At 46.1% G+C, this 144,179-nt stretch overlaps 1 protein-coding gene and 2 long non-coding RNA genes across 7 annotated transcripts; 1 reads left to right on the top strand and 2 right to left on the bottom strand.

Annotated features, from left to right (window-relative positions):
* Positions 1-32,585: 32,585 nt before the first annotated feature.
* On the bottom strand, positions 32,586-39,824 carry LOC132835299 (uncharacterized). Its single transcript, XR_009647303.1, has 5 exons — positions 39,581-39,824; positions 37,844-38,202; positions 36,095-36,446; positions 34,352-34,710; positions 32,586-32,954 (listed from the first exon to the last, which is right to left on the bottom strand). It is a non-coding gene; the product is annotated as an uncharacterized LOC132835299 (long non-coding RNA).
* Positions 39,825-76,302: 36,478 nt separating this feature from the next.
* Positions 76,303-99,379, bottom strand: LOC132835348 (uncharacterized). The gene is made up of 3 exons (XR_009647307.1): positions 99,249-99,379; positions 98,630-98,677; positions 76,303-76,588 (listed from the first exon to the last, which is right to left on the bottom strand). It is a non-coding gene; the product is annotated as an uncharacterized LOC132835348 (long non-coding RNA).
* Positions 99,380-99,526: 147 nt separating this feature from the next.
* snapc2 (small nuclear RNA activating complex, polypeptide 2) lies at positions 99,527-124,695 on the top strand. Of its 5 annotated transcripts, none has more exons than XM_060854536.1 (6): positions 99,527-99,600; positions 101,973-102,309; positions 102,435-102,554; positions 117,950-118,018; positions 118,880-119,156; positions 122,947-124,695. In XM_060854536.1, exons 2-6 carry the CDS (start codon positions 102,103-102,105, stop codon positions 123,918-123,920), a joined length of 1,647 nt encoding a protein of 548 aa, XP_060710519.1. In that variant the 5' UTR covers positions 99,527-99,600; positions 101,973-102,102; the 3' UTR covers positions 123,921-124,695. The 5 variants fall into 5 exon arrangements, with proteins under 5 accessions (XP_060710519.1, XP_060710517.1, XP_060710518.1 ...); XM_060854534.1 differs by having other exon boundaries at positions 99,532-99,579; XM_060854537.1 differs by lacking the exon at positions 99,527-99,600 and adding an exon at positions 100,428-100,468.
* The last annotated feature ends 19,484 nt before the right edge of the window (positions 124,696-144,179 follow it).

Raw genomic sequence — 144,179 nt, 5'->3', positions numbered from 1 at the left:
GAGTTTGCAGGAAACTAGTGAGATCATCTCTGGCAGATTCACTAAGTCCTCGGAGTGCCCCACAGCGCTGGGGATCCAGGGTTCGATTCCCACCTCGGGCGACCGTCTGCGTGGGGCTTGCACAGCCTCCCCGTGTCTGCGTGGGTTTCCTCCGAGTGCTCCGGTTTCCTCCCGCAAGTCCAAAGACATGCAGGTTAGGGTGGACTGGCCACGAGAAGTGCGGATGGTGGCGGGGATGGGGTGTGTCTGGAATCAGATGCTCTTCGGAGAGTTGGTGCTGACCCGACGGGCTGAGCGACCTGCTTCCACACTGTAGGGATTCTGTGACATCAGAGACAGACCCTATGATTGTGGAGGGGAGGGGGCACTTCGACATGGTCGAACCGATGGGAACTGAGTAGTGGCATGAAGGATCGCCCGATGTTCCATTCAATCAGAGTCAGACACCACCAGAGGCCATTGTGTAAACCTGGGGTCCATGAGCACGGTATAAACCAAGCTGTGGATCTGAAAAAAGCCTCTTTTCCGGTTGCTGGATTATGGTAAATTTAGACCCCATTCTGTCTGGCCCTCAGAACTGAATGCCAGTTTCCGAACTTGCAACAACCCCAGACTGAAACGTCCAGAGCTGTAAGAGTGTTGTCACATGCCATTTAAAGGGAGCTTGAGCAGTTCGCTACCCCTGAGATCCCAGCAGGCTCCTCTCTCTTTTCAGAGAGACACAACTGGTGGCAAGTTTAACCTGGGGGGGTGGGGACACAACATGGCAGGCAGGAGGAGTGAGTGCAAAAGGGTGCGTTCTGCATGGTGACACCAGGTACTGTGGGAATTGACCCCATGCTGTTCACATTACAAACCAGACCCACAGCTAACTAAGCGAACCAATGCCTACACCGACAAAGCTGCCTGGCGCTGGAATTATTTCGCGCATTGAAGTCTGTTGCACAACGTGGATGATATAGGATGGAAACAGAATGTCATTTTATTAGGGTGGCACGGTGGCTCAGTGGTTAGCACTGCTGCCTCACATCACCAGGTGACTGTGTGGAGTTTGCACGTTTCCCCGGGTGCTCCGGTTTCCTCCCACAGTCCAAAGATGTGTATGTTAGGGTGGATTGGCCAAGTTAAGTTGCCCAGAGTGTTCAGTGCATTAGTCGGAAGAAAATGGGTCTGGGTGGGTTATTCTTCAGAGGGTCGGTGTGGACTTGTTGGGCCGAAGGGCCTGTTTCCACAGGTATGCAACAAAATGCGTATGGAGGTTTGAGCCAGGGTTGGAGGATTTGAGCTACAGGGAGAGGCTGAATAGGATGGGGCTGTTTTCCCTGGAGTGTCGGACGCTGAGGGGTGACTTTACAGAGGTTTACAAAATTGCAAGGAGAGGGTAAATACATGGTCTTTTCCCTGGGGTGGGGGGAGTCCAGAACTAGAGGGGCAGAGGCTTAGGATGAGAGTGGAAAGGTTTAAAAGGGACCTGAGGAGCAATTTTTCCACGCAGAGGGTGCTGCATGTATGGAATGAGGTGGTGGAGGCTGGTACAATGACAACATTTAAAAGGTCTCTGGATAGATATATGAATAGGAAGGGTTTAGAGGGACATGGGCCAAGTGCTGGCAAACAGGACTAGATTAATTTCGGATACCTGGTCAGCATGGACGAGTTGGATCGAAGGGTCTGTTTCTGTGCTGTACATCTCTGTGAGTGTAAGTAGGGATGTCTTGCTTCAGTTAAACAGGGCCTTGCTGAGATCACACCTGGACTATGCGAAAGTGAGGGCTGAAGATGCTGGAGATCAGAGTCAAGCTCAGAGTGGTGTTGGAAAATCACAGCAGTTCAGGCAGCATCTAAGGGAGCAGGAAAATCGACATTTCAGGCAAAAGCCCTTCATCAGGAATTGAGCTCCTTCGCGAAACGTGGATTTTCCTGCTCCTCGGATGCTGCTTGACCTGTTGTGCTTTTCCAGCACCACTCTGATCCCCACACCTGGACTATGGTGTGCAGGTTTGGTTTCCCTACCTGAGGAAGGATATACTTTCCATCGAGGTGTGCACCAGGTGTTGAAGGGGCTGCACATTAAGGATGGTAGGACTGTCCTATGAGGAGAACTTAGTTTGCTTGTGTCTGTTAGAAGGGTGAGAGGCACTCAGATTGAGACATATGGAAATCGAATAGGGCTGGACAGATTCAACACAGGAAATGTTTTCTCTGGGTTGGGGAATCTAAAACCATGGTCACAACCTCAGAATACAGGGTGCATCATTTAGGACTGAGATGAGGAAACATTTTTTTCACTCGGCAGGAGGTGTTGGTGGGGGGGGGAGCAATGGGGAGGTGAACCTGTGGAATTTGCCACCACATTCATAACCATGGGACTGGGTGTGCAGGTCCACAGTTCCCTAAAACTGACATCGCTGGTGGGCAGGGACTGCATATGGACTGCTCCCTTCATCAGCTGGGGCAGGGAGTTGGCAAACCATGTTCCAGCGATATAAAACCCTTGTTGGGCCGCATTTGGAGTATTGTGTGCGGTTTTGATCGCTGCACTCAGCAGATGGACTTAGAAGCTTTGGTGAGAGTGCAGAGAGGGTTCAGCAGGACGTTGCCTGGTCCCAAGGGCATTGGCTATAGGGAAAGGTTAAAAGGACTAGGATTGTTTTCACTGGAAAGATGTCGGTTGAGAGGATACCTGATAGAGGTCTACACCATTATGAGCGGCATAGGCAGGGCGGATAAAGGATTTTTCCCTCGGTGAGAAGTTTCAATTACACAGGGACACAGGTTCAGGGTGAGAGGGGGAAAGTTTAAGGGGGATGTTTTTCACACAGCGAGTGATAGGAGCCTGGAACACACTTCCAGAAGAGGGGGCTGGAAGCATCTGAGTGGTTACATGAACAGGGAAGGAATCCAGGACTATGGACCGAAAAAGTGCAGGGGGTTTGTTTCATAGTTTAGTAAGGGCATGATGGTCAGCACAGGCCTGGAGGGCCGAAGGGCCTTTTCCTGTGCTGTACTGCTCTTTACGTTCTTGGTCACAGAGGGGAGTGGGTCACTGAATTAATTCAAGAATGAGATAGCTTTATTTTTGATGTTTTAGAAGCATTAAGGGGTACGGGAAGGTGGGGTTGGGATAGAGGGTCAGTCAGGATCAAGCTGAAAGGCAGAGCAGGCTGTAAAGATCCGAATGGCCTACTCTCGCTTCTGGTTTCTAGGTTTTGTGCTTCACAGATCATGAAGTAGATGTTGTGGTTCTGTTCACCAAGCTGGGAATTTGTGTTGCAGACATTTCATCCCCTGTCTAGGTGACATCCTCAGTGCTTGGGAGCCTCCTGTGAAGCGCTTCTGTGACCTTTCCTCCGGCATTTGTAGTGGTTTGAATCTGCCGCTGAATTTGACAACCGGAAGCACTGAGGATGTCACCTAGACAGGGGACGAAACGTCTGCAACACAAATTCCCAGCTCGGCGAACAGAACCACAACAACGAGCACCCAAGTTACAAATCTTCTCCCAAACTTTGAAGATCATGAAATAGTTTCTGAGACCCAGCTAATGCTGCAATTTAACAGCTTCTCTAAAGCACGGTGTGTTCAAGTCCTGCGTAGCTTCCTGTTTTTGCTTTGAAGGCTGACATTTCATTTGTCAGTTCCATAATCACTTCACATTGCATAGAATCCCCATGGTGTGGAAACAGGCCAACAAGTGCACATCAACTCTCCGAAGAGTAACCCACCCAGAGCCTACCCTATTACTCTACATCTCCCCCTGACTAGTGCACCTAACCTACACATCCCTGTACCCTGTGGACAATTTAGCGTGACCAAATCACCCTAACCTACACATCTTTGTGGGAGGAACCTTTTTGAAAGTCTTCCTGTGGGTCTTTTTTCGCTTGGTCCTAAATTGGATAACGCTCTCCCCAGAGCTCCATCTTCTCCTACGTTCCCAGCCCATTTGGTCAGCCTGAATCAGTTGTAAATGTTACTGCTCACACATGGCTGGCGTCACCTCCAAACAAAAAAGGTGTGACCAGGAAAAGATCCACATTCACACAATTCATCCGAACAATGGGAAAGATTATGTTGATGCAATTGCCTCACATAGTGCTCTTCAAAGCTTGGGGTTCAACACTCAGAAGGAGATTGACTGACCCTTAAGCAATATGTTTGACATGAACGCAAGATAAAATAGTTAAGTGGCTTGAAATATTGCGGTACATGTGCCTTATCTGTGGCCAATGAGATCAGGATATCAAGCCCGTTCTCAAAAAATAATGGCTATTCAGATGTGCCATAATGCATCCAATAAAAATTAAGACAAGTTAACTTGGTGTAATCCATTGAACTAACTACATCAGAAAATCAGCAGGTTGACATTAGTATAAATTGGCATCATCTGCTGAAGTGCCCCTTTGTGGCCAGGCTGTCATTTTCCAATCCCTCTATCACACTGAACACTGCCAGGAATGTATTTAGAAGTGACTTGGCTCTATGTAACTTATCAAAGACTGTCCTCAGATATTTTCGAGACAACGGCATGGTGGCACACAGGTTAGCACTGCTGCCTCACAGCGTCAGCGACCTGGGTTCAGTTTCCGCCTCAGGCAACTGTCTGTGTGGAGTTTGGCACGTTCTCCCCGTGTCTGCGTGGGCTTCCTCCGACTGTTCAAAAATGTGCAGGTTAGGTGAATTGGCCATGCTAAATTACCTGTAGTGTTAGGTGTAGGGGAATGGGTCTGGGTGGGTTGCGTTTCGCTGGGTCGGTGTGGACCTGTTGGGCCGAAGGGCCTATTTCCACACTGTAAATCATCTAATCTAATCTGTGCAGAAATGTGAAGACACATCTCTGGAGCAGAGGGGGCTTGAAGCTGGACCTCCCTGGCTCAGCAGGAGGGACACCACCACTATACCTCAAGGGTGCTCAGAACTACCATGCTAACACAACTCTTTTTCCTCCTCAGCACCTCTTGCGAAACATGATTCCTACTACGGGCCAGGTATGAATTTCAATCCTGCAACTTTACTTGCATTGATACTTTTATGTCGATAAAGGACCTTGCTTTCTCCCTCGGGTGCCTCTGCAGCCATTAATGAATGGCGTGGATTTTCAAATTGTTGCATGTCCATCAATCACTTGCCACCCAATAGGAACTTGTTTCTGTTACAGTATGAAAGAGCTAACTTCTGTTTGCGTTTGTGTATACTTGAGAAATGTTTACTTTGTGGGCGTGGTAAAAGATCCAAAATAATGTTCGATAGTCACAGAGTCATAGAGATGGATAGCACGGAAACAGACCCTTCGGTCCAACCCGTCCATGCTGACCAGATATCCCAACCCAATCTAGTCCCACCTACCAGCACCTGGCCCATATCCCTCCAAGTCCTTACTATTCATTGACCCACCCAATGCCTTTTAAATGTTAAAATTGTACCAGTCTCCACCACTTCCTCTGACAGCTCATTCCACCCTCTGTGTGAAAAAGTTGCCTCTTAGGTCTCTTTAAAATCTTTCCCCTCTCACACTAAACCTATGCCTTCTTGTTCTGGACTCCTCCACCCCAGCCAAAAGACCTTGTCTATTTACCCTTTCCATGCCCCTCATGATTTCATGAACCATTTCAGTAATCTCTACCTTCACCAACACTCAGGGGTCTTGCGCGGCCCTGCATCTAAAGCAGCTCCCAACGCCTGAGGGAGTAGCAAAAAAACCCATGGAAACCAGATAGTTCTGATAGATTTACTTCATTTCAAAGTCCAGTCTTTGCACGCCACACTGATGAATTCAGAGAGCATCAGTTAAACAAACATTTTCCAATTCATTCAGAGGAAGAAACATAAAAATCATGTTTTTTTTCAAAAAGAGGGTGGTGGGAATCTCAAACACACACACTGTGAGGGTAGTAGAGGCAGAAGCCTTCCTAACATTGATGACATAGTGGCAGCACGATGGCTCAGTGGTTAGTGCTGCTGCCTCACAGTGCCAGGGACCCGGGTCCGGTTGCCGCCTCAGGCGACTGTCTATGTGGAGTTTCTCCCTGTGGCTGCGTGGGTTTCCTGCGGGTGCTCCGGTTTCTTCCCACAGTCCAAAAATGTGCAGGACAGGGTGAATTGGCCATGGTTAATTGCCCGTAGCCATCTATCTATATGCCAGACCGTGGGCCAAGAGCTGGAAAACTGGGATTAGAGTGATTGCGATGTACAGCACAGAAACAGACCCTTCAGTCAAACCTGGCCATGCCGACCAGATATCCCAACCCAATCTAGTCGCACCTGGCAGCACTTGGCCCATATCCATCCAAACCCTTCCTATTCATATACCCATCCAATTGCCTTTTAAATGTTGTAATTGGACCAGCCTCCACCACTTCCTCTGGCAGTTCATTCCATACACATACCACCCTCTGTGTGAAAAAGTTACCCCTTAGGTTCCTTTTAAATCTTACCCCTCTCACCCTAAACCTATGCCCTCTAACTTTGGACTCCCCCACCTTACCCCAGGCACAACTTCTGGCAACTGACCATGTTTATCAATAATGCAAATATCTCAGCAAGGGGCCCAGCAAACACTTCCTGAGATTCCCACAGAGTTCTGGGGTAAACCTGATCTCGATGACTCCATGTTTCTCTGACAGTCATTTAAAATGCTGCTGTCCAAAGCGTCCTTACCAGTCAGGGTTAACACCAATCTTTTTGCCCCACAGGAAAAGGCGGTTACGGATATCATGGTAAGTACATGATGCCAGTGAATTTCCTGTCATTCTTTAACACAGTTGGACGATAAGTTGTTTAACAGTGATGATAAAAAGTCTCTCGTTCCATCAGCTTTAGGAAGTAGGACAGAGAACAGTGGGCATAGAATCAGAGGGTTCTAGAATTTTAGTGGGCAGATGGAGGCCATTCGATCTATTGGTCTATACTGGCTCCTGAGAGTGATATCTAGCTAGACCCGTTCCCCAGTCCCATCTCCACAGCCTTCTGACTTCTTCTATCTTGAATATCTATCTGGATCTCTTTTGAAACCTCCGATGGAATCCTCCTCCACCGTTCTCCCCGGAAGCACATTCCAAATCCAAACAACTCTCTTTAACTCATCCGTACCTCTCTGTGAAAGTTTGACGGGAATCCAAGATGGAGGACAGGTGTGAATGGTGACTGGAAGAGCTGCTCCTTTTCTGAGTCTTTTTTTGTCAGTCTTGGAACTGATTTCTTTGAAAATTTGGAGCAGTAGTGAATGTTTTATAAGCTCTTACGTTGTTGCATAAGTAGAAGCTGTTGCAGTTGTTATGGAACTCTAAAACAACAGCACTTCAAAAATAGGGGAAAGAGGGAGTAAGCAGATGTCAAGTGGAAGGACTAAACCTCCCCAGCTGTCTGTCCCAGCAGGGACCCTGCACAGCTGTGTGTTCCAGTAGGGACCCTGCACAGCTGTCTGTCCCAGCAGGGACCTTGCACAGCTGTCTGTCCCAGCAGGGACCCTTCACAGCTGTCTGTCCCAGCAGGGACCCTGCACAGCTGTGTGTTCCAGCAGGGACCCTGCACAGCACTGAGTCCCAGCAGGGACCCTGCACAGCTGTGTGTCCCAGCAGGGAAGCTGCACAGCTGTCTGTCCCAGCAGGGACCCAGCACAGCTGTGTGTCCCAGTAGGGTCCCTGCACAGCTGCCTGTCCCAGCAGGGACCCAGCACAGCTGTCTACCTCTTCTATTTAGTAACACGTATCTCTGGATATCAGAGTTCACTCTGAGAAAAATACATTGGTTAGGCCACCTTTGGAATACGATGTGTAATTCTGGTCTCCCTCCTATCGGAAGGATGTTGTGAAATTTGAAAGGTTTCAGAAAAGATTTACAAGCATGTTGCCAGGTTTAGAGGATTTGAGCTATAGGGAGAGGCTAAATATACTGTGGATGTTTTCCCTGGAGTGTCGGACATTGGGGGGTGACCTTATAGAAGTTTATAAAATCATGTGGGGCATGGATAGGGTAAATGGACAAGGTCTTGCTGCCAGAGTAGGGGAGTTCAAAAGTAGAGGTCATATGTTTAGAGTGAGAGGAGAAAGGTTTAAAAGGGATGTAAGGGGCACCTTTTTCATGCAGAAGATGGTCCGTGTATGGAATGAGCTGCCGGAGGAAGTGGTGGCGGCTAGTACAATTACAGCACTTAAAAGGCATCTGGATGGGTATATGAATAGGAAGGGTTTGGAGGGATATGGGCCAAGCGATAGCAAATGGGACTAGATTAATTTAGGATATCTCATCAGCATGGACAAGTTGGACCAAAGGACTGAGGGTGGCATGGTGCCTTAGTGGTTAACACTGTTGCCTCACAGCGCCAGGGATCTAGGTTAGATTCCATCCTCGTGTCTACATGGGTTTCCTCCGGGTGCTCCAGTTTCCTCCCACACTCCAAAGGTGGGCCATGCTAAATCGCCCTGTAGTGTTCAGGGATGTGTAGGTTAGTTGCATTAGTCAGGGGTAAATATAGGTTAGGGGAATGGGTCTGGGTGGGGTTGCTCTTTGGCGAGTCGGTGTGGACTTGTTTGGATGAAGGGCCTGTTTCCATACTGTAGGGATTCTAATTCAAAGTCTGTTTCCCTGCTGTGCATCTCTGTGACTTGAGCTGACAAAACCGTAACCCCGGGTTACAGAATACCAAAGGGTGGAATAAGACTATCTTTCTTTACCCTGTCAAAATTGATAATAATTTTGAACGCCTCAATAAGATCACTTCTCTGCTCCAATGAAATCTTGCAAATCATTTCTTATATGCAAAACCCCTCATTCTCGTAAATTTCCTTTGAACTTTCTCCAGAGCTCTAATAAAGTACTCAGACCTGAACACAATACTCCAAATGTGGTCCAATTAATGATTTGTAGAGATGTAGTATCGATTTTATACTTTATACTTTTTTATATTTTATAATTAATATACAATATATTATATTTTATACATTATACTTTATTGCTTTTATACTCTATGTCTCTGTTTATAAACCCAAAGGACCTGTCAACTTTCTTCACAACTGTTTTAACTTCTCTGGTCACCTTCAGAGAATCACATACATGAGTCCTGTGCTCCTTCTGCTTTCGCACACACCTCAAAGATGGACCAATATATTGATCATTTGACCAGGACTGAACTAATGTGTCCAATTGGAGCGATCACACATTGGGAAGAGTCAAAGGTTTTGAACATTGTACATATGAGCTCAACATATGGTTGTGCTTCTGAATTTGCCAAGTCTGAAGGCATTCAGCACGATTCAGAAGCTGCAGCAAAATACAGAGAGCCGGATCAGGGTTTGTCCTGGTCACTGGTCCCAAAATGGCTATTTTTGCTTTGTTAGTGCAATCCTGTTCATATGATGGAGCATTTGTGGTGAGTTGTGAAAGGTAGCTTGGCGGCATGGTGGCTCAGTGGTTAACACTGCTGCCTCACAGCAATAGGGACCCTGGTTCGATTCCAGCCTCAGGCGACTGTCTGTGTGGAGTTTGCATGTTCTCCCCATGTCTGCGTGGGTTTCCTCTGGTGCTCTGATTTCCTCCCACAGTCCAAAGATGTGCAGGTTAGGGTAAATTGGCCATGCTAAGTTGCCCATAGTGTTAGGTGCATTAGTCAGGGGTAAATATAGGGTAGGGGAATGGGCCTGGGTGGGTTACTCTTTGGAGGGACTTTGTGGACTTGTTGGGCTGAAGGGTCTGTTTCCACACTGTAGGGAATTCAAACTATATTTGCAAAGGTTTTGGACAAAAGCAATAATGGGACATTCTGATGGATTGACTCCCTGTTCCCAGTGAGACAGCAATCGAAAGCTTGATGGAAGCACATGTGACAGCAACATTACACAGACCCTCACCCCCAAATTACAATTCATTCTGAGAGGGAACGTTGACTCTCCTATGTATTGGAGCACAGGAGAGGAACAAACTGAGTCTTTGAAGGGGACTGTTGGGTTCTAAAGCAGCACTGTTCTGTTGTGTAGAAGTTTGTCATTTCCAACTGAGGCACCAAGTTGTGATTAGCAACTAGAGTGGTATTGAGTGACAGGATTATGTGTGTGTGGTAGTGTCCTTACCTCTGAGCCAGGAGGCCCAGGTTCCAGTCCCATGTACTCCAGTCTAGTGTACTTTCCTGTCTGAACATTTTGACTCAGAAAATTTCTCCATCATCTGATCCTCTTCTTGTTATGGGATCTTGTGACACTGCTGTAGTGTCCCTCCCTCTGAGCAAGGTGATCTCAGTCCACGTTCCACCTGGTTATGTTGACTCAGTATCTACAAGCACAGATTGAGAATATTTGAGCAAAGTACAAAATATTTCCCTTCATTGTCTTGCCAGAATTGGAGTCCAGAACTAGAGGTTTAGGGTGAGAGGGGAAAGATGTAAAAGAGACCTACAGGGCAACTTTTTCATGCAGAGAGTGGTATGTATATGGAATGAGCTGCCAGAGGAAGTGATGGAGGCTGGTACAATTGCATCACTTAAAAGGCATTTGGATGGGTATATGAATAGGAAGGGCTTGGAGGGATATGGGCTGGGTGCTGGCAAAAGGACCCTTAAGACATATTCTCAACCAGCAGTGGAAGAGTTAAAGCATGTAATCAAGCTACAAACATGATGCTTTTACCACCTTTCACACTCCTACTGTAGTTAGTGCACAGACAATGAGAGGATATCTACAAATTTCTTTTTGAATCGTTATTTACCAAAAAAAAACTCACTTCGCCTTTTAAATGTCTGCATAGTAGGTTCCCCACCAGAACTCAAATGGAATATAAGTAATCGTTGGGAGTTAAGGTTAATTTTCAAAGTTGCAACAATGGAGTAGAAAATATTCTGAACAGAACAAATAGCAGACAATAGAATGCCCGGTAGACCATTCAGTATCTCCCCCTGAACATTAAAGAAAATCTCACCCTCCAACCCTCCTGCTGATCAGCACAGACTGTTCTGGTGAAGAGCCCTGAGCTTTTCTGATCATTGACAATGCTGCAGGTTTGGAATGTTAAATATTGTACATGGATCATTGCCTCCAGACACACTAACACAAAACTCTTGGCTCCACAGGACCTTATGATTATGGCTACCACCATGGTAAGTTTATCACTTCAATTACTGTGTTATCATTGGCTGCGAACATGATACTGATAACACACAGGACAAGTTGTACACGTGTTTTTGTGAAAGGTGGTCACAGGCTTCAGAAAATGATGCTAATCTCTCAAAGGCAAGGGTTGTAACATCAATCTGAACTGTTCACAATGTGACCTCCTCTCCATTAGCAAAGAAGAGAAATTTCACTCTGATAGCTTGAGAGCAGCAGATTAAAAACTTCTCACAACACTGTACTCTAGCCATCACTGTTTGGCTTTCAGAATGTTATACCATCTTCCAATTTATCAATGTGAAAAATAACTACTGTCCCGTACAGTTGTAGTAAAACAGAGGATTTAAAACAATCAAACCATTGAATTCAAATCCATTTGTTAGAGATTAGGGCCATGCCTTTATTGAATACAAGAGTTAGAATGTCATGTGGCAGCTTTAAAAGACTTAGAGTATTGTGTTCATTTTCGGTCACCACATTACAGGAAGGAAGTGGGGGCTTTGGAGAAAGTGCAGAAGAGGTTTACCAGAAGAGCAGCTGGATGAGAGGGGATGAGCTAGAAGGAGGGGCTGGAAAAACTCAGATCATTTTCTCTGGCAGCTGAGGGGCGAGTTGACAGAAGTTTGTCAATTTATGAGATGCATAGATAGGGTTGATGGTCAGAACATTTCTCTCAGACTTGAAAAACAAGTGGTGTCGGGGGGAAAGTTGAAATCAGATGTGAGGGGCACATTTTCATCACAGAGAGCAGTAGGAGTCTGGAACGCACTGCCAGGGGGTGGTGGTGGAGGCAGATACGATAGGGGGTGTTTCAGGGGCTTTCAGATAAACTCATGAATATGTGAGGAATGGAGGGATATGGACCAGGTGCAGGCAGAAGGGATTAGTTTCATTTCTCATGTTCAGCACAACGTTATTGTGCAGTTACTGCTCTATATTCTGTATTCTATGTGGACTTCATGAATAGGAAGGGTTTGGAGGGATATGGGCTGGGTGCTGGCAGGTGGGACTAGATTGGGTTGGGATATCTGGTTGGCATGGACAGGTTGGACCGAAGGGTCTATTTCTGTGCTGTACATCTCTATGACTCTATGTCCTCGGATGGAGCAGCGAATGGGAATGGTCACTCCGTGTTGTCAATATAAAATAACTCATTGAGTGACATTTCCATCATACATGTATGTCTTAGAGCAGGGGAGCTAAATAAAATGAGGAATGAGCAAAATTGACATGTGCAGTGTAATCAAGAGGTATTTGACATAACGGCCAATGTGAGAAGCAATCTACAAAAGTCAAAAACAGCAAATCAGTGCATGTGTCTGTGTTGAAATTGTTGGTCACTAACCTTTTCTCTCCTGACACATTAGCACAAACAGTAGGGCAGCATGGTGGCTCAGTGGTTAGCACTGCTGCCTCACAGCACCAGGGTCCCCGGTTCAATTCGAGCCTCTGGCAACTGTCTGTGTGGAGTTTGCACATTCTCCCTGTGTTTGTGTGAGTTTTCTCCCACGATCCAAAGATGTGCAGGTCAGGGTGAATTGACCATGTTAAATTGTCCATAGTGTGAGGCACATTAGTCAGAAGGGAGTGGGTTATTCTTTGGAGGGTTGGTGTGGACTGGTTAGGCCAAAGGGCCTGTTTCCACACTGTAGGAAATCTAATCTAATCAAAACTTTCTTCCACAGGCCCACATAATTCTGGCTATTACAATAAACCCTTCCCTTCAGTTACCCTGATATCATTTTGGACAAGCAAAACACAGATGGTATGAGAGGGCAAGTTTTTGAAGTGTTTTAGTGATACAGGACAGGAGCAGGTTTCCCGTCAACCTTTATATACACATGGAGAGTCCCCAACCCTGACCTAGCTCCCTCAGAGCCAGCTCTCAGAGTGAACAGAACCTCTGACACTCCTGTCCCTATCTGTCAGCCAGGGCTCCCTGAGTGGACCCTGAATAATAGCCCCAATCAGGCTGACTGCGTTACAATCACTACAGTGTGCAAGATGATAAGTTTTGGAAACTGATACTAATTGTTCAAGGATCACAGCATAAAAACATATAATTTATAAGTCACTTAAGATAGTGAAGACGGCATAAGGAGCCCTTGCCTTTATAGCTGAGATAGAGAGCATTTTCCCTGGAGTGTTGGAGGCTGAGGGGTGACCCTGTAGAGATTTATAAAATCACGAGGGACAAGGTACTGCATGACTTAGAAAGAGTGGACGCTGGGAAGTTGGTTCTGTTAGGTGGGGATAATAGGACCAGTGGGCACAGCCTTAGAATTAGAGGGGGTCAATTTAGAACGGAAATGAGGAGACATTCCTTCAGCCAGAGAGTGGTGGGCCTGTGGAATTTATTGCCACGGAGCACAGTGGAGGCCAGGTCGTTAAATGTCTTCAAGGCAGAGATTGATAAATTCTTGACCTCGTAAGGAATTAAGGGACACAGGGAGTATGCGGGTAAGTGGAGTTGAAATGTCCATCAGCCGTGAATGAATGGCGAGTGGACTCGATGGGCTGAATGGCTTTGCTTCCACTCCTATATCTTATGGTCCTATGGTCTTATGGATAGGGTAAATAGACAAAGTCTTTTACCTGGGGTGGGCGAGTCCAGAACTAGAGGGCATTGAATTAGGGTGAGAGGGGAAAGATATAAAAGAGACCTAAGTGGCAACTTTTTCACACAGAGGGTGGTACGTGTATGGAATGAGCTGCCAGAGGAGGTTGGTACAATTACATCATTCAAAAGGCATCTGGATGAGTATACGACCTGGAAGGGTTTGGAGGGATATGGACCAAGTGCTGGCAAATAGGACTAAATTAATTTAGGATATCTGGTCGGCATGGATGAGTTGAACCAAAGTTAGATTAGACTAGATTAGATTACTTACAGTGTGGAAACAGGCCCTTCGGTCCAACAACTCCACACCAACCCGCCGAAGCGTATACCACCCAGACCCATACATTTATCCCTTCACCTAACACTACCGGCAAGTGTTTGGTTCCGTGCTGTATATCTCCATGACTCTATGACTGTAAAGAGCAGGGAGCTTCTGCTGGAATTGGATCATACACTGGTTTCCGTCTCAGCTCGAGCATTGTGTGCAGTTCTGGGTTCCGCGTTACCGAGGAGATGTGATTGCACTGCAGAGGGTGCAGAGCAGATTTACCGGGATGCTCCCTGGGCTGGAGAGATTAGGTTATGAAGAGAAAGCAGACAGACTGAGTTTTTATTTTTGCTTGGAATTTGAGGAAACTGATGGGGCCATGACTGAAAAGAAGTCATCAGGGACCCAGAAGAAACATTTACCATTGACATTTATCAATGACCATGTTGAGTAGATTGATGGGAAGGGGTTGGAGGTTTAGAGGAACTGTGAGGAGAAACAAATTCATTCACTTCCCTCCATATCCCTCCAAACCCTTCCAGGTCGTATACCCATCCAGATGCCTTTTGAATGATGTAATTGTACCAACCTCCTCTGGCAGCTCATTCCATACATGTACCACCCTCTGCGTGAAAAAGTTACCCCTTAGGTCCCGTTTAAATCTTTCCCCTCTCACCCTAAACCCTATGCCCTCTAACTTTGGACTCCCCCACCTTACCCCAGGCACAACTCCTGGCAACTGACCATGTCTATCAATAATGCAAATATCTCAGCAAGGGGCCCAGCAATCACTTCCTGAGGTTCCCACAGAGTTCTGGGCAATATCTGATTTCGATGACTCCATGTTTTTCTAACAGTTATTTAAAATGCTGCTCTCCAAAGCGTCCTTACCAGTCAGGGTTAACACCAATCTGTTTGCCCCACAGGAAAAGGCGGTTACGGATATCATGGTAAGTACATGATTCCAGTGAATTTCCTGTCATTCTTTAACACAGTTGGATGATAAGTTGTTTCACCGTGATGTCAAAATGTCTCTCATTTCATCAGCTTTAGGAAGTAGGACAGAGAACAGTGGGCATAGAATCAGAGGGTTCTAGAATTTTAGTGGACAGATGGAGGCCATTCGATCTATTGTGTCTATACTGGTTCCTGAGAGTGATATCTAGCTAGACCCGTTCCCCAGTCCCATCTCCACAGCCTTCTAATTTTGTGTCTCTCAAACATTTATCTGGGTCTCTTTTGAAACCCCCTATGGAATCCTCTTCCATCATTCTCCCGGGAAGCACATTCCAAATCCAAACAACTCTCTGAGTGAAGATGTTTCTCTTAATGTCGCTTGTAGATTCTGGAAAGGATTCTAGGTAATCCAAGATGGAGTTCGGGAAAAATTGTGACTTTAAGAGCTCCTTCTTTTTTGTGATATTTTCAAGTGTTGGAGCTGATTTCCTTGCAGTTTTGGAGCAGTAATGACTGTTTTATAAGCTGTTGTATTGTTGTATGGGGTTTATAAATAAAGGCATAGAGTGTTAATGAAAGGGGTGATGGTACACCTCTGCAAATCATTAGTCAGGCCACGTTTGGAGAATAAACAACAGCACTTTCAAAAAGGAGGAAGAGAAAGAAGGCAGATGAAATGTGGGGGGTGAAACAAATCAGTACTGAACCTTCACGGCTGTGTGTCCCAGTAGGGACCCTGCACAGCTGTGTGTACCAGTAGGGACCCTGCACAGCTGTCTGTCCCAGCAGGGACACTGCACAGTGTGTTCCATCAGTGACCCTGTGCAGTGTGTTCCATCAGTGACCCTGCACAGCTGTCTGTCCCAGCAGAGACCCTGCACAGCTGTGTGTCTCAGCAGGGACCCTGCACAGCTGTCTGTCTCAGCAGTGACCCTGCACAGCTGTGTGTCCCAGCAGTGACCCTGCACAGCTGTCTGTCTCAGCAGTGACCCTGCACAGCTGTCTGTCCCAGCAGGGACCCTGCACAGTGTGTTCCATCATTGACCCTGCGCAGTGTGTTCCATCAGTGACCCTGCACAGCTGTCTGTCCCAGCAGGGACCCTGCACAGCTGTGTGTCTCAGCAGGGACCCTGCACAGCTGTCTGTCCCAGCAGGGACCCTGCACAGCTGTCTGTCTCAGCAGGGATCCTGCACAGCTGTCTGCCTCTACTGTTTAGTAACAAGTATCTCTGGATATTGGACATGTTATTCAAATAAAAATACATTGATGAGGCCACCGTCAGAATACTGCATTCAATTCCACTCTCCCTGCTGTTGGATGGATGTTGTGAAACTTGAGAGGATTCAGGAAAGATTTGAAATGATGTTGCCAGGTTTAGAGGGTTTCAATGGAGGAAAAAACCAATTGAATCTTTCAATGGGAATGTTGAGATTCTAAGCATCCCCATGTTGGTGTGGGGGTCAGTCATTCCCAAGTGGCACACCAAGTTGTGATTGTATCAGCAATTAGCAACTTGAGTGGCATCACAGTACAAGTTTGTGTGTGGCATTGTCTCTACCTCTGAGCCAGGAGTCCCAGCTTCCAGTCCCACGTACTCCAGAAGTGTACAAGATCTTGCCTGAACAGGCTGACCGCTTGCATCATGTGATCCTATTATTATGATGGGATCCTGTGACACTGCAATAGAGTCCCTACCTCTCAGCAAGGTGACCTCAGTTCATGGGCCACACAAACAGAAAATGCTGGAAAAGCTCAGTAGGTCTGGCAGTATCGGTGGGCAGGAATCAGAGTTAACGTTTCAGGTCCAGTGACCCTTCCTCAGAACTGATGGTACCTGGGATACCGTTGGTTATATGCAGAAGATAGGGTGGGGGTAGGGGGTAAGGCCTAAACGGTAGGTGGGGATAGAATCCAAAGAGAGAGAAGACCCATTGGACAGACAAAGGAGTGGATACCGATCTGGCTCGGAGGGTGAGTGGCTACTAATGGGGAATTGGTGGGGAGCAATGAGTTGTGCGGAATAGCAAACTATGTGATAACACGGCCTGGTGTGTGGGGGTTGGGTAAAGACATGGGAGAGCTCAGGTCTGTGTAGCAACCATACTGAGACAGCTTTGGCTAGGGGAACAGCAACTTCTGGAGCACCAGTCTATTGCTGGAAGGTTCTCAGGGCCAGTAGCCTTTGCAGCATCCAGAGGAGTGAATTGAATTGGCTGAAGGCCACTTGGCCCAACATATCACCCATTCCACCATTCCTATCCAGCCTGATGCTGGGAACCACTGGAGGAGGCTGAGATGAATCATCCACTCAGCACTTCAGGCTGAAGATGGCTGTGAAAGCTTCAGCTTTATCCTTTCCCCTGATGCGCTGAACTCTTCCATCATTGATGATTGGGATATTTATGGAGTTTCCTCCTCCAATGAGTTGTTGAATCATCCGTCACCATTCAGGACTGCTGAGCTTAGATCTTATCTGATGGTTGTGGGATCAGTTACCTTTGTCTATCACTTGCTGCCTCTGCTCTTTAGTATGCAAGTCGTCCTGTTTGGTGGCTTCATCGAGTTTGACACCTTATTCTTCAGTATGCCTGGTACTGCTCCTGGCATGCCCTCCATTGATCCAGGGTTGATCCCCTGGCTGGATGGTAATGGTGTTATGGGTGATATGCTGGGCCACGTGGCTGCAGGTTATGTCGGAGCTTTCATACCTGCTCACTTTTCCAACCTTTGACCATATTTGTTTGTTTCTGAAGGGGAATGTACAACATTCATGTCCTCACATGGCACAGTGAAGGGAAACAGTTAGGATACTGCAACAATCCAGTTGAATATGTCCTGAATAGAACAAATAGCAAACAATAGACTGCCCGGTAGACCATTCAGTATCTCCCGCTGAATATTAAAGAAAATCTCACCCTCCAACCCTCCTGCTGATCAGTACAGACCGTTCAGGTGAAGAGCCCTGAGCTTTTCTGACCATTGACAATGCTCAGGTTTGGAATGTTAAATATTGTACATGGATCATTGCCTCCAGACACACTAACACAAAACTCTTGGCTCCACAGGACCTTACGATTATGGCTACCACCACGGTAAGTTTATCACTTCAATTACTGTGTTATCTTTGGCTGTGAACGAGACACCTATAACACACCGGACAAGTTGGCCAAGCGTTTTTGTGAGATATGTACATGGTCATAGGCTTCAGAAAGTGATACTGAGCTTTCAAAGGTAAGGATTGTGACCACAATATTTACTGTTCACAATGTGGTCTCCTCCACATCAGCAAAGAGGAAAGATCTCACTCTTATGTCCTTGAGAGCAGCAGATAAAAGCTTCTGAAGTCACAGGATACAGTACTTTCGCAAACTGGACAGTTGGTGGAACGTTTTGCAATGTGCTGATTTATGAACAAGCAATAAGCTGAAAACTACAGCCCCAGACAGTTATATCAAACCAGAGGATGTAAAACAAAAGAAAGGCTTGTTAACACCATGAGGTTCAAATCCATTTGTTGGAGATTAGGGCCATGTTTTGGGACTGCATTAAATTAATTTACAAGAGAGGAAATTCAGATTGATAGGATTCACCCTTTCCAGCCAATCCTGATTTACAGAAGCACAATGCATATCACCGAGCTGATCTGGGTATAATGTGACAGGATAAAGAGGCCTCAGGGCATGGTATCTCTACATTCATTCAGTGCCAGTGTGTTTGCCCAAATGTTCAACAGAACTACTGTTTTAAAGTCTGTGATTAATCATTAGGAGATGATTCATGTTACAGTTAACACATGTTAGGCATTTAAAATGTCGCTTTCCAAAGTATCCTTACCGGTCAGCGTTAACACCAATCTGTTTGTTCCACAGGAAAAGGTGGTTATGGGGATTATGGTAAATATACGATTCCAGTGAATTTTGTATCCTTCATTTCTCAGATACACTTGGCAAGTTGTTTAAGAGTGAAAACAAAATATCTGTCGTTCCAAAGGCTGCAAGTTCGGAATATGGAATCATTGCCTCCAGACACACTAACGCAAATCTCTTTGCTCCACAGGACCTTATGATTATGGCTACCACCACGAAAAATATATCACTTCAATTACCTTGTACTCATTTGCTTGCACATTATAAACTCAGCGACACCCATAAAGAGCAATTATACACCTCACATTCTGCTTCCTGTCAGGATTCCATCCCATTCTCCCATCCCATTCTCCGTCTCCATCACATTCGTTCCACCTTCTGTAAAGGAGCCTGAGAAAGGTCCACCTTCCTCCTCAGCCACAATCCCATGTTACCGTGATGACAGGGCCCACAGCCACGTTCAATCCACCTCCCGCACTTCCACCCTCACCCCTTCCCCGCCCTCCCTCAGTAATGAGAGGGTGCCCCCTTCCCTCACTGACCACCACACCAGCCTCCGCATCCAAAGGATTGTAAGCCATCATTTCCGACACATCCCGTCACCTCCAGTGGGATTCCATGACCAGACACATAAGCCCCTCCCCTCGCCGTCAGCCTTCCGCAAGGACTGTTCCCTCCGGGGCACTCAGGAATGCTCCTCCTTCACTCCCAACATCCCATCTCTCCCGACACCTTTCCCTATCATCACCTTCTCCCTCCTCACCATCCAAACCCCAGTCATTTGATAAGGTCCCACCTGGCAGACTGGTCAAACAAAGTAAAGCCCATGCGATGTCGGGTAATGTGTTGAATTGGATACAACATTGGCTTAGTAACGGGAAATGAAGCATTGATGGCTACCCTTGCCAATGGAGAGCTGTTTCTCGTGGTGTCCTGCAGTGCTCAGTGTTGGGCCTCCTGCTGTTTGTTTCATACATTTTAACGATTTGGACTTGAATACAAATGGGAAAATTGCAGATGACACAAAAAATTAGCCATGTAATGGATAGGGTAGAGGATAGCTATGAGCTCCACAATGTATAGATGGCTTGGTGGCATGGACAGGCAAGAGGCAGATGGAGTTCAACTCTGATAGATGTGAGGTAATGCAGTTAGGAAAGTCGAGAGGGAAAGGGAACATTCAGAAAATGGAAATATACTGTGTGAGGGAAATGGAGTGAGAGATCTCAGTGTGCACAGATTCCTAAAGGGAGCAGTACAGGTTGTTATAAAGATGTGAGTATACCTTTAAGAGAGTTAAGAGAAGGTGAACTACCGGACACAGCACCAAGTGTAATCAGTAGTAATGGTAACAATGGAACACTGGATCAAGCCAATCGATTAGTTCATTGCTTGGAGACTAAAACAAATCTGAATTCAACCAATCAGTACCCAAACATATCAAATTCCAGTCAAGTTTGAGCTGCGTATATTGACAATCTTAAAAGCCTATGACACAATCCGATTCTTTGGAGCTCTCAAACCAGGGAAACTTGAACGGTCGAGAGGAGAATTGCCACAGTTCAGCATGTAAACAGACTGCTTAAAAAAATATCTCTCTTAAAAGTCCCTTTTCGATCAGTGACCTGTGACACAGAAATTCCTAACAAGGAAAAAAGACAACACAGTAAGATTAGATTAGACTCCCTTCAGTCACCTGTAGAAAGAGTAACCCAACCAGTCCCATTTCCCTCTTACGAATGTGCCTAACGCTATGAGCAATTTAGCATGGCCAATTCACCTAACCTACACATCTTTGGACTGCGGGAGGAAACTGGAGCACACCCACGCAGACACGGGGAGAATGTGCAAATTCCACACAGACAGTCACCCAAGGCTAGAATCAAATCTGGGACCATGGTACTGTAAGGCAGCAGTGCTAACCACTGAGCCACTGTGCCACCCATTCTGAAGGCAAGAGCCTACAGCTGCCTGGTTTTGAGATAGGAAGTGTTGTTTTGTGAACTTTAATTGGGAGTTTAATCAGACTATTATAGAAGGGAAGGTAACAGATAGGTTAGAGAAAAAAATTGTAAATAGTGATTAGTTAATTATTCTCAGTTTTATTTTAAGAAATCAAGTTGTTAATTTTTACTTTGCATAGTTCTTGGCCGCTCGGAATTTTACAGATTACTGCATGGGATAAATCTTCTCTGTGTTGCTAGTTTTAAATTAAGCAGGAGGGCTTACCCCGTGGTGTAACAGGATAGATAAGGTTGTAAAGAGGACATCTTCATTGGTGGAGGCATAGAATGCAGAAGTAGGGATATAATAATGACACTGTATACGACACTGAGCTGGCCGCACCTAGAGTACTGTGTGCAGTTCTGTTCACCGCATTACAGGAGTGACATAATTGCTCCGGAGAGAGTGCGGAGCAGGCTTAAGCCTGTATTCCTGATGAAGGGTTTTTGCCTGAAACGTCGATTTTCCTGCTCCTCGGATGCTGCCTGAACTGCTGTGCTTTTCCAGCACCACTCTAATCTAGACTCTGGTTTCCAGCATCTGCAGTCATTGTTTTTGCCTAGAGAGAATGTTGCCAGGGTTGGAGAATTGTTGCTAGGAGGGGAGGTTAGAGAGGTTGGAGTTGTTTTCCTTGCTACAGAGAAGGCTGAGGGGATGATGTGACTGAGATATCTGTGCACGTAAAGTGCGAGGGGTGGAGAAAGTGGAGACAGGAGGAGCCCGTTTCGCTTCACACAGAAGCCAAGGGTCAATGATTCAAACTGAGCGGCAGAGGGGTTAGAAGGGGGGACAATGGTAAATCTGTTTTTTACATAGAGGGTGGTGGGTGTCTGATTTGGTGGTGGGGGCAGAGACCCGAAACTCGTTCAAGAGGAACAGTGATCTGTACCTTCGGTGCTGTAAGCTGCAGGGCTATGGGTGGCATGCAGGAAAATGGGATCAGAAAGGAAATCTGGGTGTCTTTGAGTGGGCATGGAGACCATGTTCCGAATGGCCCCCTTCTGTGCTGTCTCATTTCTGTGGTTTCTATGGTTACGATATGCAGTTCACTCTATTTGCTCTGCCTTAGGGAGATGAAATGTATCATTTTGCCAAACACTTATGCTCTGCCCACAAAGGAAGGCCCCAAGCTTTAAGTTGCCTCCCACTGTGTTTCCTGGTTATCCCTCCTGTCACAGGCTTCCTGCAGTCTTCCAGAGAGTCTCAGCCCAAGCTCCAAAAACAAAATCCCATTTTCTGCTTGGGGGAAGCAGAGAGTTATACCGTTCAGTATCTCGCTCCTGAACAGGAAAGGAAATCTCACCTTCCAACCTGAAGGTAACAGTTCCTGCTGATCAGCTCAGAGCCTTTACGTCAAGAGCTCTGAGCTTTTCTGATCATTGACAATGCTGCAAGTTGGGAATATTGTATGTTATACATGTCTCCAGACACACTAACACAAATCCCTTTGTTGCACAGGACCTTACGATTATGGCCACAAACATGGTAAATATATCATCTCAATTATCTTGTTATTGTTTGCTGCAAATAAGACACCTGATAACACAGGGGCCAAGTCGTACAAGTGTTTTTGTGAAATGTGTACGCGGTCATAGGCATTAGAAATCGATGCTGATTTTTCAATAGCCAGGATTGTGACATAAATATTTATAACTTATTAATTTGGCCTGAACTGAAGTAATCTTTCCCATTGAAGGAGTAAGGATGGCAAGGCGTTAAAACGTATTGGCAGAATTTACCAAATATGGTAGTTTGGGTCTGTTAGAAAAGTATTAATATTTTGAGGTCCACCATTAACTCCAATCCTGAGGGCTCTTGTGCAGCAGTGGTAGTGTCCTGCCCTCTAGGCCTGGAGATCCAGGATTACTCCCACCTGCTCCAGAGCCATCACATCTGTGAAGTCTGATTTGAAAATGTCTATAAAAAAATCTACATGAAGATCTCTGAACTTTTCTGATCATTGATAATGCTGCAAGTTAGAAATATTGTATATTATCCATGGAACCATTGCATTTTCATGTCTGTATTTCCATTTCTGAGGAAAGGCTATAAATTCAGGTGAAAGTGAGGACTGCAGATGCTGGAGATCAGAGTCTAGATTAGAGTGGTGCTGGAAAAGCACAGCAAGTCAGGCAGCATCTGAGGAGCAGGAAAATCAACGTTTCGGGCAAAAGCCTTTCATCCCTCATTCCTGATGAAGGGCTTTTGCCCAAAACATCAATTCTCCTGCTCCTCGGATGCTGCCTGACCTGCTGTGCTTTTCCAGCGCCACTCTAATCTAGACGCTATAAACTTAGCAACTCCAACAGTCTGTACGGAGAGAGATTTTACACTCTCATACCCTACTTCCTGTCACGATTCCATCCCATTCTCCATCTCCATCACATCTGTTCTGACGATGCCACCTTCCATAAAGGGGCCTGAGAAAGATCCACCTTTCTCCTCAGCCCACAGTCCCATGTTACCGTGGTGAACAGGGCCCTCAGCCACGTTCAATCCAGCTCCCGCACTTCCACCCTCACCCCTTCCCTTCCTTCCCTCAGCAACGAGAGGGTGTCCTCTTCCCTCACTTACCACCACACCAGCCTCCACATCCAACATCTCAGACCCCAGACAGTTGGAACAAAACAGAGGATGGAAAACAAAAGAAAGAATTGTTTACATCATGAGGTTCAAATCCATTCATTTGAGATTAGGAAGATATTTTGGGTCAATTTCAAACTAATTTACAAGAGAGGAAATTCAGATTGATCAGATCACAGATTCACCCTTGCCAGCCAATCCTGATTTACAGAGACTCAATATATATCGATTGAGGAAAATAAATATTGTGCCAAACCGTTTAAAACAAAATAGTCAGAAGACGAGACCTTGAGCAATTAACTAGCTTTATCATGGCCACGGGGAGTTACATCTTCATTCAGAGCAAAGTCCAACATGATTCAAATGAAACACAGAATGTTACAAGTTATACAGTAAAACACAAGTCCACTGCCCATTAATTGCTGTTGTAGCTTTCCTGTACATTGTTCAGCCCTACATTTCTTAATGTCTACAAAACTGAATGTTATTTTATGCTGCAGGTTCAGCTCAGCTAGAATAGCCAATCAGGGACAGAGAGAAACAATACACCATTCTATGATGAAGCCTGAGGCCTACCTAATGGCACTGAGGAGCAGAGGCAGCCTGGTGATCAAAACAGAATTTCTCAGCCAGGGCTCAGGCAGCACTACGGCAAGCAGGCTAATGTCTTACAACCAAAATAGCTTTGTGACAAAATTGCTGCCACCCATTTTTGTGTCAACTTTGGTCAAATTCTCTCACAATATCAGAGAGTTGATCTGGATGTACAGTAATGTGTCAGGATAAAGGGCTCTCAGTGTATGGTATCTCCCCATTCCTTTGATGTCAGTGTGTTCGCCTACATGTTCAACAGCACTACAAGCAATGTGGCTGTTTTAAATTCAATGATGAATCATTAGGAAAAGAAGGGTTATCTATTAAAGTTAACACACATTAGGCACTAAAGTTAGTGCTTTCCAAAGCATCCTTACCAGTCAGGATTAACACCAATCTGTTTGTTCCACAGGAAAAGGTGGTTACGGGGATTATGGTAAATATATGATTCCAGTGAATTCCTTGTCCATCATTATTGCAGAGCACTTAGATGGCAAGTTGTTTGACTGTTGGCAAGTTGAAAAAAAATGTCCGTCATCCAACAGGTTCAGGATTCTTGGTCCTTGTGTGAACGGGAATGGGGCCTGCAGGGAGGGTGAGCTGACTGACTGCAGCTCTGTGGGTGCAGGTGGGGGGAGAGAAGAGAAATCTTGTTGTAATTGGGGATAGTATAGTTAGGGGCGTAGACACTATTCCCTGTAACCAGGATCGAGAGGCCTGAAGGTTGGGTTACCTACCTGGTGCTCGGATTCGGAATCTCTCACCTGGGCTGCAGAGGAACCTGGACTGGGAGGGTAAAAATCCAGTGGTCCTGGTCAACGTAGGTACCAACCACATTGATAAAACTGGGGCAGTGGTTCTGCCCAGGGAGCATGAATAGTTTGGAGCTACACTAAAAAAGCAGAAACGAAAGGTAACAGTCTTCGGATTACCACCCGAGCCAAGGCACAGAATCAATAAGATTAAGCAGATAAATGTATGGCTGAAAGACTGGTGTGGGAGAAATGGGGTTGAATTCAAGGGACATTGACACCAGTACTGGGAAAGAGCTGACCTGTTCCAATGGGACGGTCTTCACCTGAACTGTGCTGGGACCTTGGAGTGAATCACAAAACTAGGGCAATAGACATGGCTTTAACCTAAATGGGGAGGGTTCAGTTGTTGGGGACTTTAGAACATCTGAATTAAAGGAGGAGGTAAGAGTTCAGAACTCAGGAGAGGTTATTAAAATCTCCAGGACAGACACACATAGGAAGGGTTTATGGACCGGGTTAGCAAGCACACTGGACAAACGAATGACAACGAGAAGAGGGATGATTAATACAAGGCTCAAGGTGTTATATCTGAATACACGCAATTTAAGGAATAAGGTAAATGAGCTTGTGACACAGACTGAAATAAGTAGGTATGACGTGGTGGGCATCGCGGAGACTTGGCTGCAAGGGGATCAGGATTGGAAGCTGAATATTCGAGGATATACAGCCTACCGAAAAGACAGGTAGGTTTGCAAAGAGGTTGGGGTTGACTTTTGTTAATAAGAAATGAAGTTAAACCAATAGGAAGAGATAACGTAGGGTCAGATGGTATAGAATCTGTATGGGGCGAATTGAGGAACCGGACTGGTTAAAACAACCACAGCTAGAGTTATGCACAGGCCTCCAAACTGTAGTCAGGAGCTGGGGTGCCAGATACACCAGGAGATAGAAAGGATGAGTAGGAAAGGCAAGGTTACAGTGATCATGGGGAGTTTCAATATGCAGGGGGACTGGGATAATCAGGTTGGGAGTGAACTGCAAGGAAGGGAATTTGTGGAATGTCTCTGAGATGGCTTGTAGTGGAGCCCACTAGGGAACAGGCAATACTGGATATAGTGTTGTACAATGACGCAGAATTGATCAGGGAGCTTAAGATGAAGGGACCTTTTGGAGGCAGTGGCCATACTATGATAGAATTTACTCTGCAATGTGAGAGGGAGAAGATAGAATCAGAGGTTACAGTAGTACAGCTGAAGAAAGGCAACTACAGAGGCAGGAGGGAGGAGCTGGAGAGAATTGACTGGGAGTGGAGCCGGGCAGGAAAGGCAGGTGTACAGCAATTGGCAGGGGATTCTGGGAGTAATTCAGGAGACATAGCAGAGATTCATCCCGAGGGAAAGGAAACATGGGACAGGGAGGATGTGGCAACCATGGCTGACTGGGGGAGGCAGGGATAGTATAAAAGCAAAAGAGAAAGCACGTAATGTGGGGAAGGGCAGTGGGAAACCAGAGGATTGGAAAGCTTACAGCGACCAACAGAGGGCAACAAAAACAGAAATAAGGAGGGAGAAGATTAAATAGGAGGATAAGCTAGCCAGTAATGTAAAGGAGGACTGTAAGAGCTTCTTCAGATTTATAAAGGGCATAAGACAGGCAAAAAGAGAGACATTGGACTGCTGGAAAATGGCACTGGAGAGAGAGGAGTGGGGAACAAGGCAATGAATAATTACTTCATGGTGGAAAACATGAGTAATATCCCAAAAATTCAACAGAGTGAGGAGGCAGAGCTGAGTATGGTAGCCATCACCAAGGAGAAGGTGCCAGAAAAACTGAATGGCCTGGAGGTGGATAAATCACCTGGACCAGATGGACTACACCCCAGAGTTCTAAGGTGGATCACTGAAGAAATAGTGGAGGCGTTAGTGGTGATCTTTCAGGAATCACGAGATTCAGGGAAGGTCCCAGAGGACTGGAAAATTGCCTGTTGAAAAAGGGAGTAAGGCAAAAGATGGAAAATTACAGAACGGTTAGCCTAACCTCGGTCATGGGTAAGATCTTGGAATCCATTGTGAAGGATGAGATTTCTGAATACTTGCAAGCATATGTTAAAATAGGGCAAAGTCAGCATAGTTTCATCAAGGACAGGTCATGCTTGATAAATCTGCAAGAATTCTTTGAAGAAGTCATTAGCAAAATAGACCAAAGAGAGCCAATGGATATTATCTACCTGGACTACAAGAAGTCCTTTGACAAGGTGCCACACAGGAGGCTGCTGAGGAAGATAAGGACTCATGGTGTCAGAGGTAAGGTGCTAGCATGGAGAGAAGCTTGGCTGCCTGGCAGGAAGCAGAGAGTGGGGATAAAAGTGTCCTTCTCAGGATGGCAGCCAGAGACAAGTGGTGTTCCGCAAGGCCCGGTGATGGGATAACTTTTCACTTGATACATTAACGAGCTAGATGAATGAACGGAGAGCATTCTGACAAAGTTTGTAGACGATACAAAGATAGGTAGAGGGACAGGTAGTATTGAGGAGGCGGGGAGGCTGCAGAAAGATTTGGACAGGTTAGGAGAGTGGGCAAAGAAGTGGCAGATGGAGTGCAATGTGGGAAAGTGTGAGGCCATGCACTTTAGTTGGAAGAACAGAGACATGGGCTGTTTTCTAAATGCTGAGAAAATTCAGAAATTGCAAAGAGACTTGGGTGTTCTAGTCCAGGATTCTCTCAAGGTAAACTTGCAGGTTAAGTCAGTGGTTAGGAAGGCAAATGCAATCTGAAAGAACTTGAATATAAAAGCAGGGATATATTTCTAAGGCTCTGGCCAGACCACAGTTGGAGTATTGAGTACAGGTCTAGGCCCCATATCTCAGGAAGGATAGACAGGCCTTAGAGTGTGTTCAGAGAATGGTCCCAGGAATGAAAAACTTAACTTATGAGGTATGTTTGAGAACTCTGGGTTTATACTCAATGGAGTTCAGAAGGATGGGGAGGATCTAATTGAAACAGCCAGAAAAAAATGGCCTGGACAGAGAGGATGTTGGGAAGATGTTTCCCATTGGGAAGAGGGATTAGGACCCGAGGGCACAGCCTTAGAGTAAAGGGAAGAGTTTTTACAATGGAGAGAAGGAATAACGTCTTCAGCCAGAGAGTGGGGAATCGATGGGATTCACTGCCATGGAAGGCTGTGGGGCCAGGTCACTGGGTATATTTAAGATGGAGATAGATAGGTTCTTGATTGTAAAGGGGATCAAGGGTTATGGGGAGTAAGTGGGAGAGTGTGTTTGAGAAACCTATCAGCCATGACTGAATGGTGGAGCAGACTGGATGGGCTGAAAGGCCTAATTTGTGCTCCTATATGTTCTGGTCTCATCCCAAAGGTTTTAGACAGCTTTCAGGTGATTGTAAAAGCTAGGATGATCTCAGAGACATGGATATATCAGTTACTTGACCAGAGCTGAGGTAAGCTGTCCAGCTGGAGCAGTGTCACAGTGGGAAGATCCAAAAATTTTGAATATTGCTCATATGGGTTCGAGCAGAATTTTCCAAGTCTGAGGAGTTTACGTTCAATGCAAAGGCTGGAACAAAATAGAAAGGGTTACATCAGGGTAGAACATTCAGTATCTCCCCAAACATTAAAGAAAATCTAACCCTCCAAACTGAAGGTAACAGCTCCTGCTGATCAGCTCAGAGCCTTTACTTGAAGCACTCTGAGCTTTTCTGATCATTGACAATGCTGCAAGTTGGGAATATAGTATGTTGTACATATGGAACCATTGCCTTCAGGCACAGTAACATAAATCTCTTTGTTCCACAGGACCTTACGATCATGGCCACCACCACGGTAAATATATCACTTCAATTACCTTATTATCATTTGCTATGAACAAGACGTAGCTAACACACGGGCCAAATGTAGAATTGATTTTATAAAATGTGTACGTGGTCACAGGCTTTAGAAATCGATGCTGATTTTTCAATGGCCAGGATCATGACATAAATATTAATTTGGCCCTGAACTGATGTAATCTTTATCACTGAAGGAGTAAGGATGGCAAGGCATTAAAACGTGTTGGCAGAGTTTACCAAATATGGTTGTTTGAGTCTGTTAGGAAAGTATTAATAATCTGAGATCCCCGTGTTAATGTGAAGTTAATGAGAGAGCAGGAATGGGTTGATCCTCCTCGGGCGGCATGGTGGCACAGTGGTTAGCACTGCTGCCTCACAGCGCCTGAGACCCAGGTTCAATTCCCGACTCAGGCGACTGACGGTGTGGAGTTGCACATTCTCCCCGTGTCTGCGTGGGTTTCCTCCGGGTGCTCCGGTTTCCTCCCACAATCCAAAGATGTGCGGGTCAGGTGAATTGACCATGCTAAATTGCCCGTAGTGTTGGGTAAGGGGTAAATGTAGGGGTATGGGTGGGTTGCGCTTCGGCGGGTCGGTGTGGACTTGTTGGGCCGAAGGGCCTGTTTCCACACTGTAAGTCTAATCTAATCTAGTGAGATGGTTGATCACATGTGAAAGGTAGGTCATATGTTCACAAGATGTAGGAGGGGAAATAGGCCATTCAGCCCATCAAGTCTGCTCCACACTCGATCCTGGCTGATGTGCTCCTCACCCCCAATTTCTTGCTCTTTCCCCTCAACTATTCAACCCATGACCAGTTAGAAATCTGTCCAACTCCTCCTTAAATTTACTCTCTGTCCCAGCATCCATCCCACTCTGGGGTAACACACTCCACAGATACACAACCGTTTGGGAGGAGTAGTTTCTCCTCAACTCTGTTGTAAAGTTGCTCCCCTGTATCCAAAGACTATGACGTCTTGTCCCAGAGTGCCCCAAAAGAGGAAGCATCCACTCTACATCGATGTTACCCACACCTTTGATCATCTTGAATACATCCATTTGATCTCCGCTCATTCTTCTGAATTCCCGAGAGTATTGGCCTAAACTGTTCAATCTCCCTTCCTATAACAAACCCCTCATCTCTGAACTGCCTCTAATGTTACTACACCTTTCCTCAGCTAAGGGGACCACACTGTGCACAAGATAGCTGACAGCTGAAGCACAGTTGGTGCAAGGGGACATTTGTACACCATTATCTCCAATCCTGAAGGCTCTTGTACAGCAGTGGTAGTGTCCTGACCTCTAAGCCTGGAGATCCAGGATTACTCCCACCTCCTGCAGAGCGGTGGTGTAAAATCTCTCAACAGTCTGGTTTGAAAATACCTAAAAATAATCTAGACAAAGACCTCTGAGCTTTTCTGACCATTGACAACGCTGCAAGTTAGGAATATTGTATATTGTCCATGGAGCGTGATACCTTCATGTCTGTATTTTCAATTCCGGGGACATGCCAGTGTACTATAAACTCAGCGACTCCCACAATCTGTACAGAGAGAGATTATACACTGACACACCTTGATTCCTGGAAGGATTCCATCCTTTTCTCCCATTCCATTCTCCATCCCCATCACATATATTCTACATTCCATAAAGGAACCTGAGAAAGGTCAACCTTTCTCTTCAGCCACAGTCCCATGTTACCGTGGTGACAGGGCCCTCAGCCAAGTTCACTCCATCTCCCGTACTTCCACCCTCACCCCTTCCCTCCCTTCCCTCAGCAACGACAGGGTGCCCCGTTTCCTCACTTACCACCACACCAGCCTCCACATCCAACATCTCCGACCCCAGACAGTTGGAACAAAACAGAGGATGTAAAATAAAAGAAAGAATTGTTTACGCCATGAGGTTCGAATTCATTCGTTAGAGATTAGGAATATGTTTTGGGTCAATTTCAAACTAATTTACAAGAGAGGAAATTCAGATTGATCAGATCATAGATTCACCCTTGCCAGCCAATCCTGATTTACAGAGACTCAGTGTATATCACAGAGCTGATCTGGATATAATGTGTCAGGATAAGGAAGCCTCAGTGTATGGTACCTCCCCATTCCTTTGGTGTCAGTGTGTTCAGCTATGTGTTCAATAGATCTACAACCAACATGGTTGTTTTAAAGTCTATGATGAATCATTAGGAAATGAAGGATTGCATGATACAGTGAACACGCATTAGGCATTTAAAATGTCGCTTTCCAAAGTATCCTTACCGGTCAGAGTTAACACCAATCTGTTTGCTCCACAGGAAAAGGTGGTTACGGGGATTATGGTAAATATATGATTGCAGTGAATTCTTTGTCCTTCATTATTACAGAGCACTTGAATGGCAAGCTGCTTAATTGTGAAAACAAAATCTCCATCATCCCAAAGCTTTTCGAAAGCTAGCAGCCTGACTGTAAAAACTAGGGTGATCTCAGAGACATGGACCTGTCAGTTATTTGACCAGAGCTGAGGTAATCTGTCCGTTTAGAACAGTCACACATTGGCTGTTTAAAAGAGTTGGAATGTTGTCCACGGGGGCTCGGGCAGCAACTGCCCAGGCTGAGGGCTTTCAGTTCACTAGAGAAGCTGGAACACAATAGAGAGAGTTACATCAGGGTAGACCTTACAGTATCTCCCCAAACATCAATGTCTTTGTTCCACATGACCTTACGATCATGGCCACCACCACCGTATTTATATCACTTCAATTACCTCATTATCATTTGCTATGAACAAGATGCTGATAACACACAGACTAAGTCATAGAAGTGATTTTGTGAAATGTGTACGTGGCCGTAGGCTTCAGAAATTGATGCTGATTTTCCAATGGCCAGGATTGTAACATAAATATTTATAATTTATTAATTTGGCTCTGAACTGAAGTAATTTCGTGAGCGTCCTCTGAACTGCCTCTAATGTTACGACATCCTTCCTCAATTAAGGGGACCACACTGTGCACAAGATAGCTGACAGCTGAAGCACAATTGGTGCAAGTGGACATTTGTCACCATCACCTCCAATCCCGAGGGCTCTTGTGCAGTAATGGTAATGTCCTGACCTCTAAGCCTGGTGTTGTAAAATCTCTCAACAGTCTGGTTTCAAAATACCTAAAAATAATCTAGACAAAGACCTCTGAGCTTTTCTGATCATTCACAATGCTACAAGTTAGGAATATTGTATATTGTCCATCGAAGCGTTATATCTTCATGTCCGTATTTCCATTTCTGGCGACATACTAGTGTGCTATAAACTCAGCAACTCCCAAAATCTGTACAGAGAGAGATTATATACCCACACACCCTTACTCCTGGAAGGATTCCAAGCCATTCTCCCATCCCATTCTCCATCTCCATCACATCTGTCCCACCTTCTGTAAAGGAGACTGAGAAAGGTCCACCTTCCTCCTCAGCCACATGTTACTGTGATGACAGGGCTCTCAGCCACGTTCAATCCATCTCTCACTCTTCCACCCTCACCCCTTCCCTTCCCTCTCTCAACAACAAGAGGGTGCCCCGTTTCCTCACTTCCCACCACACCAGCCTCCACATCCAACATCTCCGACCCCAGACAGTTGGAACAAAACAGAGGATGTAAAACAAAATAAAGAATTGTTTACACTATGAGGTTCAAATCCATTCGTTAGAGATTAGGAATATGTTTTGGGTCAATTTCAAACTAATTTACAAGAGAGGAAATTCAGATTGATCAGATCATAGATTCACCCTTGCCAGCCAATCCTGATTTACTGAGACTCAGTGTATATCACAGAGCTGATCTGGATATAATGTGTCAGGATAAGGAGGCCTCAGTGTATGGTACGTCCCCATTCCTTTGGTGTCAGTGTGTTCAGCTATGTGTTCAATAGATCTACAACCAACATGGTTGTTTTAATGTCTATAATGAATCATTAGGAAATGAAGGATTGCATGATACAGTGTACACGCATTAGGCATTTAAAATGTCGCTTTCCAAAGTATCCTTACCGGTCAGAGTTAACACCAATCTGTTTGCTCCACAGGAAAAGGTGGTTACGGGGATTATGGTAAATATATGATTCCAGTGAATTCCTTGTCCTTCATTATTACAGAGCACTTGAATGGCAAGCTGCTTAATTGTGAAAACAAAATCTCCATCATCCCAAAGCTTTTCGAAAGCTAGCAGCCCGACTGTAAAAGCTAGGGTGATCTCAGAGACATGGACCTGTCAGTTATTTGACCAGAGCTGAAAGAATCTGTCCGTTTCGAACAGTCACACATTGGCAGTTTAAAAGAATGTTGTCCACGGGGGCTCGGGCAGCAACTGTCCAGGCTGAGGGCTTTCAGTTCACTAGAGAAGCTGGAACACAATAGAGAGAGTTACATCAGGGTAGACCTTACAGTATCTCCCCAAACATCAATGTCTTTGTTCCACAGGACCTTACGATCATGGCCACCACCACCGTATTTATATCACTTCAATTACCTCATTATCATTTGCTATGAACAAGATGCTGATAACACACAGACTAAGTCATAAAAGTGATTTTGTGAAATGTGTATGTGGCCGTAGGCTTCAGAAATTGATGCTGATTTTCCAATGGCCAGGATTGTAACACAAATATTTATAATTTATTAATTTGGCTCTGAACTGAAGTAATCACGTAAGCCTCCTCTGAACTGCCTCTAATGTTACGACATCTTTCCTCAATTAAGGGGACCACACTGTGCACAAGATAGCTGACAGCTGAAGCACAATTGGTGCAAGTGGACATTTGTCACCATCACCTCCAATCCTGAGGGCTCTTGTGCAGTAATGGTAATGTCCTGACCTCTAAGCCTGGTGTTGTAAAATCTCTCAACAGTCTGGTTTCAAAATACCTAAAAATAATCTAGACAAAGACCTCTGAGCTTTTCTGATCATTCACAATGCTACAAGTTAGGAATATTGTATATTGTCCATCGAAGCGTTATATTTTCATGTCCATATTTCCATTTCTGGCGACATACTAGTGTGCTATAAACTCAGCAACTTCCAAAATCTGTGCAGAGAGAGATTATACACCCACACACCCTGACTCCTGGAAGGATTCCCTCACATTCTCCCATCCCATTCTCCATCTCCATCACATCTGTCCCACCTTCTGTAAAGGAGACTGAGAAAGGCCCACCTTCCTCCTCAGCCACATGTTACCATGATGACAGGGCTCTCAGCCACGTTCAATCCATCTCTCACTCTTCCACCCTCACCCCTTCCCTTCCCTCTCTCAGCAACGAGAGGGTGCCCCGTTTCCTCACTTACCACCACACCAGCCTCCACATCCAACATCTCCGACCCCAGACAGTTGGAACAAAACAGAGGATGTAAAACAAAAGAAAGAATTGTTTACACCATGAGGTTCAAATCCATTCGTTAGAGATTAGGAATATGTTTTGGGTCAATTTCAAACTAATTTACAAGAGAGGAAATTCAGATTGATCAGATCATAGATTCACCCTTGCCAGCCAATCCTGATTTACAGAGACTCAGTGTATATCACAGAGCTGATCCGGATATAATGTGTCAGGATAAGGAGGCCTCAGTGTATGGTACCTCCCCATTCCTTTGGTGTCAGTGTGTTCAGCTATGTGTTCAATAGATCTACAACCAACATGGTTGTTTTAAAGTCTATAATGAATCATTAGGAAATGAAGGATTGCATGATACAGTGAACACGCATTAGGCATTTAAAATGTCGCTTTCCAAAGTATCCTTACCGGTCAGAGTTAACACCAATCTGTTTGCTCCACAGGAAAAGGTGGTTACGGGGATTATGGTAAATATATGATTCCAGTGAATTCCTTGTCCTTCATTATTACAGAGCACTTGAATGGCAAGCTGCTTAATTGTGAAAACAAAATCTCCATCATCCCAAAGCTTTTCGAAACCTAGCAGCCCGACTGTGAAAGCTAGGGTGATCTCAGAGACATGGACCTGTCAGTTATTTGACCAGAGCTGAGGTCATCTGTCCGTTTAGAACAGTCACACATTGGCAGGTTCAAAAGATTTGGAATGTTGTCCACGGGGGCTCAGGCAGCAACTGCCCAGGCTGAGGGCTTTCAGTTCACTAGAGAAGCTGGAACACAATAGAGAGAGTTACATCAGGGTAGACCTTACAGTATCTCCCCAAACATCAATGTCTTTGTTCCACATGACCTTACGATCATGGCCACCACCACCGTATTTATATCACTTCAATTACCTCATTATCATTTGCTATGAACAAGATGCTGATAACACACAGACTAAGTCATAGAAGTGATTTTGTGAAATGTGTACGTGGCCGTAGGCTTCAGAAATTGATGCTGATTTTCCAATGGCCAGGATTGTAACATAAATATTTATAATTTATTAATTTGGTCCTGAACTGAAGTAATCACGTGAGCCTCCTCTGAACTGCCTCTAATGTTACGACATCCTTCCTCAATTAAGGGGACCACACTGTGCACAAGATAGCTGACAGCTAAAGCACAATTGGTGCAAGTGGACATTTGTCACCATCACCTCCAATCCTGAGGGCTCTTGTGCAGTAATGGTAATGTCCTGACCTCTAAGCCTGGTGTTGTAAAATCTCTCAACAGTCTGGTTTCAAAATACCTAAAAATAATCTAGACAAAGACCTCTGAGCTTTTCTGATCATTGACAATGCTACAAGTTAGGATTATTGTATATTGTCCATCAAAGCGTTATATCTTCATGTCCGTATTTCCATTTCTGGCGACATACCAGTGTGCTATAAACTCAGCAACTCCCAAAATCTGTGCAGAGAGAGATTATACACCCACACACCCTTACTCCAGGAAGGATCCCATCCCATTCTCCATCTCCATCACATCTGTCCCACCTTCTGTAAAGGAGACTGAGAAAGGTCCACCTTCCTCCTCAGCCACATGTTACTGTGATGACAGGGCTCTCAGCCACGTTCAATCCATCTCTCACTCTTCCACCCTCACCCCTTCCCTTCCCTCTCTCAACAACAAGAGGGTGCCCCGTTTCCTCACTTCCCACCACACCAGCCTCCACATCCAACATCTCCGACCCCAGACAGTTGGAACAAAACAGAGGATGTAAAACAAAATAAAGAATTGTTTACACTATGAGGTTCAAATCCATTCGTTAGAGATTAGGAATATGTTTTGGGTCAATTTCAAACTAATTTACAAGAGAGGAAATTCAGATTGATCAGATCATAGATTCACCCTTGCCAGCCAATCCTGATTTACTGAGACTCAGTGTATATCACAGAGCTGATCTGGATATAATGTGTCAGGATAAGGAGGCCTCAGTGTATGGTACGTCCCCATTCCTTTGGTGTCAGTGTGTTCAGCTATGTGTTCAATAGATCTACAACCAACATGGTTGTTTTAATGTCTATAATGAATCATTAGGAAATGAAGGATTGCATGATACAGTGTACACGCATTAGGCATTTAAAATGTCGCTTTCCAAAGTATCCTTACCGGTCAGAGTTAACACCAATCTGTTTGCTCCACAGGAAAAGGTGGTTACGGGGATTATGGTAAATATATGATTCCAGTGAATTCCTTGTCCTTCATTATTACAGAGCACTTGAATGGCAAGCTGCTTAATTGTGAAAACAAAATCTCCATCATCCCAAAGCTTTTCGAAAGCTAGCAGCCCGACTGTAAAAGCTAGGGTGATCTCAGAGACATGGACCTGTCAGTTATTTGACCAGAGCTGAAAGAATCTGTCCGTTTCGAACAGTCACACATTGGCAGTTTAAAAGAATGTTGTCCACGGGGGCTCGGGCAGCAACTGTCCAGGCTGAGGGCTTTCAGTTCACTAGAGAAGCTGGAACACAATAGAGAGAGTTACATCAGGGTAGACCTTACAGTATCTCCCCAAACATCAATGTCTTTGTTCCACAGGACCTTACGATCATGGCCACCACCACCGTATTTATATCACTTCAATTACCTCATTATCATTTGCTATGAACAAGATGCTGATAACACACAGACTAAGTCATAAAAGTGATTTTGTGAAATGTGTATGTGGCCGTAGGCTTCAGAAATTGATGCTGATTTTCCAATGGCCAGGATTGTAACACAAATATTTATAATTTATTAATTTGGCTCTGAACTGAAGTAATCACGTAAGCCTCCTCTGAACTGCCTCTAATGTTACGACATCTTTCCTCAATTAAGGGGACCACACTGTGCACAAGATAGCTGACAGCTGAAGCACAATTGGTGCAAGTGGACATTTGTCACCATCACCTCCAATCCTGAGGGCTCTTGTGCAGTAATGGTAATGTCCTGACCTCTAAGCCTGGTGTTGTAAAATCTCTCAACAGTCTGGTTTCAAAATACCTAAAAATAATCTAGACAAAGACCTCTGAGCTTTTCTGATCATTCACAATGCTACAAGTTAGGAATATTGTATATTGTCCATCGAAGCGTTATATTTTCATGTCCATATTTCCATTTCTGGCGACATACTAGTGTGCTATAAACTCAGCAACTCCCAAAATCTGTGCAGAGAGAGATTATACACCCACACACCCTGACTCCTGGAAGGATTCCCTCACATTCTCCCATCCCATTCTCCATCTCCATCACATCTGTCCCACCTTCTGTAAAGGAGACTGAGAAAGGCCCACCTTCCTCCTCAGCCACATGTTACCATGATGACAGGGCTCTCAGCCACGTTCAATCCATCTCTCACTCTTCCACCCTCACCCCTTCCCTTCCCTCTCTCAGCAACGAGAGGGTGCCCCGTTTCCTCACTTACCACCACACCAGCCTCCACATCCAACATCTCCGACCCCAGACAGTTGGAACAAAACAGAGGATGTAAAACAAAAGAAAGAATTGTTTACACCATGAGGTTCAAATCCATTCGTTAGAGATTAGGAATATGTTTTGGGTCAATTTCAAACTAATTTACAAGAGAGGAAATTCAGATTGATCAGATCATAGATTCACCCTTGCCAGCCAATCCTGATTTACAGAGACTCAGTGTATATCACAGAGCTGATCCGGATATAATGTGTCAGGATAAGGAGGCCTCAGTGTATGGTACCTCCCCATTCCTTTGGTGTCAGTGTGTTCAGCTATGTGTTCAATAGATCTACAACCAACATGGTTGTTTTAAAGTCTATAATGAATCATTAGGAAATGAAGGATTGCATGATACAGTGAACACGCATTAGGCATTTAAAATGTCGCTTTCCAAAGTATCCTTACCGGTCAGAGTTAACACCAATCTGTTTGCTCCACAGGAAAAGGTGGTTACGGGGATTATGGTAAATATATGATTCCAGTGAATTCCTTGTCCTTCATTATTACAGAGCACTTGAATGGCAAGCTGCTTAATTGTGAAAACAAAATCTCCATCATCCCAAAGCTTTTCGAAACCTAGCAGCCCGACTGTGAAAGCTAGGGTGATCTCAGAGACATGGACCTGTCAGTTATTTGACCAGAGCTGAGGTCATCTGTCCGTTTAGAACAGTCACACATTGGCAGGTTCAAAAGATTTGGAATGTTGTCCACGGGGGCTCAGGCAGCAACTGCCCAGGCTGAGGGCTTTCAGTTCACTAGAGAAGCTGGAACACAATAGAGAGAGTTACATCAGGGTAGACCTTACAGTATCTCCCCAAACATCAATGTCTTTGTTCCACATGACCTTACGATCATGGCCACCACCACCGTATTTATATCACTTCAATTACCTCATTATCATTTGCTATGAACAAGATGCTGATAACACACAGACTAAGTCATAGAAGTGATTTTGTGAAATGTGTACGTGGCCGTAGGCTTCAGAAATTGATGCTGATTTTCCAATGGCCAGGATTGTAACATAAATATTTATAATTTATTAATTTGGTCCTGAACTGAAGTAATCACGTGAGCCTCCTCTGAACTGCCTCTAATGTTACGACATCCTTCCTCAATTAAGGGGACCACACTGTGCACAAGATAGCTGACAGCTAAAGCACAATTGGTGCAAGTGGACATTTGTCACCATCACCTCCAATCCTGAGGGCTCTTGTGCAGTAATGGTAATGTCCTGACCTCTAAGCCTGGTGTTGTAAAATCTCTCAACAGTCTGGTTTCAAAATACCTAAAAATAATCTAGACAAAGACCTCTGAGCTTTTCTGATAATTGACAATGCTACAAGTTAGGATTATTGTATATTGTCCATCAAAGCGTTATATCTTCATGTCCGTATTTCCATTTCTGGCGACATACCAGTGTGCTATAAACTCAGCAACTCCCAAAATCTGTGCAGAGAGAGATTATACACCCACACACCCTTACTCCAGGAAGGATCCCATCCCATTCTCCATCTCCATCACATCTGTCCCACCTTCTGTAAAGGAGACTGAGAAAGGTCCACCTTCCTCCTCAGCCACATGTTACCGTGATGACAGGGCTCTCAGCCACGTTAAATCCATCTTTCACTCTTCCACCCTCACCCCTTCCCTTCCCTCTCTCAGCAACGAGAGGGTGCCCCGTTTCCTCACTTACCACCACCCCAGCCTCCACATCCAACATCTCCGACCCCAGACAGTTGGAACAAAACAGAGGATGTAAAACAAAAGAAAGAGTTTACATGAGGTTCAAATCCATTCGTTAGAGATTAGGAATATGTTTTGGGTCAATTTCAAACTAATTTACAAGAGAGGAAATTCAGATTGATCAGATCATAGATTCACCCTTGCCAGCCAATCCTGATTTACAGAGACTCAGTGTATATCACAGAGCTGATCTGGATATAATGTGTCAGGATAAGGAGGCCTCAGTGTATGGTACCTCCCCATTCCTTTGGTGTCAGTGTGTTCAGCTATGTGTTCAATAGATCTACAACCAACATGGTTGTTTTAAAGTCTATAATGAATCATTAGGAAATGAAGGATTGCATGATACAGTGAACACGCATTAGGCATTTAAAATGTCGCTTTCCAAAGTATCCTTACCGGTCAGAGTTAACACCAATCTGTTTGCTCCACAGGAAAAGGTGGTTACGGGGATTATGGTAAATATATGATTCCAGTGAATTCCTTGTCCTTCATTATTACAGAGCACTTGAATGGCAAGCTGCTTAATTGTGAAAACAAAATCTCCATCATCCCAAAGCTTTTCGAAACCTAGCAGCCCGACTGTAAAAGATCTCAGAGACATGGACCTGTCAGTTATTTGACCAGAGCTGAGGTAATCTGTCCATTTAGAACAGTCACACATTGGCAGGTTCAAAAGATTTGGAATGTTGTCCACGGGGGCTCGGGCAGCAACTGTCCAGGCTGAGGGCTTTCAGTTCACTAGAGAAGCTGGAACACAATAGAGTGAGTTAGATCAGGGTAGACCTTACAGTATCTCCCCAAACATTAAAGAAAATCTAACCCTCCAACCTGAAGGTAACAGCTCCTGCTGATCAACTCAGAGCCTTTACTTACAATGATCTGAGCTTTTCTGATCATTGACAATGCTGCAAGTTGAGAATATTGTATGTTGTACATGTGAAACCATTGCCTTCAGGCACAGTAACATAAATCTCTTTGTTCCACAGGACCTTACGATCATGGCCACCACCACGGTAAATATATCACTTCAATTACCTCCTTATCATTTGCTATGAACAAGACGCTGATAACACACAGACTAAATCGTAGAAGTGTTTTTGTGAAATGTGTACGTGGCCATAGGCTTTAGAAATTGATGCTGATTTTCCAATGGCCAGGATTTTAACATAAATATTTATAATTTATTAATTTGGATCTGAACTGAAGTAACCTCGTGAGCCTCCTCTGAACTGCCTCTAATATTATGACATCTTTCCTCAATTAAGGGGACCACACTGTGCACAAGATAGCTGACAGCTGAAGCACATTTGGTGCGAGGGGACATTTGTACACCATCAACTCCAATCCTGAGAGCTCTTGTGCACCAGTGGTAGTGTCCTGACCTCTAAGCCTTGTGGTGTAAAATCTCTCAACAGTCTGGTTTCAAAATACCTAAAAATAATCTACGCGAAGACCTCTGAGCTTTTCTGATCATTGACAATGCTGCAAGTTAGGAATATTGTGTATTGTCCATGGAAGCGTTATATCTTCATGTCCGTATTTCCATTTCTGGGGACATGCCAGTGTGCTATAAACTCAGCGACTCCCAAAATCTGTACAGAGGGAGATTATACACCCACACACCCTGTTTCCTGGAAGGATTCCATCCCATTCTCTCATCCTATTCTCCATCTCCATCACATCTGTCTCGGTCCACCTTCTTCCTCAGCCACAGTCCCATGTTACCATGATGACAGGGCCCTCAGCCACGTTCAATCTATCTCCCGCTCTTCCACCCTCACCCCTTCCCTTCCCTCCCTCAGCAATGAGAGGGTGCCCCGTTTCCTCACTTACCACCACACCAGCCTCCACATCCAACATCTCAGACTCCATACAGTCGGAACAAAACAGAGGATGTAAAACAAAAGAAAGAATTGTTTACACCATGAGGTTCAAATCCATTCATTAGAGATTAGGAAGATATTTTGGGTCAATTTCAAACTAATTTACAAGAGAGGAAATTCAGATTGATCAGATCATAGATTCACCCTTGCCAGCCAATCCTGATTTACAGAGACTCAGTGTATATCACAGAGCTGATCTGGATACAATGTGACAGGATAAGGAGGCCTCAGTGTATGGTACCTCCCCATTCCTTTGGTGTCAGTGTGTTTGGCTATGTGTTCAATAGATCTACAACCAACATGGTTGTTTTAAAGTCTATGATGAATCATTAGGAAATGAAGGGTTGCATGTTACAGTTAACACACATTAGGCATTTAAAATGCTGCTTTGTAAAGTATCCTTACCAGTCAGTGTTAACACCAATCTGTTTGCTCCACAGGTAAAGGTGGTTACGGGGATTATGGTAAATATATGATTCCAGTGAACTCCTTGTCCTTCATTACTACAGAACACTTGGATGACAAGCTGCTTAACTGTGAAAACAAAATCTCCATCATCCCAAAGTTTCTCGAAAGCTAGCAGCCCCCAGTGTAAAAACTAGGGTGATCTCAGAGACATGGACCTGTCAGTTATTTGACCAGAGCTGAGGTAATCTGTCCGTTTGGAACAGTCACACATTGGCAGGTTCAAAAGATTTGGAATGTTGTCCATGGGGGCTCGGGCAGCAACTGCCCAGGCTGAGGGCTTTCAGTTCAATAGAGAAGCTGGAACACAATAGAGTGAGTTAGATCAGGGTAGACCTTTCAGTATCTCCCCAAACATTAAAGAAACTCTAACCCTCCAAATTGAAGGTTACAGCTCCTGCTGATCAGCTCAGAGCCTTTACTTACAATGATCTAAGCTTTTCTGATCATTGACAATGCTGCAAGTTGGGAATATTGTATGTTGGACATATGGAACCATTGCCTTCAGGCACAGTAACATAAATCTCTTTGTTCCACAGGACCTTACGATCATGGCCACCACCACGGTATTTATATCACTTCAATTACCTCATTATCATTTGCTATGAACAAGACGCTGATAACACACAGACTAAGTTGGAACAGTGTTTTTGTGAAATGTGTATGTGGCCATATGCTTTAGAAATTGATGCTGATTTTCCAATGGCCAGGATTGTAACATAAATATTTATAATTTACTAATTTGGCCCTGAACTGAAGTAATCTCACTTACCACCACACCAGCCTCCACATCCAACATCTCAGACCCCAGACAGTTGGAACAAAACAGAGGATGTAAAACAAAAGAAAGAATTGTTTACACCATGAGGTTCAAATCCATTCGTTAGAGTGTAGGAATATGCTTTGGGACAAAGTTAAACTAATGTCCAAGAGAGGAAATTCAGATTGATCAGATCACAGATTCACCCTTGCCAGCCAATCCTGATTTACAGAGACTCAGTGTATATCACAGAGCTGATCTGGATATAATGTGTCAGGATAAGGAGGCCTCAGTGTATGGTACCTCCCCATTCCTTTTGTCTCAGTGTGTTCGGCTATGTGTTCAATAGATTTGCAACCAACGTGGTTGTTTTCAAGACGATGATGAATAATTTGGAAATGAAGGGTTGCATGTTACAGTGAACACGCATTAGGCATTTAAAATGCTGCTTTCCAAAGTATCCTTACCAGTCAGTGTTAACACCAATCTGTTTGCTCCACAGGTAAAGGTGGTTACGGGGATTATGGTAAATATATGATTCCAGTCAATTCCTTGTCCTTCATTATTACAGAGCACTTGGATGACAAGCTGCTTAACTGTGAAAACAAAATCTCCATCATCCCAAAGTTTCTCGAAAGCTAGCAGCCCCCAGTGTAAAACAAGGGTGATCTCAGAGACATGGACCTGTCAGTTATTTGACCAGAGCTGAGGTAATCTGTCCGTTTGGAACAGTCACACATTGGCAGGTTCAAAAGATTTGGAATGTTGTCCATGGGGGCTCGGGCAGCAACTGCCCAGGCTGAGGGCTTTCAGTTCAATAGAGAAGCTGGAACACAATAGAGTGAGTTAGATCAGGGTAGACCTTTCAGTATCTCCCCAAACATTAAAGAAAATCTAACCCTCCAACCTGAAGGTAACAGCTCCTGCAGATCAGGTCAGAGCCTTTACTTGAAGCGCTCTGAGCTTTTCTGATCATTGACAATGCTGCAAGTTGGGAATATTGTATGTTGTACATATGGAACCATTGCCTCCAGACACACAGGACCTTACGATCATGGCCACCACCACGGTATTTATATCACTTCAATTACCTCATTATCATTTGCTATGAACAAGATACTGATAACACACAGACTAAGTCGTAGAAGTGTTTTTGTGAAATGTGTACGTGGCCGTAGGCTTTAGAAATCGATGCTGATTTTCCAATGGCCAGGATGGTAACATAAATATTTATAATTTATTAATTTGGCCCTGAACTGAAGTAATCTCGTGAGATCCTCTGAACTGCCTCTAATGTAAGTTGGGAAATTTGTGCAAAGTCCATGGAACGGTTGTATTTTCATTTCTTAGGACTTGCTGGCATGCTATAAACTTGGTGGCTTCCACATTCTGGACAGAGAGAGATTATATACCCACAAACCCTGCTTCCTGGAAGGATTCCATCCCATTCTCCATCTCCATCACATCTGTCCCACCTTCTGTAAAGGAGCCTGAGAAAGGTCCACCTTCTTCCTCAGCCTCAGTCCCATGTTACCGTGGTGACAGGGCCCTCAGCCATGCTCAATCCATCTCCCGCACTTCCACCCTCACCCCTTCCCTTCCCTCCCTCAGCAATGAGAGGGTGCCCCGTTTCCTCACTTACCACCACACCAGCCTTCACATCCAACATCTCCGACCCCAGACAGTTGGAACAAAACTGAGGATGTAAAACAAAAGAAAGAAGTGTTTACACCATGAGGTTCAAATCCATTCGATATAGATTAGGAACACGTTTTTGGAAAATGTTAAACTAATTTACAAGAGAGGAAATTTAGAATAATCAGATCACAGTTTCACCCTTGCCAGCCAATCCTGATCTATAGAGGCACAGTATATAGCACAGAGATAACAGTGACCAACAGAGGGCAGCAAAACAATGAATAAAGAGGGAAACGATTAAATATGAGGGTAAGCTAGCCAGTAATAGAAAGGAGGACTGAAAGATTTCTTCAGATATACACAGGCCAAAATGGAGAGATAATAGTGGGGAACAAGGAAATGGCTGAGAGACTGGTAATTACTTTGCATCACTCTTCCTGGTGGAATACACGAGTAAGGTCCCAAAAATTCAAGAGAGTAAAGTGGCAGAGCTGAGTGCAGAGTGCAAAGACACTTGATTATCTCAAGATAAACTTACAGCTCGAGTCCGTATTTAAAATCTTTGAGGAAATTCCTGAAGAAGGGCTCATGCCCGAAACATCGATTCTCCTGCTCCTTGGATGCTGCCTGACCTGCTGCGCTTTTCCAGCAACACATTTTCAGCTCAAGTCAGTATTTAGGAAGGTAAATGCAATGATGGCATTTATATTGCAATGATTTGATTGTAACAGCTCCTGCTGGTCAGCTCAGAGCCTTGACATGAAGCCCTCTGAGCTTTTCTGATCATTGACAATGCTGCAAGTTGGGAATACTGTATGTTGTACATGTGGAACCATTGCCTCCAGACACACTGACTCGAATCTCTTTGTTCCACAGGGCCTTACGATTATGGTCACCACCACGGTAAATATATCATCTCAATTCCCTTGGTATTGTGTGCTCTGAACAAGACGTTGATAACAGACAGGCCAAGTTTTAGAAATGTTTTTGTGAAATGTGTACATGGTCATAGGCGTTAGAAATCGATGTTGATTTTCCAATGGCCAGGATTGTAACATAAATGTTTATAATTTATTAATTTGGCCCTGAACTGAAGTAATCTTTGTCACTGAAGGAGTAAGGATGGCAAGGCATTAAAACGTGTTGGCAGAGTTTACCAAATATGGTAGTTTGGGTCTGTTAGAAAAGTATTAATATTTCGAACTCCCCGTGTTAATGTGGAGTAAATAAGGGAGTAGGCTGAGTGGAGTCTCCTGTCGTGAGATGGTTGATCACGTGAAAGGTAGGTCATACGTTCACAAGATGTAGGAGGGGAATTAGGCCATTCAGCCCATCGGGTCTGCTCCACCATTCGATCATGGCTGATGTGCTCCTCACCCCCATTTTCCTGCCCTGTCCCCTTAGTGGTTTAACCCATGACCAGTTAGAAATCTGTCCAACTCCTCCTTAAATTTACTCTCTGTCCCAACATCCACCCCACTCTGGGTAACACACTCCACAGATACACAACCATTTGGGAGGAGTGGTTTCTCCTCAACTCTGTTGTAAAGTTGCTCCCCATTATCCTAAGACTATGCCCTCTCGTCCCAGAATGCCCCAAAAGAGGAAGCATCCACTCTCCATCGATGTTATCCAGATCTTTGATCATCTTGAATACATCCACTGATCTCCCCTCATTCTTCTAAATTCCCGAGAGTATGGGCTTAAACTGTTCAATCTCCCTTCCTACGACAAACCCCTCATCTCTGACATCAATCTCGTGAGCCTCCTCTGAACTGCCTCTAATGTTACGACATCTTTCCTCAACTAAACGGACCACACTGTGCACAGGATAGCTGACAGCTGAAGCACAGTTGGTGCAAGGGGACATTTGTACACCATTAACTCCAATCCTGAGGGCTCTTCTGCAGCAATGGTAGTGTCCTGACCTCTAAGCCTGGAGATCATGGATTACTCCCATCTGCTGCAGAGCGGTGGTATAAAATCTCTGACCAGCCTGGATTGAAAATACTTACAAAAAATCTACGTGAAGACACCCGAGCTTGTCTCATCATTGACAACACAGCAAGTTGGGAATACTGTACAATGTCCATTGAACCAATATATTTTCATGCCTTTATTTCCAATTCTGGGGACAGACGCACATTATAAACCAAGCGACTCCCAATATCTGTACAGAGAGAGATTATACACCCTCACACTCTGCTTCCTGTAATGATTCCATTCCATTCTCCCATCCCATTCTCCATCTCCATCACATCTGTTCCACCTTCCGTAAAGGAGCCTGAAAAAGGTCCATCTTTCTCCTCAGCCACAGTCTCATGTTACCATGGTGACAGGGCCCTCAGCCATGTTCAATCCATCTCCTGCACTTCCACCCTCAACCTTCCCTCACTTACCACCACACCAGCCTCCACCTCCAACATCTTAGACCCCAGACAGTTGTAACAAAACAGAGGATGTAAAACAAAAGGAAGACTTGTTTGCAACATGAGGTTCAAATCCATTCGTTAGAGATTAGGAATATGTTTTGAGACAATGTTAAACTAATTTACAAGAGAGGAAATTCAGATTGATCAGATCACAGATTCACCCTTGCCAGCCAATCCTGATTTACAGAGACTCAGTGTATATCACAGAGCTGATCTGGATATAATGTGTCAGGATAAGGAGGCCTCAGTGTATGGTACCTCCCCATTCCTTTGGTGTCAGTGTGTTCAGCTATGTGTTCAATAGATCTACAACCAACATGGTTGTTTTAAAGTCTATGATGAATCATTAGGAAATGAAGGGTTGCATGTTACAGTTAACACACATTAGGCATTTAAAATGTTGCTTTGCAAAGTATCCTTACCAGTAAGGGTTATCACCAATCTGTTTGCTCCACAGGTAAAGATGGTTACGGGGATTATGGTTAATATATGATTCCAGTGAACTTCTTGTCCTTCATTATTACAGAGCACTTGGATGACAAGCTGCTGAACTATGAAAACAAAATCTCCATCATCCCAAAGTTTCTCGAAAGCTAGCAGCCCCGAGTGTAAAAGCTAGGGTGATCTCAGAGACATGGACCTGTCAGTTATTTGACCAGAGCTGAGGTAATCTGTCCGTTTAGAACAGTCACACATTGGCAGGTTCAAAAGATTTGGAATGTTGTCCACGGGGGCTCGGGCAGCAACTGCCCAGGCTGAGGGCTTTCAGTTCAATAGAGAAGCTGGAACACAATAGAGTGAGTTAGATCAGGGTAGACCTTTCAGTATCTCCCCAAACATTAAAGAAAATCTAACCCTCCAAATTGAAGGTTACAGCTCCTGCTGACCAGCTCAGAGCCTTTACTTACAATGATCTAAGCTTTTCTGATCATTGACAATGCTGCAAGTTGGGAATATTGTATGTTGGACATATGGAACCATTGCCTTCAGGCACAGTAACATAAATCTCTTTGTTCCACAGGACCTTACGATCATGGCCACCACCACGGTATTTATATCACTTCAATTACCTCATTATCATTTGCTATGAACAAGACGCTGATAACACACAGACTAAGTTGCAGCAGTGTTTTTGTGAAATGTGTACGTGGCCATATGCTTTAGAAATTGATGCTGATTTTCCAATGGCCAGGATTGTAACATAAATATTTATAATTAACTAATTTGGCCCTGAACTGAAGTAATCTCACTTACCACCACACCAGCCTCCACATCCAACATCTCAGACCCCAGACAGTTGGAACAAAACAGAGGATGTAAAACAAAAGAAAGAATTGTTTACACCATGAGGTTCAAATCCATTCGTTAGAGTGTAGGAATATGCTTTGGGACAAAGTTAAACTAATGTCCAAGAGAGGAAATTCAGATTGATCAGATCACAGATTCACCCTTGCCAGCCAATCCTGATTTACAGAGACTCAGTGTATATCACAGAGCTGATCTGGATATAATGTGTCAGGATAAGGAGGTCTCAGTGTATGGTATCTCCCCACTCCTTTTGTCTCAGTGTGTTCGGCTATGTGTTCAATAGATTTGCAACCAACGTGGTTGTTTTCAAGACGATGATGAATAATTTGGAAATGAAGGGTTGCATGTTACAGTAAACACACGTTAGGCATTTAAAATGCTGCTTTCCAAAGTATTCTTACCAGTCAGTGTTAACACCAATCCGTTTGCTCCACAGGTAAAGGTGGTTACGGGGATTATGGTAAATATATGATTCCAGTCAATTCTTTGTCCTTCATTATTACAGAGCACTTGGATGACAAGCTGCTGAACTGTGAAAACAAAATCTCCATCATTCCAAAGTTTCTCGAAAGCTAGCAGCCCCCAGTGTAAAAGCTAGGGTGATCTCAGAGACATGGACCTGTCAGTTATTTGACCTGAGCTGAGGTAATCTGTCCGTTTAGAACAGTCACACATTGGCAGGTTCAAAAGATTTGGAACGTTGTCCACGGGGGCTCGGGCAGCAACTGCCCAGGCTGAGGGCTTTCAGTTCATTAGAGAAGCTGAAACACAATAGAGAGAGTTAGATCAGGGTCTATATCATCGAGCTGATTTGGGTATAATGTTTCAGGATAAGGAGGCCTCAGTGTATGGTATCTCCCCATTCCTTTGATGTCAGTGTATTTGCCCAAATGTTCAACAGAACTACAACCAATGTAGCTGTTTTAAAATCAATGATGAATCATTCAGAAATGAAGGGTTACCTGTTACAATTAACACGCATTCGGCATTTAAAATGCTGCTTTCCAAAGTATCCTTACCGGTCAAGATTAACACCAATCTGTTTGCTCCACAGGAAAAGGTGGTTACGGGGATTATGGTAAATATATGATTCCAGTGAATTCCTTGTCCTTCATTATTACAGAGCACTTGGATGGCAAGCTGTGAAAACAAAACCTCCATCATCCCAAAGCTTTTCGAAAGCTATCAGGCCAGAGTAAAAGCTAGGGTGATCTCAGAGACATGGACCTGTCAGTTATTTGACCAGAGCTGAGGTAATCTGTCCGTTTGGAATGGTTACACATTGGGAAGATCCAAAGATTTAGAATGTTGTCCACGTGGGCTCGTGAAGAATTTGCCCAGGCTGAGGATTTTCAGATCAGTAGAGAAGCTGAAACACAATAGAGTGAGTTAGATCAGGGTAGACCTTTCAGTATCTCCCCCAAACATTAAAGAAAATCTCACCCTCCAACCTGATGGTAACAGCTCCTGTGGATCAGCACAGCCTTTATGTGAAGCGCTCTGAGCTTTCTGATCATTGACAATGCTGCAAGTCGGGAATATTGTATGCTGTACATATGGAACCATTGCCTCCAAACACACTGACTCAAATCTCTTTGTTCCACAGGACCTTACAATTATGGCCACCACCATGGTATATACACCATTTTAATTACCTCGTTATCGTTTGCTATGAACAAGACACTGATAACACACAGGCCAAGTCAGAGAATTAATTTTGTGAAATGTGTATGTGGTCATGGGCTTTAGAAATCGATGCTGACTTTTCAATGGCCTGGATTGTGACATAAATATTTGTAATTTGTCAATTTAGCCCTGAACTGAAGAAATCTTTCCCATTGAAGGAGTAAGGATGGCAAGGCATTAAAACATATTGGCAGAATTTACCAAGTATGGTGGTTTGGGTCTGTTGGAAAAGTATTAATATTTCGAGGTCCCCGTGTTAATGTGGAGTAAATGAGGGAGCAGGTATGAGTTAAGTCTACTTTAAAGAGATGGTTGATCACATGTGAAAGGTAGCTGACAGCTGAAGCACAGTTGGTACAAGGGGATATTTACACACCTTTAATATTAATTAGGAAATGAAGACTTACATGTTAAAGTTAACCCACGTTAGGCGTTTAAAGTGCTGCTTTCCAAAGCATCCTTACCGGTCAGGGTTAACACCAATCTGTTTGTCCCACAGGGAAAGGCAGTTACGGGATTTACGGTAAATATATGATTCCAGAGAATTTCTTCTCCATTTTTCCAGTGCACTTGGATGGCAACTTGTTAATTCTGAAAACAGAAGGTCCATCATCCCAAAGAAAGTTAGCAGCCCAGTGTAAAAGCTAGGGTGATCTCAGAGACATAGACCTGTCAGTTAATTGACCAGAGCTGAGGTAACCCATCCGATTGGAACAGTCACACATTGGGAAGATTGAAAGGGCTCAGACGTTTAATGTGTGGGCTTGTGCAGAATTCACCAGGGAAGATTATCATCTTCATCCCCTCCCCCACTCACCTATTGTACTCTATGCTACTTTCTCCCCACCCCCACCCCCCTCTAGCTTATCTCTCCACCCTTCAGGCTCTCTGCCTTTATTCCTGATGAAGGGCTTTTGCCCGAAATGTTGATTTCGCTGCTCCTTGGATGCTGCCTGAACTGCTGTGCTCTTCCAGCACCACTAATCCAGCTCCTGCTGATCAGCACAGTGCCTTTAAGTGGAGCCCACTGAGCTTTTCTGATCATTGACAATGCTGCAAGTTAGGAACATTGTATATTGTACATACGGAACTATTGCCTCCAGCCACGCTAACACAAACTATTTGTTCCACAGGACCTTATGATTATGGATACCACGGTAAATAATTTATTTTAATTATCTATTATCGGTTTGCTCCGAACAAGACACTGATAACACACAGGCCAAGCCGTAGAATTGCTTTTGTGAAATGTGTACCTGGTGTAAGGGCGCACAGGTCAAACCCCTCTGTTAATTAAGTCATACACTCAGAAAAGCTCATCTCGTCCTACAATCTGTTAAAGGTTAATGTGAAGCTAGTGAGTGACACACAACTCCCAAATTCCACTATTTAAACTAAAATAACAATTAATTTTCTTAACTCTCATAATGAACACTAAACAGTAACTATTCATAAATCCAAGACCCCACTTAGAATATAGAACATAGAACATTCCAGCGCAGTGCAGGACCTTCGGCCCTCAATGTTGCGCCGACCTGTGGAACCAATCCGAAGCCCATCCAAACTACACTATTCCATTCTCATCCATATATTTATCCAATGACCATTCAAATGTCCCTAAAGTTGGGGAGTCTACTCCTGTTGCTGGCAGGGCATTCCATGCCCCTACTATTCTCTGAGTAAAGAACCTACCTCTGCCAGCTGTCCTATATCTACCATCCCTCAGTTTAGAGCTATATCCCCTTGTGGTAGCCATCACCACCTGAGGGCAAAGGCTCTCACTGTCCACCCTATCTAACCCTCTGATTATCTTGGATGTCTCTGTTAAGTCACCTCTTAACATTCTTCTTTCCAACAAAAACAGCCTCAAATCCCTCAGCCTTTCCTCATAAGACCTTCCCTCCATACCAGGCAACAGCCTGGTTAATCTCCTCTGCACCCTTTCCAATGTTTCCACTTCATTCCTATAATGTAGTGACCAGAACTGTATGCAATTCTCCAAGTACGGCCGCACCAGAGTTTTGTACAGCTGTAGCATGACCTCATGGCTCCGAAATTCAATCCCACTACCAATAAAATATTTATTTGTATGAAATAATTATTCGGGTGGGTTTAAACTGGCTCAGCAGGGGCATGGGAACCTGAGGTTTGGTTGCAGTGCGCAGGAGGATGTGAGTAGGGAGGGCATGGACGGTCACAGGGATGTGTTGGCAGACAGCAAGCTAGTTTGAAGTGTGTCTATGTCAATGCTAGGAGTATCTGGAATAAGATTGGTGAGCTTGCAGCATGGATATGTACCTGGGACTTCAATGTTGTGGCCATTTCTTAGACATGGGTAGAGCAGGTACAGGAACGGATGTTGCAGGTTCCAGGGTTTAGATCTTTCATTAACATCAGGGAAGGTCGTAAAAGAAAGGGAGGTGTGGCTTTGTTAGTCAAGGACAGTATAACGGTGGCTGAAAGAAAGTTTCATGAGGACTCATCTACTGAGGTGGTATGGGATGAGGTTAGGAGAGGAGAGGCCACACTGCTGAGAGTTCTTTTATCAGCCTCTGCCAAGTCCCAGGGATGTAGAGGAGAGGATTGGCAAAACAATTCTGGGCAGGAGTGAAAGGAACAGGGTGGTCATTATGGGGGACTTTATGACTGGAAATGCATAACTCTAGTATGTCGGATGGGTCTGTTTTTGTCCAATCTGTGCAGGAGAGGTTTCCTGACACGGTATGTCGAAGGGTCAACAAGAGGGGAGGCCAAACTGGATCTGGTGCTTGGTAATTCAGTTAAGTTTAGTTTAGCGATGGAAAGTACATGCCATCAGGCAAGAGTTATAGATGGGGGGGAAGGGCAATTATAAAGTGATTAGGCAAGACTTACAAGGCATAGAATGGGACAGAAAAATGCAGTGAATGGGAACAATTGAAATGTGGAGCTGGTTTAAGGAACAGATATTACGTGTCTTTGATAGGTATGTCCCTGTTAGGCAGGGAGGAAGTGATAAGGTAAGGGAACCGTGGTTTACTAAAGAAATTGGTATCTCTTGTTAAGTGGACGAGGGAGGCTTATGTGACGTTGAGGCGAGATGGCTCAGATGAGGTGACAGAGAGTTACAGAGTAGCTAGGAAGGATTAAAGAGAGAGTTAAGAAGAGCAAAGAGAGGACATGAGCAGTCTTTAGCCGGTAGAGTAAAGGTGAACCCTAAAGCTTTCTATAAATATGTGAGGAATAACAGGATGACTAGGGTAGAAATAGGGCCGGTCAAAGACAGAAGTGGGAAGTTGTGTGTGGACCCTGTGGAGATCAGAAAGGTACGAAATGAATATTTCTCATCTGTTTTCACTCAGGAAAGGGAGAATATTGTAGAGGAGAAGACTGAGATATGGGTTATTAGACTAGAAAGGGTCGAGGTTAGTAAGGAGGAAGTGTTATCAATTCTAGAAGGTGTGAAAGTAGACCAGTCCCTTGGTGCAGATGGGATTTTTCTGAGAATTCTCTGGGAAACTAGGGAGGGGATGGCAGAGCCTTTGGCCTTGATTTTGAGTCGTCATTGTCTCCAGATTTATTACCAGAGGACTGGAGGATTGCAAATGTTATGCCCTTGTTCAGAAAGGGCAGTAGAGATGACTCAGGTAATTATAGACCAGTGAGCCTTACTTCTGTTGTCGGAAAAGTTTTGGAAAGGCTTATAGGAGATGGGAATTATAATCATCGCGCAAGAAACAATGACAACGTGTATTTGTCAAGGGTAGGTCATGTCTCATAAACCTCATTGAGGTTTCTGAGAAGGTGACCAAGCATGTAGATGAGGGTAGGGCAGTTGATGTGGTATACATGGACTTCAGTAAAGCCTTTGATATGGTTCCATATAGTAGGCTGTTAGAGAAAATGCAGAGGCATGGGATTGAAGGTGCTATAGCAGTTTGGAATATAAACTGGCTTTCTGAAAGAAGACAGCGAGTGGTGGTTGATGGAAAATACTCAGCCTGGAGTTCGGTCATTAGTGGTGTGCCACAAGGATCTGTTTTGGGACCACTGCTGTTTGTCGTTTTATAAATAACTTAGACGCAGGCACAGGTGGATGGGTTAGTAAGTTTGCAGATGATACTAAAGTCGGTGGAGTAGTAGACAGCGTGGAAGAATGTTACAGGTTGCAGGGGGGACTTGGATAAACTACAGAATTGGGCTGAGAGATGGCAAATGGTGTTCAATGCAGCTAAATGTGAGGTGATGCACTTTGAGAAGAATAACAGGAAGGCAGAGTACTGGGTCAATGGTAGTGTGGATGTGTAGAGGGATCTTGGTGTCCATGTACATAGATCCCTGAAAGTTGCCACCCAGGTTGATAGTGCTGTTAAGAAGGCATACAGTGCGTTAGGTTTCATTGGTAGAGGGATTGGGTTCCAGAACCGCAATATCATGCTGCAACTGTACAAAATGCTGGTGCGGCCACACTTGGAGTATTGTGTACAGTTCTGTCCACCTCATTACAAGAAGGATGCGGAAGCATTGGAAAAGGTGCAGAGGAGATTTACCAGTATGTTGCCTGGTTTGGAGGGAAGGTTTTATGAGGAAAGGCTGAGAGACTTGGGTCTGTTCTCATTGGAGAGAAGAAGGCTAAGAGGGGATTTGATAGAGGGCGGCACGGTGGCACAGTGGTTAGCACTGCTGCCTCACAGCACCTGAGACCCGGGTTCAGTTCCCGACTCAGGCGACTGACTGTGTGGAGTTTGCACGTTCTCCTCGTGTCTGCGTGGGTTTCCTCTGGGTGCTCCAGTTTCCTCCCACAGTCCAAAGATGTGCGGGTCAGGTGAATTGGCTATGCTAAATTGCCCGTAGTGTTAGGTGGGGTAAATGTAGGGGTATGGGTGGGTTGCGCTTCGGTGGGTCGGTGTGGACTTGTTGGGCCGAAGGGCCTGTTTCCACACTGTAAGTCTAATCTAATCTAATGATCAGAGGATTAGATAGGGTGGACAGTGAGAGTCTTTTTCCTAGGATGATCATATAGGCTTGTACAAGGGGGCATAACTACAAATTGAGGGATGATAGATTTAAGACAGATGTCAGAGGCAGGTTCTTTACACAGAGAGTGGTAAGGGTGTGGAATGCCCTACCTGCCAATGTAGTCAATGCAGCCACATTAGGGAGATTTAAACAATCCTTAGATAGGCGCATGGATGATGATGGGATAGTGTAGGGGGTTGAGATTAGATTAGTTCACAGGTCAGCAAAAAATTGAGGGCCGAAGGGCCTGTTCTGCGCTGTTTTGTTCTATGTTCCAAACCACTAAATCATCCTCAACCCCATGCCCCTGTATTTTGTACAATAGCCTACCATGGGGAACCTTATCAAATGCCTCACTGAAATCCATATACACATCAATGGCTTTACCCTCATCTACCTGTTTGGTCACCTTCTCAAAGAACTCAATAACATTGTGAAGTATGGCCTGCTCTTCACAAAACCGTGCTGACTATCCCTAATCAACATATTACTTGTTCAATGATTATGAATCCTATCTTATAACCTTTTCCAACACTTTACCCCCAACCAAAGTAAGGCTCACTGGTCTATAATTACCAGGGGTTGTCTCTACTCCCCTTCTTGAAGTTAAAAATGGCACTTGCAGGACTACATTTTATTTTGCTCAAAAACTGCATAAATCCATGTTAGATTCTGTAAGTCTTTTTTTTCGATTAGAATCAGTCTGACCATTGTGGCACAGACAGTCTCACACAGGGCACCTCACACCTTCAATGTATTATCTGGGTCGCTATGACACCAATTGTTCACTTGAGAATGTAACTTTTAAAAAAAGTTTTGCGATTCACATATAAAAGAACTGAAACCAACATGTTCATTCGAAAAGATGAGAGACTTAACAAACAATCCAGTCATTTTCAATATATAATTTGAGTTACATCACACTGTACATTTTTGCCAAAAATTCTGAGTCTTACAATCTTATTTTCCACAACCGCCTGATGAAGGAGCAGCACTCTGAAAGTTAGAGCTTCAGAATAAACCTGTTGGACTATAACTTGGCGTTGTGTGATTTTTAACTTTGTACACCCGAGTCCAGCACCGATATATCCAAATCACCTCTTCTTGAACAAGGAACAACATTTGCTACCCCCAGTCTTCTGGCACTATTCCTATCAACATTGACAACATAAAGATCAAAGCCAAAGGCTCTGCAATCTCTTCCCTGGCATCCCAGAGAATCCTAGGATAAATCCCATCTGACCCAGGGGTCTTATCTATTTCGACACTTTCCAGAATTAACTACTTACTTCATTTTTCTTAATTACTTACTAACTGATCCCAACTCTATAAAAAATAGTATGATGTTCCAATAAGCCACTTATTAAACATTACATTAACTAAATCTTGAGCCCACACTGTCTCTGTCTTCTCCACTGTCTTCAATCCTCCAGCTGCTGATCTCCCTTGGTCGCCATCTTTTGGTTTGCTTGCACATGCTTCACATGTAAAGGTACCTTTGACAGAGAGTGTTGTCTAATTTCTTTGAAAGCAAGATGTTAGACCGGCAGTTAGTTCTACAGCAGTTGCGCTGTTTTTCAATGGCAGTTGCTCTAATTTTCAAAATACCAGGTTCATATACCCACTATGACACATTAAATTCTTGTAACTTGATTGCATTCCAGCTGTCAAAATACTAAAATTCAAATTCCATTGGCTTCTGGTATCGTGGGTATAATTTGAACTAATTGGATAAATACAAATTGTTGTCAAAACAGCAACCAAAACTCAGGGATCCATTTCACGGCCAATTGCTACATTTGGAACAGCATGACCTTTAGCTGGTAGCTGTGGGTCTATTTTACATTCAGAAAAGCATACATGTTATCGACTTTATAACAATCATCATAGGCTTTCGAAATCGACGCTGTTTTTCAATGGCCATTTATAATTTATTAATTTGGACCAGAACTGAAATAATCTTTCCCATTAAAGGAGTAAGGATAACAAGACATTCAAATGTGTTGGCAGAATTTACTTTGTCTGAAACGCTGAGTCCAATAGAAAAGTATTAATATAATGTAGGTTTGCTCGCTGAGCTGGAAGGTTCAATTTCAGACATTTCGTCACCATACCAAAACTGTAACAAACACTACATTGGACAAACAAGCAGAAAGCTAGCCACTAGTATACATGAGCATCAACTAGCCACAAAAAGGCATGATCCTCTCTCACTAGTGTCCTCACATACGGATGAGAAAGGACATCAATTTGACTGGGACAACACAGCCACTCTAGAACTAGCCAAACAAGACATGCATGAGAATTCCTAGAAGTGTAGCATTCCAACCGGAACTCTATCAACAAACACATTGACTTGGATCCCATTTACCACCCCCTGAGAAAAAGAACAGGAAATGACACAATCATAGGAAGTGACATCACCACCAGAAATGACATCACAAACCCAAGGAAACCCAAACGTATAAATAGAAAGCGAGCTACGCTCCTGACGCTCACTGAAGATATTCCCTAGTAGGATGACAAAATGTCTGAAAATGAACTTCCCAGCTCAGCAAGCAAACCTACATCCAGAACCTCAACCTGAGCTACAAATCTTCTCAGAACTCACTAAGTATTAATATTTCGAGGTCCCCATGTTAATGTGGAGTAAATGAGGGAGCAGGTATGAGTTAAGTCTCCTTTCGGGAGATGGTTGATCACATGTGAAAGGTAGCTGACAGCTGAAGTACAGTTGGTACAAGGGGACATTTGCACACCTTTAATATTAATTAGGAAATGCAAGGTTACATGTTAAAGTTAACCCACGTTAGGCATTTAAAGTGCTGCTTTCCAAAGCATCCTTACCGGTCAGGGTTAACACCAATCTGTTTGTCCCACAGGAAAAGGCAGTTACGGGATTTACGGTAAATATATGATTCCAGTGAATTTCTACTCCATTTTTCCAGTGCACTTGGATGGCAATTTGTTTAACTGTGAAAACAGAAGGTCCATCATCCCAAAGAAAGTTAGCTGGCCAGTGTAAAAGCTAGGATGATCTCAGACACATGGACCTGTCAGTTATTTGACCAGAGCTGAGGTAACCCGTCCGATTGGAACAGTCACTCATTGGGAAGATTAAAGGATTTTGAACATTGCTCATGTGGGCTCGAACAGAATCTACCATGTCTGAGGGTTTTCAGTTTAATAGAGAATCAAGAATAAAATAGAGTTAGATCAGGGTAGATCATTTATGTATTTACCTCAGAACCTGAGAGAAACTCTCATCCTCCAACCTGAAGGTATCAGCTCAGAGCCTGTATGGAAAGCCCTCTGAGCTTTTCAGATCATTGACAATGCTGCAAGTTCGGAACATTGTATATTGTACATATGGAACCATTGCCTCCAGACACACTAACACAAATGCCTTTGTTCCACAGGACCTTATGGTTATGGTTACCACCACGGTAAATATATTGTCTCAACTACCTCGTCATCATTTGCTGCTGACACTGATAACACAGGGGCCAAGTCATCCAAGTGTTTTTGTGAAATGTGTACGCGGTCGTGGGCTTTAGAAATCGATGCTGATCTTTTTAATGGCCAGGAGTGTGACATAAATATTTATAATTTATTAATTTGGCCCTGAACTGAATTAATCTTTCCCATTGAAAGGAGTAAGGATGGCAAGGTATTAAAACATATTGGCAGAATTCATTAAATATGCAATGTTGGGTCCGATAGAAAAGTATTAATATTTCGAGTTAATGTGGAGTAAATGAGGGAGCAGGTATGAGTTAAGTCTCCTTTCGGGAGATGGTTGATCACATGTGAAAGGTAGCCGATGGCTGAAGCACAGTTGGTACAAGGGGATATTTGCACACCTTTAATATTAATTAGGAAATGTTAAAGTTAACCCACGTTAGGCGTTTAAAGTGATGCTTTCCAAAGCATCCTTACCGGTCAGGATTAACACCAATCTGTTTGTCCCACAGGGAAAGGCAGTTACGGGATTTACGGTAAATATATGATTCCAGAGAATTTCTTCTCCATTTTTCCAGTGCACTTGGATGGCAATTTGTTAATTCTGAAAACAGAAGCTCCATCATCCCAAAGAAAGTTAGAAAGTTAGCAGCCCAGTGTAAAAGCTAGGGTGATCTCAGAGACATAGACCTGTCAGTTATTTGACCAGAGCTGAGGTAACCCGTCCGATTGGAACAGTCACACATTGGGAAGATCAAAATAAAATTTGCATGTTGTCTGTGTGGGGTTGGATTAGAGCGGTGCTGGAAAAGCACAGCAGGTAAGGCAGCATCTGAGGAGCAGGAAAATCGACGTTTCGGGCAAAATCCCTTCATCACGACAGGGCTCTGCCTACTTGGCTAAGTCTGGGAGGTTTTAATCTGATAGAGAAACCAGGAAATAAAGTCGAAGGAGTGAGATCAGGGTTGTCCCACTCAATGAGATGAAAAGGGTGATCATTTCTGACAAATGCTTTCTGTATTGTTTGTCGGAGAGGACATTTGTGGTGAGGCTTGAAAGAGATTTGCAATAGATAGGAGAGAAATGATGACAAGGCATTCTGACGTGACAAGGCTCCTGTTTCAATGGAACACTTGCAGGAAGCATGTGCACCAGCAATATTGCATACCCCAATATGTTTGCTCACGGTGGCAAAATTGCCTTGTGGATTGTGCACAACAGAATACCTCTACCCTCCAAATTTTCAAGAAGGAGATGTTCCATTTCATGACATGTTTGCCAAGGTTTGCTGCAGCTTATGATATCGATCTAGATTTTCGACACAAATATGGTTGTGAAGACGCAGCTTTCTAAGTGACAAATGAGAAATGAGAGAAAGGAACAGCTGGAGGCCTTTCAGCCCCATGAGCCTTATCCGCCACGAGGATCACAGCTCATCAGATATTCCTCACAGACAGGATCCTGCCTTGTCTTGTTCGGAATAATTAGCCAATGGTCTGAGCACCCCTTCTGTCCTTACTCTTGCATACATTGCAAGAGATGCATTGAGCAGCTTCCTGTGTGAGGTCCTATACAGACAGCAGCTTTCTGAGGTAGATACATTGAGTAGCTTCCTGTGTGAGGTCCTGTAGAGACAGCAGCTTTCTGAGGGGGTATATTGAGCAGGATCCTGTGTGAGGTCCTGTACCGACAGCAGCTTCCTGAGGGAGATACATTGAGCAGCTTCCTGTGAGAGGACCTGTACAGGCAGCAGCTTTCTGAGGGGGCATATTGAGCAGGTTCCTGTGAGAAGACCTGTACAGACAGCAGCTTTCTGAGAGAGATAGATTGAGCAGCGTCCTGTGAGAGGTGTGTACAGCGAGAAGCTTTCTCAGGGAGATACATTGAGCAGCTTCCTGTGTCAGGTCCTATACAGACAGCAGCTTTCTGAGGGAGATACATTGAGCAGGTTCCTGTGTGAGGTCCTGCACATACAGCAGCTTTCTGAGGGAGATAGATTGAGCAGCTTCCTCTTAGAGGTCCCGTTCAGATCGCAGCTTTCTGAGGGAAATATATTAAGCAGGATCTTGTGTGAGGCCCTGTACAGACAGCAGCTTTCTGAGGGAGGTACATTGAGCAGGATCCTGTGTGACGCCCTGTACAGACAGCAGCTTTCTGAGGGAGGTACATTGAGCAGGATCCTGTGTGAGGCCCTGTACAGACAGCAGCTTTCTGGGGGAGATACATTTAGCAGGTTCCCGTCAGCTGTGCACCAATCCTAGATTATGCCTATTTTGTCATAAAATGAAGGGGCATGGTGACAAGAATGTGAGAAGAAACGTCCTGATGATAAAAGTGCCATGCAAAAGAATGACTATAACACTGGGAGAGACGCTTGATGTTATAAAGCGCTTTGTGCGTCAGGAGAGAATATTTGATATAACTTGAAATAACGGGAATGGCGGAGTCTCCCTTACACAACATGATTCCCTCTGTTCCTGCTTTAACAATATTTTATAGTCGACCATGTTAAATTTACTTTTGTTTTATTGATAAAAATGATTTATCCCTTCATTCAGTGTGTGCTGGGCTTTGTGTTCAGCCTTTGGGTGACTCTGAAGCGATTGTGAGTGATGTTTTTTCCTGGTCTGCCCCAACCTCACATTTCCCGGAGAGCCCATTGTTCTTATGCACTCACTTTCTAATGAGCAAGCTTGTGCTGGAATGCAACCTCAGCGTTGTAGGAGAACTCTCTGTGTTGTGAATGCTGCCTTGTTTAATGAGAGCTCATTTGTGAAGCTTAAAATAAGCAAATCAATGGACTTGATTGTATTTCAAATATTGCTCCCTTCATCCATTGTCTGCTGACACATTAACACCAAGTATCTTTGCTGTGTAGGACCTTACGATTATGTCATTTACAGTAAGTTTCTCATTTCAATTACTTTATTCTCGTTTGCTGTGAACAAAACAGTGATAGCACACAAGACAAACTGTAGAAACAGTGTAGTGAAATCATGGGGGGGGGGGGATTGATGCTGTCACTTTATTTTATCCTGTTTTTTTTAATTGAAGGCAGAAGCACTGAGCAACCTCCCAAGACCACCTGGGTAAACAGCTCGGGAGGCCTTGGAGGTTTTGTTTGAACAGCCTGAAAGGGGGGGTGGGGGCTGGCCAGCTCTCACAGATCAGGAATTCTGAGTAACATCAGAAGCTGTTGGGATTGTAAAGGAATTGCAGCTTCAGTGAATGACTCTGGGGTGCTACTGTCTCCGAACTTTCTCGTGATGTTTCTTTCCTCCTGGATTGGAGAACTGTATGTGAGAATCCGTGTCTGAATTTGCCTTTTTCTCGAGGGGTGTGTTTGTGGGATATTACTGAATTAGGAGCAGGAACTGTATCGATTATTCTATGAAGTTTTCCAATCGCATTGTTATTCTCAATACCTCTTTCATTGGTTGTATCTTAACTGCAGTCTTTAAATACATTTTGCTTACCGTTGACAAGTCTCATCGCATCTGGAACACACACTTTTAAAATAAGCAAAGGTTAGCATCTGAGCTAATTCCTTAAAATATTTTGAGGGGCTCTGTCTGGTCCATAACAGTGCACATGGCCATAGGCTCTAGAACTTGATGCTGATTATTCAAAGACAAGGATCATTGCATAAACATTTATATTTGACCAGATCTTTAAGATTTCAGGATCAATGGATAAAGTTTTTGGACGATGTATGTGCACTTGTCTTCCTTTGACTTTACTTTTTGGCTGGAGCAGGGATTTTAGCAGCAGGGAGATAATGCGGGCTTCATTTAATGCAGGCAAGGTCACAGCTAGAGTATTCTGTGCAGTTCTGTAGGGGCGGGGGTGTGGTAAAGCTGGAAAAGGTACAGAAGAGATTTCCCAGGGTGTTGCCTGGCCTCGAGAGATTCAATGATGAAGAGAGACTGCACAAACTGGGGCCGTTTGCCTTGGAGCAGACAAGGCTGAGGGAGGACATGAGTGAGATGTCTGACAATATAAGGGGCATGGGCAGGGTAGAGGCTGGGGTGGCACGGTGGCTCAGTGGTTAGCCCTGCTGCCTCACAGAGCCAGGGACCCGGGTACGATTCCAGCTTCGGGCGACTGTCTGTGTAGAGTTTGCATCTTCTCCTTGTGTCTGCGTGGATTTGCTCCAGTCTCCTCGTGCAGGCTAGATGGGCGGCCCGGTGGCACAGTGGTTAGCACCGTTGCCTCACAGCGCTGGAGATCCGGGTTCAATTCCCGCCTCAGGCGATTGACTGTGTGGAGTTTGCACATTCTCCCCGTGTCTGCGTGTGTTTGCTCCGGTCTCCTCCCACAGTCCAAAAAATTGCCTGTAGTGTTAGGTGAAGGGGTAAGTGTAGGAGGAATGGGTCTGGGTGAGTTGCTCGTCAGTATGGACTGGTTGGGCCGAAGGGCCTGTTTCCACACCGTAGGGAATCTAAGAAAAATGTTTCCCCTTGATGGAGGAATCCATGATCAGGGTGCATCACTTTAAGGCTTTAAAGTTTAGAGGTGACATTCTGGCCAAGAGGATGATGGGAATGTGGTCACAAGAGTGGGAGAGGTGGAAACCCCGACACCATATAAGAAGTATTTAGACGTGTACTTGAGATGCCAGGGAAAATGAGATTAAATCGCCAAGTACTTGATTTTTACCAGAGCAGATATAATGGGCTGAAGGGCCTTTTTTGGTGTATTAAGACTCTATAACAGCCATTTAAAAAGTTGTTTTCCAAAGCATCCTTCACAGTCAAAGTTCACATCACTGTGTTTGCTCCACAGGCAGAGACGGTTATGGGATTTACGGTAAATACAGGACTCCATTGAATTTCTTGTCCTTCCTTTGTTGAGCACACTGGGACGGCAAGTTGTTTCATCATGAACTCACAATGTCTCTCGTCCCATAGGCTTTAGAAAGTGGGACAGCAGGTGTCAAGGTTAGGATGGTCCCAGAGCTACAGACAGATTGGTTAGAGAATTACAGAATCCCCACAGTGCAGAATGAGGCCATTTGGCCCATCGGCTCCACAACAACCCTCCAAACACCATCCCACCCAGACTAAAGCCTCCTCTCCATATCACTTAAACCCACGTTGCAGTTTTGTGAAGGTTATGGGGTGTACCTTGTGACATCAGAGATGGGAATATAATAATTACAGTCTTCCAACTAAGAGGATGTTGATGCTTACGGGATTGAATAATGTCAAAAAAATACTGAGTCCACTTCTGGTCGCCCAGTTGTCGGAAGGATATTATTAAGCTGGAGGGGGTTCAGACGAGATTTACCAGGATGCTGCCAGGTGTGGAGGGTTTGAGTTAGAAAGAAAGGCTGGGAGCGTAGAAGGTTGAGAGGCAATCTGATAGGAGTTTATAAAACAATGAGGGGTACAGATAGGGTTAATGGTCATTGTCTTTTCCCTCGGATGGGGGATTTCAAGACCAGTAGAAGCATTTTTAAGGTGGGACGAGAGAAATTTAAAACAAGACACGGGGGGTAATTTTGTTTTGACACAGAGGGTGGTTCGCGTGTGGAATGAACTTCCTGACAAAATGGTGGATGTGGGTACAATTACAACGTTGGAAAGACATCGAGATAAGTACATGAATAGGAAAGGTTTGGAAGGATATGGGCCAGGAGCAGACGGGTGCAATGAGTTTAGTTTGGGATTTTGTTCAGCATGGACTGGTTGGATCGGAGGTTCTGATTCCGCGCTGTGTGACTCAATGACTCCATGACTCTACACTTGAAACCACATTGACCTCCCCTGAGAGAAATGTGATGAAACAGAGAGAGAGAGAGAGAGAGACGATGTGCAAATGTTAGATTCTGTATTCACCCCTGTGTGTGTCAATCCTTTGAAACACCTTTACAAAATAGATCACTGAGATGAATGGGAGCAGATTACTAATCTACTATAAATGGTCAGGATAATAAGATAAAGGTGCTTAATGCCTCACATTTCTTAAGACGTCGGTGTGGACAACTTGTGTTCAGGAATTGAAATGCAGCATATATATATTTTTATAATTCGAAGACAAATGCTAATACTCCAATATAGGTAATGTATATTAGTTGTTGGAAACATTGCTTTCCAAAGCATCCTTATCAGTCAAGACTAACACCATTCTATTTGCTCCCATAGCGTCAGACGGTTACTGGCATTAAGGTAAGTGTATGATTCCAGTGATTTCCTCATCCTTCATTCCTCTAACCTACTCTGATGGAAGGCTGCTCATCCGTCAGGTCTCTTTTATATCTTTCCCCTCTCACCCGAAACCTATGCCCTCTAGTTCTGGACTCCCCCACACCAGGGAAAAGACTTTGCCTATTTACCCTATCCATGCCCCTCATGATTTTGTAAACCTCTATAAGATCACCCCTCAGCCTCCGACATTCCAGGGAAAACAGCCCCAGCCTGTTCAGCCTCTCCCTGTAGCTCAGATCCTCCAACCTTGGCAACATCCTTGTCAATCTTTTACAATCTTAAAAAATACACACCAGACTGTTCAAAGTTCACTTAAGACCACCAGACCATAGGAACAGAAGTAGATCACTCTGCCCTTCCGAAGTATCCCTCCCTTTGATGAGACCCTGGCTGATCTAATAATCCCCAACCCCACGGTTTTGCCTTTTCCCCATAACCCTTGATTACCTTACCGGTTAAAAATCTATCTCCGTCTTGTATATAACGTGACAGTGCTCGGCAGTGAAGAATTCCACAGATTAACGAAGGTCCCCCCCACTGTCCCCCTGACAGAAGGAAATCCATCTCATTGCTGTCTTAAATGTGTGACTCCCTTTTCCTGAGATTATGTCCTTGGGTCCTGGGCTCTGCCATGGGGAGGGAGTTAACCCTTCTCATGTGGTGACCCCCACAGAATAAACAGATTACTCTCTGTATTTCTCTGATGAGGAAGGGGGAAACCTTTTGTGTGCCGGTATGTGAGGCCAGAACACACGTGCCGGGAATAATGTTTAAAACAAACGCAGGATTGATGTACACATCTGTTATGGACTGGGCCAAACTACTCAAAACATTCTTAAACAGGCAGTCCCAGACCATGACTTTGTAATCTATTTCAGTAAGTATACGGTGAAATTTACCCAGAGTAAGATAGCTAGGTTGATTACTAGATTTTAAAATAGACAAAAATTTAGTCACAAAATTACACAATGAAACACACAGAATCCCTACAGAACTCAGCCTATGCAGCTAGACTTAATTATGCTGTTCTGAACACGCACAACAATCCCAATAAACAAACTCCCTTTAAAACCCAGTATAAATGATTTACAGGTTGAAGTTGCAGAGCAGAAAGAGAGAGAGAGAGAGAGAGAGTTTCCACACAGCTCCCTGTTGAACTTCCAACCAGTTCAAGACTGAACTAAAACTGCTCAGCTCAGCTAGAGAGCTGACCACTCCCCTTTCATTATATAGGTCACTTCTAAAACATGACCACTTTAGCCTGAAGTCTCATCTATTTACAATGAAACAAAAGGCCCCTCAATACCCTTTTCATCTCTGCACCAAACCAGACTGATCAGAGCCCGGCCTGGCCCGGTTTATTACCCCTTGGAACAAAATCAAAGACAGATTTTTCTTGAGCCAAGGAACAGCTTTTCGAGAAAAAAAGGGACCAGCTTTGTGACACATCAAGCTTTATATTTCATTCCATCTTAAAAAAAGGACATCTGTCCAGTAATGAAAAATATACAATAGCGTTAGATGATGGTAGTCGTGACAACCATTGTTTTTTCAATTTATTTGTTCATGGTGTGTGGGTGTTGTTGGTTTGCTCAACATTTATTGTCTATCCCTAATTTTCTAGAGGGCAGTTATAAGTCAACCCCATATTGTTGGAGGTCTGGAGTCATATGTAGGTCTGACTGGGTAAGGACAGCAGATTTCCCTTCCTAAAGGGCAAGAGATAGATTTTCCACAAACAATCAGCAATGTTCATCATAAGACTCTTAATTTCAGATTCTTATTAAGTTCAAATTCTACCTTCTGCCAATGCGGGATTCGAACCTGGGTCCCCAGCACATGATCTGGATTAGAAATGAAACAATGAATTGTCAGCACTGGAGAAACTCAGAAGGCCTGAGAAAGAAAGGGAGAGACAGAGTTAACATTTCCAGTCCTGTGACCCTTCTTCAAAACTACATGTAGGCTTCAGAAAGTTTGGGAGTTGGTTTAAATGTCTGATCATTAGTAAAACATTGGTACATCATTAATTTGGCCTGAGTTAAAGTAATCTTTCCAGCCGTGGGAATTAGAGATCTTTGAGAAGGGATACAAAGCTTCCTGTTGAACGTCCAGCCAGTTCAAGACTGAACTAAACTATTCAGCTCAGCAGGGGATGAAATCTCTCTCTCTTTCTGCCCTTCAGTTTCAAGCCTGTGTTCCATTTATACTGGTTTTCAAAGGGAGTTTGCTTATTGGTCAATTTAGCAGGCAATTGCAAAGTATGGGACAATTGGGAAGGGTGCCGTTCTTTCATCATTGACTTTTCAAGTGGGAATATAAGACCGAAACATAGAAACCGAGGAGCAGGAATAGACCTTTCTGTCCTTTGAGTCTGCTTTGCCATTCAATGTGATCGTGGCTAATCCTCGATCTCCACGCCATTTTCTTGCTTTCTGCCCTTGATGCCTTGAAAATCCAAACACTTATCAATATCTTTCTTGAATGCGTTCAATGACTTGGCCTTTATTGCCTTCTGTGGGAGAGAATTCCACAGGTTGACCACTCTCTGAGTGAAGAAATGTTTCCTCATCTCAGTCCGAATTGGTCTCCCCTGCATCCCGGGACTCTGTGACCCTGGCCTGAGACTGGGGAAGCATCCTCCCCGCATCTAGACTGCCCTGTTAACAGTTTTAAAACTTCAATCAGATTCTATCTCATTTTTCTAAGCTATGGGGAATAAGGAGCCAATCTCTCCTCATTGGACGGTGAGGCCATCCCTGATATCAGCCAAGTGAACCCTCAACTCACTTCCTTTCCAAAATTGATCCTTTCCCAGTTTAGGGTAGGTGATGGCCCCATGACATCATCGCTGATCTGTTGATCCAGATAACATCCAGGGGATTTGAATTCAGTAAATATCTGGAATTAAGAGTCTAATGATGACCAACAATCCATTGTTAGAAAAACCCATCTGGTCCACTGATGCCCTCCAGAGAAGGAAGATGCCATCCTGACCTGGTCTGGCCTACATGTAACTCCAGACCCACAGCAATGTGGTTGACCCTTAACCTCCCTCTGGGCAATTAGGGATGGGCAATGAATGCTGCCTCACCACCAACGCCCTCATCTTGTGAATGATTAGCAAAACATTGGACAGCCTATCACCATGTCAGTGTAGCTGAGCGCTCTAAGGTGTTGTCATAAGAACAGAGTCCTGTGACTCCGGATTAACAATCCAGCGATAATACCATCAGGCTATTGCCTCCCCTAAATTGGAGAAGGGTCTAGTTTGTAAAGGAATGCTGGAGAAACTCAGCAGGTCTGTCAGCATCTGTGCAGAGGGAAACAGAGTTAGTGTTTAGAGTCCAGTCCCTCTTCTTTATATCATTTATAAACGCTTGTTTTCAACTTCCCTCATAGTTAACCATTTGCCATGAATCACATTTGTCCAACACTTAGAATACTGAATCCCCTACAGTGTGGAAAAAGGCCATTTGGCCCAACCCCCTGAAGAGCATCCCATTCATTAGCAACGCTATGGGCAGGACTAGGAGAGAGGTGTGTGCTGAGGGATTTTGAGCAGGTCAGGGTTAAATTAGAAAGCAAATCTACAGAGATGATAAACTCCAGGTTACTATCTGAGCTACGGGTAAATTGGTGTCGAGTAAATAAGATTAATCACAGAATTATAAAATCCATACAGTCAAGAGGCAGGCCGATCGGCCCATCGAGTGTGCACCGACCCTCCAACGAGCATCCCACCCAAACTCACCTTACCCTGCACTTCCCATGGCCAGTCCACTTAGCCTATGCACCCCTGAACACTGTGGGGCAATTTAGCATGTCCAATTCACCCTAACCTGCACATCTCTGGACTGTGAGAGGAAACCAGAGTGCCTGGAGGAAACCCATGCAGACACGGGGAGAATGTGCAAACTCCACACAGACAGTCGCCCGAAGCCGGAATCGAACCCAGGTCCCTGGCGCTGTGAGGCAGCGGCGATAACCACTGAGCCATGAGGTCGCCCCATGGTACTTACTACTTTGCTCTTTAGAAGTTGCGACAGTTCCAAGAAAGTCCATTCATTTATTTTTTCCTTCATTTCAGGCACATCCGTTCTTCCTGCTCTGGATCTTTACAAATATAATCGCTGCCTTCGCTTAGAATCTGCTTCAGTAATTTGATTCAGCATCATTTCAGAAAGTTGTCTAATTGGTAACCCTAAGGAGACGATTCGGACTTACTACTCTGAACTGATCATCACAAGAACCAAATACAGCAACATCCTTTGAGAGGGGGAGAAAGATCCTTTCTAAGTAGACCTGGTTGGAGAATCCTGGAGTCAATTGTTAACTACCTTAAGAAGAAATTTGACTTTGGAAATTATAGCATTTTTAAAAAAAAACAATTTTTCGGAAGCACACTTAGCCACGTTTCTGTGGAAACAGCATGTTCTTGCACATTTTACATACTTTCAAATATTCTTATTCTGCTTCTTTGAGAGAAATAAGAATCATTCCTGAAAATGACATTTGCGCAGGTTAGACGTGAGTGTTAGCTTTCTTCAGTTGCGATGATAAATCATGAAGAAATGAATGTGCAAAATGAGAGTCTCACCATCTGAACAAGCATGTCACAGAAAGTGAAAACTGAGTAAATGGGTGGTACTATCCATTTTTCAGGTAGAATTCATTTTCAGGGAGGATTCATGCTTATACCACACCCCCAATGCAATATTTTCATATTGCCCGAAGTCAGAAACATGCATCTATACCAACGACCGAAACTGGTTATTAGTCTCTGATACCTTTCTACTTAATAACAACCTGCTATCAACCAAAAGTAGAAACACTTCAACCCTAGGGCATCAATGTGTAGTTCACCCGTTTCCTCATTTCCCCTCCCCCCCCCACTTTACCTCAGTTCCAACCTTCCAGCTCAGCACTATCCTCATGACCTGTCCTACCTGCCGATCTCCCTTCCCACCTATCCGCTGTACCCTCCTCTCTGACCTATCACCTCAATCCACCTATTGTACTCTTTGCTACCTTCTCCCACCCTCCTCTCTGACCTATCACCTCCATCCCCACCTCCATCCACCTATTGTACCCTTTGCTACCTTCTCCCCAGCCCCACCCCCACCCCCTTCCCATTTATCTCTCCATCCTGGAGGCTCCCAGCCTCATTCCTGATGAAGGGCTTTTGCCCGAAACATCGATTTTCCTGCTGCTCGGATGCTGCCTGACCTGCTGTGCTTTTCCAGCATCGCTCTAATCTTCACTCTGAATCTTCAATCTTCACTAGTCCTCACTTTCGCCTAGTTGACCAACTAGAAGTAGTCTAATTTAATTTTCTTCTATCTACGAAGATTTACACTCAGTGTAAGTGGGAGCATAGCAAACCAAAAATCCAGCACCAATCTTTTCCGGTCATTGCTACCTGCTTAATTGATCCCATTTATACGCGGGTCATGAAGACTTTTTTGTTCTTTGTTGAGAACTCAATTCAGTTGTGTTAAATCGAATTCTAATGGGTTTCGCATTTCTCTTGACTGGATAGAGATAGAGAGATGTCATGGAGGGTTGGGGTGAGTTAAATTTACAACAGATTGGACAGTCAAACTCTCCGATGTAACGTTCAGGAGATCTATGTTGAACTTAAATGTTTTCCTATTTCAATTGTAGGAGAATAGTTGCACTTTGCTTACATAATAAATAATTACTTTCTCACAAGAGATGTGTCTGTTCTTTTCTTCCAAAAGAATCCACTTCATTTATACCGCACAGGGATAACACGTGTTCTGGCATCCAGATTTGGTTATAAGGTCACTGAATAATTAGGGAACGGTATTTTCGAGAGTGCTTACCTCTGTCGGCAGTAGTGTGATCCCAACAGGAATTGGTTTGTTCTGCACATGCTCTGCTGTCTGTGCTGAAATCTCCACGCCGTGTGAGGTCAGCTACTGTCAGAGCACATGAGAGGTACAGTCCTAGACATTGAGCAGCTCATCTCAAGCCTTAAACGAATAAAGGTTCACTGCTCTCCCTCTGAGATGGGAATAAGCTTGTATAATACCATTTGCCTTCCTAATTTGTTCTTGTACCTGCACACCACACAATCAAAACTCACCCTCATGAAACAGTTAAAACTCAAAGCAACCACCACTGTACCTGCAGCTGGTGGTGATGACGGTCCTCTCTCCCTGCATTAACAATATTTTTTCAATGCAGCGTGTTAAATTTACTTCTGTTTCATCACAAATGTGATTGAAACCTTTGTTCAGGCTGTGCTAGCTTTGTGCTCGGGTGATTTTTGAGTGATTGCGAGTGATATTTTCTGACCCAACCCCACTTTTCCTATAGGCCTCATTGTTTTCCTTAAGCAGCTTTCTATAAAGCCACTAGGGGAACCACCTGCACACAGAGCAATGTTGGCTTTTGAAGTTATTCGAATAGTTTTCAGTAAAGTAATCAGTGGTGAGAGAAACAGTTGCAGTCACATGATGGAAAGCTAAAATGCAAAGTGGTTAATGTCTGACAGAGTTCCCACTTTCAAGCAAACATTCTGTTAACAGAGTTTGCTTCTAGCTGATTCATTTCATATTTTCAGAAAAAGATAGAAAATAGAAGACGGGGTAGGCCATTCGACCCTCTGAGCCCGCTCTACCATTCAAAATGAGGAATTCGATTCGGACGGCACAGTGGTTAGCACTGCTGCCTCACAGTACCAGGGTCTCAGGTTCGATTCCAGCCTTGGGCGACTGTCTGTGTGGAGTTTGCACGTTCTCTCTGCGTGGGTTTCCTCCGGGTGCTCCGGTTTCCTCCCACAGTCTAATTCACAGGGTGAATTGACCATGCTAAATTGCCCGTCATGTTAGGTACATCAGTCAGAGGGAAATGGGACTGGGTTGGTTTCTCTTCGGAGGTTCGGTGTGGACTGGTTGGGCCGAAGGGCCTGTTTCCACACTGTAGGGAATCTAATCTAATCATGGCTGATCATCCAACTCAGAATCCCGTTGTGGATTGAATTATTGATAATGGGTTGAGGTGGAGTTAGAATATATGTCATTGGCCATCTTCCTATAGTGATGGCGTCCCTCCTGGCTGCTTTAGGGTGCCTTACCTGGGTGTCATGGCCACTGCTGCTGCTCCTAGAGAAAAAGGAAGTCCCATCTAGGTCCTTGCCCACAAGCGGACCACTGACATCCCCTCGAGTGCCAAGTCCAATGCAGGCATTGCGTAGGGCAGCTCAGGACAGACAGGGTTTTTTTCTGGGCCTTTAAATATGGCGCTGACACATGGGATGCCAGTGAATTCTGGGATATCTACCAGTGGCAACCTGTTTTGGGAAGGTGGCACCAAATTTGGAATGTCAAGCGACATCGGTGTGGGGTTGGTAGTTAATAAATGTGGAAAGGTATAGTGAGAAATTTCATAAAGCCTTACAGTGACAATCCCTTCAAACAGAAAAGACTCAACACAACTTGGACTTCGCCAAAAAAAATCATGAGTCTTTGACGTTGAGGAGGAAGGGCATAGGATAAACATTTTAGGGGCACCAGAGGTAATATAACGGGATTTTGAAGTAAAGGTTATCGCAAGTTACAAACTGGGACCAGGCAAGATTAATCCACCCAACCATGCAGCCTTGTAAATCTCATATAATCCCTACAAGGTGGAAGCAGGCTATTCAGCCCATCGAATGTCCACTGACCATCTAAAGAGCATTCCACCCGACCCACCCTATCCTTGTGACCCCGTGTTACAAGGATGTTGCCCGGTTTGGAGGATTTGAGCTACAGGGAGAGACTGAACAGGCTGGGGCTGTTTTCCCTGGAGCGTTGGAGGCTGAGGGGTGACTTTGTGGAGAATTATAAAATCATGAGGGGCGTGGATAGGGTAAATAAACAAAGTATTTTCCCTGGGGTGGAGGGGAGCCCAAAACTAGAGGGCATAGGTTTAGGATGAGACGGGAAAGATTTAAAAGGGACCTAGGGATAATCTTTTCACCCAGAGGGTGGTAGAAGTATGGGTATACAATTACAGCATTGAAAAGGGATCTAGAGGGGTATATGAATAGGAAGGGTTTGGAGGGATATGGGCCGGGTGCTGGCAGGTGGGACTAGATTGGGTTGGGATATCTGGTCGGCATGGACTGGTTGGACCGAAGGGTTTCTTTCTGTGCTGTACATATCTATAAATGGGAGTTGGGGGGGCAAAGATCTTGTAGAAACCTATAAATTTCTAACAGGATTAGACAGGGTACATGCAGGAAGGATGTTTCTGATGACCGGGGAATCCAGAACTAGGGGTTGATGGCCTATGGACATGGATCAGGCCATTTTGGACTGAGAGGTAGGGAAATGCCTTCAGCCAGAGAGTGTTGAGCTTATACAATTCTCTACCTCAGAATAGTTTGGTTGAGGCAAAAATGAGGAATATTTTCAAGGTGTTAGATACACTTCCAGAGTCAGAGAGTTGTAGAGATGTACAGCACGGAAACAGACCCTTCGGTCCAACCCTTCCATGCCGACCACATATCCCAACCTGATCTAGTCCCACCTTCCAGCACCTGGATTCTCATTATCTTATTTCTGCAAGCTTCCCATTTTCCATCTGTCTCCAATCCGTTTTTGAAAGTTCTTGTCCAACACCATCAAAATTGGCCTTTCTCCAATTTAGAACCTCAACTTTTAGATCTGGTCTATCCTTTTCCATCACTATTTTAAAACAAATAGAATTATGGTCGCTGGCCCCAATGTGCTCCCCCACTGACACCTCGGTCACTGCACTGCCTGATTTCCCAAGAGCAGGTCAAGTTCTTAGGGCTCAAGGGATCAAAGGCTTTGGGGGGGGGAAAGAGGGAACGGGGACAGATTTGGATGTTCAGCCATGATCGTATTGAATGGTGGATCAGTCCCGAAGGGCCTATTCCTGCACCCAGTTTCAATGAACTTAGGTAGTCAAGTGAGTGGAAGGTGCCTCTGATGGGCAAGGTGGGCTTGGGGAGGGCATGAGTTGATAAAACAAAGGAAGATGCTGACCTTGAGGTGAAGACAGTGTGAAACTTTGAGTCAATTTAGCTTTGCAGGCTACTGGATGGGAGGAAAGACCGAAGATATTCTTGTATTAAGTAAAGGGTGGCACGATGGCATAGTGGTTAGCACTGCTGCCTCACAGCGCCAGAGACCCGGGTTCAATTCCCACCTCGAGCAATTGTCTGTATGGAGTTTGCACATTCTCCCCGTGTCTGCGTGGGCTTCCTCCAGGTGCTCCGGTTTCCTCCCACAGCACAAAAATGTGCAGGTTAGGGTGAATTGGCCATGCTAAATTACCCGTAGTGTTAGGTGAAAAGGGTAAATGTAGGGGAATGGGTGTAGGTAGGTTGCTCTTCGGAGGGTCGGTGTGGACTTGTTGGGCTGAAGGGCCTGTTTCCACACTGTAAGTAATCTAATCTAATCTAATCTAAGTGTGGCATGAGATCCTGACAGTGGAGGAGACGGGGAGAGATGGAGATAGAGGCTTCTTCTATGGTGGACAAAAGTGGGTGCTGGAGATCAGAGGCAAGATTAGAGTGGTGCTGGAAAAGCACAGCAGGTCAGGCAGCATCCGAGGAGCAGGAAAACCTTCATCCCTGATGAGGGGCTTTTGCCCGAAATGTTGATTTTTCTGCTCCTCGGATGCTGCCTGACCTGCTGTATTTCTTCCATGGTGTCGAGCACTGGTCGCCCTGTTATCGGAAGGATATTCTCAAGCTAGAGAGGGTTCAGGAGAGATCTCCCAGGATGTTGCCAGGTCTGGAAGGTTTAAGTTGTAAAGAAAGGCTGGATGAACACAGAACAGTACAGCACAGAACAGGCCCTTCAGCCCACGATGTTGTGCCGACCATTGATCCTCATGTATGCCCCCTCACATTTCTGTGACCATATGCATGTCCAGGAGTCTCTTAAATGTCCCCAATGACCCTGCCTCCACAACTGCTGCTGGCAAAGCATTCCATGCTCTCACAGCTCTCTGTGTAAAGAATCCGCCTCTGACATCCCCTGTATACTTTCCTCCAACCAGTTTTAAAACTATGACCCTTCATGTTAGCCATTTCTGCCCTGGGAAATAGTCTCTGGCTATCGACTCTATCTCTGCTTTTCATTATCTTGTATATCTCAATTAAGTCCCTTCTCCTCCTCCTTTTCTCCAATGAAAAAAGTCCGAGCTCAGTCAACCTCTCTTCATAAGATAAGCCCTCCAGTCCATGCAGCATCCTGGTAAACCTCCTCTGAACCATCTCCAAAGCATCCACATCTTTCCCATTATAGGGCGACCAGAACTGGACGCAGTATTCCAAGTGTGGGCTAACCAAAGTTTTATAGAGCTACAACAAGATCTCATAGCTCTTAAACTCAATCCCCCTGTTAATGAAAGCCAAAACACCATATGCTTTCTTAACAACCCTGTCCACTTGGATGGCCATTTTAAGGGATCTTAAGGTGTACCTGCACACCAATATCCCGCTGTTCCTCCATACTGCCAAGAATCCTGTTTTTAATCCTGTACTCAACTTTCAAATTCGACCTTCCAAAATGCATCACCTCACATTTATCCAGGTTAAACTCCTTCTGGCACCTCTCGGCCCATCTCTCCATCCTGTCAATGTCCCGCTGCAGCCTACAACAGCCCTCTACGCTGTCAACGGCAATGAGCTGGGGCTTCTTTCATTGCAGAGTCAGAGGTTGAGAGGCAACCTGATCGGGGATCACAACATAATGAGGGGTAATAGATAGAGTTCCCGGTAGTTGTCTTTTCCCTCAGATGGGAGATTTCAAGACTAGGGTGCATGCGTTTAACATGATGAGAGAGAGACACGAGGGACAAAGATTTTACACAGAGGGTGGCTCGAGTGTGGAACAAACGTCCTGACAAAATGGTGAATGTGGTAATACCACAAACCTTCAAAAGACATTTGGATAAGTACACGAACAGGAAAGGTTTAGAGGGATATGGCCCAGGGTGGGACTCATTTCGTTTGGGATTATGTTCAGCCTGGACTGTTGGATGGAAGGGTCTATATCAGTGCCCATTGACTCTATAAGGAGCCTACAAATGGTTACAGATAAGCTATCTGGGTGAACAAACATGGGAAAATGGAGTATCATGTGTGAAATTGCCTACTTTGGTAGAAAGAATAAAAAAGAAGCATATCATCCAAATGATGAAAGGTTACCATGTTCTGAAATGCAGAGGGATAAGACCATTAGGCCATAGGAGCAGAAGCTAGGCCATTCAGCCCATCGATTCTTCTCCGCAATTCATCAGTTTCTCAATCCCATTCTCCCTGGAACCCTGGATCCCCTTGATACTCAAGAACCTATCCATCTCTGTCTTAAATATACTTAACAGACAATAGGTGCAGGAGTAAGCCATTCTGCCCTTCGAGCCAGCACCATCATTCAATATGATCACGGCTGAACATCCTCAATCAGTATCCTGTTCCTGCCTTATCTCCAGAACCCTTGATTCCATTATCTTTAAGAGCTCTATCCAACTCTTTCTTGAAAGTATCCAGAGACTTGGCCTTCCACAGCCCTCTGTGGCAGTGAATCCCAGAGATTCCCCACTCTCTGGCTGAAGAAGTTTCTCCTTATCTCTGTTCGAAAAGCTCTTTCCTTTAAGGCTGTGCCCTCAGGTCCTGGTGTCTCCTGCCAATGGAAACATCTCCCCGACATCCCCTTCGTCTAGGTCATTCAGTATTCTTGAAGTTTCAGTTAGATTTCCCCCTCATCCTTCAACTGGTTGTCCTGGTGTATGAATCACAGAAGGTCCATCTGGAGGTACAGTGGTGGTGTAAGGGAACAACGATGCAGGACTCACTCAGGATCTTCAAACACAGAGGGAAAGCTTTGAGTCCCACTTTTTCCTTGGGCCGGATGGTGACCTAGCTGTTGTCCGTCAGTTCTGTGGAAGATTATGGATTCCAGCAGGAGCCCCAGGGCTATGAAGGGTGACATCGTTCAAGCAAACGCACAAACACTCCAACCAAAACCACTTCTTTAAGATAAATTGAGTGAGGTTTTTTACCTCATTAAAAACCCAGCAAAGGTAAAATTAGGATCGATTCTTGCAGTAACCTCACAACTAAAGTTCCTCCTGGAGAATTGATCTCTTTCCAAAGTTGTATGAACCCAATCCCTTCAAACCAGAGTATAATAACCTAATGCATATAAGTTAAAAAAATCACACAACACCAGGTTATCGTTAATCAGGTTTAATTGGAAGCACTAGCTTTCAGAGCGACGCTCCTTCATCAGGGGGTTGTGGAGGACACTATTGAAGACACAGAATTTATAGCAAACGTTTACAGTGTGATGTAACTGAAATTATACATTGAAAAATACTTCGATTGTTTGTTGAGTCTTTCATCTATTAGAATGACCATGTTAATTTCACCTCTTTCATGTGTAAATCACAAAACATTTTTTAAAAAGTTACATTTCAGGTTAACTGTAACAATTGGTGTTAGATGCTATGTTGAAGGTGTTAGCCCCCGTGTTCTCTATCTGTGCCGTAATGCTTAGGCTGATTCTAATCTAAAAAGTGAGATAACAGAGTCTTACATGGATTCATGCAGTTTTTGAGCAAAGTACAATGTAACTCTCCAAATACAAAATTCAGCTCACAAATGTATATGTATATGTGTGCATGTGGGTCTGTGTGTGTGTGTGTGTGTGTGTGTCTGGGGTGGGGGGTTGTGAGTGTCTTTGAGAGACAGTGTATATGTGTGTGTGAGACAGTGTAAAGAGTTCTAAATCTATGAGAGGGTGCATGTGGGAGTGTGGGTGTCTGTAGGAGTGTGTGTGAGTGGCTGTGTGCGTGTCTGTGTATGCATGTGTATTTCTGTGTACAGGAGTGTGTGTGTGTGTGTGTGTGTGTGTGTGTGTGTGTGTGTGTGTGTGTGTGTGTGTGTGTGGTGCAATGGTGGTCACCTGTAGTGTGACATGAACCCAAGGTGCTGGTTGAGGCCCTCCCTATGGGTACAGTCCCAGAGACCTTCTAGCACTAGGAACTGGGATGTTTGGGTTCCTACCTGCACCAGAGCTAAGACCATAATAAACAGGAACAGGAGGAGGCTGTTCAGGCCATCGAGCCTGCTCTGCCATTCCTTAGGATCATGGCTGATCCGACAATCCTGATGTCTAGTTTCCTCCTCGTTTCCTGTAACCCTGTATCTTGACTGATCAAGAATCTCTCTCTCTCTCTCTCAGCCTTCATTTTCCGTAAGGACTCTGCCCCCACAGCTTCCTGTAGCAAGGAGTTCCACAGACTCACAACCCTCACAGAGACGGAATTCCTCCTCATCCGAGACTCACGTTGGTGTCCCTATATTCAGTGCCCCCTCTGATCCCTGGACTCTCCAGTGAGGGGAGACACTCTCCCAGCATTTACATTGTCAAGCCCCTTCGGTATCCGAAACGTTCCAATCAGATCCCCTCTTATTCTTCTAAACTCTGGTGCATACGATCCCCACCTGTTTAGCCTTTGGCTGAGATAGAACATAGGACATGGAACAATACAACACAGAACAGGCCCTTCGGCCCACGATGTTGTGCTGAACATCTGTTCTAGCTGAAGCACCTATCCATGTACCTATCCAATTGCTGCTTAAAGGTCACCAATGATTCTGACTCTGCCACTCCCACGGGCAGTGCATTCCATGCCCCCACCACTCTCTGGGTAAAGAACCTACCCCTGACATCACCCCTATACCTTCCACCCTTCACCTTAAATTTATGTCCCCTTGTAACACTCTGTTGTACCCAGGGAAAAAGTCTCTGACTGTCTACTCTATCCATTCCCCTGATCATCTTATAAACCTCTATCAAGTCACCCCTCATCCTTCGCCGTTCCAATGAGAAAAGGCCTAGCACTCTCAACCTATCCTTGTACGACCTATTCTCCATTCCAGGCAACATCCTGGTAAATCTCCTCTGCACCCTCTCCAAAGCTTCCACATCTTTCCTAAAATTAGGCGACCAGAACTGCACACAGTACTCCAAATGTGGCCTAACCAAGGTGCTATACAGCTGCAACCTCACCTCACGACTCTTGAATTCAATCCCTCTGCTAATGAACGCTAATACACCATAGTCCTTCTTACAAATTCTATCCACCTGAGTGGCAACTTTCAAAGATCTATGAACATACAACCCAAGATCCCTCTGTTCCTCCACCTTACTAAGAACCCTACCGTTAAAACCATGTATTCCACATTCTTATTTGTCCTTCCAAAATGGACAACCTCACACTCGACAGGGTTGAACTCCATCGTCCACTCCTCAGCCCAGCTCTGCATCATATCGAAGTCCCTTTGCAGCCGACAACAGCCCACCTCACTACCCACAACTCCACCAATCCTGTTGGTCCTTCTACACTGGGATCATCCTATAACTTTCTGCTGCATTGAAACAATATCTTTCTGTCAGTCAGGGGAACCAGGTCCTCCAGAAATGATCTCCCCAACATTTTCCATATCCTTATACGCCAACCCCCTTGAAATAAAACACCTGAAGGGATGATTTTAAAGTAAGAATACCATCAAATGCTTTCATTCGTGGCTACACCTCAGCGCCCTTTTGAGTAATTTAAGAACAAAGAAGAAGGATATAGCTTTGAGTGAGGTCAATGACAACCGCATCACCATCACTCCGCCAGCATTTCACCATGGCAACATAAAATGGTGTCCCATAGACAACATCAGTGATAGTGAAAGGTGCTTCATAATATTCTGTAGCTTGAAGAGATGTGAAGTAGAAACCTAGAATAATAGGCGATGTTAGGAATTGGATAGCTTCGTTTCTGTTCCCTTGGATAAGGCTGTCGGGAGAGCAGCGCTGGAAAAGCACAGCAGGTCAGGCAGCATCCGAGGAGCAGGAGAGTCAATGTTTCGGGCCCTTCATCAGGACTGAGGCTTGTGGGCCGGGGGGTCTCCATTGCCAAACCCTAACCACCTGACGCCTGGAGGAAGAATGCCTCATCTTCTGCCTTGGGATCCTGCAACCACACTGGATTAATATGGATTTCACCAGTTTCCTCATGTCCCCTCCCCCTACGGGTGGCACGGTGGCACAGTGGTTAGCACTGCTGCCTCACAGCGCCAGAGACCCGGGTTCAATTCCCGCCTCAGGCGACTGACTGTGTGGAGTTTACACATTCTCCCCGTGTCTGCGTGGGTTTCCTCCGGGTGCTCCAATTTCCTCCCACTGTCCAAAGATGTGCGGGTCAGGTGAATTGGCCATGCTAAATTGCCCGTAGTGTTAGTTGAAGGGGTATGGGTGAGTTGCGCTTTGGTGGGCCGGTGTGGACTTGTTGGGCCGAAGAGCCTGTTTCCACACTGTAGGTAATCTAATCTAATCTTGTAGGTAATCTAATCCACTTTAGCCCAGTCGCAAGCCTCCAACTCAGCACCACCCTCTTGGCCTGTCCATCCTCTTTCCCACCTCTCCTCTCCGACCTATCACCTTGTCCCTGACCTTCACCTACCAATTGCACTTTCAACTATCTTCACTCCAGCCCCACCTCCTCCCATTTCTCTCTCAAACCCTCCCCTGACCCAGAAGCCCCATTCAAGATGAAGGGCTTATGCCCGAAATGTCAATGCTCCTGCTCCCTGGATGCTGCCTGACCTGCTGTGCTTTTCCAGCAACACACCCTCGCTTCTGATCTCCAGCATCTGCCATCTCCACTCTCTTCTGACCGTAGGTATAATCAGGATAATGCGGACGTGGAATCGAATAGCTAAGCCTAATGTTAGTACAGGAGTTGGGAGGTCATGTTGCGGCTATACAGGACATTGGTTAGGCCACTGTTGGAATATTCTTGTGCAATTCTAGTCTCCTTCCTATCGGAAAGATGTTGTGAAACTTGAAAGGGCTCAGAAAAGATTTACAAGAATGTTGCCAGGGTTGGAGGATTTGAGCTATAGGGAGAGGCTGAATAGGCTGGGGCTGTTTTCCCTGGAGCGTCGGAGGCTGAGGGGTGACCTTATCAAGGTTTACAAAATTATGAGGGGCATAGATAGGATAAATAGACAAAGTCTTTTCCCTGGGATGGGGGAGTCCAGAACTAGAGGGTATAGGTTTAGGGTGAGAGGGGAAAGATATAAAAGAGACCTAAGGGGCAACTTTTTCACACAGAGGGTGGTACGGGTATGGAATGAGCTGCCAGAGGAAGTGGTGGAGGCTGGTACAAATGCAACATTTAAGAGGCATCTGGATGGGTATATGAATAGGAAGGGTTTGGAGGGATATGGGCCGGGTGCTGGCAGGTGGGATTATTTTGGGATGGGGTATCTGGTGGGCATGGACGGGTTGGACCGAAGGATCTGTTTCCATGCTGTACATCTCTATAACTCTGTGACTCTATGGTAACTCCTGTTAATAGTCATGGGCTTGGGTCAAGTACTTAGCATGCATGTGTTTAGTGGGCTATTAAACGTTCATTTGTAGGTAGGGACTTAATATGCTTGAATTGTTGCAATAGTGACTTCGAGAGTAACTAATAAGAATAAAATTGTTGAGGGTAATAAGTCTACAGTAGGTATTATTGTAATTAATACAAAGGCTGATGTTGCAATAATTTATATTGAAAGTTGGCTGGCAGTAAGGCTTGTGGTCAGTCGGACTCCAAGGGCTAGTGGTCAAATGACTAAGCTAATTGTTTCAATGATAATTAAGATGGGAATTAGTTAGGTTGGTGCACCTTCTGGTAAAAGACATTGAGATTGGAACCAACCAACATGGACATCACCCATCCTCAGATGCCACTTCTCACCCGCTGGGCCTACCTCCCCTCTGACTATTGGAGCAGCCTTCGATTCTAAGTCACGCGCTGTCTCCTGGAAGGGTAAGTGTTCACTCGAGATGGGCCAGATCACTTGGAGGACAAAGAACTGCAGGACAGACTGGAGGAGCAAGGCTCCTCTGAAAGGAGACTCAGCGGGTGGTAGGAACCGAGATGGAGGCTGTGACTCATGTCATGGGAGGGGAGGTGAGGGGCTCAGAGGGTCTTTTTCAGAGCAGCAGGCAGTGGGGTACTGCAGCATTCAGTTCTGGACCCCTCGCTGTTCACAATATACATTCACATTTGAGACGAAGGAACTGAATGCCATGTCTCCAAATGTGCCGATGTCACTAAGCCGGGTGGCAGTGTGTACCTTGAGGAGGATGCTAAGAGGCTGCAGGGTGACTTGGGCAGACTGGCCGAGTGGGAAGACACTTGGCAAATGCAATATAATGGGAATATTGGGGAGATGATCCACTGCGGTGGCACAAACAGGAAGGCCGGTGATCACCGAGTGGTGGCAGATTTAGGAAAAGGCAAAGTGCACCAAGACCTGGGTGCCATGGTGGAACAGTCACTGAAGGTTGGCATGCAGGTGCAGCGGGCAGCGAGGAAAGCTAATGGCATGCTGGCCTTCATAGGGAGAGGATTGGAGTATCAGAGTAAGGATGTCCTGCTGCAGTTATACAGGGCCTTGGTGAGGCCCCAGCTTGAGGATTGTGTGCAGTTTTGGTCTCCTTGTCTGAGGAAAGATCCTCTTGCTATTGAGGGAGCCCAGCCAAGGTTCACCAGACTGAGTCCCAGGATGGCAGGAGTGACCTCTGAAGGAAACCTGGATCAACTGGGCTTGTGTTCATGGAATTTAGAAGAATTAGAGAGGAATCTCACAGAAACCTATAAAATCCTGATGGGACTGGACAGGCTAGATGTGGGAGGAATGTTCCCAATGTTGGGCAAGTCCAGACTTGGGGTCACAGTCTAAGAATAAAGGGGTATGCCATTCAGGATTGAGATGAGGAAGAGTTTCTTCAGATAATTGTGAACCTGTGGGATTCTCCCCCAAAAGGAAGATGTTGGGTCCAGTTGGTTAAACATCTTCAAGAGAGAGCTGGATATAGCCCTTGCAGCCAAAGGGAATAAGAGAGGTGTGGAGAGGAAGTGGGCATGGGAGACTGAGACTGCATGATCAGCATTGATCATATTGACTGGTGGTGCAGGCTTGAAGGGCCGAATGGCCTACTCTTGCACCTTACTCAGTGCAGAAGAGGCCCTTCAGCCCATTGAAGCTATACTGCCAAAAGTACACTCCGACCTGCATTAGTCTCATTTTCCTCCCACAGCCTGGAGTGTTCTGACATTTCGAATGGCTCACCTGAGTGCTTTTGAAAGGTTTTTGAGGATTGCTGCCTCTGTTACCCTCCTAGACACCCAACATCCTCGGGGGGAAGAAAGGGCTTTTCCCCCGAATCCCCTCCAAATGTGCTGTCTTTCAGCTGAAAGTTATACCGGCTTGCTATTGACATGGGTGGGTTCACTCCCAGCATGGCCACTAGGTGGAAGCTTCACTCAAAGAATTATTATAAATTAGCCATCTGTAAGAATGTTATTGATTGTCAGAAATGCCAACATGGTTCCTCTACATCGGGGAGACAGGACACCAATTTGTGGAACCTTTCGGGGAACATCTCTGGGACACACACACCCAATAACCTTACTGCCCCGTGGCTGAACACTTCAATTCTCCCACTCTGTCAAGGCCATGCAAGTCCTAGGCCTCCTCCACCACCAAATCCAAGGCCCCCGACGCCTGGAGGAAGAACACCTCAACGTCTGCCTTGGGACCCTCCAACCACACAGCATCAACATCGATTTCACCAGTTCCCTCACCTCCCCTCCCCCCAGCTCATCCCAGATCCAACCCTCCAACCCAGGGCTGCCCTCTTGATCTGTCCCATCTGTCCAACTTCCTTCCTGCCTATCTGCTCCAGCCTCCACTCCGACCTATCACAATCACCACCAACCCCCCCCCCCCATTCCGCATCCACCCATCATCTTGCCAGCTACCTTGGCCCCACCCTCCTATTTAAATCTCTCAGCCCCCTTCCCTAACTCCTCCACATTCCTGATGAAGGGCTAATGCCTGAAATGTCAACTCTCCCGCTCCTCAGATACAGCTTGATCTGCTGTGCTCTTCCTACCTTTCCGACTCTGACTAATGCCTCTGTTTAGGGAAGGAGTCCTCTACATGGGAAGGCAGAACTTTATAAGGTGGTTGATTAGGCTGTTCTCAGAGGTTGGCCAGTAGGCCTCTGGCTCAGGGGTCATTAGGGACAGGCAACAAATGCTGGCCTTGCCATGGCATCCAATGGGAAGGAGTAAAGTCCTGGTAGCATTGCTTCAAAACAGCAGATGGACTGAATGACTTGTTTCAGAGAGAACTTCCTTCTATCTACTCTTCTCTGTGGGCGGCATGGTGGCACAGTGGTTAGCACTGCTGCCTCACAGCGCCTGAGACCCAGGTTCATTTCCCGACTCAGGAGACTGACTGTGTGGAGTTTGCACGTTCTCCCCGTGTCTGCGTGGGTTTCCTCCGGGTGCTCCGGTTTCCTCCCACAGTCCAAAGATGTGCGGGTCAGGTGAATTGGCCATGCTAAATTGCCCGTAGTGTAAGGGGTAAATGTAGGGGTATGGGTGGGTTGCGCTTCGGCGGGGCGGTGTGGACTTGTTGGGCCGAAGGGCCTGTTTCCACATTGTAAGTAATCTAATCTAATCAAAAAAAAGCTTACACGTCTAGCTGCTGACAACAGGGATCCGGGAGGGGGGCATATCAAACTTTCCTTCCTTTTGTCAACTTTCCAAACATTTCACTCTCGTTGGCTTCCCACCCCCTGCAAACCCCAGACCCGTCGCAGGCCTGAAGTCCACTCGCCCATTGGGTGAGTCACAGTGAGGCCTGTGAGAAGTGCAGGCCTGAGGCAGCCTTGTTGAGCTGGGGCACCCTGCACCCCTGCACCTCCACTCCCCCACCCCCCGCAACTTGGCCACAATCTCTGTCAACACGCGTGTACAGAGTTAGGGTGAGATGAGGGAAAAGGCATGGTTGGAAGGCCATAAGACAGGAGGAGAATTAGACCGTTCTGCCCATCGTGTCTGCCTAGCCATGGCTGATAATACGTTCCCTGACCCTTGTCAGGTCCTGATGCCATTTTTTTGGCTAACGTGTCTAGTGTTGCCCATTCAGGAGGAGCCCTTTCATTTACTCCTGTACCATGTCGATGGTCATTCTGGCCCAGCATTACTGCAGGCCTCAAAATCTCAATTGGCCATTCACCCCATCCAGTCAGTGCCTAGCCCCAGAAACCCCACCATCTTCCTTCAACCACAATGTCATTAGAATGGGTGCGGAACTTGCCACAAATAAAGTCCCACTAGCTCCCTCACATCTTTGAGGGAAGGCCTGAGCCAGTCTGACGTAAGTGTGACTCCAGACCCACAGAAATGGGGTTGACTCTAAACTGCCCTGGGAAACGGCCAGGTCAGCCACTCAGATGAGGGCGGTTCGGGAGATGGGCAATAATTGCTGGCCTTGCCCAGCAACGCCCACCTCCCAGAAAAAGATTGAAGAAAATAAAGGCCATTTGGTCTGACGAGTCTCTGCCCTGGCCTCTGTTCTGCCGTCAAGCAGAGGTCTTTGGAACTCTCTCCCTACAAACTGTTAAAACCACACTTCAAAATGGAGGCCAATATATTTTTGAGAAGCCAGGGCATTGGAGATGGTTCTGGGTGAACAAATAGAACATAGAATGATACAGGAGAAGAAGGGCTTATGCCCGAAACGTCGAATTTCCTGTTCCTTGGATGCTGCCTGACCTGCTGCGCTTTTCCAGCAACACATTTTCAGCTCTGATCTCCAGCATCTGCAGACCTCACTTTCTCCTCAATGTCCCTTCATCCCTGCATATTGTTGTGTTTATCTAAAAGCCCCTTAAATGCCTCTATCATATCTGCCTCTACCAGCACCCCTGGCAGTGCGTTCCAGCCTCCTCCCACACTGTAAAAAAAAACTTGCCCCTCCCGTCTTCTCTGACCTTTCCCCGTCTCACCTTAATTGCCTGCACCCCCCTCGTATTAGGCATTTCAACTCTTGGGAAAAAGATTTTGACCGTCCAGCCTACCTACGCATCTCATAGTTCTGTACACTTCTAGCAAGTCTCCTCTCCAGAGAAAACCATCCATGTTTTTCTAGCCTCTCCATCTCACTGATACCCTCTAATCCGGGCAGCATTCTGGTAAACCTCTTCTGTGCCCTCTCCAAAGCCTCTGTTCCTGTAATGTGGCGACTGGTACACACTCTCCCACTGAGAGGTCAGTCACCTGGCCGGGCTCATTAGCCAATACAGGGTCCAGTACGGCCTCTACTCTGGTTCGACCATGAACATACTGTTTGAAGACACCCTCTCGGATGCACCTCACCAAATTCCGCTCCATCTCAGCCTCTTACTGTAAGGGAATAAATTGGGGAAGTTAAAGTTACCAACTATGACAAACCTGTTGTTATTGCATCTTTCCATAATCTGCCTCCATATTCTCTCCTCAATGTCTTGGACAGCCTACAGTATAATCCTATTAGAGTGATCACACCCTTCTTATTTTTGAGCTCCACCCATATTGCCTCAGTGGATGAGCTCTCCAATATGGCCTCTCTGAGTGCGGATGTAATATTCTCCCTGATTAGTAATGCAACACCTCCACCTCTTTTACCTTCCTCTCTATCTCATCCAAAACAACAAAACCTTGAGCAGCCAGTCCTGTTCCCCTCTCAACCAATTCTCTGTAATGGCCACAACATAATTGCCAATGATCCAGGCTCTTAGCTCATGTACCTTACCTTTAATACTCTTTGCATTGAAACAGAGTGGTTACAGACTTGTCAGGAACGTGATGAAAAGGCACAGACACGTTTGAGGAGGTGAATGCTCTTCTTTGGTTTCTTCATCGCTCACAATTGGTCTTACCTCAGTGCTCTCTCATTCTGTAACCCTCACCGAGTGGAACAGTCTGTTTCACACTACTCATTTATAATTCAAAACAGCTTCATCACTCTCTCTCTCTCTTCCGGCCAATCTCACTTCCTCTCACCCCACCTCTACCTCAGATGTTTCTCTCTGGCCTCTGTATCTCTCTTCCAGCCCCCTGAGTGTCTCTCTCTCATTCTCTCATCTTGTCTGCCTCTCCCACCCCAGCTCAATCATCCTATTCTCACCCTCTCTTTCTTTCATCCATTTTCTCTTATTCCAGCTCTCCTTCTCAACGTTTCGCACGCACTCTCTCCCGCTCGCCCTGTCTCTTTCTCTCCCTCGCCACGTCCTTCTCCTTTCTTTCCCCACTCTTGTGGAACCTGCTCTCTATTCTGCTCCCGCCCTCATTCCCCACCCCCCAAACAACGAACACTGCCCTCCAGACTCTCTCTGCCCACCTCCCCCCGGTGCCTGTTCTCTAACACCTTCCCCCACGCCAAAACTTGCTGTCCACTCTCTACTCTCCATCCCTCAACTCCAAGTCAGGTCTCACTTAGAACCAACCCAATCCCCCAACCCGTCCCTCATCAGGCTCATTGCGGCCTGCAATCCAAGGCTGGTGGGGCCTGGGCTTAAAGTAGGTTGAGGGCTCGACAAGGAGTGAGGTTATTGGGGGTGGGGTGGGAGGACAGGCATGCGATCTGCCATAAGGGAGCCTAAGACAAGGTGATCTGAAATCTCCCAGAATACGGGCAAATAATGCGTCAGGTAAAGTGATCTTTTCTGGTGCCAGAGATCAGCACTTGCCCAGTTGTGTGACTCACCCTCCAGATATCTGCAACAAACCCTCCCTCCTCCCCGCGTTCTCTCACCTCTCATTGGCCAGTTGTCTCAGAGGTTTGGGTACAGGTGGCTCCAGATTGGGGCAATTGGGCTTTTACAGACCAGGAGTCATCCCCAGATACAGGGCAACTGAACCCTCTGTCTTGTGAAGCAAGTTGGGGGGCGGGGGGAGGGTTGGCATGAAGGGACAGATAGGCTGGTAGCCGGCACTGCTACAGACTTCAGGAGGACCCTGCATGCTGCCCATATCCTCCCCCCCAGAGGGGGAGCCCCAGTGAAAGGGACGTTACATTTCTCATGCTCATTCAGCATTTGTCCCTTCTGAGCGATGTTGGAATTTATAAGTAATTACCGGGTTTGTGAGGAACAGGAAATGATGCAGCCCTAGTGTCAATGCCTTCGAGACAGAATAATGTCAAAAATATTTTGTTTGAAAGAAACCAGGACACCAGCAAAGGGCTCTTTGCTGGGGGGGGGGGGTGTGGGAGAGAGAGAGAGAGAAAAAAATATGCCCTTTCGAGTTGTTTGGAAGCAATCCACCATCTCACCATCTTCCTTTGGACAACCTTTGACGGGAAATTGGACAGAGTGTTGAAGTGACATAGTGTAAAGCCCAAGCACTGAGCCGACACTTTACCCCTGCATGACCCAGATGTGGTAATGTCAACCCTTCACTCTGCATCCACCCCTGTCTGAGTTCCAACTGTGTTTGCACGGAACTCCGAGATTCACGGCTCACTCTGCATTGCTGTAGCGACTGTAATTGCACCCAGATTGCCTTATTCTATGCATCGGGGCTGGTTCTGTGGTGCAACGGCACAGTGGCACAGTGGTTAGCACTGCTGCCTCACAGCGCCAGAGACCCAGGTTCAATTCTAGACTCCAAGATGTGGAGTTTGCACATTCTCCCCGTGTCTGCGTGGGTTTCCTCCGGGTGCTCCAGCTTCCTCCCATAGTCCAAAGATGTGTGGGTCAGGTGAATTGGCCATGCTAAATTGCCCGTAGTTTTAGGTAAGGGGTAAATGTAGGGGTATGGGTGGGTTGTGCTTTGGCGGGTCGGTGTGGACTTGTTCGGCCGAAGGGCCTGTTTCCACACTGTAAGTAATCTAATCTAATCACTCCGGATCTTGAATCAAGCGACTGGAGTTCGAATCTTGGTGAAACCTCAACTTACCTCGCTCTAACAATTGTTTGGGGGGAATCCAAGATGGCGGTGACCCAGCAAGTCTGAGTCTATAGTGCTCTTCCCAAGACTTGGGTAAAGTGGGTCACCCACCCCCACCACACTCACCAAATCATTCGTAATAGCTGTTAAATTTAAATAGTTGCTTAGTATTACATTTAAATAGTCTAATATTTAGTAAGAATGACCAAAGGGAAAGGAGCCTGCAGCTCTCAACAAGCAGGAACCCCTCCCCCACCCTCTCCCTCTCCAGGTGCAGCAGAGGTGTCCACAGCCGCCCCGGGGGACTTACCGACGGTAACAAGCCTTGTGGAGATGATCACCAAGCTGGACGCGAAGATCGACGCCTTTATCGAAGAATCCCGAAATCGATGGGAATCACTCTCGGCCGCGCTGCAGAAGCACGGCCGAGACATCCAGGAACTCGAGCGTCGAGTCGGAGGGGCAGAGTTAAAGGCCGCGACCTCCGAGACTGCAGCTCAATCAGCCGCAGATCAGGTCCGGACTCTTGAGCAGCGAGTCCGGACCTTAGAATATCATATTGATGACCTCGATAATCGAGGTCGTCGAAAAAATATTCGTTTGCTGGACCTTCCCGAACGGGAAGAGGAAGGCCAGCTTACAGCATTCCTGGAGCAGTGGCTGCCACAGCTTTTAAATCTGCATGCTGGATCAGGCCAGGTAAGGGTGGAATGGGCCTACCGGGTCGCAATACGTGGGCCCGGCTCGAACCAGCGCCCACGCCCGGTCCTGTTCCAGCTGCAGAGCTATAGGGAGAGGCAGATGCTCCTAGAAGCCTCAAGAAATCTCAGAAAAGACCCCCAAGCCATGATCTATAAAGGATCCAAGATCATGCTATTCCAGGACTTTTCCCCAGCTCTGGTCCGAAAGAGGAAGGCATTCGATGAGGCGAAGAAGCGTTTAAGGGACTTAAATATTCAGTACTCCTTACGCTATCCAGCGACGCTACGCTTTAACCACGAAGGATCCATATATAACTTCGGATCACCAGAAAAGGCTAAGGAATTCTTGGATTCTCTTAAATAAACTGTAAGAGATGGTGGATGTTGGTTTGCCTTTCCCCCCACTTTGGTCTATATTCCCCCCTTTTTTTTTTCTCTTTTTTCTTACCTTATTGTTTAATATTATTATGGGGGGGGGGCGGGGAGAGGGATTTGATTTTCTCCCTCCCCTCCTTGGGGTTGTTTTCTTTTATTATTTTATGTATATATGTGGATATGTATATGTGCGTATATGTGTGTATGTGTGTGCATATGTATATATATAAGTTGGGGCATTTGGTTAATGTTGGTGGGGGGAGGTGGTTACCTTATTCTATTTTACCTCTATCTTTAGGACAAAGGCTGTTTCTCCCTTGTTATTTTGTATTATTATATTTAATTATTACTTGTTGAGATTGTAATTTTATAGTTATATATTTATATATGGTATTAACATTCCCAAATATATCCAGGTGTTGGTGTGGGCGGGGGTAGGGTGCTCACTGTTAACTCTAGCTTTGTATTATTATTTGAATTCTCCTCATTTTATTGAGGAGCACCTGGGTCAAGGGTGGGGCATTGGTTGGGAGAGGATAAGATGGACTTTTGAAGAGGAAGTGACACCCCCCGGGAACAAGGGGGAAAATTTCCACTTAGGTACGTTTTATATTTTTTTATTTAGAAATAGTTTTTTATTATACTGTTGTGAGTGTATCAGAGACCCTTTATTTTTGTAAATTTTATATGCTCTATGCTCGGGATGTTCCAGATAGGGTTTCCCCTCCCGAGGGGTCTCGGATTTGCCCAGATGATTATGGTTGATCAGTCGGTTAAGTGGTGCACCTGGAATGTCAGGGGGAGTAATTCGCCAGTCAAAAGGAAGAAAATATTATCAAATCTTAAGAAAGAAAGAGTTGATATAGCTCTCCTACAGGAGACACATTTGTTGGATAAAGAGCACTTGAAATTACGACAGGGTGGATTTGATCAGGCCTTTTTTTCTTCTTTTAGCTCAAAAAGCAGGGGAGTTGTTATTCTTGTTCGGAAGAATTTCCCTTTCAAAATCCTAAATCAGATAAAAGACGAATCTGGACGATATATTTTGATTAAAGCCCTCATAAATGGAGAGCAATATGGGATTTTAAATTTGTACTGCCCCCCGGCACACCCTTTAAATTAATAACGGAAGCTTTTTCAAAATTGATGGCCTTTGGTGCCCGTCATACAATTATAGGGGGAGACTTTAATTGTATTATGGATCCGGAAATAGATAGGATTCCCAAGAGTGCTGCAGGAGTATCTCCCAGATCTAGACAATTGGCGGATCTGAACAAAGAATTAGGACATAGAACATAGAACATAGAAAAATACAGCACAGTACAGGCCCTTCGGCCCTCGATGTTGAGCCGACCGAAGCCTACCTAACCTACATTAGCCCAATAACCTCCATATGCTTATCCAATGCCCGCTTAAATGACCATAAAGAGGGAGAGTCTACCACTGCTACTGGCAGGGCATTCCATGAACTCACAACCCGCGGAGTAAAGAATCTACCCCTAACATCTGTCCTATACCTACCCCCCCTTAATTTAAAGCTGTGTCCCCTAGTAACAGCTGACTCCATTAGCCGGAAAAGGTTCTCACTGTCAACCCTATCTAAACCCCTAATCATCTTGTACACCTCTATCAAATCTCCCCTAAACCTTCTTTTCTCCAATGAAAACAGCCCCAAGTGCTTCAGCCTTTCCTCATACGATCTTCCTACCATGCCAGGCAACATCCTGGTAAACCTCCTCTGCACTCGTTCCAGTGCCTCCACATCCTTCCTATAGTATGGCGACCAAAACTGCACACAATACTCCAGATGAGGCCGCACCAGAGTCTTATACAACTGCAACATGATGTATGGTAGATGTATGGAGATGTCTTCATCCACAGGTCCGAGATTTTTCTTTCTACTCTAATCCACATAAATGTCATACCAGAATTGATATGTTTTTTGCCCCCTCGATATTTTTAAATTCCATATCATCCTGTAAAATAGGTACTATAGCAATTTCCGACCACGTTGCTGTATATATGGAAATCTAGGCGAGGAACAATGGGACATCCGCTCGGCATTGGAGTATGGACCCTTTCCTGATAAAAGATAGTAAATTTGTAAAGTACTCCTCCCAAGAATTTAAAACCTTTTTAGAAATTAATTCAGGTACGGCTAGCAACCCATCAATGATGTGGGAGACCATCAAAGCTTATGCACGAGGTTTGATCATCTCCTACTCAGCGACCCAGAAAAAATTGAAGGGAGAACAACAGCGTCTGCTTGAAGCACGCTTAAAAGCAGCTGAAACAGCATACGCTGATAGACCTTCTATTATAAAACTGCAAAGGATTACGGCTCTTAGGACAGCTCTAAACACTACGCTTACTCAAACGGCTAAGAGGGAAATATTATTTGCAAAACAAAGGTTATATGAATATGGCAACAAACCGGGTAGATACTTAGCATTTCTTGCAAAGAAAAAGAAGGCCCCTCAGACTATTACGTCTATCAAGGAAAGTACAGGTATTTTGACTCATGATCATAAAAAGATAAATGCGATCTTTAGAGAATTTTATTCTGAGTTATATAAATCGCAGGATTGTGAAGATAGGACTAGGAGGATGCAGTCATTTTTAAAAAATTTGACCTTTCCGGGCCTAACTCCGGAACAGGTATCGGTCCTAAATGCTCCTCTAATAGTCCAAGAAATACTTGATGCAATTAGGCAACTTCAGAGCGGAAAAGCACCGGGCCCGGATGGTTTTCAAGCTGAATTCTATAAAGAATTTACAGAAATATTGGCTGGCCCACTTATGGACATGGAAAACTATGCATATAGTCAGGGCTGTCTCCCGCCTTCGCTGAAAGAGGCAAATATCTCTCTTATCCTTAAAAAAGGAAAAGATCCAGAACATTGTACGTCATATAGACCAATATCCTTGCTAAATGTAGATTTTAAAATCCTTTCTAAAATGTTAGCACTGAGACTAGAAAGGGTACTGCCACATATTATAAAGGAGGATCAGAAGGGGTTTATTAAGGGCCGTAGATCATCCAATAATATTAGAAGGGTTTTGAATATGATTCAAGCCTGTCATCAGGGAAAGATACCAGGAGTAGTAGTTTCATTAGACGTGGAAAAGGCATTCGATAGGGTTGAATGGTCGTATTTGTTTTACACATTGGAAAAGTTTGGCGTTGGACAGGTGTTTACCAAATGGGTCTCAACATTGTATAGTGATCCCAAAGCAGTTGTGGTTACCAATGGATTAGGTTCGGATAGCTTCAGTGTGGGTAGGGACTGCCGTCAAGGATGTCCTCTCTCACCATTGTTATTTACGCTAATAATTGAACCACTAGCAGAAGCTATACGGACTGATCCTAACATAACGGCCCCGAGGATTGGTACAGGTAAACACAAAATTACCCTTTATGCAAATGATGTTCTTTTATTCCTCAGTAATCCTCTGATGTCCGGACCTCGCCTAATCCAAGTTATTAATACATTTAGTGCGTTCTCAGGCTATAAAATTAATTTTTCAAAATTGGAGGCTATGCCAATGGGTGGCCTGGCTATGACACCCCACTTAGTGGATGGATCCCTTTTCCCCTTTCGTTGGTCCCTGGAGGGTTTCTTATATTTAGGTATTTTTATTACTCCAGTATTTGGTCAGTTGTATAAGGCTAACTTTGTGCAATTACTGGAAAGGATAAGGCAGGACCTCCAGCGATGGGGAGACCTTCCAATTTCCTGGTTGGGTAGAATAGCACTAATTAAAATGAATGTTCTGCCCCGCCTCTTATATCCTATGAGAATGCTCCCGGTGATGCTGCCAAGGATGGCTCTACGTAAATTATATGGCTGGCTGGGTGCCTTTATGTGGAATCATAGACGGCCCCTCATTAAGCTGAAGAAGCTACAGCTTCCACAGGCAAGGGGAGGACTGGACTTCCCAGACTCTAGGAAATATCAGTTAAGTTCCCTACTAAGTTACATAGCTGATTGGGTCTTGTCTGATCCACAATCAATCTGGCTGGACATCGAGGCCTCCCAAGTAAAATACCCACTTATTAACCTCTTATTTTCAGACAAGAGGAAAATCATTACAGATCACTGTAAAAACCCCATAATACTAAACACAATTAAGGCTTGGAATATAATGCGGCAAAATGAGGGTAATTTACATAAAACATCCCCCTATGCACCGATAGTAGGGGCATGGGGATTCCAACCGGGGTTTACAGATGCCACTTTTAAACTCTGGAGATCCAGGGGTATCTCATGTTTAGGGGACCTATTTAAAGATGAGGTCCTGATGTCTTTTGAACAGCTGCGTCTGAAATTCGGAATACCCAATGGAGACCTCTTTCGATACTTCCAAATTTGAGATTATATACAGAAGAAGACTACGTTATTAGATAGTCTTTATAAATCAGATAGAGAATGTAATGTCCTACGACCAGTGGGGGTATCCTCCGTTAGTACTATTTATCATTTACTACATGATGAAGTATCGGGAGATATGGACAATCTGCTTAAAACATGGGATCAGGATTTGGGACTAGAAATCTCTATAGAAGTGTGGAATGATATTTGGGAAAATGCTAGAAGAATTACTATCTGTAACGAAACCCAGGCTATCCAGCTGAAGATACTTCATAGGGCCCATATAGCACCGGCTCGACTGGCAAAATTTAAGGCAGGAGCATCTCCAATGTGTCCCAAATGCAAAAGAGAGGTGGGCATTCTTGTACATTGCCTGTGGACTTGTCATTTAGATCCGTAGATATTGGACTAAAGTAGCAAGTACCTTGACAGAAATTTTAGGAACGGAAATTAGAGTGGACCCTATATCTCCTTTTGGGCTTTTCGAACTTTCCCTCTCTGGACATGCACGGGAAGAGACTATTTTCTATTCTCTCTTTCTGTGCAAGGAAAGATATTTTGGTGAACTGGGTGGCTGAGGGCCCCTCTGGACTTTCAAATTGGCACAGATTAATTATGGAATGTATTCCCCTTGACTTCCTTACAAATATGGTGCACCGAAAGACTGAATTATTTTATAAAATATGGCAGCCCTTATTGAATAAATACAGATATTTCGGCCATCCTAACAAGAGCTTTTATTTAATGAAGATCACAAACCTGGCTGCTCCGGGGCCCCTTAGGAGAGAAAACCCGTATTCGTGCGGGATTCATTACATTTGATGTTAATACATTCTGAGCATGTAAGAGACTTAAATATACACTCTGGTTAGTTGTAGGTTAGATTAGTAGAAAGTTGAGGTTTTTGTTCTATTTCGGTATTTTTATTTTCTTATCCTTTGTTAAATTTTGACTATTGTATATTTGATTTAATTGTACATCAATGTTTGTATTTGAGAGTTTTGTTTATTTTTGTAAACTTGTAAAAATGTTAAATTTTTAATAAAAATATCTTAAAAAAAACAATTGTTTGAGGCAGGCCCGGTGGCTCAGTGGCTAGCACTGCAGCCTCAGCCCAAAACACCAGGCCCAACGGGTTTATTTGGTGCGAGTGAGACAGGGAAACCTCAAACACAGAATTTGTAAGGGAAAGATCGAAGGATCACACAACTCATGTGAACTAACTGAACACACCCGAGATGGCTCTGAAATCTTCAGTCAGTGAGAATGGAGGTGCAGGTTTCGATTGATTAATGGGCAAATCCTAGACTTTCTTTCAAGTCAGTGTCCCGAAATAACTCAAGGTGTTATCAATATAAAGGAGGTGACACCTCCCCTCAGATAATGTATTTTAGGTGTGAGATCTTGTTTATAATCTGTGACTTAACCTGGAGACAGGCTGGTATTATTTCCAAGACAGGAGTTCATAAAATGCCACACTGACTGACAAACAGACAGGACGCCAACTCGTGGAGAGGCCCATCGTCCTGTGGCCTACCCCGTCAACTCCACCGTCCACTCAGCTAAAGGACATGCAAATCCTGGGCCTAGTCTACCGCCAAATTAAAGCCACCTGCCAACTGGAGGAAGGATGCTTCATCTTTCACCTTCGGACCCTACAACCACACAACATCAACATAGACATCCAAATCTCCCCTCCCCTCCCTGCCCCCCCCCCACCTCATCCCAGATCCAACTCGGCACCGCCCCCTTGAACTGTCCCACCTGTCCATCTTCCTTCCCACCAAACCGCTCCACCCTGGCCTCTGAACTATCACCATTGCCTCCCACCTGCGTCAACCTATCGCCTTCCCAGCTATCTTCCCCCCAGCCCTACCTCCCTTTCTATTTCCGAGTCCCCACCCCCACATTCCCGAGGAAGGGAATATGCTCAAAACGTCGACTCTCCTGCTGCTCAGATGCTGCTCGACATGCTGTGCTTTTCCAGTGCCACACTTTTTGACTGTGACTACAAATTGTGAGGTTTTTGAACAAAATAGAATACATCTGCAAATACAAACTCACCCCAAGGATAGATATATATGTGTGTGCACGCGCGCGCGCACGTGTGTGTCTGTGTTTGTGTGCAAGTGTGTGTCTGCATACCCCTCCATTTCCCATAGTTAACCCAATAGCCAGCAAATCCCTGGCCATTACAAGACACATTAGCATAGCCAATTCACCTAACCTGCACATCTTTGAGAGACAAAATCATAGCAGCCGGAGGAAACCCGCACAGACACAGGGAGAATATGCAACTCCACACAGACAGTCGCTGGAATCAAGCCCCAGTCTCTGGTGCTGTGAGAGGGCAGTGCTAACCACTGAGCCACCAGCTCACCATAAGGTCTGAGCTTCTGCCTGTTCTTCAGGGTCCTCACAAGCTCGTTTTTATAATTGGCATTGTTAGAGTCAACCCATCACCCAAATCCTGAGTCAAGCCTTTATTCCATATCATCCCAAGTGTTAGAGTCATAAAGATGTACAGCACGGAAACACACCCTTCGGTCCAACCCGTCCATACCGACTCAATCTAGTCCCAATTGCCAGCACCTGGCCCACATCCCTCCAAACCCTTCCTATTCACATACCCATCCAAATGCCTCTTAAATGTTGCAATTGTACCAGCCTCCACCACATCCTCTTGCAGCTCATTCCGTACACGTACCACCCTCTGCGTGAAAATGTTGCCCCTTAGGTTTCTTTTATATCTTTCCCCTCTCATCCTAAACCTATGCCCTCTAGTTCTGGACTCCCCGACCCCAGGGAAAAGACTTTGTCTATTTATCCCATCCATGCCCCTCAATTTTGTAAACCTCTATAAGGTCACCTCTGAGCCTCCGACGCTCTGGGGAAAACAGCCACAGCCTCTCCCTATACCTCAAACCCTCCAACCCTGGAAACACCCTTGTAAATCTTTTCTGAACCCTTTCAAGTTTCACAACATCTTTCACACGCAATATTCCAACAGTGGCCTAACCAATGTCAAACCTTTACTCCATATCATTCCCAAGTGATACAATCACGCCTTCTACCAGGACCCTTTGTGACCCATTACTAAGTCAGTTTCTGATCCATCTCTCCAAGTTTTTCTCTGTTCCATGTTCTTTAACCTTCTCAGTCTCCCCAGAGGGACCTTGTCAAAAGCTTTGCTAAAATCCACATGAACAACATTAACTGAACTTCCCTCATCTACACACTTGCAAAAAACTTGAATAAGTTTGTTAGGCATGCCCTCCCTCTGACAAAGTCATGTCAACTATCCTAAGTTGACCCATGCCTTTCCACTTGGACGTTCATTCTCTCCTATAGTTTCCCTATCACTGACGTGAGACTCACCGGTCTGTAATTTCCCAGTTCATCTCTATTACCCATCTTACAAAGTGGAAGCACATCAGCCATTCTCCAGACCTCTGACGTTTCCCCCTATGACCAGAGGGGATTTAAAACTGAGAGTCAGATCCCCTACAATTTCCTGCCTCACCTCTCACAGCACCCTGGGATACAATTCATTTCGGCCATTTTTAAACCTGACAGAGCTTTCGAAACAATCCCTTTTCCTGAATTCCGTACCAACATTCCCCTTTTCCAAAGTGACGGCTGAAAAGAAATATTCTTTTAGCTCTCTCTGAATATCCTGCGGCTTCACACTCTGCCCCCTTGGTCCCTAATGGGCCCTACTCTCTCCCTGGTTAACCTCGTCTCTTCAAATGTATTTCGAAATACCTTAGGATTCTCCCTAATCCTGTTCACAAGTCCTTTATCATGCCCACTTTTTGCTCATCTAACTTTTAGATTAGATTCCCTATGATGTGGGAAAAAGCCCTTTGGCCTAACCAGACCACACTGACCCTACAAAGAGTAACCCATCCAGACCCATTTCCCTCTGACTACTGCACTATGGGCAATTTAGCATGGCCAATTCACCCCGACCTGCACACTTTTGGAGTGTGGGAGGAGACCAGAGCATCCAGAAGAGACCCCACGCAGACACGGGGGAGAATGTGCAAACTCCACACAGACAGTTGCCCGAGGTTGGAATTGAACCTGGGTCCCTGGCGCTGTGAGGCAGCAGTGCTAACCACTGAGCCACCGTGCTGCCCAAATTGCTTTCTTAACTACCCTCTTGCACATCCTGTATCCCTCTAAGACTGTGGTGAAATTGCTCCCTTTGGAATTGCTAAAGCCCTACTCTTCTTCTGTATTCAGTCGTGAATATTCAAGGGTGGGGGAAGTGAATATTCTACCCTGGGTGGGGGGGGGGGGGTCCAAAACTAGAGGGCATAGGTTTTGGGTGAGAGGGGAAGAGGAGCTAAGGGGCAACTATTTCCGCAGAGGGTGGTACGGGTATGGAATGAGCTGCCAGAGAAAGTGGTGGAGGCTGGTACAATTACAGCATTTTAAAAGCATCTGGATGGGTATACGAATAGGAAGTGTTTGGAGGGGTATGGGTTGGGTGCTGGCAAATGGAACTAGATTAGGTTAGGATATCTAGTCGGCATGGACGGAAGGGTCTGTTTTCATGCTGTACATCTCTGTGACTTTAAGAATGAGGGGGGCATGGATTTAAAGTTGTTTGCAAATGCTCAGATGCTGCCTGAACTGCTGTGCTTTTCCAGCACCACTCTAATCCAGAATCTGGTTTCCAGCTTCTGCAATGATTGTTTTTACCTGTTTGCAAATGAAGCAAGACTGATATCAGAAAGATTTTTTTCACACAGCAGTTCGTTAATGTATGGAATGCACTGTCTGGAAATATGCTGGAGGCAGGTTCAATTGACACATTCAAGAAGGGCCCGGGATGGTTATTTGGAGAGAAAAGACGTGCAGAGATATTGGGGAAAGGTTGGAGATTGACACTCGACGACAGTGGACCAACTGTAACAGTTCTGCGATTCTGAACGTGCAGTGGAAGACCCCTCTCGAAATAGGGGAGAGTGGGGCACAATTTAAAAATAATGGGTGACCGACTTAAGACAGGGACTCAATTCCCTCAGAGAGACTCATATCTGTGGAAAACGTTTCCTGAAAAGGTGAGGGAAATTGAACCTTTGAATGCTAAAGGTTATTCGTGTCGACAGGGATATTGAGGAACTAGATCAGGTGTGATCTGATTTTAGTGGAGGAGCAGGTTGGAGGGTTTCAGTGTTTTAAATTTGCTCTTAATACAAGCTTTGCAGGTGATTATTAGATAACTGACAGAGGAGTCAATGGCATTTATATTACACAAATGACAGTCTGTGAATAGTTAGCGAAGATATTCTGGAAGCATACTTACTGCTAGAATGTTGCACAGAATACGATTCTACACAATGGACGTGACCACCTATTGAGAGAGAATATTTGAATGACACATTTTGAGCAGGATGCTGGGAAGAATTGTCTCCAATTGCCTTCAGAATAGCGATGAGAGCACCATTTCCTCGATTCAGAGTCCACCCTCACAGAAAGGTTGGTAACAGCACAGTGCTCAGAAATGGCTAGTGCTCACCACTGTGCTCCCTTGAAGCTGACAACAGTACTCACTCCCTCAGCACTGAACCTCCGACAGTGCAGCACTCCCTCAGCGCTGAACCTCCGACAGTGCAGCACTCCCTCAGCGCTGAGCCTCCGACAGTGCAGCACTCCCTCAGCACTGAGCCTCCGACAGTGCAGCACTCCCTCAGCACTGAGCCTCCGACAGTGCGGCACTCCCTCAGCACTGAACCTCCGACAGTGCGGCACTACCTCAGCGCTGAGCCTCCGACAGTGCGGCACTCCCTCAGCGCTGAGCCTCCGACAGTGCGGCACTCCCTCAGCACTGACCCTCCGACAGTGCGGCACTCCCTCAGCACTGACCCTCCGACAGTGCGGCACTCCCTCAGCGCTGACCCTCCGACAGTGAGAAAGCAATGTACCCAGCTGCTGGTGTTTAAATATTGAGTATCACAGCGGTTTAGAGAGCCAGAGCTCTGACGAACAGTCATTCAGAGTGGACTGATGAGGCTGACCGCACTGCGGTCTCGAACCCCCGGCGATGTGATCTCCAGCCGTTTCTCTGAACGAGAGCGATTCTGCTCTCCTTCCGCCAGCGTTAAACATGGCGGAGGCGCGCATTGTCTCGGGCGTCGCCATGTTTGTTCCTGGCATTGGGATCGCTCACGCCGGAGGTCAGCGAGAGTTTTACTTCCGGTGTCGGCCGGAGGCGCGAGGAGCTGGGGCAGGACGGATGGAGAGAGCCCCCAGAGGGTGATCACGTGAACAGGCCGGGTGTGGGGGAGGGGGGGGGGGGGGCTGAGAGGGGGAGGGGGGGCTGAGAATGGAGATGGCGAGGGGGCTCAGAGGGGAGAGGGGGGCTGAGAATGGAGTGGGGAAGGGGGTGATGAGAATGGAGAGGGGGGATGAGAATGGGGAGGGGGAGCTGAGAATGGGGCGCTGAGAGTGGAGAAGGGGAGGGGAGCTGAGAATGGAAAGGGGGTTGAGAATGGGGGAAAGAGGGAGGGGCTGAGAATGGAGATGGCGAGGGGGCTCTGAGGGGAGAGGGGGGCTGAGAATGGAGAGGGGGGCTGAGAAGGGGGACGGGGCTGAGAATGGAGACGGGGGGGTAAGAATGTGGGGAAGGGGGCAGGGAGTGAGAATAGAGAGGGGGAACGGGAGCTGAGAATGGAGAAGGGGAGGGGGCTGAGAATGGGGGGAAGGGGGTGCGTGCTGAGAATGGTGAGGGAGGAGGGGGGGTCTGAGAATGGAGAGGGGAGAGGGAGCTGAGAATGGAGGGGGCGTAGTGCTGAGAGTGGAGGTGGGGGAGATGGGCTGAGAATGGGGAGCGGGGAGGGGAGGAGGGTGCTGAGATTGGGGGAGAGGGACTGAGAATGGAGGGGGAGTGGGCTGAGAATGGAGAGAGGGAGGGGCTGAGTATAGAGGGGGACTGAGAATGGAGGGGTGAGGGGGCTGACAATGGAGCGGGGAGGGGGCTGTGAAAGGAGAGGGGAATGGGGGGGCTGGGAATGGAGGTGGGGGAGTGGGCTGAGAATGGAGGTGGGGAGGGTGGCTGAGAATGGAGGGGGTGGGGGAGGGAGCTGAGAGTAGAGAAGGGGAGGGGGGCTGTGAATGGAGGTGGCCGAGTGGGCTGAGAATGGAGGTATGGGGGGGAGGGGGGCTGAGAATGGAATGGGAGGGGGTTGAGAATGGGGGGAGGGGGCTGAGAATGGAAGGGGAGGGGGCTGCGAATGGAAGGGGAGGGGGCTGCGAATGGAGATGGTGAGGGGGCTGAGAGTTGAGAGAAGGGAGGGGGCTGAGAATGGAGATGGGGGGAGCAGGGGACTGAGAATGGAGAGGGGTAGGGGCTTGAGAATAAAGAGGGGCTGGGGGGCTGAGAACGGATGGGGGCAGGGATGGTTCTAAGAAAGAATAGGGGGAGATGAGGGTGGTTGAGAATGAAGGGGGCACAGGGAGGGGTAGTTGAGAATAGTGAATGGTGGGTGGGGCATTTAGAAGGCTGGTGTGAGGAGAGAGAATGGATCGGGTAGAGTGGGCATGACAATGCAGGACGGGTTGGTTGGGTTGAGAATTTAGGGAGCTGCGGTGGGTGGGTGTTGTTGAGGATGGAATTGAGAATGTAGTGAGGAAGGAGAGGGCAAGGTACAGAGAGAGGGGTGGGGTGCTGAGATTGGGGAGCCCAGAAAGATTGTTTCGCGATAGCAGGGGTGAAGGAGACTCGAGGCGGTGGGCAGTGAGTTGACGGTATGTTCAGGAATGCGCTGTCACTCATTGAAGTTACTTGTCTCATCCTGCTGCTCCCTTCTCTCCCCCCCCCCTCTCTCCCCCCCCCCCCTTCCCCCACCTCGCTCGCTTCCCCTCCACCTCTCCACCCTCCACCTCTCCCCCTCTTCCCCTCCACCCTCTTCCCCCCCACCCTCTTCCCCTCCCATCTCTCCCCCTCTTCCCCCCCACCTCTCCCCCCTCTTCCCCCCCACCTCTCCCCCCTCTTCCCCCCCACCTCTTCCCCCACACCTCTTCCCCCACACCTCTCCCCCCTCTTCTCCCCCCCTTCTCCCCCACCCTCTCCCCCCCTTCTCCCCCACCCTCTCCCCCCCCCCCCACCCTCTCCCCCCTTCCCCCCCACCCTCTCCCCCCTCTTCCCCTCCACCTCTCCCCCCCTTCCCCTCCACCTCTTCGCCCCCCTTCCCCTCCACCTCTCCCCCCCTTCCCCTCCACCTCTCCCCCCCTTCCCCTCCACCTCTCCCCCCTTCCCCTCCACCTCTTCCCCCCCACTCCCCTCCACCTCTCCCCCCGACTCCCCTCCACCTCTCCCCTCCGACTCCCCTCCACCTCTCCCCCCCTTCCCCTCCACCTCTTCGCCCCCCTCCCCTCCACCTCTCCCCCCCTTCCCCTCCACCTCTTCGCCCCCCTTCCCCTCCACCTCTTCGCCCCCCTTCCCCTCCACCTCTTCGCCCCCCTTCCCCTCCACCTCTTCGCCCCCCTTCCCCACCACCTCTTCGCCCTCTTCCCCTCCACGTCTCCCCCCTCCTCCCCCTCCACCTCTTCCCCCTCCTCCACCTCTTCTCCCCCCCCCCCCCCCCCCTCTCCTTTCCATCCACCTCCCCTGCGCCCTTTTCCCCTCCCTCTTTCTCCCCAATGCTCAGGTCGGGGAGTGAGTGTGTTCCCCTTCACCCTCTGTCCCTGCCTTACTGTCACTCTGTCTTCCCCCTCTCTCTCTCTCTCTCTCTCTCCTTCCTTCCCTCCCTGTCTGTGTGCAGAGCTGTTCCTGAGGTGATGAAGCCCCCTGTGAGAGCGCGAGCTGCCCCACGCCGCTATGGCATGGACTTGGAGGCGGAAGCCATGGATATCGATGGTGAGGGTGCGGATTGGAGCGTTCGAGCAAAGCGGCTGCTGTTGCGGGCACTGAAGAAGCAGAGTTCAAGCAAGGAGCCCGATCTGAGCAGCATCGCGAGTGAGGTACCCGGGAAGACCCGTGAGCAGGTGGGTACTGAGCGAGGAGACCTGGAGCCCAGAGTGTGGCTGTTCCAACCGCCCTGCAGCTCTTCACCTCCCGTCCAAACTCCTGGCTTTCCCAGTAACACTGACCAAGTTTCCTGTGTCCTCAGATTGCTGCTTACCTTGAGGAATTGAAGTTGAGCTCCATCCGGAGTATTATTCAACGCAACTACCTCGATCGTCTCCGAGAGAAACGTCTCCGTCGGCGGCAGCTCCGGGCCCCACTGCAGGTCAGTAACTAACCAACGGGGTGGTGACGAAGGGGAGGGCGCGGGCCCCAAAGTGGGGGGTGAGAGCACAGGCCATGCCCACTCCTCCGTGTGTGACCAGTTGTATGAGATTTGATAGAGGTGGTTTTTGATGGATTGATACTACTCTTGTTTAAATGGAGAGAATTACAGAAGGACAGTGACCCCACTGACCTTTCCTGTGTCAGCGGGATGCTGAGTTTAGTTGCAAAATTAAGTGAGTGGATGGACTATAGGTTCTGATGTTTGGATAAATGTTTGGTTTAAAGGAATGCACAATCTATTAGAGATCCCAGGTGTTAAAGTACATATTCAAGATGGCTTAGGGGATTCCTGATGGACTCGACCTGTAAGTCTCTCTCGGTTCGTCCCGGAGATCGTACTCTGTGGTTGTCTGGAATATAGAACTCTTATCGACATTTTGTTTAAATTATGACCTTTTATTTACCAATGGTATCAATGTTACACTTGTGCTAGTGCTAAGGTTTTAAAATCATGAGCAGAGTAGTGGCACCAGCTCTTACCCCCAAGAGCTTCCTCAGGCTACTCCCCTTATTGCTGCCTTCAAGCTGTCTTTATACAGAAATTGGTGTTAAAATTACGAAAAAAACGCCACATGCTCCGAATCGGATAAGCAGCAATAAAATTGCAAAAGTTTGCAGAGGAAGAGAAACTCATTGATAGGTCTGAGTACGCTTGACTGAGTACGCTGAGTATGCACATCAAAGTGGGAAGCCCTGATCAAACCAGGCCGAATGGCCAATTGCTCTGGCAAGATAACCTTCCCTTTTGACAGTACATTACAATGAGAGACTAGAATAAACTCTGTGGGAAAGGCTTTTTCTTTCAAAATCCTCTTAGGTTCCCCAAATGCAAATTAAATTCATAACGTTCTCAAGTTCCAGGGAACAGCACACAAACATTCAATCCATGACAAGCAAGTGAACACTCCAGTTAGACCACAAAGAGTTGATCTTTCCACCAGCTTCTGTTTTTTTTCTTGCTTTTTATTTCCCCTCTCTCTCGTGCTCTCTGTCTCACATGAACATCTTTCAGCCTTTGTATTTTCCTGGCTTGTAAGGGTAACGAGGCACTCATTCCAGAACAGTCAGATCTGCTCAGTGTGGTATCAGGATTGTTTCATTACATGCGTTTTCCACTCAGCTATTTAAATTACAAATGCTTTTCCTGTGAGTATAAGTTTTATTTTGAGTCTTCAGTATAAACAAGAAACTGTGGCGACAATCTGTGTGGAGTTTGCACGTTCTCCCCGTGTCTGCGTGGGTTTCCTCCGGGTGCTCCGGTTTCCTCCCACAGTCCAAAGATGTGCGGGTCAGGTGAATTGGCCATATTAAATTCATGCCACCCATTCGATAAGTGAACAAATGTTATCACCTCATTTAAACCGGTCCACTTAATGGTAAGGTCCTAGGGAGTGTTGCTGAACAAAGAGACCTTGGAGTGCAGGTTCATAGCTCCTTGAAAGTGGAGTCACAGGTAGATAGGATAGTGAAGAAGGCGTTTAGTATATTTTCCTTTATTGGCAAGAGCATTGAGTAAAGGAGTTGGATGGTCATGTTGCGGCTATACAGGACATTGGTTAGGCCACTGTTGGAATATTGCACACAATTCTGGTCTTCCTATCGGAAAGATGTTGTGAAACTTGAAAAGATTTACAAGGATGTTGCCAGGGTTGCGGCAACAGGGAGAGGCTGAACAGCAGTATGAGATTATCAGCCGCACATGGAACACACCACATTCTCTTTGAGGTCCCTATGCACCTACTCAGTTGGTAGCTGTGGGCTGTCCTACACTTTCTGCACCAGTTGCAACATTGCATTTCCCTGGTTCGGTGTTCAGCCGGTACAGGTATCGGTCAAAGCCTCTGTCCCTCCACCTCTGGATAGCCATTAGTTCCACATGAGAAGGGTACGACTGAAACACACCTTGTTCTGAATAAGGCACAGAGTGTCTCCATGTAGGCCCCAATACCCTTGTCGTTATTACTCAATACTCTCCTCTTTCCATGTACGCCCCAAGAGCTGCTCCTCCCCATACAGAAACCTAGAAATTAGGTGCTGGAGTAGGCCATTTAGCCCTTTGAGCCTGTACCACCATTCAATATGATCATGCTATCTCAGTATCCCATTCCGTCTTTCTCTCAATTACCCTTAATCGCATTAGCCATGCCCAGCTCCCTCTTGAATATATCTAATGAGTAGGACCCAACAGCTTCCTGTGGGGGCGAATCCCACAGGTTCACAATTATCTGAAGAAACTCTTCCTCATCTCAATCCTGAATGGCATACCCCTTTATTCTTAGACTGTGACCCCAAGTCTGGACTTGCCCAACATTGGGAGCATTCCTCCCACATCTAGCCTGTCCAGTCCCTTCAGGATTTTGTAGTATTTTGTGAGATTTCCCTCTAATTCTTCTAAATTCCAATGAACATAAGCCCAGTTGATCCAATTTTCCTTCAGAGGTCAGTCCTGCCATCCTGGGACTCAGTCTGGTGAACCTTGGCTGGGCTCCCTCAATAGCAAGAGGATCTTTCCTCAGACAAGGAGACCAAAACTGCACACAATCCTCAAGCTGGGGCCTCACCAAGGCCCTGTATAACTGCAGCAGGACATCCTTACTCTGATACTCCAATCCTCTCCCTATGAGGGCCAGCATGCCATTAGCTTTCCTCGCTGCCCGCTGCACCTGCATGCCAACCTTCAGTGACTGTTCCACCATGGCACCCAGGTCTTGGTGCACTTTGCCTTTTCCTAAACCTGCCACCACTCGGTGATCACCGGCCTTCCTGTTTGTGCCACCGCAGTGGATCATCTCCCCAATATTCCCATTATATTGCATTTGCCAAGTGTCTTCCCACTCGGCCAGTCTGCCCAAGTCACCCTGCAGCCTCTTAGCATCCTCTTCATGTCACTAAGCTGGGTGGCAGTGTGTGTTCTTGGCACATTTGGAGACATGGCATTTAGTTCCTTCATCTCAAATGCGAATGAATTTTGTGAACAGCGAGGGTTCCAGAACTGAATGCTCTGGTACCCCACTGCCTGCTGCTTTGAAAAAGACCTGTCTATTCCAACTCTCTGCCTCCTGTCTGCCAACCAATTCTCTAACTATTAGGCAAAAGTGAGGACTGCAGATGCTGTAGATCAGAGTCGAGAGTGTGGTGCTGGAAAAGCACAGCTGGATAAGCCCTTCATCAGGAATGAGGCTGGGAGCTGAGTGGGTGGTGAGATAAATGGGAGGGAGGGTGGTGGGACGGGGAGGGAAGGTAGCTGAGAGTGCTCTGACCTATCATCATTACCCCATCTCTACCTATTGCACTCCCATCCCCTTCCCATTTATCTCTCTATCCCCCCCCCCCCCCCCCCCCCCCAAACTCCTCAGCTCTCAGCCTCATTCCTAATTAAGGGCTTTTTGCCCGAACCATCGATTCTCCTGCTCCTCAGATGCTACCTGACCTGCTGTGCTTTTCCAGCATCTCACACTCAACTGTGGGTGGCACAGTGGTTAGCACTGCTGCCTCACAGTGCCAGAGACCCGGGTTCAATTCCCGCCTCAGGCGACTGACTGTGTGGAGTTTGCACGTTCTCCCCATGTCTGCGTGGGTTTCCTCCGGGTGCTCCGGTTTCCTCCCACAGTCCAAAGATGTGCGGGTCAGGTGAATTGGCCATGCTAAATTGCCCGTAGTGTTAGGTAAGGGGTAAATGTAGGGGTATGGGTGGGTTGTGCTTCGGCGGGTCGGTGTGGACTTGTTGGGCCGAAGGGCCTGTTTCCACACTGTAAGTAATCTAATCTAATCTAATCTAAAAAAAAACTCAATTCTGTATCTATGTCAATACATTACCTCTATGATAAGCTTTAATTTTCCTTTCTAATCTTTTGAGTGGGACCTTATCAAAAACTTTTTGACAATCCAGATAGACAACATCTATTGATTCACCCATGTCCATTCTTGTGGTCACATCCTCAAAACAAATTCCAGGAGATTTGTCAAGTATGATTTCCGATTAGTGACTCCATGCTGAGTGGGACTGATTCCGTCACTGCTTTCCAAATGCTCAGTTATTACATCCTTAATAATTGGTTCCAGCATTTTCCCCACTACCAATGACTGGGCTACAATTTCCCTTTTCTCTTGCCCTTTTTCAATGAGTGGGGTGACATTAGCTACCCTCCAGCCCACTGGAGTTCTTCTAGAGTCTACAGAATGCTGGAAAATGATTACCAATGCCACCACTATTTCTCGGGCCACTTCCTTAAGTACTCAGGAATGCAGAGCATCAATCCCTGGGGACTTGCCGGGTTTTAATCCCATCAATTTCCCCAATACCATTTCCTGACCGGTAAGGATTTCCATCAGTTCCTCCTTCATGCTTGACCCTCTGTCCCCTAGCATTTCCTGAAAGTTATTTGTGTTCTCCTTAGTGAAGACGGATCCAAACAGTACTTGTTCATCTGGTCTGCCATGTTGTGCATTGTGAACTCACCTGAACCTAACCGTAAGGAGAAAGTGAGGACTGCAGATGCTGGAGATCAAAGCTGAAAATGTGTTGCTGGAAAAGTGCAGGAGGTCAGGCAGCATCCAAAGAGCAGGAGAATCGATGTTTCGGGCATGAGCCCTTCTTCAGGCCTTATTCCTGAAGAAGGGCTCATGCCCGAAATGTCGATTCTCCTGCTCTTTGGATGCTGCCTGACCTCCTGCGCTTTTCCAGCAACACATTTTCAGCCCCAGCCCCAGCCCTAGCCCTAACCCTAACATTTGTTTGCGGTCTTTTCCCCCTTCATCTATCTACAGTAGATTTTACAGTCAGTTCTCTGCAAATTTGCTCTGTATTCTTGTTTCCCCTTCTGAATTAAGCCCTTTGTCCTCTAGTGAATTTGAAGTTTCTCCCAGTCCTCAGGGTTTGCTGTGTTTTCTGGCCAATGGAAATGCCTCCTGTTTGGCTTTAACACTATCCCTGATTTCCCCTGTTAGCTGTGGTTGGGCCACCCTTACACCAGATGGCGATGTACAAAATTGTTGAAGTTGGTCCATGTGATCTTTAAATGTTTGCCAGCCTCTTAAGTATCCTTGGCCAGCTTATCCAAGCCAGTCCATGTCTCCTACCATCCAAGTTAGCTTGCTTTAAGTTCAGGGCCCCAGCCTCCGGTTTAACTGTGTCCCTCTCCATCTTTTAGGAAGAATTCTACCATATTATGGTCACTCTTCCCCAAAGGATCTCGCACATCAAGGTTGCTCATTAATCCTCTCTCCTTACACAATACCCAGCCTACAATGGCTTTCTCTCTCGTTGGGTCCTCAACATGTTGGTCGAGGAGAGCATCCCTAATACATTCCAGGAAATCCTCCTCCGTCACAGTGCTACCAATTTGGTTAGTTCGATCAATGTCCAGATCAAAGTCATCCATAACAAGTACCGTATCCCTACTGTAGGCATCTCTCATTTTCTGTTTAATAGCATCCCCAGCCTCTCCACTATTGCTTAGTTGTCTGTACACAACTCCCACTAATATCTTTCATTCCATTCAGTGTTCTGCAGCTCCAACAATACTGATTCCATGTCGTCCAGGCTAAAGTGTTAATTCTCTTCTTAACTGACGATGTTACACCATCTCCCTTTCCTTTCCATCCATCTTTGCTGAAAATTGAATACAGCTGGATGTTCAGTTCCCATCCTTGGTCACCCTGGAGCCAGGTCTCCGCCATTTCAGTTACATTATGTCCATTATAATTAGGGGTTTGCACAGTTAATTCATCCACCTTATTACGAATGTTTCTTGCATCGAGACACAGCCTTCAGACTTGCGTTTTGATATGTATTTGCCTTTTCGAGTTACGGTAGTGTGGCCCTTTTTGATTTTTGTCTTTGGTTTCTCAGCCTTCCACTTCCACTCTTCCCCTTACTGTCCTTTATTTATGAGTTTAAACCATCCCCCCGCAGCACTAGCAAACACTCTCCCCAGGACGTGGGTTCCAATCCTGCCCAGGTACAAACTGTCCGGTGTATATTGGTCCCACCTCCCCCAGAACCAGTTCCAATGTCCCAGGAATTTGAATCTCTTTCTCTTGTGTCATCCCTCAAGCCAGGTATTCATCCTAGCTATCCTCCTCTGACCAGCACATGGCACTGGTAGCAGTTCTGAGATTGCTACCTTTTGAGGTCCTACGTTTTAGTTTAACTCCTAACTTCCCTAAATTTGGCTTGTCGGACCTTATCCAGTTTTTTGTTTAACCAATATCGTCGGTACTTATGTGCACCGTGACAACTGGCTGTTTACGCTCCCCCTCCAGAATGTCCTGCAGCCGTTCTGAGACATCCTTGACTCTTGCACCCGGAAGCCAGCAGATTATCCTGGAATTTAGTTTGTGGCTGTATTTCCCTTACAATTGAATCCCCCCCTGTCTACAGCTCTGCCACTCTTGTTCCTGCCCTCCTGTGCAGCAGAGGTACCATGAACCCGGCTGCTGCTGCTGCCATCCCATGGTGAGCCACCTCCCCCAGCAGCATCCAAAACGGTATGCCTGGTTTGGAGGGAGGTGACTGCACTGCACTCCTACTTGTGGGCAGCACGGTGGCTCAGTGGTTAGCACTGCTGCCTCACAGTGCCAGAGACCCAGGTTCAATTCCCATCTCAGGCAACTGTCTGTGTGGAGTTTGCACATTCTCTCCATGTCTGCGTGGGTTTCCTCCCACAGTCCAAAAATGTGCAGGTTAGGTGAATTAGCCATGCTAAATTACCTGTAGTGTTAGGTGAAGGGGTAAATGTAGGGGAATGGATTTGGGTGGGTTGCACTTTGGCAGGTCAGTGTGACTTAGATTAGATTACTTACAGTGTGGAAACAGGCCCTTCGGCCCAACAAGTCCACACCGACCCACCGAAGCGCAACCCACCCATACCCCTACATTTACCCCTTACCTAACACTACGGGCAATTTAGCATGGCCAATTCACCTGACCCGCACATCTTTGGACTGTGGGAGGAAACCGGAGCACCCGGAGGAAACCCACGCAGACACGGGGAGAACGTGCAAACTCCACACAGTCAGTCGCCTGAGGCGGGAATTGAACCCGGGTCTCTGGCGCTGTGAGGCAGCAGTGCTAACCACTGTGCCACCGTGCCGCCCACTTGTTGGGCCGAAGGGCCTGTTTCCACACTGTAAGTAATCTAATCTTCCTCTGTTACCTATTCCCTATCGCCCTCAGTAATTGTTATCGGCGGTGTGACCAACTTACTAAATGTGCAATCTACGATTCCCTCATCCTTGCGGAAGCTCTGACGTGAATCCAGCCGCAGCTCCAGAGCTGTCAAGCGGTCAGACAGGAGCTGCAGCTGGACCCATTCGCTGCCCGTGAAGGAGTCAGGGACCTCGGAATGGTCTGTAAATTCCCAATCTCGCAGGAGGAGCATGCCACAGAGCTGGGATCACCCACAGTAACGTCACCCTTAAGTTAACAACAGCAGCAAAGCTCGGAGAATAGAAAAACTGCTTCCTGGTCAGCAGCCACTCACCTGCAGGGTGAGACATCACATTTCCATTTCCTGTTGCTCCTTTGTTTCCCCCCCCACCCTGTGTCCTCTGCTGCAGTAGCTCGCTTCTCCACTGACTGCTACTCCTCCCTGGCTCCTTCACCCCCTTTCATCTGTGCCTCGGTCTCCTGATGCACTCCTCCCCTATTTCCCCAAACTCCCACACGTCTCAGGGCTTCCCTCTGTGCAGGGGGTACTTCAGGCCTGGCTTTTGTCCCCATGGCCTTTCCGGCTTCTCTCTGCTTCTCCCAGAATTCAGTACCTTTTCACTACCGGCCACCGGATGCTCCACTGAGGTTGCTTGCATGGTCGAATGAACGTTAGCATTAAAAACCAGCAACGCTTCCTCTGTATTGTAGGTGGGCTACGTTTCCACATCCTACAGTTGTGAGGCAGCAGTGCGAGCCACTACCCACCCCCCTGTGATTCTACACGCTGTGAGGAAGGCACCATCTAAAAGCCTCATAGCACGAACCGGGTTGTTATGGTTAAGAATAAAAATGTAGACCGGCAGTTTCCATATTCATGGAGGTGGTCTCCACTTGCAGGCACTCTTCAGGCGGGAGTGTAATTGGGGCTTTCCTGTCCTCTCCTGCCTTTTTGAGGGATCATCCTCCTTCTCCCAAATCAATGTGCTTTTCGGGGAGTCAGCTTCCTTCAGGAGCCTGCAGCCAGTGAGCCGCCCCCTTCCTGTGTTCTAAGTGCAGTGCAGGCATCCCTCACTTCCTCACCGTCTTACACCTGGACCTCCATGCCTCACCTTCCACCGGAAACCCTCTTCGTTTTCCTGAACTTGTGCACCTTGGCTAACAGTTCCTGCGGATCTGGTGCGTTCATCCCCAAGGTGGGGAATGGTCACAATCCCCGGTTCCTCCACCATTCTCACTCCCAGAGACCGTCATTGACCATATCCACTGTTAGCATTTAACCAATTAACTCTAACACCCCATTAGTTAGCTTTCCCCCTTGTGGTTGTCCCCTGGAGAGTGAAGATCCCCATGATTTCAATGGATCAATGTGCGGCCATTAAATATGTTTACCCCCCCCCCCCCCATCCATTTCCACAGCTTGAGAGCCCAGCTTTTCATTGCATAAACCTTTCCCATAGGCTTCTGTTCTGGGCCCACCTCCATATCCCATGTCCCTTTGAATCAAAGGATCATTTTCCTCAACACTGCAGCTTCTGTGTTGTCCATGGCTGTGTGGTAGAATTCCTCAAACGGTGCCTGAATATGTGAGGGATTGATCTATCGGAGTCCTCCACCGGGAGCTTAAGGTGGCCTCTCAACCCAGGAATGGCTGTGTTTATACACACGCTGTCCACTGATTGATCAACGTACAAGGCGTAGGGTCTCATATCGGCCCTGGCTGGCGATTAATTCAGATCTTTGGTCAGTGTTCGCCCAGCATTACCCCTGGCAACTAAAGGATCATTTTAAAGTGCAGCATCTTCTCCGTTCAGGTGAAGTGGAGAGAGCAGCAAGCAGCCAACTGGGTCAGGTCAGTGACCTCACTTTCCATTCTCCCCTCATACCCTCCATAATCTGGTTAGGGGTTTATGATCCAATTCATGGAAATATGGGTCGATCCCAAAGTCTAATTTATCAAGTCTTACAGCCATTTCTGTTCATTGGTCTGGGGCATATGGTACCACCTTTTTGCATTGTATCTCCTGTTCTGCCTCTTTCACACCCATCTAACGTCAACTCTGAACCTGAGGGGATTTTTACATGAAGTCTGCGATAGGGACTGGCAACTCGACTGAACATTACCGCAGTTCCTTCCTCATCCTCAGACTTGCGATTACTAGCATCTGCCTCTCACCCCCCTGCCCGCCGTGTCATAGGTACTTGTTTGCCTCCAAGCCTCCCATTGCCTGTCCACTTTATTCTGACATGGGCCACAATTCTCTGCCTGATACTGGTGCATTTCATTGCTCAGACGCTGCGTCATTTTCAGCTCTGCACCCTGCTGTTCTGCGTCCTCAGCTCTGCAGTGCTGTCTAATTTCCTTTCTGGTCAGCCTGTCGCGCAGCTATTAATAATTAACGCGCTGACTTGCAGCAGGTCGCACGTGGCCAGCCCATATCTCTCTTTCTGACTCCCTCTTGGTTTGATTCTGCTATTAGTCCCTGCTGACCTGTCCTCCTCAAGTTGTCTCACCAACCTTGAAAGAGTTTAGAAAAGATGTACAAGGATGTTGCCAGGGTTGGAGAGTTTGACCCACGTGGAGAAGCTGAATAGGCTGGGGCTGTTTTCCCTGGAGCGTGGAAGCTGAGGGGTGACCTTGTGGAGGTTTATAAAATCATGAGAGGCATAGTTAGGGTGGATGGTGTTTTTCTCAGGATAGGGGAGTCCAAAACCTGAGGGCATAGATTTAAAGTGAGAGGGGAAAGATATAATAGGGAGCGAAGGGCAACATTTCCATACAGAGGGTGGTGTGTGTATGGAACAAGCTCCCACAGGAAGTGGTGGGGTGTGGTATGTTAAAAAGGCATCTGGATAGGTACACGAATAGGAAGAGTTCAGAGGAATTTGGGCCAAATACTGACAAATAGGACTAGATTAACACATCTGGTCAGCATAAAGTAGTTGTGTTGTACAGTGCTAGGACTGAACTTGACTGACGATCAGACCAGAACAGGTTATCAATGATCAACTTCTCATCATTGATCAAACAACTCCGTCTTCCGAATTTGCTCGAACCTAGTTTGTCACCACCTTTACGTCATCCACTCAGTTGTATGATACTTAGCACAACTGCAAATGTGTTGCTGGTCAAAGCACAGCAGGCCAGGCAGCATCTCAGGAATAGAGAATTCGACGTTTCGAGCATAAGCCCTTCATCAGGAAGCACAAATCCAGCTGATAAATTGTCCACAGGCTCACACCTGGTTCTCTGTGTTTGTTATCAAAAAGACACTGAAACTTTGAGGTGACTGTTCACACATTCACATGAAAAATTCGCACATACAGGGCCTGGAAGTGCATGTTCAGCCATGTGCAATGGCCCCTACTGTGCGTGTGAACGGAACAGGCATGAGCTTGAGATGGCTGTTGGACAGGCGGCCAGAAATGTTGACTTTCCTGCTCCTCAGTTGCTGTCTGACACGCTGTGCTCTTCCAGCTTCACATCTATTGACATGACCTCCTGACTCTTGTAGTCAATTTGTTCTTGCTTCATTCTAATTTCAGCTACTCCAGGAAATTTTAGGTTAATATTTATGATACTGTCAGATGACCGGCATGTCTACCCCATGATTAGTGTCAAAACGTGTGGCGTTGGAAAAGCACAGCTGGGGAGGCAGCATCTGAGGAGCAGGAGAATGGATGTTTTGGGCATAAGCTCTACATCAGGAATGTGTGGTGGTGGGGGGGGGGGTGCCCAAGGGGGCTGAGAGATAAATGGGAGGGGGTGGCGCTGGGGTTGGAAGGTAGCTGGGAATTTGATATATAGATGGAGATGGGGTGAAGGTGATAGGTTGGATACAAGGGTGAAGTGGAGAGGTGGAAAGGAAGATGGATAGGTAGGACTGGTCAAGAGGGTGGGTGTTGAGTTGGAAGGCGGAAGGAGGGGAAATAAGGAAACTGGTGAAGTCAACATTGACCCAGTGTGGTTGGAGGGTCCCAAAGTGGAAGATGAGACGTTCTTCCTCCTGGTGTTGGGGGGGCTTGGATTTGGTGGTGGAGGTGGCTCAGGACTTGCATGTCCTTGGTGGGGTGAGAGAGGGGAGTTGAATTGTTCAGCCACAGGACAGTGGGGTTGATTGGTGTGTGTATCCCTGAGATGTTCAGGACGTTTGACAGAGCACCGTCAGAACACACGCACCAATTAACCCCACTGTTCTGTGGCCGGACACTGCAACTCCCCTTCCCACCCCACCAAGGATATGCAAGTCCTGAGCCGCTTCCACCACCAAATCCAAGTCCCCTCGACACCTGGAGGAAGAACGCCTTACCTTCCATGTTGGGACCCTCCAATCGCACTGGGTCAATGTTGATTTCACCAGTTTCTTTATTTGCCCTCCCCCCACCTCATCCCACATTCAACCCTCCAACTCAGCACTGCTCTCGTGACCTGTCCTACCTGTCCATTTTCCTTTTCACCTATTCACTGCATCCTCGTCTCTGACCTTCATCTACCTATCCCATTCCCAGGTACCTTCCCCCACCCCATCCCATTTATCTCTCAGCCCCCTTGGACCCCCACCCCACGTTCCTGACGAAGAGCTTATGCCTGAAACGTTGGCGCTGCTGCTCCTCGGTTGCTGCCTGACCTGCTTTGCTTTTCCAGCACACACTTGCTGATTCTGATCTCCAGTATCTGCAGTGCTCACTTTCTCCACCACTTGATCAGTGAACTGTGTACCTTTTTGTTTCACCTTGGAATGATAAACTTGGAAGCGGTATTCAAACAGCTTATTACACGTTGTAGGTTCCTTCGGGATAAAGAAGTGGAGTTGCAAACACATATTTACAGATGTGAAGTTTGAATCAAGTACTGAGAAGAGAAACCGTTTTTAAGGTGAACAACCACAACTTCTCTATTTGGAGTGGATTGGTTGCTAGAACATAGAGGTTAACGCACTAAGCCAGATTTAGCAACTGAGATGGTATCTGTTATTAGACAAATGGTGTTTATTACACATGAATCTGCAAGGCAGCAGACTTTAACGTAGTTGACTTCCTTGATCTTCACCCATTCTGTGGTTTCAGCACTTGGTTCTATATCAGAACAGCATATATAACTTTTGTTGTCCTGTGGAGGGTCACCCTCTTGGAGTTTTGCATACTAGCGTTTTGCCGTCACTTTAAAAAAAATGCGTATACATTTTGGAAAGTCCAATAAAGTGAGGGGTTTCATGGTGAATAGTCGGGCCTTAAGGAGTGTAAGAGGGGGGACCTTTGAATTCAGGTACACTGTTCTCTGAAATCTTTTCGACTGGAGATAAGGAGAGACGTCTTCAGCCAGAGAGTGGGGAATCTATGGAATTCATTGGCACTGAAGGCTGTGAAGGCCAGGGCATTGAGTATATTTAAAACAGAGATCAATAAGTCCTTGATTTCCAAGGGGATCGGAGGTTCTGGGGAGCAAGGTTTCTCGGTCCCATTTTTCTGGCTATCGGCCATGGTTGAATGGCAGAGCAGACTTGATGGGCCAAATGGCCTAATTTCTGCTCCCATGTCATATGGCCTTAGAAAGTGGAGTCCCAGGTAGACAGGGCAGTGAAGAAGGCTTTATGCACACTGGCCTTCATCAGTCAGGGCAATCAGGACAGAAACTCGCGTAAATTAATTTAAACCAGTGGGACAGGAACTGTGTTTTAGCCAATACAGGTAAGGAAAGTTTGTGTTCTAACATAATCGAAATTCTTCAATTGCATTATAGTCAATTTGCATTGAAGAAACACATGTTAGAGCAGAACCGACTACACAGAAGTTGGGAAATTGAGTTACAGTTGTACAGGACTTTAGTTAGGCAGCACTCGAGTATTGTGTTCAGTTTTGGTCACCTCATTACTAAACCTGTAAGATGTTACTAAACTGGGAGGAGTGCAGAAGAAATTTACAAGGATGTTGCCAGGACTGGTTGGACTGAGTTACAGGGAGAGATAGGATAAGCTTGGGCCTGTTTTCTTTAGAGCATAGGAGACTGAGGGAGGAATCTTATAGAGGCATATAGGATTGTGAGAGGCATGTTTCCCAGAGTTGGGGAATCGAGCACTAGAGGGGAAAGAATAAAAGGGAACCTGAGGAGCAACTTCCTTACACAGAGGGTGGTACGCATATGGAATGAGGTGGTACATTAACACCATTTAAAAGGCAGTTGGACAAATACATGGAGAGGGAAGGATTAGAAGGATATGGGCCAAGTGCAGGGAAGTGGGGTGCAGCGTGGATGGACGTTTTAGTCAGCATAGACCAAAGGACCTGTCTCCATGCTGTAGGACTCTGTCTGTGACTCTTTACATATCATTCAAATCTTAAAAGAGAGTAGTTAATTTTGAGCTGAAAATGTGTTGCTGGAAAAGCACAGCAGGTCAGGCAGCATCCAAGGGACAGGAAATTCGACGTTTCGGGCATAAGCCCTTCTTCAGGAAGGAGCCATTCCTGAAGAAGGGCCTATGCCCGAAACGTCGAATTTCCTGTTCCTTGGATGCTGCCTGACCTGCTGCGCTTTTCCAGCAACACATTTTCAGCTCTGATCTCCAGCATCTGCAGACCTCACTTTCTCCTAGTTAATTTTGAGGTATCACTGAGTAAAGCTGATTACACAGAGGCCTTTTTCGATCTCTTTTGCGCCCACCAACCCCCACCCCTTCTGCTGTTTCTGTCTGAAGCTGGAATTCTCACAGCTCCTTTGTCTCTTTGCAAATTCCCATATTTTTGGAACCTGTGTCTCGGCAACTGACTTAAACTCACTTAAAGGTGACTTTGTACAGCCCTTTTTCTCTTGTGGTTGATTCGAATAGGGTTATTTCCCCAAAATGTTACTTGAGCGTTCCTTTGTGAACAGGTTTGAAATGATTTCTTGTCTTTATAACCAACCATTCTCTCTGATACAGACCCCATCCCTTCCTTCCTTCTCGCAGTGGCTACCTCTCACCTCTGCCCTTAAATTCACATTCCTGCCTACCCCCATTAACTGCTCAATCCCTGATTGAAGAACCTGCAACGTCAAGGCCCTTCAGGATCTTGTGTGTTTCAAGTCATTCACTTTTAACTCAATTTGGTTTGACGTGTACTTAAGAACAGTGAACAGCTTTGTTTTGAGAGCAGTACGGGCAGATCATAGGGTGCTGAGACCGAGCGAGACATTCAGGTTACAACTGCACAAGAGGTGTGCAAAGCAAGAGCTAAGGTTATTTGAAGTTCAAGGCCCATTCAGCAGACCAATAACAACACCTTGTGTGTTCCAATTTCTGTATATTAGAAGAGGTCCTAACTGGGGTGGATAGTCTTTGATGTTGACTGCCTTTCTGCAGCAGGAAGAGTGTAGGTGGAGCCGATGTGTGGAAGGTCTGCTGGTCTGGGCTGCTAACTCAACTGACTAACTTTTTCTCAAGGCAATTTGCTTATTCCAGGTATCACTTCAGTAAACCTTCCCTGAACTGCTTCCAATGCATGACCATCTTCCTGTAAGTATGGGGACCAGCAGATGCAGTCTCACTATTGACCTGTGTAACTGAAGCATAATCTGCCTATTCTGGCATTGAATTCCCCTCGCGAGAGATCGGAACGTTCAGCGAGTTTTCCTGAGTACCGAAAATGTGTTGACCTTCACTACCAAACGGGATTAAGATAGCAGGGAAGCTAAAAAGGATAAACTCTAGGAGGAAGGATTGCGATTCCATCAATAAGTAGAAGCAATTGATTGTCAATCTCCTCTGGGTTTTATGGAGGAGAAAGTGAGGACTGCAGATGCTGGAGATCAGAGCTGAAAATGTGTTGCTGGAAAAGCGCAGCAGGTCAGGCAGCATCCCAAGAGCAGGAGAATCGACGTTTCGGGCATGAGCACTTCTTCAAAAGTAGTCGTGAAGTTGGGGCTTCGAAGGAATTGGGTGTTAATGTCAAGCTTGCATTAGTTTGTGTCAGTTTGAAGTCTCCTCACGTTCTGAGCAAAGCTTTGGTAAGTATATGTTGGATTTGACAAGAAGTGTAGATTCACAGAAATGATGCAGGGACTACCTGCACATCAGACAAACTCAAGGTGATACTTCCTTGAAGGTTAAGCAGTGATTGGCAGATAATTAAGAGATTCCTCAGTGTGCTACAAGTAGGCAATTAGCCACAATCCACATGAGCGATGCACTTGTTTGCATCTTTTGCAGATCTGGACGGAGCTTGCTGAGCACATGACAGGGGATTTGACCGAAGTGATTACAACGGCATTCTCTCAGGTAGATGGCGCTGGGACTGTTGTGCGCACCGCTCCCTCAAGGGGGCAGATGGGGGATCTGATGGGAGGGGAGTGCTGGGAGTGGGAAACAGAATAGATTTACAGAGGGAGGGGGGAGTGTGGGGTGGGAATGAAAAGAGATTGGGAGAAGGGGAGTGCGAGAGGAGTGAGGGGATGAGGAGAAGAGTGAAGTGAGGAGGCTATCGTGGCGTGAGGGGGAGGGTGAATCATGGGGAAACGTGAAGTGAGGGGGGTGGAGTGGGAGAGAGAAATGATTGAGAGAAAGAATACCGTGGTGGGGGAGTGGGAATCGGCAGGGAGGAGCGTGATCGTGATGCTGAGCTCTACACTTCAATAACAAACTCCTTGTCACCAACTGTCCCCATCCCCTGCACAGACTGCACCCATTCAGTCATCACCCATCACCAGAGCCTCTACCCTCTGGCCATTACCTCAACCCACTGGGTAATTTAGCCTTGAGCTTTTCCTCTCCCTTATTGCTCCCCCTCTCCCTTCAGCCCGGCCTGGCCCTGCCTTTCTCCCTCACGTCCCCCACCCCCTCATCTCTCTGCCAAGTGGGTAAACCCCTTGCTTTGAAACCGTGACCCTGTAGTTTTAGGAAGTGGTTTGTTACAATGGTTTTGTGGTCACATTTACTGGCACAAAATGCAACCATTTTACTCAAATATTCCTTCCACCACCATCACTCCCATCACCTCTGCTCCGTGTCCACTTCTATCCCAGCATTCCTGTCAGAGGTCCATTATGTCGCCATGTACCATCTCACAGTGAGGTTCCATGGAGCCACTCCCCTCACTCTGCACCCATCACTTATTATCTAAGCTCTGCTATTTATTCACAGACCCTGATGATTGCAGCCACTGAACCCAGGTGCCAGGCATCACGGGCAGTGCCGACTGATCCGACTTTGCGAGGTTCAGGAGACGGAACGTTGCCTGGAGGTTCCCTGCCTGGGTCGGTGTCCAGCGCGCCGCCCCCTGTGATCACCGTGACTGAGAGCAGTACCCAGTCACCGGGAGCGGCCCAAGCCCTGGACATGTCCTTGGACTTTGCGAAAATCTATAAGTACCTGTCGGCCACCGCAAGGGGCTCAACATTGCCACAGCTCTCCGCCTTTGGTAAGTCCAGGAGTCAGCCCTGCCTGTCAGACAGGGCTTCAGGATGTTGGGATGGTCCAAATGAGAGCAGCTTTAGGCCATTCAGCCCCTCAGGGCTGCCCTGCCCAGCAGTAAGGTGCTGATCTCACTCAGCCTTCATTCTCCACTGCCCTCCTATGGGAATTTGTTTTAATTGTAATTCTCTGAAGGAAAATGGACCTCTTTTTTTCAACAAAAGGAGAATGTCCGGGAGATGAACACAAGCAGTAGGAGCCAAAACAGGGTGGAATGGCCTCGTCTATATTTTCTTTGATTATGAATCATTGGCTGATCTGAGAGTCACTGGCCAGGCCCGTCCAGAATTGCCCTGGAGAAGGCGGTGGTGAGCTGCCTTGTTGAGCCACTCCAATCCATGTGCTGAACAGAGTCCATCAGGGAGAGAGTTTTGACCCGGTGGTATGCTACCCAGTCAGGGTGGTGGGTGCCAGAAGTACTGTCTGTGTATAATCTGCAGCAGACCATCAAAACCTGACCGGTCTTGGGATCGGGGGACATGGGAACGCAGCTGCTAACTGGGAAGGGACATCTGCAATGACTGAGGCATGGAACGCTCGCTCTGGTGTGGGGTCACCAGCAGGTGGTGGTTGTGAGCCAGGGCAAAGTTGCTCATTGCCCAGAGAGAGAAAGGTGTTGAGGCAGGGGTTTTTGTATGGACCGATCATAATGTGTGTATATATATCCTGTACACGTCAAGCCCTCACCTGTACATTGAAAATATGAGCAGGAGTGGGCCAATTGGCCATTGGAGCCTGATCTGTCATTCAACATGATCATGGCAATGTAATGGTTGGGCTTCTTCCCCACCCCTCTACTGCACTTCAATCTTTCCCCATTATCCTCCCCACTCTCTTCACCCTTTCCCCACCTACCCAACAGCCTCCCCACCCTACCCCAGACCCACTCCCAAGCTCTCAGCTGCCTCCACTCAGCATTAGTTGAAGCAGCAATAATGCACTCTGCTGTCATATTTCTGAAATGTAGTTTGTCTGATGTAAGTCTGTGTTTGTTTGTTTCTTTCTTCCTCCTTCCTGTCTCTCCCCTTCACTCCCGTTTTTCTCTTTCTCCCGCTTTTCTCTCTCTCCCGCTATCCCCTGCCCTTCTGCCTCTCTCTCCTCCCTCCCCGCCCTCTCCCTTCCCACCCTCCTATCTCTCATCCTCACCTTATCTCTCTCCTCCCCCCCCCCCACTCCCCCTCATCCCCACTGCCCCTCCCATACCCACTGCCGCTCCCTACCATCCCTTCTCTGCCTCTCCCCTCCCCACGCTCCCATCTCTCCACCCACCACCCTCTGGCCACTCTCCACCCACCACCCTCTGGCCACTCTCCCCTCCCCACCCCACCCATCTCCTTCCCCTCCTGTCTCTCTCTGTGTGCCATCTTTCACACACAGACTCTGCTCTCTCTTCCTCTTACCATATGTATTTTCACACCCACTTCCTGTGGATGACACGGTGGCAGTGGTTAGCACTGCTGCCTCACTGCACCAGAGACCCCAGGTTCAATTCCCACCTCAGGCGACTGACTGTGTGGAGTTTGCATGTTGATTAGATTAGATTAGATTACTTACAGCGTGGAAATAGGCCCTTTGGCCCAACAAGTCCACACCGACCCGCCAAAGCGCAACCCACCCATACCCCTACATTTACCTCTTATCTAACACTACGGGCAACTTAGCATGGCCAATTCACCTGACCCGCACATCTTTGGACTGTGGGAGGAAACCGGAGCACCCGGAGGAAACCCACGCAGACACGGAGAGAACATGCAAACTCCACACAGTCAGTCGCCTGAGGCGGGAACTGAACCCGGGTCTCTGGTGCTGTGAGGCAGTAGTGCTAACCACTGTGCCACCGTGCTGCCTAAAATATGTTCTCCCCGTGTCTGCGTGGGTTTCCTCCGGGTGCTCCGGCTTCCACCCACAGTCCAAAGATGTGCAGGTCAGGTGAATTGGCCATGCTAAATTGCCCGTAGTTTTAGGTAAGGGGTAAATGTAGGGGTATGGGTGGGTTGCGCTTTGGCGGGTCGGTGTGGACTTGTTGGGCCAAAGGGCCTATTTCCACACTAAGTAATCTAATCAAATCTAACCTTGTTCCCCTTCTTGACCCTCCCGCAATTTTGGTTCCTTTCCCGTCCCTCCCCCTTCCGCCAAGTGAAATAATTGACCCTGAGAATTCCCTTTAAAATCTTGTCCATTTTCTCTCTTGTCACTTTCTCTGACATCCTCTCCCTGCACCCCACCAGTCCTTCCCGCTAGTATATGTCACTCAGCCGTTAGCTCTCCTCTCTCGTGTTTGAACAGCTCTCTTGCAAAGGGACACAGAAAATAGGCAGAGGAGTAGGCCATTTGGCCCTTTGAGTCTGCTGTACAGTTCAGTGTGATTATGGTTGATCATCAAGTTCTCTTTCTTGAGAACATTCAACGTTTTTTGTCTGTGTCTAAGAATGACACCCAGACGATGTTTAGGGAGAATTTTGAGGGTAGGTTATGCAAATTCTGTCCAGTTTCCTTAGGAATTTAGAAGGTCATAAGGTGACGTGATCAAAGTCTTCATGGTGTTCACAGGAAAAACACACAAACTGTTTCCACTAGTTGGGGCTTCTAGAATTGGGAGATATTATCTCAAAACTCAGGCCAGACCATTCAGGAGAATCACAGAGGCCTACCGTGGGGACCTAGGCCCTTCAGCCTAACTTGCTTAAGCTGCCCAGTTTCCCCAATTTAAACCAGTCCCATTTGTCTGCATTTGGGCCACATTCCTCCATACCTAAATGTTTCTTAAATGACGAAATTGTATTCACTTGCTCCACTCCTCTGGCAGGAGTAAGTGGTGACTGCAGATGCTGGAGTTTCGAGTGTGGTGCTGGAAAAGCACGGCAGGTCAGGCAGCATCCGAGGAGCAGGGGAATTGACATTTTGGGTATAAGCCCATCGTCAGGAACTTCATCAGAACATCAGGAACCTCTGGCAGTTCATTCCCGGCACTCACCAGCCTCTGTGGAAGCAATTGTCCCCTGGACCCTTTTTGTATCTCATCTCTCACTGTAAACCTACACACTCTAGTTTTAGACTCTCCTGCCCTGGGGAAAAGCTGTCAGCCATCTACCTTTTATCTGTGTCTTTTATGGACCTCTATAAGGTCACCCCTCATGTTCTTGCGCTCCAAGGAAAGAAGTCCCAGTCTGTCCAACCTCTCCTTATGAGTCAAAACCTTCCAGATAGCAGGAAGCACTTCTACAGACTAAGGATGTTGGATATTTAGAACTCCGTTCCACAAGCAACAGCACATGTTCGATCAGTTGTTAATTATACATCTGAGATATATTCTTACTCAGATAAGGTATTGAGGAATATGGTCGAAGACTGTGGTGCTGGAAAAGCACAGCCGGTCAGGCAGCATCACAGGAGCGGGAAAATCAATGTTTTGAGCTTAAGCCCTTCATCAGGAATGAGGCTGTGATGAAGGGCTTATACCCGGAATGTTGATTCTCCTGCCCCTGTGATGCTGCCTGACCTGCTGTGCTTTTCCAGCACCGCGCTCTTTGACTCTGATCTCCAGCATCTGCAGTCCTCACTTTCTCCTAGATAGACATATGGGCCAGTAATCAGCACATGGAGTTAGGCCACAGAACAGCCATGATCTCATTGAATGGTAGAATAGGCTTGAGAAACTCAGTGGCCTATTCCAGTTCCTGTGTTGCTGCACATGAGGTGTATGCTTGCCTCAACGGACTCTCTTCTCTCTCCCCTAGAGTCTGCAGTTGTCCTTGACCTGTTGATGTCTCTGCCGGACCAGATACAAGACCTGGACTGCCAGGAGCTGTGGACCCACATGAACACTACCTATCGCCAGCTGACCAGCACTGCTTCAGCCATGCAAGATGCTCATCCAGTTCAGAGAGCTCCCTCCACTGCGCAGGGCCCCAGTATCAATCTGACAGGGCAGACACAGGCCTCTGGTCCTAACGTCCAGCCTGCAGCCCAGACCCACTCCACGACTGAGTTTGGCCAATCAAAATCTGGGCTCAGCAATGCTGCTGAGCTACCTCTGGAATCTGATTGGCCTGCACCATGCCCTTTGAACCCCTTCAGGCTCCCTGTAAAGCTGTTGGTCAGATGTGAGGCACCGACAGCGCCCCGGGATCCCGTTGCTGATTTGGGATCAGCTGCCGAGGAGGTAACACTGACACTGAGCGCTGTCCAGCCCAGCGCTGACCTCCGACCTCCAGCCAAGGAACCAGCCCTGAGCGCTGTCCAGCCCAGCCCTAACCTCCGACCTGCAGCTGAGGAGGTCATACTGACACTGACTGCTGTCCAGCCCAGCCCTGACCTCCGACCTCCAGCTGAGGAACTGGCACTGACCACTGTCCAGCCCAGCCCTGACCCCCGACCTCCAGCTGAGGAGGTGACACTGACCGCTGTCCAGCCCAGCCCTGACCTCCGACCTCCAGCTGAGGAGGTGACACTGACACTGACCGCTGTCCAGCCCAGCCCTGACCTCCGACCTCCAGCTGAGGAGGTGACACTGACCGCTGTCCAGCCCAGCCCTGACCTCCGACCTCCAGCTGAGGAGGTGACACTGACACTGACTGCTGTCCAGCCCAGCCCTGACCTCCGACCTCCAGCTGAGGAGGTGACACTGACCGCTGTCCAGCCCAGCCCTGACCCCCGACATCCTGCCGAGGAGCCGACCTTGACCACTGTCCTTCCCAGTACTGACCCCTGACCTCCTGAGAAACTGACATTGACCACTGTCCTTCCCAGTACTGACCCCTGACCTGAGGAACTGACATTGACCGCAGTCCAGCCCAGCCCTGACCTCCGACCTCCTGTGAAGTAGCCAACACTGACCCCTGTCCAATCAAGCATTGACCCCTGACCTTCTCTTGAGGTGACAGTATTGACTCGTTTATTCCAGTAGTGATTGTCAACCTCCTACAGCACTGAATTCTGTCCAGCTCAGTGTTGACCCCCAACCTCCTGCCAGTGGTCCAACACTGACCCCTGACCTCATGCTGAACACACAGTTGATTACTGTCCAGCGGTGATTCCCTCACCACCTTCTGAGGATGCAGCACTGACCCCTATCCAGCCAATGCTGACCCCAGGTCACTACTACCTTATTCTAAGAGTCAACTGCTGACCATTCACCTCTCCCAGGGAGCTCAGTGCTGACGTCTGGCCTCCTCCCAGAGCCCAGCCCTGACTCACCGACTGCCTCACGCTGTTGATTCACCCCCCAGCCCCCCCAAACAGACCTGGGCAAGTGAGGCTGACGCTGATCACTGCAGCGCAGCCCTGAGAGTATGCTCTAATTCCGATTTGGCAAGTCCTGAGGAAGTGGTTTCATCATCGTTGGAGATTAGCACTGATGCATGACAGTGTCTAGATAGTTTCCATCATTGATTTTTAAAATTTCCTGTAAATAGTTTTGTGTTACCCTTGCTTAGTTTTCTGTCTGCCCTCTCGTGCAACAAATAAAACTCTGTTATCGCAGTAAAGTTTACAGAAGTTGAAAAGTGTTCCTCAACTCAAAACGTGACCCCACCAGACAGTTGAGAGAGAGACACACAATTGGGATTGTCCCATTGGGATGAGAGAGAGAAGAGAGATTATCTACAGGGAAAAGAAAGGGGAGAGATTATCCACAGGGAAAGGGGGGGGGAGATTATCCATGGAGAAAACAAAGGGGGGAGATTATCCATAAGGAAGGGAGGGGGGAGATTATCCACAGGGAAGACGGGGGTGGGGAGGGGGAGGGAAGAGATTATCCACTGGTAAGGGGGGGAAATTATCCACCGGGAAAGGGGGGGCAGATTATCCACAGGGAAGACGGGGTGGGGGGGTGAGATTATCCACAAGAAAGAGAGAGAGTGTGTGAGGGGATTATCCACAGGGATGAGAGAGGGGGGTGGGGTGAGATTATCCATAGGGAAGAGAGGGAAGGGGGTGAGATTATCCACAGGGAAAAGAGAGAGGGGGTTGGGGGGGGGAGATTATCCCCGCGAATAAGAGAGGGGTTTGGGGAGATTATCCACTGAGAAGCTAGAGAGAGGGGTGCGATTATCCACAGGGAAGAGAGCGGGGGAGAGATTATCCACAGGGAAGAGAGGGAGAGGGGAGAGATTATCCACAGGGAACATGGGGGTGGAGGGGGGAAGAGGTCATCCACAGGGAAGAGAGTGGGGGGGAGAGATTATCCATAGGGAAGAGAGAGGGCGACAGATTTTCCACGGGGTGGGGTGATTATCCCCGGGGGAGTGAGGGGGTGGGGTTATCCCCAGGGAAGAGGTGGTGATTATGCACAGGGAAGAGAGAAGGAGGGGCGATTATCTGCGGGGGAAGAGTGAGAGGGGGATCATCCGCGGGCTGGAGATTATCCACGGCAGAGAGTGAGGGGGTGGGATTATCCATATGGAGGGGGGGGAGAGAGGGGGAGTTTATCCATGAGGAAGGGGAGCAAATATCTACAGGGAATGGGGGGTATTATCCACAGGGCAGGGAGAGAGGGGGGTAATTATCTGCGGTGAAGGGGGGAGGAGAGGTTATCCACGGGGAAGAGACAGGGCGTGGGGAGTTATCCACGGGGGAGTGGGGTTATCCACGGGGAAGGGGGGGAATATCCATGGGGAAGAGAGGGGGATATTTTCCGTGGGGAAGAGTATCCAGTGGGGAAAGAGAGGGGAATAATTATCCATGGGGAAGGGAGGGGGACGATTATCCACAGGGAAGATAGAGGGGGAGATTATCCACAGGGAAGAGAGAGGGCGATATTTTCCGTGGGGAGACTATCCATGGGGGAAAGAGAAAGAGGGCAATTATCCACAGGGAAGAGAGAGGGGGATTATCCACGGGGAATAGGGGGATTATCCACAGGGAAGAGAGTGGGGAGATTATCCACGGGGAAGAGGAGGGCTAATTATCCACCGGGAAGGGAGGACGGAGATTATCCACCGGGAAGAGAGGGAGCGATTATCCACGGGGAATAGGGGAAGATTATCCATAGGGAAGAGTGAGGGGGAGATTATCCACCGGGAAGAGAGAAAGGGCGATTATCCACGGGGAAGAGGGGGGGATAATTATCCATGGGGAAGGGAGAGAGGGCGATTATCCACGGGGAATAGGGAGGGGGAGATTATCCATGGGGAAGAGGGGGACAATTATCCACCGGGAATGGCGATTATCCACGGGGAAGCGAGAAAGGGGTTATCCACGAGGAAGAGGGGGGATAATTATCCACGGGGAAGGGAGAGAGGGTGATTATCCACGGGGAATAGGGAGGGGGAGATTATCCACAGGGAAGGGAGTATTATCCATGGGGAAGAGAGGGGGATAATTATCCTCCGGGAAGAGAGAGAGTGTGATTATCCACAGGGAATAGGGGGAGATTATCTACAGGGAAGAGGGAGGGGGAGATTATCCATGGGGAAGAAGGGGGATTATCCATTGGGAAGAAAGGGGAATTATTATCCACTGGGAAGAGAGAGGGAGGGAGGAGATTATTCACGGGGACGAGAGAGGTGGAGATTATCCACGGGGAAGAGGGGTGATTATCCATGGGGAAGAGAGGGGGATAATTATCCATGGGGAAGGGAGGGGGCCGATTATCCACAGAAGAGAGAGCGCGATATTTTCCGTGGGGAGAGTATCCATGGGGGAAAGAGAAAGAGAGAGGGCAATTATCCACGGGGAAGAGAGAGGGGGATTATCCACGGGGAATAGGGTGGGGGAGATTATCCAAGGGGAAGGGAGTATTATCCACGGGGAAGAGGGGGATAATTATCCACCGGGGATGGCGATTATCCACGGGGAAGCGAGAAAGGGATTATCCATGGGGAAGAGGGGGGGATAATTATCCATGGGAAAGGGAGAGAGGGCGATTATCCATGGGGAATAGGGAGGGGGAGATTATCCATGGGAAAGAGAGGGGGATAATTATCCACCGGGAATGGAGGGAGGCGATTATCCACCGGGAAGAGAGGGAGCGTGATTATCCACAGGGAATAGGGGGAGATTATCCACAGGGAAGAAGGAGGGGGAGATTATCAATGGGGAAGAGAGGGGGATAATTATCCACCGGGAAGAGAGAGAGGGAGGGAGGAGATTATTCACGGGGAAGAGAGAGGTGGAGATTATCCATGGGGAAGAGAGAGAGGGCGGGGGTGAGATTATCCACGGAGAAGACAGTGAGTGGGGGGGGGAGGTTAACCTAGGGAGAGAGTGAGTGAGGGGGTGGGATTATCCAAGGGGAAGAGAGGGGGGGATTTTCTGTGGGGAAGGGAGGGAGGAGGGGCATTATCCACAGAGGAGGGGAGATTATCCATGGGGAAGAGAGAGATGGGGTTGATTTATCCATGGGGAAGAGGGGGGTGATTATCCACAGGGAAGAGAGAGGGGGGAGTTTATCCACGAGGAAGGAGGGGGGCGATTATCTACGGGGAAGAGGGTATTATCCATGGGGAAGGGAGAGAGGGGGATGATTATCAAAGTGGAAGAGGGAGGGGGGAGATTCTACACAGCCCACAACATTGCCAATTCTACACTGATCACAACACATCCAATTTTTCACTGACAACACCTTCAACTTTTCAGACCCCCACAATATCTCTGAGTCTTCACTGTCCACAACACCTCCAAATCTTCACTGATCACAACATCTACAATTCTTCACTGACCACAACACCTTCAATTCACTGTCCACAATACCTCCAAATCTTCACTGACCACAACATCTCCGATTCTTCACTGTACACAACACCTCTAATTGTTCACTGAATACAACACCTCCAATTCTTCAGACCTCCACAACATCTCCAAATCTTCACAGACCACAACACCTCTGATTCTTCATTGTCCACAACACCTCCTATTATTCACTCTCCACAACACCTCTGATTCTTCACTCTCCACAAAAACTCAAATTCTTCACTGACCACAACATCTCCAATTCTTCACTGACCACAACACCTCCAATTCTTCACAGACCATAACATGTCCAGTTCGTCAATGTCCGCAACAACTCCAATGTTTCACTGTCCACAACATCTCCAATTCTTCACTGTCCACAACATCTCCAATTCTTCACAATCCACACCACCTCCAAACCTTCACTGACCACAACATCTCTAATTCTTCACTGTCCACAGCACCTCGGATTCTTTACTGTACTACTGTAATTCTTCACTGTAGACAACACCTCTAATTCTTCACTGACCACACCACCTCTAATTCTTCACTGACCACACCACCTCCAAACCTTCACTGACCACAACTCCTCCAAATCTTCACTGTCAACAACATCTACAATTCTTCACTGTTCACAACACCTCTGTTTCTTCACTGTCCACAACATCTCCAATTGTTCACTGTCCACAACATCTCCGATTCTTCACTGTACACACCACCTCCAATTCTTCACAGTCCACACCACCTCCAAACCTTCACTGACCAAAACACCTCTGATTCTTCACTGACCACAACACCTCCAATTCTTCACTGTACACAACACCTCTGTTTCTTCACTGTCCACAACATCTCCAATTGTTCACTGTCCACAACACCTCCAATACTTAAGGCCTCCATAACACCTCCAATTCTTCACTCTCCACAAAATCTCTAATTGTTCACTGAATACAACACCTCAATTCTTCAGACCTCCACAACATCTCCAATTCTTCACTGTCCCCATACCACCTCCAAGTCTTCACTGACCACAACACCTCTAATTCTTCACAGACCATAACACCTCCAGTTCGTCAATGTCCGCAACAGCTCCAATTCTTCACTGTCCACAACATCTCCAATTCTTCACTGTCCACAACACCTCCAATACTTCAGGCCTCCACAATGCCTCCAATTCTTCACTCTCCACAAAATCTTCAGTTGTTCACTGAATACAACACCTCCAATTCTTCAGACCTCCACAACATCTCCAATTCTTCACTGTCCACACCACCTCCAAGTCTTCACTGACGACAACACCTCTGATTCTTCACTGACCACAACATCTCCAAATCTTCACTGACCACAACATCTCTGATTCTTCATTGTCCACAACACCTCCTATTATTCACTATCCACAAAACCACCAATTCTTCAGTCCTCAACTCCTCAAATTCTTCACTGTCCACGACATCTCTAATTGTTCGCTGACCACAACATCTCGAAATCTTCACTGACCACATCTCCAATTCTTCACTGACCTGCACAACATTTCTAATTTTTCACTGACCACAACACCTCTAATTCTTCACAGACCATAACATTTCCAGTTCGTCAATGTCCACAACAGCTCCAATGCATCACTGGCCACAACACTTCCAATTCTTCACTGTCCACAACACCTCCGATTCTTCACAGTCCACAACACCTGTAATTCCTTGCTGTCCACAACATCTACAATTCTTCACTGTCCACAACACCTTCAATTCTTCACTGACCACAATACCTTCAATTCTTCACTGTCCACAACATCTCCAACTCTTCACTGACAACTACATCTCCAATTCTTCACTGTCCACAACATCTCCCGTTCTTCACTGTCTACAACACTTCAAATACTTCAGGCCTCCACAACACCTCGAATTCTTCACTGTGCACAACACCTCATATTATTCACTCTCCACAACACCTCCAATTCTTCACTCTCCACAAAACCTTTTAATTCCTCACTTGGCACAACACCTCCAATTCTTCACTGTCCACAACATTTCTAATTATTCACTGTCCACAACACCTTGGATTCTTCACTGTCCTCAACACCTTCATTTCTTCACTTATTACAACAACTCCAATTTTTCAGACCACCACAACATCTCCGACTCTTCACTGATCACAACATCTCTAATTATTCTCTGTCCGCAACACATCTCTGATTCTTCACTGTCCACAACATCTCCAATTCTTCGCTGATCACAACAGCTCCTATTATTCACTCTCCACAACACCTCGAATTGTTCACTCTCCACAAAACCTCGAATTCTTCACTGACCCCAACCCCTCCGATTCTTCTCTGATCACACCTCCGATTCTTCTCTGAACACAACATCGCCAATTCTTCACTCTCCACAACACCTCTAATTCTTCACTCCCCAGAACACGTCTAATTGTTCACTGAATACAACACCTACAATTCTTCAGACCTCCTCAACACATCCAATTCTTCATTGTCCAAAATATCTCCAATTCTTCACTGTCCACAACACCTCCGACTCTTCACGGTCCACAACTCTTCAAATTCTTCACTGTACACAACCCCTCCGGTTCTTCACTGTTCACAACATTTCCAATTCTTCGCTGTCCACAACATCTCCGATTCTTCACTCTCCACAACATCTCCAATTCTTCACGGTCCACAAAACCTCCACGTTTTCACTGACCACAACATCTCTGTTTCTTCACTGTCCACAACACCTCCTATTCCTCACTGTGCACAACACCTCCGAATCTTCACTGAACACATCTCCAATTCTTCACTGTCCACAACACCTCCAATTCTTCACTCTCCAGAACACACCTAATTGTTCACTGAATACAACACCTACAATTCTTCAGACCTCCACAACACATCCAATTCTTCATTGTCCAACACATCTCTGATTCTTCACTGTCCACAACACCTCCGACTCTTCACTGTCCACAACACCTCCGACTCTTCACTGTTCACAACATCTCCAATTCTTTACTGTGCCCAACACCTCATATTATTCACTCCACAACATCTCCAATTCTTCACTGATCGCAACATCTCAAATGGTTCACTGTTCACAACTCCTCAGATTCTATACTGCCCGCAACACCACCGATTCATCACTGATCACAACACCTCCAATTCCTCACTGTACACAACACCTCTGATTCTTCTCTGAACACAATATCGCCAATTCTTCACTGTCCACAACACCTCCAATTCTTCACTCCCCAGAACACATCTAATTGTTCACTGAATACAATGCCTACAATTCTTCAGAACTCCACAACACATTCAATTCTTCATTGTCCAAAACATCTCCAATTCTTCACTGTCCACAACACCTCTGATTCTTCACTGTCCATAACACTTCTAATTCTTCACTGTACACAACCCCTCCAATTCTTCACTGACCACAACATCTCTAAGTCTTCACTGGCCTCAACATCTCCAATTCTTCACGGTCCACAAAACCTCCTATTCTTCACTGATCACAACACCTGCGATTTTTTGCTGTCCTCAACATCTCCGATTCTTCACTGTCCTCAACATCTCCGATTCTTCACTGTCCACAACGTCACCAATACTTCACTGTCCTCAACACCTCCATTTCTTTACTGATTACAACACCTCCAATTCTTCACTGTCCACAACATCTCCGATACTTCACTGTCCACGACACCTCCGATTCTTCAATATCCACAACTCCAGTTCTTCTCTGACCACAACATGTCTGATTCTTCACTGTCTACAGCATCGCCAATTCTTCACATTAGACAACACCTCTGATTCTTCACAGTCCACAACACGACCTATTCTTCACTGTGCACAACACCTCCTATTATACACTCCACAACACCTCCAATTCTTCACTCTCCACAACACCTCTAATTCTTCACTCTCCACAAAACCTCTAATTCTTCACTCTCCACAAAACCTCTAATTCTTCACTGTCCACAACATCTCTGATTCTTCACTGTCCACAACATCTCCAATGGTTCACTGTTCACAACGCCTCATATTCTATACTACCTGCAACACTGTCGATTCATCACTGATCACATCTCCAATTGTTCATTGTCTTCAATGTCGCCAATTCTTCACTGTCCACAACACCTCAGATTCTTCACTGTCCAAAACACCTCCGATTTTTCACTGATCACAACAAATCCAATTTTTCACTGTCTACAGCATCACCAATTCTTCACTGTCAACAACATCTGTAATTCTTCACTGACCACAACATCTGTAATTATTCACTGTCCACAACATCTGTAATTATTCACTGTCCACAACTTCTGTAATTATTCACTGTCCACAACATCTGTAATTCTTCACTGACCACAACATCTGTAATTATTCACTGACCACAACTTCTGTAATTATTCACTGTCAACAACACCTCTAATTCTTCACTGACCACAACATCTCTGATTCTTTGCTGTCCACGACACCTCCGATTCCCCACTGTACACAACACCTCTGATTCTTCTCTGACCACAACGTTGCCAATTCTTCACTGTCCACAACACCTCCAATTCTTCACTCCCCAGAACACGTCCAATTGTTCACTGAATATAACGCCTACAATTCTTCAGATCTCCACAACACATCCAATTCTTCACTGTCCACAACGCTGCTAATTCTTCACTGAACATAACCCCTCCAATTCTTCGCTGCCCACATCTCCAATTCTTCACGGTCCACAAAACCTCCAAATCTTCACTGTCCACAACACCTCTGATTCTTCAATGATCACAATATCTCCAATGGTTCACTGTTCACAACTCCTCCAATTCTTCACTGTCCACAACACCTCTAATTCTTCACTGCCCACAAAGTATCTAATTATTCACTGTCCAAAACTCCTCAGATTCTTCACTGTCCTCAACACCTTCATTTTTTCACTTACTGCAACACCTCCACTTTTTCAGACCACCACAACACCTCCGACTCTTCACTGTCCACAACACCTCCAATTCTTCGCTGTGCACCACACCTCATATTATTAACAGTCCACAACATCTCCAATTTTTCACGGTCCACAAAACCTCTAATTCCTCACTGACCACAACATCTCCAATTCTTCACTCTCCACAACACCTCCAATTCTTCACTGTTCATTACGCCTCCTATTCTTCACTGTCCACAACATCTCCAATTCTTCACTGGCCGCAACACCTCCAATTCTTCACTGGCCGCAACATCTCCAATGGTTCACTGTTCACAACTCCTCAGATTCTATACTGCCCGCAACACCGCCGATTCATCACTGATCACAACATCTCCAATTTTTCACTGTCCACAACGTCACCAATACTTCACTGTCCTCAACAACTCCATTTCTTGACTGACTGCAACACCTCAAACTCTTCAGACCCCCACAAAACGTCAGACTCTTCGCAGTCCACATCACCTCCAATTGTTCACTGTCCACAATGCCGCTAGTTCTTCACTGACCATAACATCTCTAATTCTTCACTGTCCACAACATCTCCGATTCTTCACTCCCCAGAAAACTTCTAATTGTTCACTGAATACAATGCCTACAATTCTTCATAACGCCACAACACATTCAATTCTTCATTGTCCAACACATCTCTGATTCTTCACTGTCCACAGCATCTCCAATTCTTGGCTGATCACAACAGCTCCTATTATTCACTCTCCACAAGACCTCAAATTGTTCACTCTCCACAAAACCTCTAATTCTTCACTGACCCCAACACCTCCAATTCTTCACTGACCCCAACACCTCCAATTCTTCACTGATCACAACACCTCTGATTCTTCTCTGAACACATCGCCAATTCTTCACTGTCCACAATACCTCCAATTCTTCACTCCCCAGAACACGTCTAATTGTTCGCTTAATACACCTACATTTCTTCAGACTTCCACAGCACATCCAATTCTTCACTGTCCACAACACCTCCGACTCTTCACTGTCCACAACACCTCTAATTCTTCACTGACCACAACACCTCTAATTCTTCACTGATCACAACATCTCTAATTATTCACTGTCCACAACATCTCCAATTCTTCACTGTCCACAACATCTCCAATTCTTCACTGTCCACAACACCTCCAATTCTTCACTCTCCAGAACATGTCTAATTGTTCACTGAATACAACACCTACAATTCTTCAGACCTCCACAACACATCCAATTCTTCATTGTCCAACACATCTCTGATTCTTCACTGTCCACAACACCTCCAATTCTTCACTATCCACAACATCTCCGATTCTTCACTATCCACAACATCTCCGATTCTTCAATATCCACAACAACTCCATTCTTCTCTGACCACAAAACGTCTGATTCTTCACTGTCCACAACATCGCCAATTCTTCACTGTCGACAACACCTCTGAATCTTCAATGTTGACAACTCCTCCGATTCTTCACTCTCCACAACACCTCCAATTCTTCACTGTCCACAAAACCTCTAATTCATCACTGACCACAACTCCGATTCTTCAATGTCCACAACACCTCCAATTCTTCACTGTCCACAACACCTCATATTATTCACTCTCCACAACACCTCCAGTTCTTCACTCTCCATAAAACCTTTAATTTCTCACTCAGCACAACACCTCCAATTCTTCACTGTCCACAACATCTCCGATACTTCACTGTCCACGACACCTCCGATTCTTCAATATCCACAACTCCAGTTCTTCTCTGACCACAACATGTCTGATTCTTCACTGTCTACAGCATCGCCAATTCTTCACATTAGACAACACCTCTGATTCTTCACAGTCCACAACACGACCTATTCTTCACTGTGCACAACACCTCCTATTATACACTCCACAACACCTCCAATTCTTCACTCTCCACAACACCTCTAATTCTTCACTCTCCACAAAACCTCTAATTCTTCACTCTCCACAAAACCTCTAATTCGTCACTGACCACAACACCTCTGATTCTTCAATGTCCACAACATCTCTAATTCTTCTTTCTCCACAACATCTCCAATTCTTCGCTGTCCACAACACCTCAGATTCTTTACTGCCCAAAACACCTCTAATTCTTCACTGTCCGCAACATCTCCGATTCTTCACTGTCCACAACATCTCCAATGGTTCACTGTTCACAACTCCTCATATTCTATACTACCTGCAACACTGTCGATTCATCACTGATCACATCTCCAATTGTTCATTGTCTTCAATGTCGCCAATTCTTCACTGTCCACAACACCTCAGATTCTTCACTGTCTAAAACACCTCCAATTCTTCACTGCCCAAAACACCTCTGATTCTTCACTGTCCGCAACACCTCCGATTTTTCACTGATCACAACAAATCCAATTCTTCACTGTCTACAGCATCACCAATTCTTCACTGTCAACAACATCTGTAATTCTTCACTGACCACAACATCTGTAATTATTCACTGACCACAACATCTGTAATTATTCACTGTCCACAACATCTCTGATTCTTTGCTGTCCACGACACCTCCGATTCCCCACTGTACACAACACCTCTGATTCTTCTCTGACCACAACGTTGCCAATTCTTCACTGTCCACAACACCTCCAATTCTTCACTCCCCAGAACACGTCCAATTGTTCACTGAATGTAACGCCTACAATTCTTCAGACCTCCACAACACATCCAATTCTTCATTGTCCAACACATCTCTGATTCTTCACTGTCCACAACACCTCCGACTCTTCACTATCCACAACATCTCCGATTCTTCACTATCCACAACATCTCCGATTCTTCAATATCCACAACAACTCCATTCTTCTCTGACCACAAAACGTCTGATTCTTCACTGTCTACAACATCGCCAATTCTTCACTGTCGACAACACCTCTGATTCTTCAATGTTGACAACGCCTCTGATTCTTCGCAGTCCACAATGCCTCCAATTCTTCACTGTGCACAACACCTCCTATTATACACTCCACAACACCTCCGATTCTTCACTCTCCACAACACCTCCAATTCTTCACTGTCCACAACATCTCCAATTCTTCACTGTCCACAACATCTCCAATTCTTCACTGTCTGCAACACCTCCAATTCTTCGCTGTGCAAAACACCTCCGATTTTTTACTGCCCAAAACACCTCTAATTCTTCACTGTCCACACCATCTCCAATTCTTCACTTACCACAGCATCTCTAATTCTTCGCTGTCCACAACACCTCCGATTCTTCACTGTTCACATCTCCAATTCTTCACTGTCCACACCATCTCCAATTCTACACTGACCACAACACCACCTACTCTTCACTGATCACAAAACCTCGGTTTCTCCACTGTCCTCAACATCTCCAATTCTTCACTGTCCACAACATCACCAACACTTCACTGTCCTCAACACCTCCATTTCTTGACTGACTACAACACCTCTGAAAGTTCAGACCCCCACAAAACCTCTGACTCTTCACTGTCACATCACCTCCAATTCTTCACTGACCACAACATCTCTAATTCTGCACTGTCCACAACATCTCCAATTCTTCACTGACCACAATATCTCCAATGGTTCACTGTTCACAATTCCTCTGATTCTATACTGCCCACAACACCGCCGATTCATCACTGATCACACCTCCAATTTGTCACTGACCTCAACGTCGCCAATTCTTCATTTTCCACAACACCACTGATTCTTCACTGTCCACAAAACCTCCAATTTTTCACTGATCACAACACCTCCAATTCTTCCCTGTCTACAACATCAACAATTCTTCACTGTCGACAACACCTCCAATTCCTCACTGTCCACAACACCTCTAATTCTTCATTGACCACAACATCTCCAATTCTTAACTGTCCACAACACCTCCAATTCTTCACTCTCCAGAACGCGTCTAATTGTTCACTGAATACAACACCTCCAATTTCTCAGACCACCACAACACCTCCGACTCTTCACTGTCCACAACACCTCCAATTCTTCACAGTACACAACAACTTCGAATCTTCACTCTCCTGAACATGTCTAATTGTTCACTGAATACCACACCTACAATTCTTCAGACCTCCACAACACCTCCAATTCTTCACTGTCCACAACATCTCTCATTATTCATTGTCCACAACATCTCTGATCCTTCTCTGTCCACAACATCTCTCATTATTCATTGTCCACAACATCTCTGATCCCTCTCTGTCCACAACATCTCTCATTATTCATTGTCCACAACATCTCTGATCCTTCTCTGTCCACAACATCTCCAATTATTCGCTGATCACAACACCTCTGATTCTTCACTGATCACAACACCTCCAATTCTTCTCTGAACACAACATCGCCAATTCTACACTGTCCACAACACATCCCACTCTTCACTGCCCACAACACCTCCGTCTCTTCACTGTTGAGAACACATCCGACTATTCACTGTCCACAACACCATGGATTCTTCACTGTCCGAAACACCTCCGACTGTTCACTGTCCACAACACCTCGCATTCTTCACTGTCCACAACACCTCCAATTCTTCACTGTCTACAACACCTCCAATTCTTCACTATCTACAACATCACCAATTCTTCAGTGTCAAACAACACCTCTAATTCTTCACTGCACACAACATCTCTAATTATTCACTGTCCACAACATCTCTGATTCTTCACTGACCACAACACCTCTGATTCTTCACTGTCCACAACGCCTCTAATTCTTTACTGATCACAACATCTCTAATTATTCGCTGTCCACAACATCTCTGATTCTTCACTGTCCACAACACCTCCGATTCTTCACTGTTCACAACATCTCCAGTTCTTCACTGTCCAGACCATCTCCAGTTCTTCACTGTCCAAACCATCTTCAAATCTTCACTGACCACAACATCTCTAATTCTTTGCTGTCCACAGCATCTCCAATTCTTTACCGACCACAACACCTCTGATTCTTCACTGTCCTCAGCACCTACATTTCTTCACTGTCCAGAACCCCTCGAATTGCTCACTCTCCAGAACACATCTATTTGTTCAATGAATATAACACCTACAATTCTTCAGAACTCCACAACACATCCAATTCTTCATTGTCCAAAACACCTCTGATTTTTCACTGTCCACAACATATCCAATTCTTCAATGTCCGCAACACTTAAAATACTTCAGGCCTCCACAACACCTTGAATTCTTCACTGTGCACAACACCTCATATTATTCACTCTCATAAACACCTCCAATTCTTCACTGATCACAATATCTCCAATTCTTCACTGTTCACAACATCTCCAATTCTTTACTGTTCTCAACACCTACCATTCTTCACTGTCCACAACACCTCGAATTGTTCACTCTCCACAGAACCTCTAATTCTTCACTGATCCCAACACCTCCGACTGTTCACTGCCTACAACACCTCCGTCTCTTCACTGTCTACAACACCTCCGACTGTTCACTGTCCACAACACCTCCGTCTCTTCACTGTCCAGAACACATCCGACTCTTCACTGTCCACAACACCTCCAATTCTTCACTGATCACAACACGTCCAATTCTTCATTGTCCAAAACACCTCTGATTCTTCACTGTCCACAACATATCCAATTCTTCAATGTCCGCAACACTTGAAATACTTCAGGCCTCCACAACACCTCGAATTCTTCACTGTGCACAACACCTCATATTATTCACTCTCCACAACACCTCCAATTCTTCACTCTCCACAAAACCTTTAATTCCTCACTCAGCACAACATCTCCAACTCTTCACTGTCCACAACACCTCTGATTCTTCGCTGATCACAACATCTCCAATTCTTCACTGTCCATCACACCTCCAGTTCTTCTTTGTCCACAACACATTCAGCTCTTCTCTGTCCACAGCACCTCCTACTCTTCACTGTCCACAACCCCACTGATTCTTCACTGTCCACAACACCTCTGATTCTTCGCAGTCCACAACACCTCCAATTCTTCACTGATCACATCTCCAATGGTTCACTGTTCTCAACTCCTCAGATTCTATACTGCCCGCAACACCGCCGATTCATCACTGATCACAACACCTCCAATTCTTCACTGTCTTCAACGTCGCCAATTCTTCACTGTCCACAACACCGCTGCTTCTTCACTGTCCACAACACCTCAGATTCTTCACTGACCCCAACACCTCCAATTCTTCACTGTTCACACCTCCGTTTCTTCACTCCCCAAAACACGTCTAATTGTTCACTGAATACATCACCTACAATTCTTCAGACCTTCACAACACATCCAATTCTTCATTGCCCAAAACATCTCCAATTCTTCACTGTCCACAACACCTCCGCCTCTTCGCAGTCCACAACACCTCCAAGTCTTTGCTGTCCACAACATCTCCAATTCTTCACTGTCCACAACATCTCTGATTCTGCACTGACCACAACACCTCTGGATCTTCACTGTCCACAATACCTCCGATTCTTCACTGTCCACAACATCTCCGATTCTTCACTGTCCATAACACCTCTCATTGTTCACTGACTACAACATCTCCAATTCTTCACTGACCACATCTCCAATTCTTCACTGACCTCAACACCTCCAATTCTTCACAGTCCACAACAGCTCCAATTCTTCACTGTCCGCAACACCTCTAATTCTTCACTGACCATAACACCTCCAACTCTTCAGGCCTCCACATAATCTCTAATTCTTCACTATCCACAGCATCTTCGATTCTTCACTGACCACAGCACCTCCAATTTTTCATTGTCCACAACTTCGCCAATATTTTACTGTCCTCATCACCTCCATTTCTTCACTGACTACGACATCCCCAATTTTTCAGACCCTCACATCACCTCCAACCCTTCACTGACCACAACACCTGCAATTCTTCACTGTTCACAACACCTCCAGTTCTTCATTGACCACAACAGCTCTGTTTCTTCACTGTCCACAAGACCTCTGATTCTTCACTGTCCACAACATCTTCGATTCTTCACTGCCCACAATACCTCAACCTCTTCAACTCTCCTCAATAACTCCAATTCTTCACTCTCCACATCACCTCTAATTTTTCACTGTCCACAACATCTCCAATTCTTCACTGTCCCCAACACCTCGAATTCTTCACTGATCACAACATCTCTAAATCTTCACTGTCCCCAACACCTCTAATTCTTCTCTGAACACAACATCTCTAATTCTTCTCTGTCCCTAATGCCTCCAGTTCTTCTCTATCTACAACTTGTCCGATTCTTCACTGATCACAAAACCTCTGATTCTTCACTCTCCACAACACCTCCAAATCTTCACTGATTACAACACCACCAATTTTTCAGACCCCCACATCACCTCCAATTCTTCACTGGCCACAACACCACTAATTGTTCACTGACCACATCTCCAATTCTTCACTGACCTCCACAACATCTCCCATTCTTCACTGTCCACAACACCTCCAATTCTTCACTGACAACAACACTTCCGACTCTTCACTGCCCACACCATCTCCAATTCTTCACCGGCCACATCTCTAATTCTTCACTGACCTCAACAACAGCTCCAATTCTTCACTGTCAACAACACCTTCAATTCTTCACTGACCGCATCTCCAATTCTTCAATGACCTCCACAACACCTCCAATTCTTCACGGATAACAACACCTCCAATTATTTACCGACCACAATGTCGCCAATAATTCACTGTCCTCATCACCTCCATTTCTTCACTGATTACAATACCCCCAATTTTACAGACCCCCACATCACCTCCGACTCTTCACTGTCCACAACACCTCCAATTCTTCACCGACCACAACACCTCTAATTCCTCACTGACCACAACACCTCCAATTCGTCACTGTCCACGACACTTCTAATTCTTCACTGACTACAACATCTCTGATTCTTCACTGTCCACAACATCTCCAATTCCTCACTGACCACAACTCCTCCAATTCTACACTGTCCACAAAAACACCAATTCTTCACTGACCACAAAATCTTCGATTCTTCACTGTGCACAACACCTCTAATTGTTCACTGACAACAACATGTCTAATTCTTCACTCACCAAAACACCTCCAAATATTCACTGACGACATCTCCAATTCTTCACTGTTGACAAAACCACCAATACTTCACAGTCCCCAGCACCTCCAATTCTTCACAGTCCCCAGCACCTCCAATTCTTCAACGTCGACAAAACCACCAATACTTCACAGTCCCCAGTACCTCCAATTCTTCACTGATCACAACACCCCCATTCTTCACTGTCCACAATATCTCCAATTCTTCACTGTCGACAATCCTCCAAATCTTCACTGACTACAATACCTCCAATTCTTCACTGTCGACAAAACCACCAATACTTCACAGTCCCCAGCACCACAAATTCTTCACTGTCCACAACACCTCTAATTGTTCACTGACTACAACATCTCCAGTTTTTCAGCCCTCCTCAATAAATCCAATTCTTCACGGTCCACAATACCTCTAATTCTTCACTGTCCTCAACCCTTCTAATACTTCACTGTCCACAACAACTGCAATTCTTCACTGACCACAACACCTCCAATTCTTCACTGTCGACAAAACAACCAATGATTCACTGTCCCCAGCACCTCCAATTCTTCACTGATCACAACACCCCCTATTCTTCACTGTCCACAATATCTCCAATTCTTCACTGTCCACAATCCTACAATTTTTCACTGACCACAACATCTCCAATTCTTCACTGTCGACAAAACCACCAATACTTCACAGTCCCCAGCACCTCCAATTCTTCACTGATCACAACGCCCGTATTCTTCACTGTCCACAATATCTCCAATTCTTCACTGTCCACAATCCTCCAATTCTTCACTGTCCACAACACCTCTAATTGTCCACTGACTACAACATCTCCAATTTTTCAGCCCTCCTCAATAAATCCAATTCTTCACTCTCCACAACATCTCTAATTCTTCACTGTCCTCAACCCTTCTAATTCTTCATTGTCCACAACATCTGCGATTCTTCACTGTCCACAAAATCTCCAATTCTTCGCTGTCCACAATCCTCCAATTCTTCACTATCCACAACATCTGCAATTCTTCGCTGTTTACATAACCACCAATACTTCACAGTCCCCAGCACCTCCAATTCTTCACAGTCCCCAGCACCTCCAATTCTTCACCGTGGACAAAACCACCATTACTTCACAGTCCCCAGCACCTCCAATTCTTCACAGTCCCCAGCACCTCCAATTCTTCACCGTGGACAAAACCACCAATACTTCACTGTCCCCAGCACCTCAAATTCTTGACTGTCTACAACACCTCTAATTGTCCACTGACCAGAACATCTCCAATTTTTCAGCCCTCCTCAATAAATCCAATTCTTCACTATCCACAACACCTCTAATTCTTCACTGTCCTCACTTCACTGTCCACAATCCTCCAATTCTTCACTGTCCACAACACCTCCAATTCTTCTCTGACCATAACACCTCTGATTCTTCACTGTCCACAACACCTCGAATTCTTCATTGTCCACAACACCTCTGATTCTTCACAATCCACAACATCTCCAGTTCCTCACTGTCTACAATACCTCCAATTCGTCACTGTCCACGACACTTCTAATTCTTCACTGACGACAACATCTCTGATTCTTCACTGTCCACAACATCTCCAATTCCTCACTGACCACAACTCCTCCAATTCTACACTGTCCACAAAAACACCAATTCTTCACTGACCACAACATCTCTAATTCTTCACTGGCAACAACATCTCCAATTCATCACTGACCACAAAATCTTCGATTCTTCACTGTGCACAACACCTCTAATTGTTCACTGACAACAACATGTCTAATTCTTCACTCACCAAAACACCTCCAAATATTCACTGACGACATCTGTCTCTTCACTGTTGACAAAACCACCAATACTTCACAGTCCCCAGCACCTCCAATTCTTCACTGACTACAATACCTCCAATTCTTCACCGTCGACAAAACCACCAATTCTTCACAGTCCCCAGCACCTCCAATTCTTCACTGATCACAACACCCCCATTCTTCACTGTCGACAAAACCACCAATACTTCACAGTCCCCAGCACCACAAATTCTTCACTGTCCACAACACCTCTAATTGTTCACTGACTACAACATCTCCAATTTTTCAGTCCTCCTCAATAAATCCAATTCTTCACTCTCCACAATACCTCTAATTCTTCACTGTCCTCAACCCTTCTAATACTTCACTGTCCACAACATCTCCGATTCTTCACTGTCCACAACATCTCCGATTCTTCACTGTCCCCAGCACCTCCAATTCTTCACTGATCACAACACCCCCTATTCTTCACTGTCCACAATATCTCCAATTCTTCACTGTCCACAATCCTACAATTCTTCACTGACCACAACGCCCCCTATTCTTCACTGTCGACAAAACCACCAATACTTCACAGTCCCCAGCACCTCAAATTCTTCACTGTCCACAACACCTCTAATTGTTCACTGACTACAACATCTCCAATTTTTCAGCCCTCTTCAATAAATCCAATTCTTCACTCTCCACAACACCTCTAATTCTTCACTGTCCACAACCCTTCTAATTCTTAACTCTCCACAACATCTGCAATTCTTCGCTGTCCACAACATCTCCGATTCTTCACTGTCCACAACATCTCCGATTCTTCACGGATAACAACACCTCCAATTATTTACCGACCACAATGTCGCCAATAATTCACTGTCCTCATCACCTCCATTTCCTCACTGATTACAATACCCCCAATTTTACAGACCCCCACATCACCTCCGACTCTTCACTGTCCACAACACCTCCAATTCTTCACCGACCACAACACCTCCAATTCTTCACTGTCCACAAAACCACCTATTCTTCACAGTGCTCAGCACCTCTAATTGTTCGCAAACAACAACATCTCCGATTGTTCACTATCTACAACATCTCCAATACTTCACCGACCACAATACCTCTAATTTTTCAGTGACTACAAAATCTCCAATTCTTCCCAGGCCACAACACCTCCAATTCTTCACTGACCACATCTCCAATTCTTCACTGACATCCACAACACGTCCAATTCGTCACTGTCCACTTGACCACTAATTTATCACTGTCCACAACACTTGCAATTCGTCACTGTCCAAACGACCCCTAATTCTTCTCTGTCCACAACAACTTCAATTCTTCACTGTCCATAACACCTCCAATTCTTCACTGATCACAAACTCCCAATTCTTCACTGTCCGCAATATCTCCAATTCTTCACTGTCCACAACACATCCAATTCTTCACTGTTGACAAAACCACCAATACTTCAATCCCCAGCACCTCAAA

Source organism: Hemiscyllium ocellatum, chromosome 44 (assembly GCF_020745735.1).
Source record: "Hemiscyllium ocellatum isolate sHemOce1 chromosome 44, sHemOce1.pat.X.cur, whole genome shotgun sequence".
Lineage (NCBI taxonomy): Eukaryota > Metazoa > Chordata > Chondrichthyes > Orectolobiformes > Hemiscylliidae > Hemiscyllium > Hemiscyllium ocellatum.
The sequence above is the reverse complement of the archived record's forward strand: the minus strand, read 5'-3'. Positions and strand labels throughout refer to the sequence as shown.

What these genes read in the sequence shown, in the direction of transcription:
- snapc2 (XM_060854534.1), top strand. Translation starts at nt 99,560, where the DNA reads ATGGAGAGAGCCCCCAGAGG. An exon ending in ATGGAGAGAGCCCCCAGAGG is followed by an intron (nt 99,580 to 101,972) that starts GTGATCACGTGA and finishes CCCAATGCTCAG; the next exon opens with GTCGGGGAGTGAGTGTGTTC. An exon ending in TTACAACGGCATTCTCTCAG is followed by an intron (nt 118,019 to 118,879) that starts GTAGATGGCGCT and finishes ATTTATTCACAG; the next exon opens with ACCCTGATGATTGCAGCCAC.